We start from the raw sequence: 117,578 nt of genomic DNA on the forward strand, positions 1-117,578 counted from the left end.
CTAAGAACACAGAGTAAATGTAGGTATGACTGAGCACAATTGACGGCACAAAACAGATTAAATAATACGACACAGAATTCAGAAGAAATGTTTTATATAAGAAAATGACAGAAGATTAAAATTAAAAAACAAAACACAAAAGCCTAAATTAAAATATACAAAGAAACGGAACGAACTGTACAATGGACGCGACGTCTCTCATGGAAAAGCGCTAAATAGAATAAGACCTACGTCAAAATAAATTATAGCCTTTTACCAAAAATATTATTTATTTCTTTATACCATGAGGCAGGTTTAGACCTGACACCGAACAGTAGTTGATGCAGCATGAACCGTTTCCTGCAGGGGGCAGCAGTGTTCAGTAGGTGGCTGCTAGTTGTGTATCTGTGTACTCTGTGGGGTGGTAGCAGCACCCTAAGCAGCCTGCAGGGGGCCTAGCAAAACAATCCTGCAGTGCTGCAGCCAGTCAGAAGCCTGTCTGTGCAGTGCACTATGGGAAATCTGCATTACTAGATCTGCCTCTTGGGCTGGACATACACGGGGATGGCCCCAGGAGTTTATTGATCAGAAGGGTATCGGTAATTGAGTGAATTCAAAAGGTTCCGGCTAGTGCCCCGGGGGTAGGAGCGTTCAGGGATGAATAGAGACATCACTTTGTACTGCATTATTAAAGGATACCCAATGTGACATGATGAGATAGACTTGTGTATGTACAGTGCCTAGCACACAAATAACTATGCTATGTTCCATTTTTTTCTTTCTCTGCCTGAAAGAGTTAAATATCAGGTATATAAGTGGCTGACTTAGACTGGAAGTGACTACTGTGTGACATTCATTGATAAATTCCAACTATAAAACACTTTCCTAGCAGAAAATGGCTTCGGAGAGCAAGAAAGAGATAAAAAGGGGAATTTCTTACCAGTGAGGGTCACACTGTAGTCACTTCCTGTCTGAGTCAGGACTGAGTCAGCCACTTACATACCTGATATTTAACTCTTTCAGGCAGAAAAAGAAAAAAAAAAGGAACACAGCAGTTATTTGTGTGCTAGGCAGTGTACATACCCATGTCATGTCACATCGGGCACTGTACATACACATGGCTATCTCAGCATGTCACATGTCACCTCGGGCACTGTACATACACACGTCTATCTCAGCATGTCACATGTCACTTCGGGTATCCTTTAAAGTAACCATATAACCATACATCAGACAATGGGGTTGATTTACTGAAGGAAATAGCGCTAATAATCTCCTCGTACTCACAATATTTCCACAGCACGCTTTAAAGGACCACTATCGCAAAAAAATAAGCAGTTAAAAATCTGACAGAACCGACAGGTTTTGGGCCAGTCCATCTCCTCATGGGGGATTCTCAGGGTTTTCTTTGTTTTCAACAGCATTTCCTGAACAGCTAATAGCGCATTACATTTAAAGCATGCTGCGGAAATAGCGCAATTAACGAGATCACTTGCACTATTTCCTTTAGCGAATTAACCCCAATGTATGTGCAGATCTACCACGAGACAGATCTCTCTCTGATCGAAGAAAGAACTGTCGGCTGCCCATACACGGCAGGCTGATTCCTGATCAATTTCATTCTGAAATCTCTCGGGAATTGTCCGAGTCACTGTTCCCGCAGTGTATAAATGTACACGTGTGCGTTTATACATCACCAGTCCTGTGTCGCGGTGCCCGTCCGTCATCTGACTCTGCTGCTCTTCCATTAGCCGCATACACACCGCTGGCGTGTGACATCACACACGCAACACGTGTTATGCGTCGGCAGCACAGGACTCGTAATGTGTAAATGCACACATGTACATTTATACACTGAAAATGGGGGTTTTGTCATGTTCGTCACTCATAAGCTATCTCTCACAAGTACCGCCGTGCACTTCTTTAAGCAAGTCGGCCCTACGTTTTGGAGCACGTCTGACCAATTCCTGCAACCAATTTTTGATCCGGCATGCACTTGGCGGCACCAATTTTCATCCGATTCCGATAATAAGGATCAAATCGGATATCGTTTGGCTGCCAAGTCGCTTGATGTTTGGTCACCTTTAAGCCTCGTACACACGCTCTATTTGCAGGAACGACGGGTCCGTCAGACCCTCCTGCTGGGCGGGTGTTCCAGCGACAGTACAGCGTGTGTACAGTCTGTCAGCAGACTGAATCGGATCGTTCCAAAACAGCCTCATCAGTCTGCAGACAGACTGTACACACGCTGTACTGTCACTGGATTGCCCACCCAGCGGGAGGGTCTGACAGACCCGTCGTTCCAGGAAATAGAGTGTGTGTACGAACCATTAGGATACTAGTGGCCCAACCAATTCTCAATCAGATTTATCAAGACTGACTGGACTAGGCAATAAGATTAATCAGTACAGCCCGATTGATTTCCGATTGGGGAGACACCAATCGATTGCTGGATCACCCTGTTATCGGACTTTTTGTGGACAGTTTTAAAACAATGGTCTCAGATCACATGATCAATGTAAACAGCTTTATAATGTCTGCCAGTGGACCTGAACTCTTGCACAGGACAGAAGGCAAACACAGAGAAATCCTCACTGTGTGTATTTAGAGAGTTTAGCCTGTCTCAATTCCCCCTCATCTGTGACTAATCACAGCTGTAATTTGATCTCTCAGCTGTGTCCACACAGGAATCTCTAATTTATAAACACAATGTTAACCCTATGTCTGCTTCCATGAAAGCAGGAAGTAGACACACTGCAGATTTATTGCATCATTTGTATCAGCTGCAGCAACTGTTTTTCTGTAAAGGTTATGCTGTTGCTTATCTTTTAGAGCCGAGAGGAAGCTCTGAGTTCAGGTCCACTTTAAATAAAAATTCACGTTTTGTTTAAAAAAATTAATACATACAACTGCAGCACCAGTCATATTTTTATGAGCAGCTCCCAGTTAAGTTACAGAGGGCTATATTCACTAACCTGTAGTAAGCAGGATAACGGGCGTAAGAGCTTACCACATGATGAGTAGAGAAGAATGTATTACATTAGATGCAATGTGCTCTCCTCACCGTGCAATACGACTTTGCGCACGCAATTCTGCCTTCCGCACTTTAGTGGGTGCTGGTCTATTGAAAGGACCACTATTGCGAAAATCGTAAAACTTAAAATACATGTAAACACAATCAAATAAGAATTACATTTCTTCCTGAGTAAAATGAGCCACAAGTTATGTTTCTCTTATGTTGCTGTCACTCACAGTAGGTAGTAGAAATCTGACAGAACCGACAGATTTTGGACTAGTCCATCTCTTCATAGGGGATTCTCAGCATGGCCTTTATTCTTTATAAAGACACTCCCTGAAAAGGATTTATACAAAGATGCTGGCCAGCCTCCCTGTTCGCTGCACACTTTTTTGGCAGTTGGACAGAGCAACTGCCATTCACTAAGAGCATTTTGGGGAAAAAAAATCCCTGTGACCCCCCCCCCATGAGGAGATGGGCTAGTCAAAAAAACTGTCAGTTCTGTCAGATCTCTACTACCTACTGTAAGTGACAGCAACATGGGAGAAAAGTAATTTATGGCTCAATTTACTTTGTAAGAAACATACTTCTTAATTGTATATGTTTACATATATTTTAAATTTTATGATTTTTGCGACAGAGGTCCTTTAAAGTCTGACAGGGTACCGCCCAGTCATGGTAGCGGAATTACCCTGTGAGGTCTCCTGCTGGATCCTCTCAAGATTAGCACCGTTTGTGAATCTACCTCCAAAGGAATTCCAAAGTACAAGTTTGTCTGATTTGAAAATATCTTCTGTTTTAAATGGAATCCAAGGAGAGAGGGATATGTAGAATGCCAGATGTATTACCTTTTAAACAATACCAGTTGCCTGGCAGTCCTGCGGATCTTTCTGGGCAGTAGGGTCTAAATCACACCCCTGACACAAGCATGCAGCTAATTTTGTCAAAAACACCTGATCTGCTGCATGCTTGTTCAGGGTCTACGGCTTACAGTATTAGAGGCAGAGGATAGGCAGGACAGCCAGGCAATCTGCATTATTTAAAAATGAAATAAACATGTCAGCCTCCGTATCCCTCTCACCTTGGGTTCCCTTTAAGAAGGTGAAATGTTTTTAAAAGTGTCCTTTCCACCTAAGGCCTGCTTTCAATATAAAGAACACTATCCCTTAAAAAGACAAAGGCTGCTTCCTTGCAGCAGTACTCTGTAGAATGCTCAACTCCCTGCTACTGTAATTGGCTCTCAGCTTTCCACAGATTTTTAGGCTGCTCCAGGTCTGGCTTATTTACTGTGCATGCTAATTCCTGTTTGATGGTAGCTTTGAAGCAGATGGACAGGATATTTCTGCAGAAAAGCCCAGGAGAGTTCCCCATTCTTGAGACATGCTGGAATTTTGGAATAAGTACACATTTTGTTGTATATGTTTGTTGTCATGTGATCACAGTAGCTCCACCCCTTCCCGCTGCCATCTCCAACCCCTCCCAGCCTTGGGGCTGGTTCACACGAGCTTTTGCAGGCAGCGTATTGGACTCCTGAACGATGGAGGAGTCCAGCACCGGAAAGGGAGCAGAGCTGGTGACTCCAGTGCATCTGCAGATAGCAAACAGCAGCAAATATATTATTAAATATCAATCATTATTGGCATAATCATGTTCAGGGGCGGTGCTCACAGCAGTGTAGCCCCTCCTCTCAGAGGCACAGCCTACAGGAGCAAGCACATGGATTATAGCGCAGGAGATTTGGGTGCAGCCGGCGCCACCATAGGCTGTAATAGGAATCACGGTTATAGCAGCGCACAGTGAGTAACTTCGGTGCCGTCAGAAGAAGGAGCTGAAGTTACTTTTAAAACACTGTAATTCGGCCACCAGCGACAGCTGGAAACCAAATTACATCATTCCCCACTATCCACGTCAACCTGAAGGGGGAATAGTAATTAACGCCGCAGGGACTTGTGCAGGAGCAGGATAAGCCGTATATCTGCTGTATTCTGCGCCCAAATCTCCCGGCGGCGATTCCTCTCGGACGCCTCAGGAGGCGTGTCACGTCAAAGAACATACCAAGTGGCCAATCGGTGAATGAGAAGAACGGACACCTAGGGAGGCCGGCAGGACTCAGAAAAGGTTTCTGTGCACTTGTAGATCAACTGGATCCATGCAAACATCCCATATAATACAGACTTCTGCTAGACACAAGAGCCCTTCAACCACCCCCATCCCAGCGGCTAAGCCCCCAACACACTAGAGCGTTTCCTGGACTCTGAGACTGCTGTAACAAGGGGGTATCTGGGGTCCTGCTTGTGACTCCCCAGGTATGTAAAACCACAGTTTTAGGTGCATGATACAAAATGGCCGCTGGACAGTTCATGTTACTCAAGCTAGCCAGATAGTAAGTCTCCTCCTCCTGGGAGAGGTGACAAGAGGCTTAGCATCTGTATGGAAAGGGAGAGAGCATTACCGTTCCCTGAATCTTGTCGCCGGGTATCCATTCGCCAGACGACTGCGGCTCAACATAACGTCTCCGGCCGCCAAATATTGTGGATTGAATTGAGATACTTGGTATCATTACATAGTGCAGCAACGTCTCTTTCAAGATCATTTCTACTCATCATTCAAGTGCTTCCTTGTGATAGTGTCACGCCCCTCCCACTGCCAATTTGCGCCCCTGACCCTGGCCAAGAGGGCCCTGGTGCCCGTTACATGAACAGACACCCGCTAGACATGCTAAATATCAGTGACACAGGACGTGGTAATAAAGTACAGAACTGGCGGTACGAGTCTGGGACATTCAGCGCGAAGGACATCTTGTATAATTCCGCTGCTGATTCATCGGGGATGGTTCCAGCCGTCGCCTCTTCCCTGGTCACCACAAACCTGCCTCCATCAGAAAAATAAACTTTTATCAGGAAAGAGAGGGATGTGAGACAGGTTGGTGCCGTACTTGGAAGTCCGGGAGCGGAATATTGTACGATTCCATTGGAAGTACAGTAAGGACTCTACAGAGATAAAGTCGCCGCCCCTCGTTCCCTAATTGGTTAATCCAGTCGTCACTGCACGGGTGGGAGCTAAGTTTGCAGCATTGTTCGTGGCTGTCGCTCAGTCCAACTTCTCCAGAACCGATGGGACGTAGACCAGACTGAGCTCGCTGCCAAAGTCACAGACGATCGCCGCATTGTCCAGAACCAGGATCTGCCGGGCCGGCTGAGCCTCCTCACACTTCCCCAGGTAGACGGTCTGCAGAAGATCGCCGTAGCCGATATCCCAGAAGGACACGCAGCCCAGGCCGCCCGTCACCAGCAGGTTATCAGAGATGAGACCTAAGCTCGATCCGCAGCCCAAGTCCTGCACAGAGACAAGTAGACAAGTCATTTGATGTGTATAATGATCACATCAGGTGTGACATGCATGGTGGTGACCGGTACAGAATGAGTGATGAAAATGATGTACAACCTCCACTGCAAGTGTACTTGAGATTAAAAAAAATAAAAGTATTCATACTCACCTGGGGCCTCCTTCACACCCCCCCCCCCCTTTCCTTTAGGCCATTGCCTCCATCCCCTTTATCACGAAACGTTCAGATCCTCAGCTGGTCGACCCCGTCTCTTCTTCCTCTAGTCTGGGCATACTGCACATGTGCAGCCCGGCCGCGCACCCCCATCGCAAACACAGAACTCTCCCGGGAACGGGAGCACGGCTGTGCATGCGCAGTACAGCTGAGCTGGAGGAAGAGACCCAGCCGGCCAGAGGAAGATTCTGAACATTCTGGAAGGACAGCGAGGCAGCCAACGGCTGAAGGAAGCTCCAGGTAAGTAATTTTGTTCTCAAAAAAAGTGTCATTGGTTTGGGCAAATATTTTTGCATTTTGAAAATTGTAGAAGTTTCAGCAACTCTATCTAACTATCCGGTGGAATTGCTAGAAAATCAGATTATCGGCATTATGGCTTATAGGAGAATGGGGTTGTCTTTGAAGACAATGGGCTCAATTCAATTCACTTTTTCTACTACGTTTTCCCCAGGTGATATTTCACTTCTTATCAATAAAAGGCCCTTCAAGCCACCAACAAGCAGGGCCCCGGTGCTTCTGAAGACGCGCATGCGCAGTATGGATGCGCTCATCCTCGGAAGTATTTAACCACTTCAGGACTCAGCCTTTACCCCCCCTTAAGGACCAGCGCTGATTTCTGAGATCTGTGCTGGGTGGGCTGTGCAGCCCCCAGCACAGAGCAAATACCAGGCAGAGCGACCAGATCGCCCCCCTTTTTTCCCCACTAGGGGGATGATGTGCTGGGGGGTCTGATCGCTCCTGCCTGCGTGTGGCTGGCAGGGGGGGGGGCACCTCAAAGCCCCCTCCACCGCAGGATTCCCCCTCTCCCTCTCCTCCCTCCCTGCCCCGGAGATCGGAGGCTGCACAGGAACGGATCTGTCCTGTGCAGCCTCTAACAGTCTCCTGCCTGTCATGTGACAGCGATCGCTGCGATCGCTGGGCGCTGATTGGCCGGGGATCGCTGATCTGGTACAATGCTGCTACTGTTAGCAGCGTTGTACAAATGTAAACAAAGCAGATTATTTCCGCTTGTGCTTACATTTAGCCTGCGAGCCGCGATCGGCGGCCCGCAGGCTATTCACGGAGCCCCCTCGCGCGAGCGGCTGCTTCCTGATTAATTAGCCTGCAGCCGGCGACGCGGATGTGCGTCGCTGGTCCTGCAGCTGCCACTTTGCCGACGCGCGTTATGAGTGCGCCGACCGCGCACTCATAACGCGCGTCGGCAAAGTGGCAGCTGCAGGACCAGCGACGCACATCCGCGTCGCCGGCTGCAGGCTAATTAATCAGGAAGCAGCCGCTCGCGCGAGGGGGACACCCGAGGTGAAAATAAACTAATGAAATTAACAACTGTATCTATCCTCCTAAATTTTTTTTTAAGATATTCCACCGTTTTATTTTATATTTAAATCTACTTTTTAAGTTTTTACTGTTTTATGGTTTTTGCTCAATGACATATTCATTGAAGTATGCCAGACCTAAAATCTATGACCTATTGACCCTTTTTATCTCTTTAGTGCTTTCAGAAGTCATTTTCTGCTAGGAAAGTGTTTTATAGTTGTAATTTCTTATCAGTGAGGGTCACACTGTAGTCTGACCCAGTCCTGACTCAGACAGGAACAGCCACTTACAGACCTGATGTTTAACGCTTTCAGGCAGAGAAAGAAAAAAAAAGGAACACAACACAGTTATTTGTGTGCTAGGCACTGTACATACCCATGTCTATCTCATCATGTCACCTCAGGTATCCTTTAAGGGGGGGTGTTGGGTGCACAGCAGTAGGACGAGATTGAGAGAGGGCCGGGGAGACTCTATGGGAGTCAGAGCTTTCTTTTTCCCAGGGATAAACTCATGGTACTGACAGTGGTGTCACATCAGAACACATTTTAGTAGGTACATCAGCTCATGCATATTTCACTTGCGTCTGGCTATTTGGCTGTGGGGTTTTCTCTTAGACCGGGAACCCAGTGGAGTTTTTGGAAATCGCCACAATTTTTTCAGCATGATTTCCAGGAGTGATCACTATTTACCGGCTGTGGATCGCAGAGGGAAAATCGCAAAAATGCTGCTGGACCCGTGATTGCAAGTTGAGGAAATCCCAATCGCGGCAGTGGAATCACTTGCATTGACTAACATTAGCCAAGTGTTTTTGGAACTGCCAGTGATTCCAAAGCACTATAACTCTGCATTTCATCTTTGCTCTAAAACATTATTTACAGCATATTATATACAACCAGCATTTTTTTTTTTACTAGACCAGCATTGGAAGGGTTACACACAGAGCTTAAAAGTTCAGTGCAGTGAAATGTGGATGCATCCGAACTTTAGATAATGTTATCTTGTGTTTACATAATTGTATCAAGTGAGGAATGTGACACATTCACTGACTGTGGAGAAGCAGCTCCACACAGAAAGAGAGTCAAAGCGTGTCTGCCTGAATGAATGAATGAATAAAACCAGTTATTAATAAAATGCAAAGTCAGCTCACAAAGCAAACAGTACTTTTGGGAAATTATAACTTCTAAATGAATAATAATACTTATGCACAAATGCAAATATGGTAACCGTATGGCATATAAAAAGTAGGAAAACATGTTTTTTTGAATATTATAACAGGGTTTTAAACCACTTTAAGTGTGTCCCAGGCCTTACTCTGCAGGGCAAAAATGGCCAGTTAAGAGTCCCTGTCTACCTCCTCACACACTGATAACTGTGATCTCTTCCTGGCTTGGCTCACCTGCTGTATGGAGTATAGTCGGATGCCAGAACTCCGATCCCAGATGCTGATGACATCATCAAGGCCGCTGCTGATTACGTATGACGCCGTACAGATCAAGGAAGTGATGTCACCCCGGTGCCCATGCATGTGACCGACTCGACTTCCTGTCAGGACATCCCAAAGACAGATGGCTCCGTCCTGCCCCCCGCTGGCCAGGACCATGGTCTGCAGGAGATAAATGTTTGTAAATGATCAGTGAGTGCATTTGTACAGCAGCATTCCCTTCCAGATAACATGTAAACCACCAGACTACTGATTTAACAAAACACATTGATTTTGACCTTTGAGGAAGATGAATTAAAATAAAAGTTTTATTATAATTGCATAAAAAAGCATAAAGGCCAGAGATTACTAAGTAACTGAATTGTATATACAATATAATCTCGTTATAATAAAAACTCTGATATAGTAAACATTTGAGCAACTATCTCTCCAGGTGCAGACCAATCTTCATTATAGGTCTACAGGAACAATGCCTGGTATAGTAAACTCTGATATAATAAAACTTCTGTTATAGTAAATATGTTTTTTGGCCGCTACTCTGGATATAGTAAACAGTGGGCGGTGCATGCGTCATGTCAGTGGGCGGTGCATGCGTCATATGTCAGTGGGCGGTGCATGCGTCATATGTGAAACCCATGGTCTGCTGCTATCTCCAGGCTGGTTGCAAGTTAGCAAATGCCTGATAACATTTGTAGGACAAGAAGAATGGCCCCGGTACATTCAAGATGCAAGTGGCTTATTATGATTGGCTGCATTTTGAAGAGAGGCTTCATGATTGGCTCAAGTGGGGGCAGAAAGTTTTGCAGGACACGTGCTGCAAGTCCCGCCCGCAGAGGTATCGGAGCCACTCACAGGAAAGCGAGTTGCTGTCTATTCAGTGACACCTGCAATGTTTAAGGTGCCCTGGATACTGTACCAGCAATTTGCGCAGCCCTAAGGTATACTTAACGTTATAGTCCACCAAATGTGCAAGTGCTTGTACTGTACCTCCAATGGGAGGACAGAGCTGCTCCTTTGCAGCAGAGACAGTACCAGGGCATGCTGGGCCATTTCTAGGACAAGTGCTTGTACTGTACCTCCAATGGGAGGGCAGGCTTGGTCTTTTGCAGCAGATAATGTACCAGGGCATGATGGGCAATTATTTCTGATATAGTAAACCGCTTTTCCTGGTCCCTTGGAGTTCACTATAAAAAGATTATACTGTACCAGTATATTGTTAATATTTTTTTTATAATGCACTTTCAGCTTGCACCTTATCTCAACTCTGACAAAGCCCACAATTTTAGGAGGTGAAACATGTAGGATTCCTTTTGGTTGAGGGTCACTATTCTGTAATTGGCCCCTCTAAAAATCTTATAGTCAGTCACTAATTAATGTTGTTCATCTCCTTGGCCAGTTTTAAATACATTTATAAAAAAAAGTTAGAATTTATCCTCCTCAAAAGTCAAAAATAGTGTGTTTAGTTGAAGTTCAAGCTATTGTGAGTTCATCACTGATTTAATAATTCTGATCTCCAGGACATTGACAGACAGAACCTGGTTATCCCCATTAGCTACTCTCCTTGCAGAGCTAGAACAGAGCACATTGCTCTTCAGGTAAGACCCCCTATACAAAGCTGTCTGTATCCCCTCCCACAACATTGTGCCCAACTTACACAGAGGAGAACTCAGGGCACACCTGTTGCATGATGGGAGCGGAGGTTTGGCCACACCCGGATGCTTTGTTTTGGAATTATTGTAATGTATTGGAATTATTGTAAGGTATAACGAGTACCCAAAGCGGGTTATTCAGCATGACAGTGCAGATAGCCTGTATGGTAAATAAAGCAGAGCCAGTGGGCTTCAGAGATGAGAGAGCCGCGCGATGTGTGGCAGCGCACGACAGGCTGATTGAAATCTACGCTCTGGCAGGGTTAACAGATCCTTAACAGGACGTAGATTTCAATTAACGCGGTCCGGAACCAGTTAAAGGGGAACTGAAGTAAGAGGTATACGGAGGCTGCCATATTTATTTCCTTTTAATCAACACCAGTTGCCTGGCAGCCCTGCTGGTCTATTTCTCTGCAGAAGTATCTGAATAACACCAGAAACAAGCATGCAGCTAGTCTTGCCAGATCTGACTTTAAAGTCAGAAACACCTGATCTGCTGCATGCTTGTTCAGGGGCTATGGCTAATAGTATTAGAGACAGAGGATCAGCAGGGCTGCCAGGCAACTGGTATTGCTTAAAAGGAAATAAATATGTCAGCCTCCATATACCTCTCTCTTCAGTTCCCCTTTAAAGAGTAACAATACATCACTTTTACCACCCCCACCACTTAGAGGCGTCTTTGTAGCTTCAGCGGTGTCATCCCCAGGGGTGTAACAATAGCCATGGCAGCTGCTTTGTGGCCTTAGAGCAGAGGGGGCCTGTTCACCATTAGCCTTCTTGTGTTCCTCCACCCTATGAATTTGTCTAAGTGTCCATGGAGTATATACAGTGTAGATCCCATGAGGATGTAAATTGCCCAGTTAACTCATATCCATAGGGTAGGGACAGGTGCATCTTATGGCCCCATGAAAGAATTGCTATGGGGCCTTATGATCTCTAGCTACGCCACTGGTCATCCCGTTGGCCTATGGCTGGGTTCCAGCATCTCACCTCGTCTATATAGATGGCGGTAATGCCTCCTGAGTGTCCTTGTAAAGTAAACAACCAGCACGCGTCATCCAGCCGGTACACCTAGAAACGCAAAAAACACGGTTACACCTTCCCGTCCCCACACATCACACCACCACCAATATACTCAACTAACAAATATGTCTAAAATGGATAAATTCCAAATTTTATTTTATACTTAATTTTTTTTAACCAGAAAAAATTAATTTATCAATCAGGCTCACCGTTTACAACAAAACTCGTGATGATCAATGAGATGCAAATATTTCAGAGTTTATGCAAATGTAAGTACATTTTTATGCAAATATATGCAGCTTGAAAATAGACCAATCATGTCCCACCCGGGTTTAACCATTTCCGCCGCCCGGACGTCATCCTCACGTCCAGGCGGCTGCTCTGATGCAGAGGCGCGCTTCTACGTGCGATCGCGGGCGCGCCCCCGTGCTGTCCTCCGGTAGCCCTGGGATCAGTGAACGGGAACATGGTTCCCGTTAACCGATCTAAGTTGCAGGCAGAAAAACCTACGGTTTCTTACGAGAGACCGCAGTTTTTCTAAAAAAACTAAACAAAAACATTTGGTCCTCTTTGTGCTTCCGGTTAGCGAGAAGCACAAAGAGAAAAAAAAACTCAAGGTGGCCAAATAGTAAAACTACATCTACATACATTTTCATGCCAATTTACACATATTATAAAATTAAAAATGAACTGTTTATTTCCCAACACCAAAAAAATTACCAAAAAAATGTTTTTAATGAAAAAATGAAAATAAAAAAACAAACAAAATAAACATAAATAGTTACCTAAGGGTCTGAACTTTTTAAATATGCATGTGAAGGGGGTATACTACGAACAATTTTCAAATTATAAGCTTGTAAATAGTGATGGACGCAAAACGGAAACAATGCACCTTTATTTCCAAATAAAATATTGGCACCATACATTGTGATAGGGACATAATTTAAATGGTGTAATAACCGAGACAAACGGGCAAATAAAATACATCGGTTTTAATTATGGTAGCATGTATTATTTTAAAGCTATAATGGCCGAAAACTGAGAAATAAATGTTTTTTTTTTTTTATTTTTTTTCTTAATATTCCTGTTAAAATGCATTTAGCAAAATGTACCACCCAAAGAAAGCCTAATTAGTGGTGTAAAAAACAAGATATAGATCAATAAATTGTGATAAGTAGTGATTAAGTTATTAGCGAATGAATGGGAGGTGAAAATTGCTCTGACGCATAAGGTGAAAAATCCCCGCGGGCTGAAATGGTTAAATTGATCCGTCCACAGCATAGCTCATCTTCACATAGATTTTAGCAATGTCATTTGTTAGTCAACAACACATTTTAACCACTTCAGGATTCTGCGTACGCTTAAGTACGCCCCTGAATCCTGAAGTGGATTCCATGGCGTTCCATGTCAGTTCACGGAGGGTGTCTCCGTGAACACCCTGCGAGCCGCCGATCGCGGCTCGCAGGGTAAATGTAAACACGTGGGGAAGATCTTCCCCGGTGTTTGCATATATACGGCGCTGCTGCGCAGCAGCTCCCTAGAGGAGATCGGCGATCCCCGGCCTCTGATTGGCCGGGGATCGCCGGCATCTGATAGGCTAAAGCCTATCCCATCAGGCGCAGGACGGAAATCCGTCCTGCGCCTCTCACAGGGGGAGGAAGAGGGAAGGAGGCCAGGAAGCGCTGCGGAGAGGAGCTTTGAAGAGCCCCCCCCCCCCCCCCAAGCAGCCGGCGGCGATCAGACCCCCCCAGCAGGACATCCCCCTAGTGGGGAAAAAAGGGGGGAAGTCTGATCGCTGCTGTCTGATGGCTGCTGTCTGATCGGTGCTGCGGGCTGGAGAGCCCACGCAGCACCGATCAGAAAAATACCCCCCTGGCACAGAAGTGGTTAATCAAAACAGGTCCATAAAACAAGTTGGGTTATGCATTGGGTCTTAGCGTGAGCTCACCTATCCAGTAAAGTTTACGGGTTATATTAATATAACTACAATTTAGGATAAATAGATTGCTCCTCTGGGTACTGCATATACTGTATTTTTTGGACTATAAGACTCACTTTTTCTCCCCAAAAGTGGGGAAAACAATAACTGCGTCTTATAGTCCAAATGCAGAGAGTTCCTGACTTGTGAACGCCTGTCAATACCAAGCTCCAACCCGCCACAATGTACTGTGCCCATGCAGAGGAAGACATAGGGGGACAAGCAGAGGACACAGGGGGGACACAAGAGGTACAAGAAGACATGAGGTACAAAGGGGGCATAATCCACAAGCAGGGCCGGAGCTACCATAGGAAAAAATGGGCAATTGCCCCAGAGCCTGTATGGCCCCCCAAGGAGTCCCTCCCCCATCTTAACTGTTGCTCCCCAGGGACTCTGCAGAGTCTTTGGCAGAGTAGCGTCTCATCTGTGCTGGCGGGCAGGTGAGACACTGCGCTGACATAGACACTGCAGAGGTCCTAGGGAGCACAGTTAAGTTGGGAGGTGATTGGGGTAGGGTCAGCAGCCAGCTCAGGGGCCCAGGAGGAAAATTTTGCTGCAACAAAGGGCCCCTAATGACGCTTTTTGGTTGGGGGGGGGGGGTGCCTGTTGGGGGGCCCCCAGGCTAATTTTGCCATAGGGCCAATAGGCACTTGAACCGGCCCTGTCCACAAGATGCCCCTTCACCATGGATGCACCAGGTTTAGTATGTATATTTTCCCCCCTTATTTTTTACTCTAAATCTAGATGCGTCTTATGGTCAGGAGCTTCTTATAGTCCGAAAAACACAGTATATAAGCTAAGCACACCAGTGATTGGACTGAACCAGAAACACATGGGCAATCGAGGTCTCTCTCGCCATCTACCAAATTATTGTACTCGTTTCCTGTGTGTATACACCGTGTGTATACAGGAGACCATTGTGTATGCGTCATTTCCAGCACGCCAGTAACAGAAGTATTTTATACTTAACACCTTTTTTTGAACCTTACCCAATTATCATAACATTTCAAGGGAAATTGTTCAGAAATAAACCGAGAAGCATAGCATAGCGTTCTGATATAAAAACACTTCTAGAGATAGGGGAGATCAAATTAAAGCGGACCTGAACTCAAAACTTCCTCTCTGCTCTAAAAGATAAGCAACAACATAATAACATTTACAGAAAAACATTTCTTTGTTACAGCTGATGCAAATCCTGCAATAAATCTGCAGTGTGTCTACTTCCTGCTTTTATGGAAGCAGACGTATTGTTAACATCCTGTGTTTACCAATTACCTCTCTGTCATGGCAGTCAGCTGACACAGCTAAGGGATCAAATTACAGTTGTGATTAGTCACAGGTGAGGGGGAATTAGACGGGCTAAACTCTCTAAATGTATACAGGGTGTATTTCTCTATGTTTTCCTTCTGTCCTGTTCAGGTCCACTTTAATAAGAACCATGGGCTTAAACGCCCCTAAAGACCTTGCCATTTTTTTTATAAATTAGGCCACTGCAGCTTTAAGGGTTCGCTGCAGGGCAGTCCAACTCAGCACACAAGTGATCCCCCCTTTTCTGCCTACTAACAGAGATCTCTGTTGGTGGGCTTTGTTCTGTTCATTGGCTTTGATGGCTCCCAGGATGTTTGTTTATTTTTTGCAAATATTCTTGTTATTTATTTTTTAATACATTTCTGCCTTTTCTTTTTAATTTTACAATGCTCCCCCCTTCCCCCAATCACCGTGTGTGCCGAGTTGGAATTAGGCATCAGCCTATGATAGCCGATTACTCTTATGTCTCCCAGGGAGACAGCCGAGTGACATGGCTGTCCCCAGTACAGCGCCGCCATAGATCGCAGCACTGTACCGTGTAAATAGACGGCGGTTTCGCTGTCTAACAGTCTCCTAGCAGCTATCGCCGCTGGGAGACTGATGGCTGAGTGGAGCGCCGTCATCCAAGCGGAGATGCCCTTGCATCGGCACACGCGATCTCCTGCAAAACACCCCTAGGACTTTACGGTGATCAGCGTTAGGCGGTCCTGGTGTTCACGCCCATCGCCTAGAGGTTAAACACGAGTCTGGAGAACTCTGGTGAACATTTACGGTCATGAATGCAGGTTGGGCACAGGTGTGATCAGACTTACTCTCAGGGTGTGGTCCTGGCTTCCTGTCACTAACCGCCCAGCCGCCGCTTTCAGCACTGTGATTGGCTTCTGGTGTGCGCAGGACACTGTGTGAGTCAGATGACATCGTATGACATCATCATTAGAGTATAGCGGGGAGCTGGGAATGGCGCTGCGGGTGGAGGTACCTGGAGGGGAGAGAGAGGTAAATCTGCTCATACTCGGAACATAAAATACACAAACTGCAGATAAATTGTTCTGTAGCTGCAACCAGCATAGAGATTCCTCATAATAACAATCATCTCCTGACAGGATCTTCCTCACACAATCAGGAAACAGTCTCACCTCTGAACTGTAACTGGCTGGAGGACTTGTGAGAATCCAGACAGAAGAAATCCAGAGAGCCGTTCAGCCTGGCGGTCACAATCCTGAAAGGCAAGGAAAGATTAGTCTGATAGGCCCCACCGATCTCCGGAGGCCAATTCTGCTTCCCATGACCCTATCAGGCCACCGTAGAAACTTGTTTCCTGCACAACCCTATCATTTCAGACACGTTTGAGATGCACAGCAAAGTCCGGGGACCACTGGGCTCATTGTCGGGGTAAGTGCAAGTACTTACCTGCACAGGTAGTCTGAAGGCTGGATGTACTAAAGCCACATTAAGCAGCAATGTTTATCTATCTGGCAGAAAACCTCATTGCATATTTATATTCAGGAAAATGGATGGAGCTTGCAACAGCCAATCAAAATTCACCTATTGATTTTCAACGGGAATATTCATACTGCTGCCATTCTTGCACTGTTAATGCCAGTGGCCTCAAACCTGGTACAGGCGGTCATTGGGTAACTGGGTTTCAAATTCAGACAAGGGGACGGAGCCACAAACAGCCAATCAATTTGTTTGCTTTATTTCATTGGGAAAATGTAAACAGCTTCCATTCTCAAATGATTGATGCCAAAGACCCCAAAGCTCACAAATTTAGTCATTGAGTGGCTGTATGTCAAAGTCAAAAAAACTTTGGGTTAATACTTCAACTTTTCATTTCATTCAGCTGCTAATTGTTTAGACTGCCATTGCCATCCAGATTGATCAGATTGTGGGGGGTTGAGGGGGGGCTTGGCAATAAAAGATACAAAAACAATTTATTCAAAACCACTGGAAAGCGCATTTTGCAGGCATCCACCTGCTTTCTCAGGTCAGTAAAACAGTGTCTCAAGGTAAGAGAATTTAAGTGTTAGACGATCCAAGCCAATTCACTTACCTTAAAGTGACCCAGAGGTGAATAAAACCCCCTTTTTTTTTTCTTCCTCTAGCCCCATAAGCATGGATGCGTCCCTCGCCGTCATCACGCGTACCGCCTGCGGTCCGCCCGGAATCCTCCGTGTAGCCACAATGAAATCCCGGTAGATGGCTCAGTCTGATTGAGTGATGTCAGCCGGGCCTTCTGCTTGCACAGTCGCTTGCCGGAAAAGATTGCGGCTTAACGGAGGACGCCGAGGGACGCATCTGTGCTTCTGGGGCTGGAGGAAGTCCCGGGTAAGTAAAATAAAGGAGTTTTATTCATCTCTGGGTCACTTTAAGACACCATTTTATTGACCTGGAAGCTGGTGGATGCCAGCAAAATGCATTGTGTTTTCAAATTATTTTTGTATCGTATATTAGTCCTCGTCTTGGGTAAGTTTTTTGTTGCCTTTTAAACGGTTTTTAATCATTTTACATACCATTTAGGATGCTTCTCTCCCAGTATTACACCTCTAAACTCCAATGGGGGAGGGGGGCAGCTTTTAGTTTGGGCAATTGTTTGTTTTGCATCTTCCCACCTGCTATTACTTTTTTTCGTAGTGCGATCTAACCAAGCCAAAGCAAGTCAACCCTCTCTTGGTGGTTGGTGCCACCACCTTCAAGCGATGAGCCATGGTTGCCGGTCTGCAACTCGGTTTTGTGACTACCCTACTTGTTTTCTCTCCTTTCTGAATGATGTTACACTAGCCAACCCGCGTCGTAGCATACGCCGCATCTATCTATCTAATGGAGTACGCGCCTCAACCTTGAAGCAAGAAGAAGTAGGCTTTCCATGAGAAAATGTATGCGTGCTCAAACACCAAGTTTAACCCTAGCAAGTCTGGCTTTGCAAATCCGGCCTAATTGGCTATTCATGAGGCAATGCTCATGCAAATATGCATTTGCTTTCGCATGCCAAACTATGCAGGGTCAAAAAACCAATACTGCAGCCGCCCTCCCCCCCCCCCCCAAGCGTGGCCAGCGCTGGGGAGAGCCGTCCGCACCCACCTCCTAATATTACAAACAGCCACTTACCTTAACGTCCATTGGGTTCTGCTACATGCGCATTAATTTTCTCATGGAAAGCATTTTGTGCAGTTTGTATCCTTTGGAGGCAGGTGGTGGATGGCTTGCTCCGGTGGTGTGAACCCTGGAGTGAGTGCGCCTGTCCTCCCCCCCCCCCCTCTGGAGTGCTGTATGTGAGCCAGCCCTGAGCTCTAAAGCTCGGGGTGACCCATGCTTCTCTCCTTTCTCATGTGGTGCCCCCAAATTAATGCGCATGTAGCAGAACGCAATGGACGTTAAGGTAAGTGCCTGTTTTTAATATTGGGAGGTGGGTGCAGACGCTCTCCCCGGCGCTGGCCACACTTGGGGGGGGGTCGTCCACGCCACCCAGCCTCCCCCTCCAGGGTGCCGCTGTGGTTTCCAGGCAGTGAGAGATCCTGGGACCCTGTGGTCCCCCCAGTTGTATAAAAAGGGGGCATTGGGAATCCTCCCCGTGGCGCTCCTGGAGGCCTGGAGCACACCAAAAACTGCTAGCAGATCCGCAAAATGCTAGCAGATTTTGAAACGCTTTTTCTTATTTTTCTGTAGCATTTCACCTAGCATTTTGCGGTTTTGTAAAGCGTTTTTGGTGTAGTAGATTTCATATATTGTTACAGTAAAGCTGTTACTGAACAGCTTCTGTAACAAAAACGCCTGCAAAACCGCTCTGAACTGCCGTTTTTCAGAGCGGTTTGCGTTTTTCCTATACTTTGCATTGGAGGCAAAAACGCCTCCGAAATAAAAAAAATGCCTCACCTCGGGAGTATGCGTTTCAGCAAAACGCCTCCCGCTCTGGTGTGCACCAGCCCATTGAAATACATTACCCAAGCGTATCCGCAGCCGCAAGTGGATCGCAGAACGCTGCCGAACCGCTCTGGTGTGCACTAAGACTGGGTGACTGCTTTGTGGTATTGGTTTGTGCATGCATTTGCATGAGCATTGCCTCATGAATAGCCAATTAGGCCAGATTTGCAATGTCAGACTTGCTAGGGTAAGGCCTCTTTTCCATGGACTGTGAATAGGCAGTGAAATGGCTCTCAAACTCTCACAACTGCTCACTGCTGCCTGGTAACTGCTCACTGCTGCCTGGTAACTGCTTGCTGCTGCCTGGTAACTGCTTGCTGCTGCCTGGTAACTGCTCGCTGCTGCCTGGTAACTGCTTGTTGCTGCCTGGTATCTGCTCACTGCTGCCTGGTAACTGCTTGCTGCTGCCTGGTAACTGCTTGTTGCTGCCTAGTATCTGCTCACTGCTGACTGATAACTGCTTGCTGCTGCCTGGTATCTGCTCACTGCTGCCTGGTAACTGCTTGCTGAGCACACAGCTCAACAGTCCGTGGAAAAGAGGCCTTAAACTTGGTGTTTGCGCACGCATAAATTTTCTCATGCAAAGTACTTCTTCTTCTTGTTTGAAGGTTGAGGCACTTAGTCTATTATATATATAGAATAGAAGATACTGCACCATAAGGGGCTCCCGCATCTCTCCTGTGTGTTTTTATCTCTCCCTGGAGGAATGACAGGTACTCCAGACCCCCATCAATTGTATTCCAGAGGCTATCTGGAGAATCCCCAGTGAGACACAATTAGTGTAAATAGAGAGATACATACCGGTGACTCAGCAGAACGAGCGCGGTTATCCCGCTCTGACCATCGCTGTGAGAGCAGCGCAGAACTCCCTCGATGGCGTCCCACACCTGCAGAGACACAATAGACATTACAGGAAGCCACGCCTCCAAAGGCCCGCATCTACTGAGGCTGGAGAGCAATGAGGAGCAGGGACGTAGAATGAAATACAATATCCAGAATAAGCAATTTTATTCATTGTGTTATTTTTACTAGAGTTACTGTTTAAAGCGGTATTGTCACCATAAAAATCAAATTTCAACAGCTACTGGTCTGGGTGTATTAAGTGATAAAGATGCTAATCCTGCATTCAAAACTTTAAAAACTTTTTCTGCTCTTATGGTTTGGAGTTATCACATATATTAGGAGCACTGGCCCTTTAATTGCCATTGCCAAACAATTGCATGCTGGGGGGTCTTTTATCTATAATATACAGTATTCCTCCTCTTCCCTTAATTTCCCCCTCCTTCGAATGACATAAGACAGTGCACTGGTATAGACCTCAGTGGGAGTGTCTGAAGACTCTGAGAGGAGGGCAGGTAACGAATACACAATTAAAAAAAATAGCGAGGGAGGAAATGATGTCAAGAGGTCAGAGGTAACCAAGATGGCCACTGCCTAGAATAGGATTCTTTATAAAATTCACAGGATCATAATATGGACAGTGCAATACATCTGTTATGTAAGTAGAACTAGTAATAATCTACTTACATATGTGTTTTGTTTTTTTCTAGTTTAGCATGGGTGTCGCTTGTTCATTAAAGGGAACCTGAAGCGAGTAAAATTATTTAAAACAAACACATGACATAGCTGCAAATGAATATTACATACTAACCCAGGCATGGGCAAACTCGGCCCTCCAGCTGTTACGGAACTACAAGTCCCACAATGCATTTGCCTTTATGAGTCATGACTGTGGCTGTCAGACTCCTGCAATGCATTGTGGGACATGTAGTTCCTTAACAGCTGGAGGGCCAAGTTTGCCCATGCCTGTACTTACCTCACCGTCAGTTCCTCTCAGAAGCTCACTACTTTCTTTTTACATTGATCCCTTCCAGCTCTGACAATATTTTGTCAGAACTGAAATACACCAGTTGCTGTCAGTTATATATCAGCAGCTGTCAGTTACAACTGAATGTGCAAGGTAATGTCCATGTTTCCCTATGGCTCAAACAGGTGATATTACAGTTTAAACAGTGTGCTGACCAGGAAGCTATTATGGGGTAATGGCCATTTTTAAAATGGAGTACGGAGAATTGATCACAGTGGAAAAACAGGATGCAGGAGAGGAGAAAGAGATTGAGGAGTAGACTACACAGAAGGTAAGTATGACCTGTGTATGGTTATTTTGACTTTATTTTCAGTTCAGGTTCTTAAGTGATCATGGCTTTCATGAGTTATCATTAGATGACCATCCGAAGTACAGGAAAAACGAAAGGTCCGCACCAGTCCAGGGTTCCAATCTTTATTAGGACATAGCCGTTAAAAGAAACATGGATACAGGCATCAGTTAGCTGACCTGAATGGCTCGAAACATGCTAGCTAACTGATGCCTATATCCATGTTTCTTTTAACGGACATGTCCTAATAAAGATTGGAACCCTGGACTGGTGCGGACCTTTCGTTTTTCCTGTACTTTTGTAGGCCTGCTGACCTGGTCGTGCACAGTCTTAGGGTCCTGTGGGTTGTAGCGGTGTCCACACACCTTACTGTAGATGATCATCCGCTGTTAAATGGCACCTCTAGTGTCTGTAGCAGAGGACACTGGGCTTTAGCCATCAGTATTTGCTCCCTATCTCAGTATCCCTGATGACCGTGTTGCCCGGGATCGATCCTTACCTCCAGGTTTCCATTACTCCGGCCAGCCACAATGAGGTTCCCCTGCAGCCCCAGACTCCACACCGCGCTGTCAAACTCTTCCGTCCAGCTGCAGGTGGGGGAGGAGGTCCCGTTACAGAATGCAAGCTCTTCTGCCGAGCTTCTCCTCCTGAAGGATGAACAGCTGCTCTCCCCGCGGCTCCCTGGAGATCTGCTCCGCCCCGACATGACTTGGCACTGGCCGTACGGAGGCGGGGAGAACACAGGAGGATAACTGGCCACGCCGCAGGCCCCGTGCTCCTCGTAGGCACGCTGAACCAAACTGCTAAAGTCATAGCCGCCTGCGTCCACCTCCTGCTTCACCCGAACCACCTGCTGACCATCCTCCGGATTCGCCTGCTCCGAGAAGTTCGTGTCAATCAGACTGGACAAGTCAGGCTGGTCGTAGAAGAGGGGCGGCTGGGAGGGGGTCAGACGACGTTTCAGCAGGTAACCGTTCTCCAAGGACTCCTCGGGGTTGTATTTACAGTCAGAGAAGTGTTCCCAGGAGTCCTGGTAGTCGAAGATCCCGCTGCTTTCTCTGCGTAGCCTGCGGGGGGAGGAGAGGAACATTCAGCTGCAACAAGGCATACATTGAAAAAAGCCGCAAGTTTAAAAGGGTGCAGGATAGCGGTAACGGAATATCGGTAATGTTACAGATATTCTACTACATTAATTACGTAAAATTTGGGTAATTTTTACCTATATTTTTACTCTGACCTAACCTCTCTCTACTGTAACCGTTAACCCTCCTTGGTGGTGCTTAACCTTTAACCCCACCCCTGGTGGTGCCTAACCCTTAACCCCACCCCTGGTGGTGCCTAACCCTTAACCCCACCCCTGGTGGTGCCTAACCCTCAATCTCTAGCGATTACAATTGTAGCCGCTATAGTACTATGACCTAACCTCTCCCTACGCTAACCTTTAACCCCCATTGGTGGTGCCTTAACCATAACCATCTCACCCTGGTTTGGGAATAACCGTCAGGCAATCTCCAGTCTGGGCGTCCCAAACCCGTATCTGTCCGGCCAAACAGCAGCTCACCAACAGCATCCCATCACTGGCGAGACACTCAATGTCCTGCGAGAAAAGAGACAGCATGAGAGCACCGTACCACTGGCGAGACATGACAGGAGAGAGAGAGAGAGAGAGAAAAGATGAAAGAGAGAGGGAGAAGGGGAGGAGAAAGAGTAAGAAAGATGGAAGGGAGGAATGGGAGGGGTTGTGGAGGAATGTGAGAGAAAGGGAAAGCGGAATTATGGAAGACAGAAAGGCAGGGAGAGGTGGCAGCGCTTTCCAAAACAGGCTGTATCTGAATGACTGCAGCATAGATGTGCAGAGCCTCAATTATAGGCAGTGTACACAACTTGCATTCAAAACAGATGCACCAAAATTAACATAATTGAGGATGTTAGCTTCCAAAAACAGTTTGCATGCAGTGTGTTCTGTACTAGATAGAGATGGGTGGGATGGGGGGGATGAGAAAGAGCTAAATAGTAAAAGTTAGAAGGCAGAGAGCGGTAAGGGGTGAATGAGTGGAGAAGAGGGTAATGAGTATGCATTGTAGTAAATTATAACTCTCATCTGTATGGTTTATATCTGTAGAGGGTGGGGTGGAAATTATGAGGAGTACCGACGAGATGGATTCTACCTATGTGTATATGATCTATGTAACTTGTATGCTTGGCAGGGATGCAAGAGATATGAGATCCAGGTTTGCGAACAGTGCTCAAGTTGGTTGCCTGGGTAGCCAGGGGTGGGAGGGGTTTTGCATACTTAGTGTTCTAGGGAGCGTGCGTACTCCAGCCCCTGATGAGTCACAACCTGTGACGAAACGCGTAGGGCGGAGCTTAGGGAGACGCACGCTGCTGAGTAAGGAGACAAGCCGGGGACGCGCAGGAGGCGACCGGAGCTGCAGACGAGATTGTAACTATGATGCGCTGTTTTACAAGTTTCTTTTATGTACGTGGATTTTAATTGGGGCCATTTGGGCACTCTATTAAACTGTTTTACACTATAAGGAGTTGTATCCCCTATACTTTTAGACGCTGACTTATGGGATATGATACGCTGTATGCAAAGACATTGATATGGAGAGCAGGGGAAAATGGGGGGAGTGTGTCATCTCCCTTTCCTATCGGTGACAGCCTATTCACCACCCTTTTTGAGCACATGGGTGTTGTGGTAAGGCGTTGCTTGCCATGAGGGATCCCCTCTTTCTGTCTGCTTATATTTAAGGTTCTGGATCTGACAAGTTTGGACTCAGTTGGCGCTGCTATTGTGACTGAATGATGAATGGAGAAGGGGGGCATATAAGAGAGGGGGTAAAGCGACATGAGAATGTGTGGAGTGATAAGTAGAGAGAGAGATATGGGGGGGCAGTAGAGGCACAGACAGTAAACCGCTCCACCTTCTCCACCGTTACGCACCATAAGATGACCTCTCAGCACTAGCGGCACAATTTCAGTTTCCGGTGGAGAGTAACCGTAATCGTCACACGGCAGGTCCCCCTTCTTCCGCCGGTTGTGGGATAGGCCGTTCCGTCCGTAGTTTTTCGGGCACAGGAGCCGGTAGAGGAAGAAGAGCAGGAGGACCAGAAATATTCCCGACGCCAAACCAAGCGCTGCCACTCTGCAGAGTAACCATGTAAACAACGCATCACAATAAAGCATGGAGGCAGGTGCAGGGGTAAGGCCCATTTGGCCACTCCCCTTAATCCAGAGGCTTCCCCCTAAGGCCCGTTCCAGCGCTGAGACCCTCTGCAAAACCTTGCTGACAGCTTGCGCAGAAGCACGGACGCGATCAGGCACAGCTTTTCTGCCAAACCCCGAGCGGGTCTGTGCCACTGTGCAGGCGCAGTGCGGCAAGCTTTGGGGATCTCAGCGCTGGAACATCAAGGTGGAGGGAGACTGAGGAAGCTTCAGGAGGATTCCTCTCCCAAGGTAAGTATCTAGCTTTTTGTTTTTAAAAACTTACAGGTGTATTTTAAGGTGCCCACTAATTATCCAATATCCTGTCCGATGCACCAGCCAATCAATATAGACAATGCTTTTCACGGGTGCAGGCCCGCTTCCTCAGGTCAGTGCCTTGGCCTGCAGTGAAACGTGTGGTCTATATGTGCTTTTTGAATAAAGGTTTTTTTCCTTAAAGGAAACATCCAAGTAAAAACAACAAAACAAAGATCCACTTACCTGGGGCTTCTTCCAGCCTGTGGCAGCCGTCCTGTGCCCTCGCTGCAGCTCCGGAGGCTCCTGGTCTTCTTCCCTGGCGCAACCGACCTCGCCAGTTCGGGTTCCGGGTCGGCGTCTTCTGCGCTCCATGGTGCGGGTCACGTGGTCTGGCCGACGTCATCGGGACTGTACCGCGCAGGCGCAGTAGTTCTGTGCCTGCGCAGTACCGTCCCGATGACGTCGACCGGATCACGTGACCCGCGCCGTGGAGCGCAGAAGATGCTGACCCGGGAAGAAGACCAGGAGCCTCCGAAGCAGCAGCGAGGGCACAGGACGGCTGCCACGGGCTGGAAGAAGCCCCAGGTAAGTGGATCTTTGTTTTTGTTTTTTTACTTGGACACTCCCTTTAAACATTGGTTGTTAATCTGGAAAGGTCACATTACCTCTTACCTATTATTAAACTAGTGACCTTAGCCCGTTTAAAAACGGGCTAGGTCTGTCACTACGCATGCGCCCGCACATTTCCGGCGCGCACACCCGCCACGCACACCCATCGCTCCCGCCCGTCATCCCTTGCCGCGCATCACTCTAGTGTCTCTGCGGACATGGGACGCAGAGACATTAGGGTTTTATTATATTATTTAAATAGACAGTAATATCAGTTCATACCTGGGGCACCTCTATCAGTGTGTTCTTAGATACCGGGACGTACCTCTACCTAGAAGTGTTCATTTCTTTGAAGCCAATTTTGGTTTTAAAGGGAGTATGAAGTGAAGGACTGCACTACGCCGCTGCCGAGGTTTCGGAAGTCTTCGGAAGCCCAAGTGCGTAATACGGAGTCACCCATCTTCAGGAGTACTCAGGCTCCTGAAGCCTCCCGTGGTGGGAAATTTGAACCGGGGATCCTGCGCTGGAACGTGGGGACCGTGAGGAGAACGGGAAGGCTCTATAGGACCCAGAGCCTTCCCTCTCCTTAGGTGAGTATCTGTTTTTTGTTTTAAATTTCACTTCAGATTTACTTTAAGAAAATGTCAAGGAAGCGGCCTACCAGTACCTGCACGGCAGTCCTTGAATGCCGAGCATGGAAGGTTATCTCCCGCAGGCTCTAACGGTGGTCACATGGACCCACCTTTGTAAGTATACTTGTTCCCCAATTTATCTCCAACCTAATAGCGATATCGCACCATTGGGCTCCTGGTCTCTCATCTTGCAGATTCTCGGGGGCATCCAGAACCACCAAAAGTCAACACCGTACTACTACCACTTACTTGTACAGGGTGACGTCCACAGAGCCCTGAGTCTTCGGCTGAGGAGGGGCTGGCTTTTCCTCTTCCGGTCTCCCATCTCGCTGGGGCAGGAATAAATGAGAATGCTGGGCCTCGTGTGGGTGCCGCGCCTCCGACACTTCCTCCGGGGATAGATAGAGGGTGATAGGAATCATGGGTAATATGCTGATGTACCTGCAATTCAATCACAGTCACATGACAAAGGATCAAAGATGGAGGCAAATATATAGCAGAAGTTTGTTCGCGAAAATAGGATTGAACCTTGTCAGGTTTCAAGAGTGCTGCAGCAAATAAAGGGGATGTAGGCAAAGGCTAGCATATCCCATAAAGTTCTTTATCGTTTCATAGAAAATTTAAAAGCCAACGTTTCAGAGCCATGTAGGGCCCCTTTATCAAGGCAAAACTTGTTTTAGGCAAACATCCGTCCGCCGCACAAATGACTAAATGCACAGGTAGCTGGTGGGAGTTAGCGCTCCTCTCTGCACTCACATTCTGTGATGTGGGTTTGGCCAGCGGCTGTAGGAAGTTCGTTTCTGTACCAATCGGAAACAAAGAAGGAGGAGCTATGATCTTCCTGCTTGGGGACCATGATTTTAAGGAAAAGGCAGGTGCTGAGGGGAGTGGTCAATTTACTATATTTTTTGGACCAGAAGACTTACATTTTCTCCCCCAAAAGTGGGGAAAAAGTCACTGCGTCTTATAGTCCAAATGCAGGGAGTTCCTGACTTGTGAACGCCTGCCAATACAAACCTCTAACCCGCCACAATGTTGGGGACTCCCTGTACTGTGCCCATGCAGAAGAGGACACAGGGACAAACTGAGGACATATGGGGACACAAAGGGACATAGAAGTGGACACAAGGGACACAAAAGGGCATAGAGGAGGACACAGGCAAACACAGGAGGACACGGAACAGAGGAGGACACAGGGAGACACCTGAGATACAAGAGGGCATGAAATGCATAATCCACAAGATGCCCCTTCAGCATGGATGCACCAGGTTTAGCAAATATATATATATATATATATATATATATATATATATACATACATATACATATTTTTTTTCCCCGGTTTTAGTCCTCTAAACCTGGGTGCGTCTTATGGTCAGAAGCGTCTTATAGTCTGAAAAATACGGTACATACAAGCAATCAATGTGGTCTGGCTGAAGGCTGTAGCTGTCCTTTCCCCTATGCCAGTACAGCCTATGGTGTAAGTAGTGCAGTTTGTTGCTCCTGGGATATCTTAGACTGATTTATGTGCATGTGTGTGTTCCCTAGAATGGCTGAACCTGACAGTGCCTCGCTTATTTGCTTGCTGAATGGTATAGGAAGTGTAGGAACCCTTTCTATAATGGGAAAACCTCATTGCTGGTGAAAGGGTGCAGTACACAATGCTTTTTCATGCAAACCATTCTGGAAGCTAATGTCCCCTTACTGCAACTGCATTATTTTGCAATCTAGCCGTTTTTCAGGCTGCCAGCTTTCTGTGAGTTTTTGGAGTGCTGAGGGTCAACAAATCGGAAACGGACGTAGTACCCCAGTGGAAATAAACCCTTAGGTGGAGGATGAGAAGGACTGCCTGGCAGTTGGCATTGATTTGAAGAAAATAAATATGGCAGCCTCCAGATCCCTCTCACTTCAGGCAGAAATCTCACTCACTTCTTGGCCAGGGTAACGTTGTAGTAGCTGAAGAGCGTCGGCCAGTGTCGGAAGGACAGTTTCCGCCAGGTTTCCTCATCTTCGGGGCCCCAGGTCACCTCTGTGTGGGCTTTGTCCTCTTTAGTCTCATATCTGGTCTTGGTTTGGTCCTTGGGCTGACTCTCAACCCAACCCCCGGGGCTCACATCCAGCCCTCCTCGGAAGGATTCCAGCACATCCTGGTGGTCTCGCTGAGACTGGTTTTCCAGCAGTTGGGCAGAGCTGGTAGTGAAGATGGAAAGTGTATTCTGGGGATCGGAGACGGGCAAGACAGGAACAGGAAGAGGCGGAACCACAGCTCCACCCAGAGGGCTCTGCTCGGTCACCTGAAACGTTGTTATATATGTACGCAGGCCGGCAGGGTCCGTGTACAACAAGATACCAATCCACACAACCGTTCCAGCCTACAGGGATTAGAGAAGAGAAACAGCACGGTAAGCAGTAATACTCAACACAGGAAAAGCAACAAAATGTTAGGATGGATAAAAAGAGATGAAAACATGATAAAAAGCATAGTATTAACCCGTTATAGAGCTGGAGAGAGATCAATTGAGACAACTAAGCTAATATAGAGACATAAGAAAGAAGAATAGCAAAACAAATATTTCACCCAAATTCTGACACAAGGATGGCATTACCATGATGACCCGCTGTGCCAGCCGTGTCCTGGCAAAGAAGTAGATGAGGCGGAGCCTTTTAGGCAGGCGCAGGTTGCGGAGCGGCTGCAGGGTGATGGTGTGAGGGGTGTTGGGCCGCAAGGCTTGCTGGCGCTCATATCTTGTGGAGCGGGACGCAGGCTTGGCTGGTGGCATGCAGGCCTCTGCTGGCATCCTCTTGTTCAGGTCAGCGAGCTGCAACAAGGTCAAACATAACAATGCGATTCATAACTATAACACTTACATCCTACTAAACCACCAGCATGCAGAACAGAGAGAGGCCCTCTCTCCGAACGCAGCAACTGAACACGCAGAGCAGCTGTCTAGACTCTGCAGGCAGGAGAGCAGACAGCATGACTCGTAATAGAAGGGGTTAGGAGCAGAGCTACAGATCCCACCATGCTATGGTAGTAATTCCAGCAAACGTTTCAGCTAGCTGCATTAGTAAGAGGATAGATACTATTGTGAAAGAAGCAGGAACAGTACTTTCAATAAAAACATCTCTTTCAGGATACCAGTAAGGCTTAATTCACTCTGAAAAATGGAATCGATAAGCGATTAGTGCATTTTTGCACATTCCTTAAAGGATACCCGAGGTGACATGTGACATGATGAGATAGACATGTGTATGTACAGTGCCTAGCACACAAATACCTAGGCTGTGTTCCTTTTTTTTTCTTTCTCTGCCTGAAAAAGTTAAATATCAGGTATGTAAGTGGCTGACTCAGTCCTGACTCAGACAGGAAGTGACTACAGTGTGACCCTCACTGATAAGAAATTCCAACTATAAAACACTTTCCTAGCAGAAAATGGCTTCTGAGAGCAGGAAAGAGATAAAAAGGGGCAATAGTTCATAGATTTTAGCTCTGGCATACTTCAAGGAATGTGTCATTGAGCAAAAACAATAAAACAGTTACAACTTAAAAAGTAGATTTAAACATAAAATAAAACTGTGGGATATCTTTAAAAGTCATTTTTAGAAGGAGGAAGATAGATACTATCATTTATTTCATTAGTTTATAGTTTATTTTTGCCTCGGGTGTCCTTTAAGCAGAATCACTCACAAGCGCATAGTACATGCAACAAGATTTTGTTTTTCTAAAAATCGAAACGCTGCTGTGAGAGCATCCTCATATGGTGACACTGCACTAGTGGTGCAGCGCAATCGCCCCAGTGTGAACCAGACCTTAATTTAATTCCCTTCGATTTTTGTACCAAAAGCAGAACAATTTTTTAAAAGTGTCTCTTTACATTGCATATAGCATTTTTGTGGACTGTGTGCCAGTTGCGGTCTTGCAAGCTGTCCGCAAGCATGTGTATAATATAAAAAATGTATTTTAATTTTTTATTAAAATTATAATTTTTTTTTTACTTTATTACTTGCTGGGCAGTAGTGCTATCCATAGCTTTTTTTACCCCTAAAATCGCAAAACGCTAGCGATAACCGCTAGCGTTTTGTGGGAGTGATTTTTCCGTGATTAACGCTGAAAAATCACCGGACACTGTAGCGTTTTGGGAGCGATCGCGATTAGCGGTTCTATACATGCTAATCGCGATCGCTCAAGAATCGCCGCAAAAACGCTGAATGTAAGGCATTTGCAATTATTGCTAATCCCAAAAGGCCCGCGTACACGGCAGCGAGAAAACTGCCATAGCAAACCATGTGGTAAGCGGTTGTAAACACCGCTAGCGGTTTGCGGTGATCGGGAATCGCGCTATTCCCGCTCAAGTGTGAATGGGCCCTTACAGATGTTTGGATTGAATCCAATACAAACAAAAAGTGAATTTGCCGCCTGATGTGATGCTGCTGCGTACGCCCGACACCAGGGGGCGCACACAGCGTCATCAGAGGGACGTGATCGCCAAGGGACAGGAAGGATAGCCGGAAAGACGGGAATACGCACACAGGGAAGCCGCGAGGTGGCAGCAAGGGATTCCGCAAGCCATCGACGCCGCAAGTGAGTACGTGTAATAGCTGGATGATCCTAACTTGTCCTTACCGATTCCAGCTAATTTTTTGAAGGATGAGTCAGGCTCATCTACACCGCTAAGCAGGTTAAACACTTTGAAGCCAACCCCAATTTTTAAAACTTATGCTGGGCATACACGGTTCCTTTCTGCCGTGCGTTTCTCCTCTCGATCGTTTTTGCCGCTCGATTCTGCAGTCGATTTTCTTTTCTCCCACTCGTTTTTCTTATCTTTTTCCATTCACTTCTATCAGAAATCGAGCAGCAAAAGGATCGAAAGAGAGATCGGACATGTCGGAAATTATCTATCGAGCCATCTAATCACCTCAAAAATGAACCGTGTATTCCCAGCATTACTTTCTCACCCTACCTGCGGGTCTCTAAAGTACTCAGAGCATTCGGCAGACAGGTACTCACTCAGGATGGCCATTATGGGGGTTTGGAGTACTTTAGTGACCCCCTGAAACCGATTCACCCCCACCCCCGATGATTCATGTGGCTGCAGGTTTCTCATCGGTGTTAGACGTATTCCGTATTCACAGATCCAGTGCTCTGGCTGAGTTGTACTTTGGGTTGTATTATGAAGCTCATACCTCCATTCTGCGGATGTCGATGGAGAGGACGGTGGTAAAAAAGAACATCTGGAGGAAAAAGTCTGACACCAGTCCGACGACTGCAAACAGGCAGAACTCCTGAAAGACACAACACACACAGGAAGTGATGTCAGGGGTTGAATGCTTGCACCATGTGACTACCTGATAGGGACATCATCAGCTCCATCCTTCCAATCTGCAGCCACTACCAACCACCAAATGTTACTGTGATCCTATCACTGGCATAGACAAATATAAAGTGCTGTGTTTTCAGAGGTGTTTCAGAGAAAGTTCCCAAGCCTGCATATTTACTGCCATACAGAAATGTAGTGATTCAATACAAGGTCTCTCTAACTGACAAAAGTAACTGTCATCCATCATTGCTTATTCCATGTGTAACAAACGCCACAATTTACTAAAATCATGTTAGTGATAATAAGGCAAGTGAATCATTCTTACATGCAGTAGATAGGGAGGAGAGGAGCACATGCAGGCAGGATTTAGCTCCGCCCCTCTTTCTGCCTCCTGTGCCAGGATGATTACAGCCAGCGCGCAGGAGGATCCTGTGTATGGCAGCCAGGGAAGGAGAGAGAGAGAGCGGCTGTGTCTGTGTATGGTTGTGCCTGCTTGTGGCTGTGTGTGGCTGTGCCTGACTGTGTCTGTGTGTGGTTGGGTCTGTAAACATATGATGGTGTCTTACTTCCTCCCTGTGTGCCTGTTGTGTTTCTCTCTATATAGAGCCCCCTTTTGTATAAAATACGAAAAAATAAAACAAACAGCTTAGAATCCTCGACTTTACATTGCAGTCTCTACAAACACTCCACTTAATGACAGCACAGGCCAGGTGATAATTACCCACACACTTTGAGTTGTTATCACTTGCATTCCGTTCTATGAATTAACATCCTGTCTTGAGGTTAAGGACTAATTCAATATTTTAAGGAATGAATACTTAACTTGAGAAATCAAAGTGATAACAGTAAAAACAGATCAGAATTTTTATTTAAGTCAGGAGATAAGCTTAGTGAATTGTGGCCAAAGATTAAACTGTTCTTTGCAAGTTCATTTAAAATTGTTTTTTTTTTAGACAGGGAGAGGCAGGCTTGCTGTTATGTTCCCTTCTATTACCCCTCCTCCTTAAAGTGGATCCGAGATAAACTTTTACTCATTGCATAATTGTGTTCCTTTCATATAGTTTATAGGGCATTCCTCAAGCCAAATCCTTTTTTTGTTTTGTTTTAATACTCTAATTCTATAAATTAACAAGCCTTGCCCACAGCTTTTCAGAGAGCCTTGACACTCAGTCCCAGGTAGCAAGGGCTTATGGGAGCTCAGTCTGGGCAGGAGGAGGAGAAGGAAAAGGTTACTAGCCAGAGATTTCAGAGGCAGAGGAGAGGAGGAGGGGGAGTGAAATATTCTACAGGCTGAGGGCTGGAGATGCTATCAGCTTGCCTCAGTGTAGTGTGACAAACAGAACATGGCTGCCCTCATTGTATCACAGCAATAATCAAACTTTTGAAGCTGTTTGCAGATAGATTTTCTGTGTAAACTATCTAAATTATCCAAAAGATAAGATATATAGACAAGTTACTTGCTATAGTAACTTTTTCATTTCGAATCCGCTTTAAAGTGAATGGAAACCACATTTAAAAAAACGAGACAGATACTTACCCAAAGAGAGAGAACGCTCTGGGTCCTATAGAGCCTTCCGGCTCCTCTCCTGGTCCCGTCGTTCCGGTGCTGGCTTGCCCAGTAGCAGTATTTGACTAAATTAGTCAAATACTGCTTTACCCGGTCTGAAGGAGGCTTCAGAAGTCTTCAGGGAGCCCTAGTGCTCCTGAAGATGGGCGGCCCTGTGCTGCGCCTGCGCAAGCACGCTCTCTTGCACGCTCACGCCTGTATAGTATACGGCTTTTGGGAGGACAGGGCTCCCGAAGACTTCCAAATACCCTTTCGGCGGGGGATTAAAACGGGGGGGGGGGGGGGGGGGGGGGGGTTAGCCAGCACAGGATAGAGAGCACCGAGAGAGGAGAGGAGAGGAAATACTCTATACAACCCAGAGCCTTCCCTCTCCTTAGGTAAGTATTTGCTTCATTTTTTTTTAAATGCGGTTCCCATTCACTTTAAGATGAGTGAATGGGGAGGAGCAGACGAGGGAATAGGAGAGTAAAAGGAGAAAGTGTCACAGCAAGTCTGCCTCCGGTGGGAGGGTGGATGTAATGAGCAGAGGACCAGACAATGCACAGAGGTATTGGATCCAGCATGACCATACCTCTGTATGGATAGTGTAGGTCTGACCATACTATGGATCCCTGTGTAGGCCTAGGCCAGCTCATACTGTAATGCAATCCCTACATCCTACTTTAAGCTAGTAATCACCAATGATGTGCAAATAATCCCAGCTTACATGCAAATTAAATGCAAATCATATGCAGTTTGAAACTGAGCAAATCAAATATGCTTCCTGTCAGTAATGCTGGATACACACCATGCATTTCCGCGTTCGTTGCGCCCGTCGATACGCGCCGATTCGATTATTTCCGACATGTCCGATTCGCGGGTCGATGGATCGTTAGGTCGATTTGCCATACTTTACATGGCATTCAACCTAATAATCATCAAATGCGTTCGGAAATGCTCGGAAATAATCGAATCGACGCCTATCGACGGTCGCATTCGACGCGGAAACGCATGGTGTGTATCCAGCATATGGATTGGCCCAATTAGCTGCATACGCTCAGCATGCAAGCCGGCATTCTCTTCATCTCATTGACCATCACCACTAACAATGTATTAAAGAGAATCTGTATTGTTAAAATCGCACAAAAGTAAACATACCAGTGCGTTAGGGGACATCTCCTATTACCCTCTGTCACAATTTCGCCGCTCCTCGCCGCATTAAAAGTGGTTAAAAACAGTTTTTAAAAGTTTGTTTATAAACAAACAAAATGGCCACCAAAACAGGAAGTTGGTTGATGTACAGTATGTCCACACATAGAAAATACATCCATACACAAGCAGGCTGTATACACCCTTCCTTTTGAATCTCAAGAGATCATTTGTGTGTTTCTTTCCCCCTGCAGCTATCTTCCACTGAAGTGTCAGGCTGTTTCTTCCTGCAGAGTGCAGATAGCTGTGCCTGTATGTAATTCCTCAGTATGTGAAAGCCCAGCCAGCTCAGAGGAGGATTTATCCAGCTTGTAAAAGATAAGAGAGAAGCTGCCCTAATCTAAATAATACACAGGCAGTGTGCAGAGAGGGGCCTGGAGGGGGAGATGCATCACAGAACCACAACACTGAAGAACTTGGCAGCCTTCCAGACACAGGCTGACAAGTCTGACAAGAGAGAGATTAGTTGATTTATTACAGAGATGGTGATAGTAGAACGTGCTGCAGTAAGCCAGAACACATTAGAATAGCTTTTGGAACTTGTAGGATGATAAAAAACAGGATGCAATTTTTGTTACGGAGTCTCTTTAAAGTGACACTGAAGTGAAAAAAAAACCTTATGATATAATGAATTGGAAGTGTAGTATGGATAATGAATAGAACATTAGTAGCAAAGAAAAGAGTCTCATATTTTAATGTTATATATATATATATATATATAGCTTTATTTTACACCATTGCATAATTCATTCATTTTTGCACTTACAAGCCACACTGTTTATTTTAAACACAAGCAGAAAAATCTTATCTAAATCTGTCTCTGGGCTGCTGCACACCAAGAGCGGTTCTGAGCATTTTTTAAAAATGCTAGAGGTTTGAAAACCGCTTGGGTAATGTATTTCAATGGGCTGGTGCACACCGGAGCGGGTTGTTTTTTCCACAAACGCAAACTCGGGGGCTGCAGCATTTTTTAGATTTCTGAGGTTTCTGCCTCAATGTTAAGTATAGGAAAGTGGAAAGCCACTCTGAAAAACTATACTAGATTAGAGCGGTTTTCCAGGTGTTTTTGTAACAGAAGCTGTTCAGTAACAGCTTTACTGTAACAATATATAAAATATGCTACACAAAAAACGCTCCAAAAAATGCTAGGAATGTTTAGGAAACCTCTTTCAGGGCTGGAACCCACAGGAGCGCTTTTGGCAGCGTTTTGGCAGCGCTGCGATACGCTAGCACTTTGCCAAAACGCTGGGCTAATGTTAATAGATGGGGCAACTTCCACAGGAGCGCTTTTGGCAGCGCTGCGATACGCTAGCACTTTGCCAAAACGCTGGGCTAATGTTAATAGATGGGGCAACTTCCACAGGAGCGCTTTTGGCAGCGCTGCGATACGCTAGCACTTTGCCAAAACGCTGGGCTAATGTTAATAGATGGGGCAACTTCCACAGGAGCGTTTGCGTTTCCCAGAAACGCAAACGCAGGACGTGCAGCATTTTGGGAGCGTTAGCACTTCAATGTAAAGTATTGAAACGCTAGCGGAAACGCTCAGCAAAACCTAAACTGAGCGGTTTTGCTAGCGTTTTGCGGTTCAGCACACTGTAACAAAATTAAAAATAATTCACAGGACCAATCAGGATAAAAACGCGAAACGCAAAACGCTACACAACCTCTGAGCAAAAAAAATACACTGTTGCAAAAAGCAACCGAACACGCGCATGAATCCGCTTGCAAACCGCTCAGACAAAACGCTAGCGGTTGCGTTTCGCGTTTGCTGATTTCAGTTGGTTCCAGGCCTAAGGGCCCATTCACACTAGAGCGCTTTACTAGCGATTTCAGCATCTCTGGAAAGCGCTAGCAACACTGTTTAATCAATGGGTTTGTTGTTCGATTAGTGATTTGCTGAAACACAAACTGGTTACATGCAGCATTTTCTGAGCCATTCAGAGTGATTAGCGCTTCAATGTTGATAGCTCCTAATTGACAGCCCATAGCTAGAAAACGCCAAACGCTCCTTGTACAATGTAAAAACGCTGCAAAATCACTAGCAAAAAATGCCTGAAAAACGCTCAGCTTTTGCAATTGCTTTCTAGTGTAAATGGGCCCTAAACATGCCTAGGATCGCTCTGAAAATCTGCTTCAAAAACCTCTAGCGTTTGCAGATCTGCTAGAGGTGGCCCTCTGACTGTTTCTTTGATGTATGAAGTGCTTCAGAAAACAGCTCTGTAGCTGACCAAGCTTGGTCTGAGAGCTCAGAGAAGCTCTTTTGCATAGATAACAATTGAAGTTTCCTAATTCTTCCTAACTCATATCTGTGCTACTCATGTTGTATTTCTTAGCTGTACTACACATACAATGCATTATCTCATAAGATTATTTTCACTTCAGGACATGCCAGTGTGTGGAGAGTTAATTATTCTCTGCACAGATATGTATGGAGCTGTGTAACTCTTCAGTGTCACTGAGTACAAGGACACGAGTGTCGTCTCTGGTTGTGTCCTGATAACACTGATTCCGAGTACAGCACAGGGATTTCCCGGACATGTGTTATCGGTACTTATGTTCATTATTATTATTGTTATTTTTATATGGCAGCTCCTGCAGCACTTTACAGAGTACTGAAGAAATAAGGAAAAAGCGGGGAGCCACTCCTCCATAAAAAACCTTTATTATCCAGTTGGGTGACAGCAGGTACAAAAAAGAACAGTGGGGGTCTAGGGTGCCTGACAGCTGTTTCACTGGCTAAACCAGCTTCTTCAGAGGCAAAATATACCGTACATAGTGATGTCACTGACTGTCCTCAGAGGAGCTCACAGTCTAATCCTACCATAGCCACAGTCTAATGTCCTACCATATTATTATTATGTATTTATATAGCACTGACATCTTCTGCAGCACATTACAAAGTATATAGTCATGTCACTGACTGTCCACAGAGGAGCTCACAATCTAATCCTACCATAGTCATAGTCTAATGTCCTACCATATTATTATTATGTATTTATATAGCACTGACATCTCCTGCAGCACATTACAGAGTACATAGTCATGTCACTGACTGTCCTCAGAGGAGCTCACAATCTAATCCTACCATAGTCATAGTCTAATGTCCTACCATATTATTATTATGTATTTTACTGTGCGACTTCAATCAATTTGCAATAGGTCACTGACCCCTTAAAAACATGGATCTGACCAAAAATCTGCACAACCAAATCCCCCAGGTAAAGCCTATGCAAAAAATGTCTGATTGTGCAATCAAGATTGGTCATCTGCGGACCCACCCCTGCCTCACACTCGCAGCATCACCCTGCTAACAATCCAAATCTCTGGCAGTTCTTTTCATAACTGGCTGGTGTCCCCTCTGTGTATTAATTTAGGTGACCTGTTACCATTCCATCCGTTCCTGGTGTCCACGGTGTATACATGCTGCACCCCGAGACCTCTCCATAGCAGTGTGGATTCCTTTATGCTACTGTGAATGCTACTGCTGAACCCGCATGCTCACTGATGAGACAGACAAATACACACACAGACACGCACACACACACACACACACACACTACACACACACACTACACTGACACACACAAGCACATTACATGCACACTACACTGACACACACAAGCACATTACATGCACACACACACACGCATTAAACACAAACACTACACACACACACACACACATTACATACACACATTACATACACACTACACACTACACACACACACACACACACACACACCACACACCTACATACACAAACACCACACACACACCTACATACACAAACATCACACACATACCTACATACACAAACATCACACACATACATACATACACACACACACACACACACACACACACACACACCATACACACACACACACACACTTACTCACATGATGAGGCCACAGCAGCGGGTCAGCCACATAAAAACTGAATGTGCTCCAGTGTACTCATAGCAGGAACAGAAATCTGTATCCTTACCCTCAATTCACCAAGCACCACTTGGGTACATCACTCCCCATGGCAGCATTGGCTAAGTATCCCAGTTTTCAATGTATTAAACAATAACATTTCTATAGCGCTTTTCTCCTATAGGACTCAAAGCGCTCCTCATTACAGTCTCCGTACCTGAATGGCTGGAACCAGAGTGAAATAGCCAATCAGAATGATCCCCAGCTCGGTGGCCATATTCTTCATGATGGACCAGCTCTCGTTGCTCAGGCCTGCACACAGGAAAGATATGATTACAGCACATATCATTAACATAAGTAGATATACAGGTACCCTTAAAGGTGGCCATACATCCATCGACTTGATGGCCAATTGAAAATTGGTGCCGCCAAGTTCATTCCCGATCGACGATATGGCCTATTTCAGGTCGAGTATGTTGATTGGACATGCTGTAAAGTGTTGGTCAGTCGCGGTAGATCGGGTGCGCGGCAGTCACAGCGAGTGATATCGGGCCGAGTGATGGAACCCCCGGCGCTGTCCCCCCCTTATGTCCAATGTGCCTCCCCTGTGCAGTATACATTACCTGTCCGTGGACACCGCTGGCTCCGGGTTCCGTACATACACGCACCCCACTTGGTTGTCAGAGTAAAGTGACGTCACACACGCACCCATGTATAAGCCGAGCACCGGAGGCGGACGTTAGGGGGAGTGCGTCGGGCCAGCAAGATGGCGGACGCGGAGTAACACGGCCGATTTTGAATTGATCTCAGCATGGAATTGATCAGGAATCGGCCTGTGGTGTATGGGCAGCTGACAGATCTTTCTCTCATCAGATTGGATCAGAGAGAGATTTGTCTCTTGGTCGAGTCTGCCCATCACCGCTAGATTTATGGCTACCTTAAATCCAAATTCACAATGGCACTTGTATAGACTACAGTAAGTAAATTAACTACTTCGCATCCAGACCTTGTATCCCACTTATGTACCAGAGCAGTATAGCTGTATCCTTATTTAATCAGAAATAACTTTATCCCTACTTATGACACAGAAATGAAATATATATTGTTTTTTTCAAGACCAACCAGGCTTTCATTGTATGCCTTTTTTTTCCCTCAAACAATTTTGTTTTCTATGAATTTTAATGGGAAAACAAGGAAAAAAATAGAAAAAAAACACATTATTTCTCTAGTTTTACCAATTCTAGTTTAAAAATAAAAAGTGCTACTGTAGATAAAAAACACAAATTTTGTTGGGCTATTCTCACTGCTTATCACAAAACTTAGATTATGTTCCTTTCACATTTTATAGTGAAGATATAGGATTCTGAAATAATGCTACAGAGTGTATTTTTCACTATGAAATGAGAAAATAAAAGTATTTGTAATGGTAAAAATCAATCTCATTAGCTCAGGAAACATATATTCCCGTTCACCAATTAGTGCTGCATCATAGTGCCAGAAATGTGCACAGGAGCAAGCCCAATCCTGCACAGCACTGCTACAAGACGTATATCTACTGACCCGTGGCTTAGATGAAGTCACAGAGGACATACATATACTGTAGTGGGGGATAAAGTGGATACATAAAAATTGCTCTGTCAATCACAGCACACCGTAGAGAAGCTCCACCCACCTTGCGCTATCCGCAGCTTCACTTCCAGGTCTACCGGAGTGGAGACAACGGACTTTGTCAGCACCAAAACATTCTCCAGGCCGATCACCACCACCAGGTAAGGGAATATCTCCCTGCAAGACACAGAAGGGGATACTCAGCACAGCTTCCTCAGGTAGGTGTGTCTAATGGCAGAACAGTGATTTATACACTCTGCATAGCGACAAGGGCCACCTACCCGCCATTGAGAGTGGGAGTCAGCCCGAAGAGCGTGCACAGCCCCACTGACATCAGCAGAGAGCTCAGGACCGTCACCACGGCAGCCAGAGCCAGGCCCCATTTAGACTTCACCAGATCGATCTTCCCTGTGGAGAAAACAGACAGTGACGACAATGATTAGTAACAGCAATAACCTAGACTGTTATATCTGAGGCATTTACACTGAGCCGGAATCCTAAACATTATATAGTCATATGTGCAAACAATACCCTGAACTACACTCACATTTAAAGAGGAACTGTGATCAAGGATTGAACTTCACCCCAATCAGTAGCTGATACCCCCTTTCCCATGAGAACTCTTTTCCTTTTCTTGAATAGATTATCAGGAGGTCTGTATGGCTGATATTGTGGTGAAACCCCTCCCACAGTGTGATGTCAGGACCATGGTCCTGACAGTTTCCTGTCTGTGAACCTCATTGCATTGTGGGAAATAACAGCAAAAAAAAAAAACACTTAACATAACTGAAAGATAACTGATTTTCAAATTAATGTCCGTGTTTTGCTATGGCTCAGTTCCCACTGTACGTGTTTTAACTGAAAACTTTTTCACATTGCACTGCTATGGAGAGGAAAAAAAATGCGCACCAACACATTAAAGAGGAACTCCAGTGAAAATAATGTAGTAAAAAAAGTGCTTCATTTTTACAATAATTATGTATAAATGATTTAGTCAGTGTTTGCCCATTGTAAAATCTTTCCTGTCCCCGATTTACATTCTGACATTTATCACATGGTGATATTTTTACTGCTGGCAGGTGATGTCAGTGGAAGGAGATGCTGCTTGCTTTTTTGGATGTTGGAAACAGCTGTAAACAGCCAATTCCCACAAAGCAACAAGGTTCACAGATAGGGAACTGCCAGGACCATCTTCATGACATCACACTGTGGGAGGGGTTTCACCACAATATCAGCCGTACAGAGCCCCCTGATGATCCGTTTGAGAAAAGGAATAGATTTCTCATGTAAAAGGGGGTATCAGCTACTGATTGGGATGAAGTTTAATTCTTGGTCATGGTTTCTCTTTAAATAAGAGGACCTTTAAAGGTGCATACAAACGTCCAACTTTATGCCTGATTATTGTTTAAACTGGTCATTTGAACGACTTGAAGTGCAAACAATAAGTCATTCAAACGTTATGTACACACTGACCAACAAAGTGGCTGATATGCCTATTTACATGTCGTTTAACCAACTTGATAACGGACAATAGACTGGATAGAACAATGGACTAGACTAAATGACTGATCAAATGCCTGTATCTTTGAAAGTCTATTAGTTGGACAAACGACTAGAAGTTGGCCCAAGTACGACAGTTGGTCCAATGGAACGCTAAGTGGAAGTTGGACGTGTGTACGTAAGTTTAGCCTATCACATTGTCAGGGGGTGTGGTTATAGATAATGGCAGTTGCTGCTGTCTGTTTTTTTTTCATGTCTTCCAGTAGTAAAGATGATGACCTGCAGGATGATTGTGGATCAAACAACATGAACAAATTACATGGCGAATATTAATAATTTCTCCATTTCTCTTCTATTTTTTAGCTTCTAACTTTGCAATGTACTGATTTATTTTTTCCCCTTTTCCCTACAGTTTCTCTTTAACCGCTTGAGGACCACAGGCTCACACCCCCATAGTGACCAGGAGATTTTTTTTACAATTCAGCACACTGCAGCTTTAACAGCTCGCTGCAAAGCCATACAACTCAGCACACAAATGAATCTCTCCCCCCCCCCCCCCCTTTTCTGTTAGTGGCATCTGATTACTGCTGCAACATTTATTTATTTTTTTTAATACATTTTATTTGTATTTTTTTTTTTTATTAAAATTTACTAATCTTCTATTTATTGAACGCACTGAAATGTCTGCGCTCTCTGGTGCTGAAACCCTGTGTGCTTGGCTATTCTACTGCAGAGCGCCCATTGACAAAACAAAACCTCTGGCACCCTCAGGCCGTACAATAGCCACACTCTGGCCGGAGTCAGCACAGTATTCACTGTCGCCACCACTTCAGCTTTACATCAGCCGAAATCAGGCACATCCTGCGCTCAGATTTTCCCATTAGCTTATAACCTGCTTAGAGGAAATTGCTAACTCAGCCTTTTCTGTCCCTGTAAACACTGTAAAACGAAGCGCGAGTTAAAATGGACTAACAGAAGGTGATTTACATGTCCTGCTGTTAAAGTGAATGGGAACCGCATTTTTAAAAAAAGAGACAGATACTTACCCAAGGAGAGAGAAGGCTCTGGGTCTTATAGAGCCTTTCCGGCTCCTCTCCTGGTCCCCTCGTTCCAGTGCTGGCTCGCCCGGTAACAGTATCTGACTAATTTAGTCAAAGACTGCTTTACCCGGCTGAAGGAGGCTTCAGAAGTCTTTAGGGAGCCCGAGTGCTCCTGAAGAAGGGCGGCCCTGTACTGCGCCTGCACAAGCACGCTCTTTTGCACGCTCACGCCTGTGCAGTATGGAGCCGCACGTCTTTGGGAGGACACGGCTCCCAAACACTTCCAAATACCCTTTCGGTGGGGGATTGAAACGGGGGGGCAGCACAGGATAGAGGGCACCGAGAGAGGAGAGGGAAGGCTCTATACGACCCAGAGCCTTCCCTCTCCTTAGGTAAGTATTTGCTTCATCTTTTTAAAAATGCGGTTCCCATTCACTTTAAGAAACATCAGCAATTTCACCCAGGCAGAGTCCAGTCATTCTGTGGTCTTTAATCTTCTCAGGACCATTCAAAACTGGCCCCTTTAGGACCAGAGTTTTTTTTTTTAATTATTATTATCGCACAAGTGGAAACCAAGCACCGCAACACTGACTCACTGGTGGAGAAATAGATGTAAGCGAAGAGGATGATGTACGTGGTGACCAGCGGGATGAGCTCAGCTATTCCGATCTCCTCCTTGAAATGCACATGGACGATGTTCTCCCCGCGGGTGGTGCAGTTGGTTCTGGGATGGAGCTGCCTCAGCCGGGACCTCAGACTGTTCAGGAACCTACGAGAGACAAGGGACACCAGACCACTTCACGTTACTGCTAGCAGAGATTGCACTATAAGAAGTAATGGATCACCGTGGTGTTGGTGTTCAAATTCTGCAAACTGAATTTGGAACACCTGAATACTGCTGAATATCGCACTTCAGTACTGAACAACCGGCAGTGTTCTCCCCAGGCTCTTTTAGCTGGGTGCTCCACCCGGCTAGATTTGGTGACCACCCGGCTGGCATCGGCTCACCTCCTCCTGTGCTGTAAGCAGAGTTGCCCTGCCTTATCAACTCGCCCCACCCGGCTACTATTTCATGCTACCCGGCTGGAAAAAAATTCTGGGGAGAACACTGACCGGACAGGGTCAGGGGGAGTTCACAGACTTATCATTCACTACACGTTTCACACGCTGCGTAATATGTTGGCGCTTTATAAATACAATAAATAAATAAAAATAAATGACTCCAATGCTTCTTCCTTTCGGAGGAAGCGCCAGTTGTCCCCAAATCACCGCTACTGCCGTGCTCCCGAAAACGGATCCATCAGGCATCGTTTACAGCAGGGCTGTGGAGTCGGAGTTGGAGTCGAGGAGTTGGGGCAATTTTGGGCACCCGGAGTCGGAGTCGTTGATTTCATAAACTGAGGAGTCAGATGATTTTTGTACAAAATTCACAGCCCTGTTAAGTATTAGAATAAGGAGTCGGAGTCGAGGTCAGAGCCATTTTGGGTACCCCGAGTCAGAGTCAGTGATTTTATAAACTGAGGAGTCGGAAGATTTTTGTACCGACTCCACAGCCCTGGTTTACAGCATCGATTTCTAGCAGACTCGATAACAGTGAACAAATAGGTCTGGGTTTTTTTGCCACCAATTAGGCTTTTTTCAGGTGTTGCATTTTTGCTAAGAATTATTTTATTCTAAATGCATTTAAATGGGAATAATAAGAATGAAAAATTGAAAAAAAATAATTTCTCAGTTTTTGGCCATTATAGTTTCAAAATAATACGTTCCTACTGTGGATAAAAGCCACACATTTTGTTTGCCCATTTGTCCCGGTTATTGAATATATTTCCCTAGTACAATGCATGGCGCCAATATTTTATTTGGAAATAAAGGTGCATTTTTTTTCAGTTTTGCGCCCATAATTTAAAAATTAACAGTAATATACCCTCTTGACATATATTTATTTATGTAAAAAAAATTTGGGGGTACTATAAGCGAGTGTGGGAGGGAAGACGTTAATTTTAAAAGTAAATGTGGGTATTTTTATTAAAATGTCATGGTGCAGTAATTTTACCATTTGGCCACAAGATGTCCTCGCGCATTATTGCCTATTTGTGTACATTAAGTACACTAAACAGGAAGTAATGCATGGACGTGTTACTCCGGAAGATACAATGACGCAGTCATCTCATCGATGCCGGCGATCATTGACACGGGGACTTAGATCATCTCCCCGCTAACACGTGGCGTCGAGTACCCTCGTGGAGGCGTGCGCAGGAGCCAACGGCGGCTGTCCGCAGCTGACGACTATTTACAGCCCTGAGACTTCAAGTGAAGTTTCCCAGGACGTAATTATACTGCACCTGGTGCAGTAAGTAGTTAAAGGTTGCAGAAAAATGGCAGGTGAAACGCTAAGCTACTTACTTGGCATCGTATCTGCGCAGCGCCAGAGTGATGGTGTATGACACGATCCGCTGACGGTTGTACAGACTGACTCCGCTCTGCTTTCCCGGAACTCCAAAGAGCAAATCTGCAGATGGAGAGGAAGAAAGTCTTACCACTCGTCTCAGCCAATGTGAGCCGCCAGAGCAGCCACCGCTATCATGATGAGTATTGATCCTTCTCAGGGTGCGGGATGGAGAAGACAGCTATTATAATCAGGACATCTGAAGCTGATAAAGTGAATTGCTGAACATGCTTTCCCTGTCTAGATGCAGGCCAGACGCTCTCTCCGAGTCTCTATCTGCTCTGGTAACAGAAGCTGGGCTCAAGCTGTGCGCGATAAACTAATTACTGTGTTTATCATGTTCCTGTGCCAGAAATGGAGCTGTATTTAATCGAATTGAAAACAGCAAAGTCTACGCAAGGGTCTCATACAGCAGCTGCTAAAACGTCCTGTAATATCTGGAGTCCAGGGCTGTCATATTCTGCACTGTTGTTATTATGTATTTATACAGCACTGACATCTTCTGCAGCACTTGTCACTGACTGACCTCTGAGGAGCTCACAATCTAATCCTAACTTAATCATAGTCTAGTGTCCTACCATATTATTAGTATGTATTTATATAGCACTGGCATCTTCTGCAGCTCATTACAGAGCACATAGTCATGTCACCGACAGTCCTCAGAGGAGCTCACAATCTAATCCAACCATAGTCATAAGGGGTCCATACAACTAACGATTTTCCCGCCGATATACAGCAAATTCGATCACTGTGATCAAATCTGCTGTGAAATCGTTGCGCAAACGCTGACAGATTCAATCGTTCCCGTCGATTCGTCCATGCGGAAGATTTTGCTCGATCGCCGGCGGGTCGGGAGTGTGTCGATAGCGGCGTTCGAATGTCGGACGACGCTAGCGGCAATACATTACCTCAGCTTCACAGATTGTGATTGGTTTCATGCTGAAATCGATTCACAATCTGTTTGCAGTAAAGGCAGCCATACGATCCCTCTCTGATCAGATTTGATCAGAGAGGGATCTATCTGTTGGTCGATCTGATGGCAAATCGACCAGTGTATGGCCACCTATAGTCTAAATGTCCTACCATATTATTATTATGTATTTATATAGCACTGACATCTTCTGCAGCACATTACAGAGTACATAGTCATGTCACTGACTGTCCTCAGAAGAGCTCACAAAGCTACAGAGCAGCCTCCCTAGGTAAGTAATTGCACACTACACTGCAACCTAAAAGCAAGCATAATTATTGAATCTTCCTTATGGGGAGGTTCTTTTTTAAAAAAAAAATCTGAACTTAGAAGCACCCAGATGCTTTAAAAATGGCAGAGAGGTCATTAGTGCAAAGTAAATTATAGCCAGAGGTTCGAGGGTTGGGAAATCTCGCTATGAGAGCTAATGACTCCTGGGCACTCTCTTACCACGCAGGGTGGCTGAGGTCTGCAAGGTCTTAGGCTCGTGCTGTTGGATGGTCCTGATGAGGTCTGGATCGTTGTTGAACTGCTCACGGTTGTTCTGCCAGAAGTTACCGGGGGACAGGAGGAGGCAGCCATGTTCCGGGAGTTTGTCACGCAGTTTCTTGAGGCCTGGCAGGAGGTCCGTGACCTGCAGACACACATCCTCCAGGCTCTTCACTCCAGCTCTGGGGGGAGAAGAGATAACATGAGATTTGAGGTTTAAAGCAAACCTCGGGTGAAAAATACAGAAGCTGTAGAGTCAGTACGACTCCTACTCCTCAGTTTATGATTCGTCCAACTCTGACTCCTCTAATTTACATATAACAATCTTGTTGGTTGAAAGTATGTAACATGAAAGGCATTTCGTTACTAAAAAAAAGCTTAGAAATTTTAAGGCTAAATTAAGATGACATCTACGTCTGGGAACTAAAATCTCCTGGCCAGGAAGCTGACACTTTAACCTGTCAGCCATCCTGGGCATGTCACTGCCAACGTGAATCCCCTGGCAGGTCGTCTGTATAATAATATTCACCGGAGTCCCATATCAGCCAGGTCCCAGCGTGTAGCCCTGCCACCCTGCAGAAAAAGGCCTCTACCTTTTCTACATCTGATATAGATTAGGCCTGGGCCATTTTCTGCAAGAGGGCAGATCTATGCACTGGAACCCAGCTTATCCGGGTTTCAGTGAAACTTACTAAACAGACTAATGTGTTGGGACATTCTGACTTTTAAGCATAAGTGGTTTTTTATGTACACCAGAGATGCATTTTAACTAAACTTAGGATATCGCTGTAGAGTAGCTGTTAAATAGAAATCAAAATTAGTCCTTGGTAAGAGTACTTGTAGAGGGTTGAGAGAAACAAAGAACATCTATCAGGCCCTAGGCAATGTAAGTGTGGGTTCATGTAAGAGTGATGTGCAGGTACTCTGCAGGGGGAATGAGGGAATTCTTCCTGTATTACACATTCTTCATGCAAAATCTGAATATGGATCAGGTCCTAGGCAATGTAACTGTGGGTACATGTAAGAGTGATGTGCAGGTACTCTGCAGGGGAATGAGGAGATTCTTCCTCTATTACACATTCTTCATGCACAATCTGAACATGGATCAGGCCCTAGGCAATGCGACTGTGGGTACATGTAAGAGTGATGTGCAGGTAACCTGCAGGGGAATGAGGAGATTCTTCCTCTATTACACATTCTTCATGTACAATCTGAACATGGATCAGGCCCTAGGCAATGTAACTGTGGATACATGTAAGAATGATGAGCAGGTACTCTGCAGGAGAATGAGGGGATTCTTACTCTATTACACATTCTTCATGTACAATCTGAACATGGATCAGGCCCTAGGCAATGTAACTGTGGGTACATGTAAGAGTGATGTGCAGGTACTCTGCAGGGGAATGAGGAGATTCTTCCTCTATTACACATTCTTCATGCACAATCTGAACCAGGTTTATGGGTGATAGACAACACCTCTGCGATCAATGTGCACAACATTCTTAGTGGATTCCCTGCAGCTCTGTGGGGAGTGCATATGTAGAGTATAGTACTACTGGGTAACTTAATTTGTAATCATCAACCCCAAATTTAACAGTAACAAGTTCACTGATTTCATGAGCAAAGGAGTGCATACATTTGCATGAACGCAGAATGATTTGCATCGCACTGACCATCCCCATTAGTGACACGGCTACACATCAGGCTTTATTCTTACAGCAGAGATGTTATCATATATAAAAGATTCCTGTGTACACATCATATATATATACAGTCACAATCGGATATGTATATCTGGCTGTGCGGTTGTGTTTCTCGTACACCCTGTAGAATACATAGGCTAAATTGCATCTGCCTGGGGCACCAACCAGACCACAATGGACCACTAGAGCGCATGCTACACTGCACGCTCCTGCTCGCCATTCCAGGTCTGGCTTAAGTGGAAACCTGGCCTTATGCCTGTTTATTCATGAATTTTTCAAATGCGCTTGAAATAAAAAAACAAACAAAAAACAAATACAAACAACATTAATTAATTCAGTTATGTGGTCAGCAAAGGGTTTTTAAGCGCCGGTATAAAAACGTTTTCCCAGAAATGGATTAAGATAAGATGGGGTCCTAAGCAAGATACCACTTTTTGCCCAGCGCCGATTGTCTTATTTTTTTTCAGTTCGATTTGGCGAGGGCTAGCATCCACCAGGCCCCCCCCCCCCCCCGACTCTCTGCAGACCCTAGGCAGCTGCCTAGAATTGCCTTGTGGATGATCCGGCTCTGTTTGAGCCTGCCTTTCTATCAGCTTCATATGTTGCCTGTACAATGTCCACTCACATAGAGGGAGGGGGGATGGCTACACTGTCAGCCAATCAGGTTCTGCTGAATCAAAGAATGCAGTGATGTAACATCCAGGGCCGTTTTTTCCATAGGGCACTGTAGGCACATGCCTACAGGCACCTTATGTGGGAGAGGTAGCCCCTCTCCTCAGATCACTGACCTCAGCAGCTTACAGTCTAATCCTAGCCTCATATCACTAACCTCAAGCACTGACACCCTAATCCTTGTCTCATGTCACTAAGGATGATATGAGACAGTGACTACAGAGTAAGATTCTAAGGACAGTTAGTGACATCAGGAAGGGATTAGAATTCAGAATGATTTATACTTGGGGGGGTGGCCTGTGTCCAGGGGTGGAGTTTAGGGCACCAGAATACCTGTGCCTACAGGCCTCTGAGTTGTTAATTAAGCCCTGGCGATATCAGGCTGTTGCTAAGGGCCCTTCTCCACTGGCCGCGTTTTGATTCATGCATGCGATTTGCCGATCACATCATGGTAATCGCAGTGCCCTTTTCCACTACAGCAATTCGATTTTTTGACAAACTCAAAACGCACTGCATGCAGCATTCTGCCTACATTTGCGATTGGTCAACTTTATTTTATTTTTATCCATCATAAATCATAAATCATAAATGCAGGCGTGAACGTTGAACAGGCATGATCATCCCGCTGAAATGGGTGCAGTGTAGAAAGAGAAAATTGTGATCCCATTGCAGGCCCTTTTCATTGCGGATAGTGGTTTTCAGTAGAATTGGGCCCTTGCAGGAGAAAGAATACAATGACAATTTCTCAGGAAGCTGCTGACCGCACTGTCCAATCAACAGTCCGGGGGGAGGGACTTCCTGGAAGTTGTGCTGCTGGTACTCTATTACCTCTGCTAAGAAAGACTCGTACCGCACTTATGTTGTGAGTGGAAGTTGTGGCAGTGAGTAGTGAGTACCTGTCTCTCAGCGCGTGGTTCCTGATCTCCTCCACCAATGAAAACACTCGCGACAAAGGAGAACGGAAAACATCCACAGCGAGGAAGTTCTTGTCCCACGGAGAGACCACCCCCTTCACCAGGACCTGCTGGATGTAAGCCACGGGCAAGCCAAGGTACTGTGGAGAGAAGAGACACTGTCAGATATGGTGATTCTGATGTTTGATTATTATACATTTATATATCACTGACATATTCCACAGCGCTGTACAGAGATCACTGATCCAGTCCCATCAGTCTCTGCACCAGAGGAGCTTACACTCTAATGTCCTCACCACAGTCACACACTATTATTATTATACATTTTTATAGCTCTGATATATTCCACAGCGCTGTACAGAGACCACTGATCCATTCCCATCAGTCTCTGCACCACAGGAGCTTGCACTCTAATGTCCTCACCACAGTCACACATTATTATTATTATACATTATTTAGCTCTGATATATTCCACAGCGCTGTACAGAGATCACTGCTCCATTCCCATCAGTCTCTGCACCAGAGGAGCTTACACTCTAATGTCCTCACCACAGTCACACACTATTATTATTATACACTAGCTGATTGCCCGGCGTTACCCGGGTATGTATTTGGCTGGTGTTGGTTCCGCATACTTTTTCTAACCCTAACACACAATTACTCAATGAACTAGTTTGTGAGCTTTGCAGTCTTTGGTATCAATAATGTGCATTGAAATGAAAAAAATCTGATTGGCTGTTTGTGGCTCCACCCCCTTTTCTGAATTTGAACCCCAGTCACCCAATAACCAACTGTACCAGGTTTGAGGCATGTGCCATTAACAGTGCAAAAATGGCAGCAATTAAATATTCCCCTTGAAAAGCGATAGGTGAAGTTTGATTCACTTTTGTAGGCTCCACCCACTTTTCTGAATATTAATCCCAGTCACCCAATGACCAACTGTGCAAAGTTTAAGAACCCTGCCATTAACAGTGTAAGAATGGCTGCAGTTTACATTTTCCCAGTGAAATTTGTATTTGTCTCCACCCACTGATGACCCGGCGTTGCCTCTGTATGTATGTGACTGGTGTTGGCCCCGCCCACTTTCTAACCCTAACACACAAACACTCAATTACCAAGTTTGTGAGCTTTGGGGTCCTTGGCATCAATCAATCAATCAATCAATCAATCAAATTTGTATATTCCAATAGAAATTAAACAAATCAGATTGGCTGTTTCGGGCTTCACCCCCTCTCCAGCATTTGAACCCCAGTCACCCAATGACCAACTGTAGCAGGTTTGAGGCCTCTGCTATTAACAGTGTAAAAATGGCAGCAATGTAAATATTCCACTTGAAAATCAACAGGTGAATTTTGGTTGGCTATTATATGCTCCACCCACTTCCCTGAATATTAATCTGGGCAAAGGTTGGGAACCCTGCCATAAACAGTGTAAGAATGGCTGCAGTTTACACTTTCCCAGTGAAATTTGTTTTTGGCTCCGCCCACTGTTTGTAACATGGACACACAGTCATTCAGTGACCAAGTTTGTGAGCTTTCGGGTCCTTGGCATGAATAATTTGTATTTTCCCATGAAATGAAACAAATCTGATTCACTGTTTGTGGCTCTGTCCCCTTTTCTGAATTTGAACCCCAGTGACCCAATTACCAACTGTACCAGGTTTGAGGCTTGTGCCATTAACAGTGCAAGAATGGCAGCAATTTTAATATTCTCCTTGAAAAGCGACACGTAATTTTGGATTGGCATTTTTAGGCTCCACCCACTTTTCTGAATATTAATCCCAGTTACCCAGTAACCAGCTATGCTAAGTTTGAGAACCCTGGCATTAACAGTGAAGAAGGGCTGCAGTTTACAATTTTCCAGAAAAATCTGTTTTTAACTCCACCCACTTTTTGTAACCTTGACACACAGTCACTCAATGACCAAGTTTGTGAGCTTTTGGGTTCCTGGCAGCAAAATTGTGTGACTGGAAGCAGTTAATCCAACAAAGAAATCTGGCTGTTTGTGGCTCCACCCCTTTACTGAATTTGAACCCCAGACACTTAACGACCAACTGTACCAGGTTTGAGGCCTCTGCCATTAACAGTGTAAGAATGACTGCAGTTTCAATATTCCCCTTGAAAATCAATAGGTGAATTTTGATTGGCTCTTGTAGGCTCCACCTACTTTTCTGAATATTAATCCTATCATTTTCCCATGAAAAAATCCTATCATTTTCCCATGAAAAAAGTTAGTTGTTTTTGGCTCCGCCCACTATTTGTAATCTTGACATACAGCCACTCAATGACCAATTTTATGAGCTTTGGGGTCCTTGGCATCAATAAGTTGCATTTTACCATTGAAATTAAACAAATCTGATTGGCTGTTTTTGGCCAGCTCCCTTCAGAATTTAAACCCCAGTCTCCCAGTGACTGTAGCAGATTTTAGGCCTCGGCCATTAAGAGTGTAAGAATGGCAGCAATGTAAATATTCCCCTTGAAAATCAAAAGGTGAATTTTGATTTGTTACTGTAGGCTCCACCCACTTTCCTGAATATTAGTTCCAGTCATCCAGTGACCAACTGTGTCACCCACCCACCCAGTTTGAGAACCCTGCCAATAACAGAATGGCTGAAATCAATCTAACAAATCTGATTGGCTGTTTGTGACTCCACCCCTTTAGTGAATTTGGACCCCGGTCACCCAATGACTGACTGTATCAGGTTTGAGGCCTCTTCCATTAACAGTGTAAGAATGGTAGTAATGTGAGTATTCCCCTTGACAATCAATAGGTACATTTTGATTGGCTGTTGTAGGCTCCACATACATTTCTGAATATTCATCCCAGTCACCCAGTGGCCAATTGTGTCAAGTTTTGGAACCCTGCCATGTTAAAAATTTAGTTGTTGGCACCGCCCACTTTTTCTAACCTTGACATACAGTCACTCAATTATCAAGTTTATCAGCTTTGGGGTCCTTGGTATCAATACTTTGTATATTCCCATTGAAAAATAAACAAATCTGGCTGTTTGTGGCCCCACCCCCTTTCTGAATTTGAACCCCAGTCACCCAGTGACCAATTGTACCAGGTTTGAGGCATCTGCTATTAACAGTATAAGAATGGTAGCAGCTTAAATATTCCCTTTGAAAATCAAAAGGTGAATTTTGATTGGCTGTTGTAGGCTCCACCCACCTTCCAAAATCTTAATCCCAGTCACCCAGTGACCAACTGTGCAAAGTTTGAGAACCCTGCCATCAACGGTGTAAGAATGGCTGCAGTTTATATTTTCCCAGTAAATGTTGTTTTTGGCTCCACCCACTTTTTGTAACCTGGACACACAGTCACTCAATGACCAAGTTTGTGAGCTTTCAGGTTCCTGGCATCAAAAATCTGTGAATGGAAGCAGTTTATCCACCAAGGAAATCTGATTGGCTGTTTGTGGCCCCGCCCCTCTAGTGAATTTGAACCCCAGTCACCCAATGACCGACTGTAGCAGTTTGAAGCCTCTGCCATTAAAAGTGTAAGAATAGCAGCAGTTTAAATATTCCCCTTGAAAATCAATAGGTGAATTTTGATTGACTGTTGTAGGCTCCACCCACTTTCTTGAAGGATAATCGCATTCACCCAGTGACCAACTGTGGCAAGTTTGAGAACCCTGCGATTAACAGTCTAAGAATGGCTGTAGTTTACATTTTCCCATTTAAAATGAACGGCTGAAATTTGATTGGCTGTTTTATGCTCCGCCCACTTTTCCTGGATTTGTAACCTCGGTCACCAAGTGACCAACTGTGCCAAGTGTGGGGACTCTGGCTTGATTACTGTGAGAATGGCAGCCTTTTCCATTTTTTCCATTGACTTGAATGGGTGAAATCTGATTTGCTGTTTGTAGCTCCACCCAGGTGTGCAGGGGGGACCCGAGACCCCCAGAACATATCATCCCAGGTAGTAAGGGATCTGTATACCAAGTTTCGTTCAAATCGGTCAAGCCGTTTTCGCGTGATCGCGGCACACACGCACGCACGCACGCACACACACGATTTTATATATATAGATTTATTAGCTCTGACATATTCCACAGCGCTGTACAGAGATCACTGATCCATTCCCATCAGTCTCTGCACCACAGGAGCTTACACTCTAATGTCCTCACCACAGTCACACACTATTATTATTATACATTTATATAGCTCTGACATATTCCACAGCGCTGTACAGAGATCACTGATCCAGTCCCATCAGTCACACACTATTTGGCCTTGTTCACATTATAAATCGCAATTGCTGACGCCAGCACTTTGCGATTTTGTGTGTTTTTGTTTAGCGCCTCCCGGAGTTTACCTACGCGTTTCAGTTTTTTGTAAAGTGCTTTTCTAAGCGCTTTTGCAGAGCAATTCTGTTTTTTCCCTTCCTAACGGTAGTCAGGAAGTGAACTCTTTCCGCCGGAAATGAATAAATACAATGTATGTATTCATGAAAGCGCTGGGTAAATCGCTGTACAAATCACTTTTTCAAGCGCTTTGCGATTTCCCTATACCTTCCCCATTGAGGCAAATCACCCCAAAAATGGTACAGGCAGCGCTTTGGTGAGTGGATCGGAATCGAACCGCTCAGATGAGAACACTCTTATAGGGAGTCATTGCACAAGCGCTTTTACGGCAATTTTGAAAAAAATCGCCGGCACATAAAAAAAGGCAAAAGTGCCCTTAGTGTGAACAAGCCCTTATTATTATTAAACATTTATATAGCTCTGACATATTCCATGGTGCTGTACAGAGATCTCTGATCCATTCCCATCAGTCTTTGCAGCAGAGGGGGCACCCTGCCACTTGCAGCAAGAGCTATAATAAAAGTCAGCTTGGTAATATATTCAGTTTGGCAGGTCATCGAGGAGGGCATCGGGGGAAACCTGTGTACACACACACACTCACACTGGGAGAAACGTCAAACTCTCAAACTACAAACTCTCTGCAGCCACTATATCATTTGGCAATGGAACCCAGGACCTCTGTTCTGTAAGGTCACACTGCTGCTAGCCAATGGGCTGCACTGCAGACAGTCTAGCTGACCTTATGCCAGTGTCTGAGATCTGCTCCAAAGCGCTCCACTTGTATGACTGGCCTAAACTGGTTGTCTGGCGCTGAGCCCAGGAGAAGAGATATGAATCTGTCCTTCACTGTGTGGACAGTGGGTGCTGTATTGTGGCACGGGGCGGCAATCTGCTGAAGAATATTGATCAGTATGTAAAGTCTACTGTAGATATTATGCTTGAGCTGTGTGACTGCCGCCTTCCTGTGTGACCAGCGTGACTGCCACCTTCCTGTGTGACCAGAGTGACTGCCGCCTTCCTGTGTGACCAGAGTGACTGCCACCTTCCTGTGTGAACAGAGTGACTGCCGCCTTCTTGTGTGACCAGAGTGACTGCCGCCTTCTTGTGTGATCAGAGTGACTGCCGCCTTCCTGTGTGACCAGAGCGACTTCCGTCTTCCTGTGTGACTAGAGTGACTTCCGCCTTCCTGTGTGACCAGAGTGACTGCCGCCTTCCTGTGTGACCAGCATGACTGCCACCTTCCTGTGTGACCAGAGTGACTGCCGACTTCCTGTGTGACCAGAGTGACTGCTGCCTTCCTGTGTGACCAGCGTGACTGCCACCTTTCTGTGTGACCAGAGTGACTGCCGCCTTCCCGTGTGACCAGAGTGACTGCCACCTTCCTGTGTGACCAGAGTGACTGCCGCCTTCCGGTGTGACCAGAGTGACCGCCGCCTTCCTGTGTGACCAAAGTGACTGCCGCCTTCCTGTGTGACCAGAGTGACTGCCGACTTCCTGTGTGACAGCTTCCTGTGCATCCTGCATGACTGCCGCCTTCCTGTGTGACCAGAGTGACTGCCGCCTTCCTGTGTGACCAGAGTGACTGCCGTCTTCCTGTGTGACCAGAGTGACTGTCACCTTCCTGTGTGACCAGAGTGACTGCCACCTTCCTGTGTGACCAGAGTGACTGCCTCCTTCCTCTGTGACCAGAGTGACTGCCGCCTTCCTGTGTGACCAGAGTGACTGCCGCCTTCCTGTGTGACCAGAGTGACTGCCACCTTTCTGTGTGACCAGAGTGACTGCCTCCTTCCTCTGTGACCAGAGTGACTGCCGCCTTCCTGTGTGACCAGCATGACTGCCACCTTCCTGTGTGACCAGAGTGACTGCCACCTTCCTGTGTGACCAGCCTTATTAGATCTGTCTGCCGCCTTCCTGTGTGACCAGAGTGACTGTCACCTTCCTGTGTGACCAGAGTGACTGCCGCCTTCCTGTGTGACCAGAGTGACTGCCACCTTCCTTTGTGACCAGCCTTATTAGATCTGTCTGCCACCTGTTTCGACCTCTGCCTGAACTTGACCTACATCTGTCTGCTGCCTGCCTCGACTTCTGACTTAGGGCTCTTTTCCACTATGAAATGCGATCGCGTTTTAATTTCCACCATGCGATTGAGCAACTATACTGAGTAAAGTAGAGCTCAATCGCATCCAAAACGCGGCGGGACGACAATTCCGATTTTGGTCCAAGCGCATCACCCTAATGCAATTTGCTGCTGCCGTTTCCATTTGGTAAACGTTTTGCAATCGGAATGAATTTGCAAATCGCGGGGTAGTGGAAACCAGACTTGTGCCTGGCTGCTGCCTGCCTCGAATTTTACAGGAACATGACTTGTGCCTTTCTGTTGCCTACCTCGACTTTGCGTGTACTTGATTATGCCTGCCTGCAGCCTGCCTCAACCTCTACACGAACAGGACTTATGCCTGACAGCCTTGACCTCTGCAGGAACCTGCCTTTCTGCTGCAACCTCTGCATGTACCTTGACTTCTGCATGAACCTGACTTTTATCTGCCTGCCACCTGTTTCGACCTCTGCCTAAACTTGAGCTACACCTGTCCGCTGCCTGCCTTGAATTCTGACTAAAACAAACTTGTGCCTGTTTGCCACCTTCCTCGACCTCTGCCTCAACCTGACTTATGCCTTTCTGTCACCTGTTTAGACCCCTGCCTAAACTTAATCTACATATGTACACTGCTTGCCTCAACTTGTGACTGTAACGGACTTGAGCCTGAGTCACCTGCCTCTACCTCTTCCTGAACTTGACCTGTGCATGTACGCCACCTGTCCTGACCTCTGCCTAAACTCAAGTAAGACCTACCTCAGTCTGCCTTGATTTCCGCATTAATTTGATAAGCACATCCCTCCTTCCGGGTCTGACCTCCGCCTGCCTACTGTCTTATTGAAGCCCATGTGTTTAGCCACCCCTGGTAGTCAACAGGCCCCCTTGTGGAAAATCTCTTGCAGGGCGATCTGGTAATGAGCAGGATAACACTCTGTGCCCAAGGAAAGCCCATGTCACCCACCCCAGGTGAGTCCTGACTGTGACTTAGCTCTACCCCATCCTAACATGCTTCACTGTACCTCTCTAAATGAGGGAACTCAAGCCAAGGATTTCTGGCCTACTTTCAATGAAGAAAGCAGGAAGACTCAATATAAATTGAGACAACCATTTTCATCCTTAAACCTGGGCAGCGAATATTCAACTTTACTTCTGTTTTCTATGATACAAGCTTGGCTCAGAACAGCAACCTCGGTGCCTCCTACTGGATATATACACTGAGTGGCCAAAAAATGAGACACCCTCTAATAACGAGTTGGTCCACCTTTAGCTCAGACCAGAGCCGATATTCTTCTTGGACTGGACCCAACAAGATGCTGATACCGTTGCTGAGGAATGTTGGCCCATGCTGACATAATGGCAGCTCTAAGTTGGGTCAGATTGGATGGTGGCATGTCCAAGCTTTGAAGGAATCTTTCGACTTTGTCCCAGGTCAGGAGGTCAGGGGACTGAGCTGGCCATGGAAGCAGGTTAAATTCTGATTGATGTTCCTCAAACCAATTTAAGACCGATCGAGCATGGTGGCAAGGGCCCACAACAGGTGTCTTTTCCTATTTTTCTGTGATACCAAAGGCAATCTTGATGGTCTCCTGCTGCTAAAGCCCATCCTTTGCAAAGTCCGTCTTGTTGTGCTTTGGAATATGCTTTGTGAATTCAGCTGTAATTTGTCGTGTTGTTGCGGACTATGCGTGCTACTCGCCTTTCACCTCTCGTTCACCAGCCTTTTTTTGACCAGAACAGTCCTTATTGCTTGAACTTTCTTTTCTCAACTGCCACTCTCTAAACACCTAAGAAACAGTTGGGCGAGAAAATCCTAAAAGAGTCGTCCTTCAGAGATGCAGCACCAGCTCTTCTTGCACTGACCATCATCTCTTGTTCAAAGTCACTTTCATCTTTCGTCGCCATTTTGATGTTAACTTCCGATAACTACATCATCTGAAGCTGAGCGTTCCTTATATAAGCAATTCCGCATTGTTGCATCACTCCACGTCACTGTTGGACTGGTTTAATTTCAAATAAGGGGTGTCTCTATTTTTTGTATATACTGAGCTTGTGCTGACAGCCGAGACACAGGACTAATCTTCCTCCCTATCCAGCGCTGCCCCATCTCCGGGGAATGCTTACCTTGCGGTACCAAGGTCAGTATTGGGATCCTTCCTATGCCGATAATATCAAACACGTGGACAGATAAGGGACAAGAGAACATAGACAGGCCAAGGTCATGGAAGGACTTATCTGATCTCTTCCAGTACAAAACTGCAGACACACTGATTGCAGCTCTGAGCCACACAGGCCGTCACTACAGGGGGTACCCGTAAGGGGAACCAGTAATGAGTTAGCATTTGTACACCGCAAGTATCCACAGTAATGCTCATTTTAAAGGGGACCTGAAGTGAGAGGGATATGGAGGCTGCCATATTTATTTCCTTTTAAACAATGCACATTGCCTGGCTATCCTGCTGATCCTCTGCCTCTAATGCTTTTTACCATAAACCCTGAGCAAGCATGCAGATCAGGTGCTCTGACTGAAGTCTGACTGGATTCGGCGCATGCTTGTTTAAGGTGTGTGATTCAGCCACTACTGCAGCCAAATAGATCAGCAGGACTGACTGGTAATTAGTACTGTTGAAAAAGGATAATAAATATGTCAGCCTCCATCTACCTCTCACACCTCAGGTTCCAGCTCTGGAACGGAGGGGGACTGGGAAGCCTCTGAAAGACCCAAGGACTTCCCCTCCTGAGATATCTAAATGTTTTACCTTACATTCCCACAAGTTTGCTTTAAAGGGAAGAGAGAGATATGGATGTTTCCTTTTAAACAATACCAGTTGCCTGGCAGTCCTGATCTCTTTGGCTGCAGTAGTGACTGAATCACACACCTGAAACAAGCATGCAGCTAATCCAGTCTGACTTCAGTCAGAGCACCTGATCTGCTGCATGCTTGTTCAGGGGCTGTGGCTATAAGTATTAGAGACACAGGATCAGCAGGAGAGTCAGACAACAGGTATTATTTTAGAAGGAAAAATCCATATCCTTCTCCGTTTAGGTTCCCTTTAAAGGGTACCCAAGGTGAGAGAGATACAGAGGCTGCCGTATTTATTTTCTTTGAAACAATACCAGTTTCCTGACTGTCCTGCTGATCCTCTGTCTCTAATACTTTTAGCCACAAACCCTGTACAAGCATGCAGCCGATCAGGTGCTCTGACTCAAGTTTTACTAGATTAGCCATATGCTTGTTCCAGGGTTTTGACTCACTACTTATGCCAGAAGATCAGCAGGACAGCCAGGCAATTGGCATTGTTTTTGTTTACAAGGAAATAAATATGGCAGGCTCCATATCCCTCTCACGTTTTAAGTACTCATTCACATGGCGTTGCCCTGGTATTTTTATTCCACATGAGTAGTCGCTGGCAGCGTTTTGCTTAAAGGAATAGTCAGGGGGAAAAAAAAGGGGGTTTCACTTACCTGGGGCTTCTCACAGCCCCATGCAGCCACCCTGTGCCCTCGTAGTCACTCACTGCTGCTCCAGTCCCCCGCCGCCAGCTAGTTTAGTTTTTTTGTTGACCTCGGGGTCGGCGGACCGCATTGCGTACATTTTTACGCATTCCCGCTGGTGCAGGAACATTAACGCATACATTTTTACGCGTTGCATCACTAAAATGTTGCTGCACCAGCGGGAATGCGTAAAAATGGACGCAATGCGCCCCCGACCTCCGAGGTCGGCAAAACCGAAACCAGCTGCCAGCGGGGGACTGGAGCAGCAGTGAGTGACTACGAAGGCACAGGATGGCTGCATGGGGCTGGTAGAAGCTCCAGGTAGGTGAAACTTTTTTTTTTTGCCTGATGATTCCTTTAAATCCCGAGGCCTGGGGATAGTAGTGGAGGAACGGCGACCATAATCAATACTGACCCAGTCTGGGCGGTCACTTCGGTCGTCAGGGGTCGCTTCTGCCGGAGGAGGGGAATAATGCTTCACTGGTGTGATGTACTCCACGGGCCCCGTCCCCGGGAGAGGCAGCTTCAGCAGCGGGTAACTGCAATGTGGAATGAGAGAGGGAGGGGGACACAGGCAGGAGGGAGGAACAGGGAGAGAGGAAGGGGGAGGGGAAAGAGAAACCAGGGGGTGGGGTGGGGGAGGCAGATAGATGGAGAGATGGATTTAGGCAAGGGAGGCGGAGGGATAAAGATGAAAGCGAGGGGGAGGGGGGAATAATGACATCATCAATGATGCATATTAATTTGGCATATTATAAAATAAAGAATATCACAAAGATACACAACAGATCACTTTCACCAACCTACATTCGGACTCACTCATGACATTGAAAGGCCGCATTTTTGTAGCCACTCAGCTTTCAGCGGTGACTTTTGGTTGACACAAAGGTGTGCAGCTCATCTTCCAGCGATCACCAAACCTGAGGTCAGCTGTCTTATCCTGCGACAAACATACAGACCTTAGAAGGAAATGCCTCAATCTTTCCCCACCCATGGGCGGACCTACTATGACGCAGCCTGAAGCTGAGGTCAGCTGTCTTATCCTGCGACAAACATACAGACCTTAGAAGGAAATGCCTCAATCTTTCCCCACCCATGGGCGGACCTACTATGACGCAGCCTGAAGCTGAGGTCAGCTGTCTTACCCTGCGACAAACATACAGACCTTAGAAGGAAATGACTCAATCTTTCCCCACCCATGGGCGGACCTACTATGACGCAGCCTGAAGCTGAGGTCAGCTGTCTTATCCTGCGACAAACATACAGACCTTAGAAGGAAATGCCTCAATCTTTCCCCACCCATGGGCGGACCTACTATGACGCAGCCTGAAGCTCCTGTATCAGGCGGCAGATTGCAAGGTGGCAGTGCCGGGAAAGTGAGGTCGTGAGCAGGGGTGCGGGCTTGGAACGAGTGACACCTGCCCGGCAGAAGTGGGGCCGTCGTCATTCCTCCCTACCTCTCCTTGCAGAGCTGGCACAGCGGTGCGTTGTTGTAAATCTCTCACCTGTCCATGCAACACCGCCATGCTTTTCTGCAGCTGCCTCTTCTCCTCTTCCTGTTTCCCTGCATGACGAATAGGGTAACAGGAAGTAGAAAGGGGACGGCTGCCAATTTATATGCTGAAACTTATCACTGGTGGTGACATTTTTAGTTGTGGCAGGTGATCTGTATGGAATGTTCGTTACAGAGAGTTCTATGCACAGAGGGAGATATTGCTTGCTTGGCAATTAGAAAAAGCTGTTATTTCCTACAATACAAAGAGGTTCACAGACAGGAAACTGTCAGGACCATGGTCATGACATCACACTGTGGGAGGGGTTTAACCACAGTATCAGCCATACACAGCCCCCTGATGATCTATTTGAGAAAAGTAAAGATTTCTCATGGGAAAGGGAGTATCTGCTACTGATTGGGAAGAAGTTCAATCCTTGGTTAAAGTTCCTCTTTAATTAAAGGGGCAGGAGAGGGGAGTAAAATATTGTACACAGACCTTAACACTATATTTTTTTAAAGGGGAACTGAAGAGAGAGGTATATGGAGGCTGCCACGTTTATTTCCTTTTAAGCAATACCAGTTGCCTGGCAGCCCTGCTGATCCTCTGCCTCTAATACTATTAGCCATAGCCCCTGAACAAGCATGCAGCAGATCAGGTGTTTCAGACTTAAAAGTCAGATCTGACAAGACTAGCTGCATGCTTGTTTCTGGTGTAATTCAGATACTACTGCAGAGTAATAGACCAGCAGGGATGCCAGGCAACTGGTATTGATTAAAAGGAAATAAATATAGCAGCCTCCGTATACCTCTTACTTCAGTTCCCCTTTAAATGTAAAAGCAAGAGAAATATCTGCTTATCCCAGAACCAGCCTTGTGGAGCCCATACTCACCTCAGTCTTCTTCCAGCAGATGCTGCCCATTACCATTCTCACAGTGAAAGATATGCTCTTTATATGTTTTTCCATACATAAAAGTAGAAATGGAGAGTTATGGTTTCAAACAGGATTGTAAAACTGTGTCCAAGAGCGTCCAATTCACACACAGGGCTTATGATCACTGCACAGCTCGAGATGCACAAGCGATGCTCACAGCAGGTCCCCGGCTGCCTTCACTGGGTGGTGTCTGAGCAACCAAACACAGGGAGATGTCTTCAGATCTCTACAGCAGAGCTCATTCATGTAAGAGGATATGAGAAGGGCTGGGCTTGGCTCGCCTAAACCCTGGCCAGCTGCCTACATCTACACGGAGCAACCTCTGGGCTGGGCACGCTACACATGTGTAAATATAGCTTCAAGGAACCATGCTTTCCAGGAGACGCACAGATGTGTGAGGCGCAATCACAGTACAGGGCGCAAGTCATCAGAACATGTTCAGCCCAAAAACCTGAAAAACACAGCACTGAAAAAAGTCTAAGGCTGGTTTCACACTGTAAACCAGCGTTAGCAATGCGGTGCGTCGCTTCCGCCGCATCGCTCCGCCAGAAACAGGTCTTCAGGGAACACCGTGTTAGTACGCAGAGTTCCCTGTCTGGCCACCAGCCAAGCAGGAAGTGAGGAGCGCTTGCGGTCATTTCCTGCTTCAGGGTATGCGGAAGTGCGCGGAAGTGTATCATAAAAATAAGCTTCCGCACATGCGTGTCGTAATCGTTTTAAAATCCACGCGTCACCATAGACTAAAATGACTTCCGGGCCAACGCAGATCGCCGCAAGTCGCCGCGGGGTAACGTAGTTGTAGTTTTGGATCTGCATCGGGGATGCAGCAAAAAGTCACTTCCGTTGCGTCGCGCCATACCGCAGAAGTATGAAAGTCTCCATAGACTTTCATTGCTCGGTGGTGGGGTGCGGTAAAAATACCGCACTGCCCTGGTGTGAAAGGGCCCTTAAAGAGAAACTCCGACCAAGAAATGAACTTTATCCCAATCAGTAGCTGATACCCCCTTTTACATGAGAAATTATTCCTTTTCACAAACAAACCATTAGGGGGCGCTGTGTGACTGATATTGTGATGAAACTCCTCCCACAAAGAAATTCTGAGTACGTACTCTTGGTAGTTTCCTGTCTGGGAACATTGCTGCATTGTGGGAAATAGCTGTTTACAGCTGTTTCCAACTGCCAAAAAACCATGTAATAAAGGTCAGAATGTAAATCAGGGATTTAAAAGATTTTATAATGGGCAAACACTGACTAAATCATTTATACATAATTATTGTAAAAATGAAGCACTTTTTTATTACATTATTTTCACTGGAGTTCCTCTTTAAGGTACTTATACATCCAAAGATGATGGGCAGGTTCGAACAAGAGACAGATCTCTCTCTGATTGCAGAGAGATTAATCGGCTGCCCATAGATCGCAAGCCGAATCCTGATCGATTTCAACATAAATTCTCTTGGGAATCGTCCACATCCGCCGCCCCACTCCAGTGTATAAACGTGCCACCCGTGTGTGCATTTATATATTTCCCGTCCTGTGTCGCCCACCGCACGGTGCCTATCTGTCTTCCGCTTCCTGCTCCTCCATTTGGGTCGCCGGCATATAGCATGTGGTGCGTGTGTAATATCACGTATAGCCAGCGGCATGTGAAGAGCAAGTGGAAGACAGATGGGCACCGCACGGTGGGCATCATAGGACAGGTAATGTATAAATGCACACACGGGCGGCACATTTATACACTAGGGGTAACAGTGCCGGGGGGTTTGTTCCCGATATCGCTTGCCATTACTACTACAACCCGATCAACCACAACGGTCCAACATCTTGCAGCATGCCTGATGAATAAATGCAGCCGATTTCGTCCACATACATTCCCTTGGCGGCACCGATTTTCCATCAGCTCTCAAGTCGAAAAGTGTGTGGCCACCTTAAGAATGCTAGGGGAAAAATAAGAGAGAAATCAAATTGGTATTTGGTGACATATATGTATGGAAACTGGAAGGAGGAAGTATGGGAATCACGTCAAAACACAACGCGACAAAGCAGTGACCTCCTCCTGACCCTGTCTGCTTGTTCAGTGCTGAACGGCGGCAGTCGGAAGTATTCAGGTGTGCCGAATCGGCTATGCCAAATACTAACACCAACTATTCTTCAACCTCGGGTCCTCTACCTGAGGCCTAGGAGTTTGAGAGTTTTCCACCAGGGCTGTGGAGTCAGAATCAAGGAGTCGGAGCAATTTTTGGTTACCTGGAGTCAGTGGTTTCATAAACTGAGGAGTCAGATTTGGATGATTTTTGTATCCACTCCATAGCCATGCAAGGGCTGTGGAGTAGGAGTTGGAGTCAAGGAGTCGGAGCAATTTTGGGTACCTGGAGTCGGGTAGTTTCATAAACTGAGGAGTCGGATGATTTTTGTACAAACTCTGCAGCCCCGTTTTGCACAATATCTTAGCAGTTCCTAGGCCTACACTCTTCTGGGCTGAGAGTCCGGATTCCTGGAAGTTGTGTTCTAGCTCTGGAGTTACCACCACTAGGACCTCTTTGGCCTTCATTTTTTTCCAAGTTCCTCTTTCAGATTCTGTTTTTTTCAGCTTTTCATAGTCCGTCCTGATTTAGTTGTCACTTGTCACTGCTACATCTGGTCCTTTTCTACAACCATGATGTCTGGTTGATGGGCCAATACCAATCTGTCCTTCTGGATCTGGAAGTCCCACCAAATCTTAGCCGTTACTCCCCATGTCCTTCGATGGAATCTCCCATCTGCACATGAGCCGGAGGTTTAGCCCATATGCTGTGCAGATTTTCCTGTATGTTAAGCCAGCTTCTTGGCTATTCTGCTGCTCCTACCTGAAACTTACGCCTTGCCACTGCGTATTGGACCATATCTGAGCCAACCTGCATCTTGGGTCCTGCTTATAATGAGGTAGATCTCCACCCCAATGGTTTTCGCGTTTGACCCATTTTCCTGTGTTATTATGTTCAGTTCCTTTGAGTCCAGCCCTTTCCAACCACCGATAGGAATTCCCACCTTAGTTATTTGTTGATAGTAAAGCTCATGCAGATCTGGTCTTGCCATGTTACTCCTGCACTCCATGTTCCGTCTGTGTCTGCTGCTGCCTCAGGCATTCTCTCATCAGCCCATCTTTGTGTGGAACCTTACTGATGTCCTCTGGGATTTGTCCAGGAGAATAGCACCAACCCTAACCAGAAACTCCCTTTGGCTGTAATAGACTGACATACACTGAAACGTATCACCGGTGGTGACATCTTTAGTTCTGCCAGGTGATCTGTACGGAATGTTCGTTTACTGTTCTATGCACAGAGGGAGATGCTGCTTGCTTGGCAGTTGGAAAAAGCCGTTATTTCCCACAATGCAACGAGGTTCACAGACAGCAAACTGTCAGGACCATGGTCATGCCATCACAATGTGGAAGGGGTTACAACACAATATCAGCCACACAGACCTCCCTGATGATCTATTTGAGAAAAAGTAGAGATTTCTCGTGGGAAAGGGGGTATCAGCTACTGACTGGAATGAAGTGTGTGTTTATGTGGTAATTTGCAGCCAATGAACACTCTGTAACGCTGAGGGGGAGGGGAAGTGGTAAATTGGCCGCAGCAATAAGTTTTATTTGTGTCCAAACTAGCGCTGGAAGAGACGTCACCTGAAATTCCACCTCTGTCTATGAGGAAACATCTCCTTTGTTCACCTTTCCGCCACATCTATGTGCATTGCTGGGCTGAGCTGCACTCCAGGCTTAGCGACAACGGCCTCACTAAGGTTACAAAACGCTGTACAACATAAATGATGCAACAAACATGGAATGTTGGCCAAAATGTGCAGCCGGTACACAAATATAACCTTAGTGGAGAAGATTCAATAGCAAAACTTAAAGGGAACACGAGATGAGTAGAAAACAAAAAATCATACACACCTGGGGCTTCCTCCAGCCCCCTCCGGCATGATCACTCCCCTCGGCGCTGTCCTTCCGCCTCTTGGATCTTCCGTAAGGGCTCCCGGTATATTTGGCCAGTTGGCGCTTGTCCGCCCGCGTGTGCCTGCCCCGCTCCCGTCGCCGGGAGCTTTCTGCGCAGACGCAATACTACTGTGCAGGTGCAAATCTCTACTGCCCGTGGGAGCGAGATCGGGGAGCGCACGCAGCCGCACTGCATATTCGCTGACTGGCCAAAGATACCGGAAGCCCTTGATGATCCAAGAGGGAGGACGGCACGGAGGGAGCGATCAGGCCGGAGGGGGCTGGAGGATTGTTTTGTTTTCTTTTCATCTCTGATCCACTTTAACGTTTAATTTGTCTATTACAACCAGTAGTTGCCGACTATAAACATATGATGAAGAAACATGCAAGGGGTAGGGAGTCGGGTCCCCCAGGTTTGTCCTGGTTTAGTACATGCTGGGATAACTCCCTAATCCACACTGCTCTGTAAACTATACACTACCTCACACGCAATCCTACATGTTTCACCCCCTCAACGGGGAGATTCGTCAGGGGAACAGAAAGTGCCCAGTGCTAAGGTGCAAATTTACATACTGTATATACAACTTTTAATACAGATATCACATATCAATAGCCTGTAGGCTTAGTCAGCAGCCCAAATATGCAGCCCTCACCTGGGTCATATTAGATCAAAGTGAAGATTGATAAAAAAAAAAAAGTAGTGAAATCACATAAAAAAGGCTTAGTTGCACTGGCCCTTTTCTGTATCGCCACCCCTTGCTTGAATAGGAGTTTACTTATTTATAAAGCTGTGATCTACATAGGTGACCCCGAAACTCCTCTGCATTTACAATGCCATCATTTCACTGAGAATTGAAATTAAGTTTATTGGATTTACAGAAAATGCGCAATAATTGTTTAAATAAAATTAGGCTGGTGCATAAATTTGGGCACTTTTATCATTTTATTGATTCCAAAAACTTTAGAACTAATTATTGGAACACAAATTGGCTTGGTAAGCTCAGTGTCCCCTGACCTACATATACAGGTGAATCCGATTATGAGAAAGAGTATTTAAGGGGGTCAATTGTAAGTTTCCCTCTTTTAATTTTCTGTGAAGAGTAGCAACACGGGGGTCTCAAAACAACTCCCAAATGACCTGAAGACAAAGATTGTTCACCATCATGGTTTAGGGGAAGGATACAGAAAGCTGTCTCAGAGATTTCAGCTGTCTGTTTCCACAGTTAGGAACATATTGAGGAAATGGAAGACCACAGGCTCAGTTCAAGTTAAGGCTCGAAGTGACAGACCTAGAAAAATCTCGGATAGACAGAAGCGACAAATGGTGAGAACAGTCAGAGTCAACCCACAGACCAGCAACAGAGACCTACATCATCTTGCTGCAAATGGAGTCATTGTGCATCGTTCAGCCATTCGGTGCACTTTACACAAGGAGATGCTGTATGTGAGAGTGATGCAGAAGAAGGCTTGTAAGCCTCCATGGGCGTTATGTATGGAGGAAAAAGAGCACAGCATTCCAAGAAAAACACCTGCTACCTATAGTAAAATATGGTGGTGGTTACATCATGCTGTGGGGCTGTGTGGCTAGTGCAGGGACTGGAAATCTTGTCAAAGTTGAGGGACGCATGGATTACACTCAGTATCAGCAGATTCTGGAGACCAATGGCTAGGAATCAGTGACAAAGCTGAAGCTGCGCTGGGGCTGGATCTTTCAACAAGATAACGACCCTGAACACTGCTCAAAATCCACTAAGGAATTCATGCAGAGGAACAAGTACAACGTTCTGGAATGGCAATCTCAGTCCCCAGACCTGAATATAATTGAAAATCTGTGGTGTGAGTTAAAGAGAGCTGTCCATGCTCGGAAGCCATCAAACCTGAATGAACTAGAGATGTTTTGGAAAGAGGAATGGTCCAAAATACCTTCAAGCAGAATCCAGACTCTCAATGGAACCTACAGGAAGCGTTTAGAGGCTGTAATTTCTGCAAAAGGAGGATCTACTAAATATTGATTTCATTTCTTTTTTTTGTGGTGCCCAAATTTATGCACCTGCAAACAATTACTGCGCACTTTCTGTAAGGCCAATAAACGTCATTTCATTTCTCAAATATCACTGTGTGTGTCTTATATGATATATTTAACTGAAATTTTTTATCGTAACAATCAACGATGTATACAGGAAAATCATGTTGATTAACCTCCTTGCCGGTCTAAAAAATCCGGCAAGGAGGCAGCGCCGCACATTTTTTTAATTTTTTTTTTTTTAAATCATGTAGCGAGCCAAGGGCTCGCTACATGATAGCCGCTAAGCGGCGGCATCCCCCGACCCACTCCGATCGCCTTCGGCGATCAGAGTATGCAGGGAATCCCGTTGAGAACGGGATTTCCTGCAGGGCTTCCCCGGTCGCCATGGCGACGGGGCGGGATGACGTCACCGACGTCATGGACGTCGGGACGTCATAGGGAATCCCGATCCGCCCCTCAACGCTGCCTGGCACTGATTGGCCAGGCAGCGCAGGGCTCTGAGGCGGGGGGGAGCGACTCGGCGCGGCGGATTGGCGGCGAGCGACGGCGATCGGAAGTTACAAGCAGCTAGCAAAGTGCTAGCTGCTTGTAACAAAAAAAAAATTATGCAAATCGGCCCAGCGGGGCCTGAGATATCCTCCTGCGCAGGTTACCCCGAGCTGAGCTCGGGATAACCGGCAAGGAGGTTAACAAGGTTGCCCAAACTTTCGCATCCCACTGTATTACTCCAGAATAAAAAGAATTATGCTCATATGTATCATCATGATACATCATGATGTATGTTTTAACTTTGATGAATGAGGATTGTTTAATAAACAGCATACATTTGCATGTAATAAATAGCATACATTTGTATTTTTTTTAATATTGTCAGAAACACCCGATCTGCATATGTTGTTCAAGGTCTGTGGCTGTAAGAATTAAAGGCAAAGGATCAGCAAGACAGCCAGGCAACTGGGATAGCTTAAAAAGAAATAATTATGGCCGCCTCCATATCTCTCTCACCTTGGGTTCACTAAGAATGAGAAGTTCCACAACCTTTACTGAACTTTTAAGTTGCCCTACGTCTAGCAATGGTGGGCACATCAACCAAGGGACTGATCTCTCTCTGATCGGATCAGAATCAGAGATCTGCTGGCTGCCCATACACCACAGGCCGATTCCTGATCAAATTCAGCATGAAATCTCGGGAATCGCCCCACCCCCCTGACAGCTGTACCCGCAAATGGTAATGTGCCCCCTCAGTGCATTCAAATCTCACCTGTTCCAGCTCCTGCGTCTGTCCAGCTGCTTCCCCATGTGAGCTGCTGTCACCTGCAGCCACCACATGGTAGCTGTGTATAGCACATGTGACGTCACTCACACACACCTGGCAGCAGAGAAGCAGCGGAAGAGCCCAGGAGCAGCTGGACAGTCGCGGCAGCTGAAGCAGGTGAGATATGAATGCACGGGTAAGAAGAGGGCACATTTACATTTGGGGGACAGCGACCGGGGATTCTGGCAGGTTCTTCGTTCATCCCGATATCGTACGGCGTTACCACCGCGCACACAATATCAGTTGAATCGTGTATCGGGCAAGCTTGTTGCAGCACTGATCTTCATCTGATTCTATAAAATTATCCAAACAGACGGTCAATCGGGCTACAAAATCACTAGATGTGCTGTATGGCCACCAGACATGTTCAGATGTTGTTTTGCTGCATTCGTTGCAATGAGAGAGCGCAAATTTCCGACCTGCCTGATTTTTTCATTGTAGTGTGGATGTGGCACACACACACACACACACACACACACACACAAATCATAGTGTAGACCACGTACACACACACACACACACACACACACAGTAGTGTGGACCACATGCGCACACACACCCATCGTAGTGTGGATGTGGCACACACACACACACACACACACACACACAAATCATAGTGTAGACCACGTACACACACACACACACACACACACACACACACACACACCGTAGTGTGGACCACATGCGCACACACACCCATCGTAGTGTGGACGTGACACACACACACACACACACACACACACACACACACACAAATCATAGTGTAGACCACGTGTACACACACACACACACACACACAGAGTAGTGTCGACCACATGCGCACACACACCCATCGTAGTGTGGACGTGGCACGCACACACACACACACACACACACACACACACACACACACACACACACACACACACACACACACACACACAAATCATAGTGTAGACCACGTACACACACACACATACACACACGTACACACACGTACACACACGTACACACACACACACACACACACACACACCGTAGTGTGGACGTGGCACACACGGAGGAGAGCAGTGGCGAGAGGATGCACTGGGGGAACGGGGCCACAACAGAAGGAAACATCCGAAGAACAGTACCATTCCTGATCCGCATTCTGTGTGTCCATAACAATGATAAAAAGTGGTTCAGTACCGCTTCCAAGCAGTTTACAAATCTGTTTACTTAGTTGACTCAATTGAAAATGGAATACATCTACTAAAGCTGCAAGGAGAGGGAGGTGTTACCATGCCTGCTTCTACCACAATAGAGAGACAGGAGCAGAAAGTGATGAGCTTTCATACTCTGTGTCTCCTTCCCAAATGTCTCAAACCGCCGCCATAAAACCCGCACCAACGGCTAACCTTAAAGTGTAACTGTCGGGCATAAAATCGAAAATCAATTCTTTATCTGGTAAACAAGTAATACGGATGCTAACCAGGCAATCCAAAAGTTAAAATCTCTATTACTTTTCTTGTTTATAAATTATCATTCCATAAATTTACCTGATACTTATTTGGTACGTTGCTGCAAAAAAGGAAGTCGCAGGGCATGCTGGGTTGTCTTTTTTTGCTTCTTTATTTCCCCTCAGACTAAACTAATGTACAGAGGCAAAAAAAGAAAATCCAGCATACCCTGCAACTTCCTTTGTGTGGCAACGTACCAAATAAGAGTCAGGTAAACTGGGAATGATCATTTATCAACAAGAAAAGTAATAGAGATTTTAACTTTTGGATTGCCTGGTTAGCATCCTTATTACTTGTTTACCAGATAAAAATAAAGAATTGATTTTTGATTTTATGCCCGACAGTTACTCTTTAACCCTTTTCTGGAGGGACAGTCCCTCTTTGGGAACCAAATCCTTCTCATTTGTCCCTCTTTCAGGACTGATGTACAGATCTATGTAAATATATGTATTTTTCTCCTGAAAAATGTGTTTAATATACTCTAAACTTTATTCCCATCATTTAAATTGATATATTTATTATTTTCAAATGTTGAAATGAGGGAAAACTGCTGTTGATAGAGAGGACCAGTGTGGTCTGAATGATAAAACCACATCTTTTGATTCTGATTTCCTTGTGATATGCATGACGAGGGGTGGGTTGGGGGCATGATCAGGGGTGTGGCAGGGGCGTGTCTTAAAGTATTCCTCTTTCGTATATCAAAAAGTTGGGAGGTATGCGTCAATGGAGCGTTGCAGAGTCAATGGACTGAGATGCGATGCACTGGAAGCGTCCGATCTGACGCAAACTCTGCAGCGCGTTACCGTGTGAACCGTGCTTACCGCACAGATCGTGCAGTAATGCAAGTCAATGGGCGACGCAGGCTGTGTGTACGTCATGAGCACGGTATGATGCAGAATGCATGCGCGGCCCGAGGAAAACCCCAGTGATGCACTTCCTGCCCAGCAGGGAGCACGCCACTAGCCGGGGGGCGGGCCTATGCATATTACCCTGTTGCCTCATCATGGCGCAGGGTCATATAAAGCCTCAAATCTGCAGTGCAATGCAGTGAATGCCTCACATCTACCCAGTGTAAAACCGGCCTAAAGTGTACCCGAGGCAGAGTAACAAACACAGATACTTACCTAGGAAGAGGGAAGACCCTGGATCCTGCAGAGACTTCCGCGTCCTCCTGGCTCCCCATCGCTGCCACATCTCAACCCCTGTAACATATTAGACAAGAGTTTGTGGGGTATGTTAACATGCCGGTGAAAGTAAGACTGCATCTGCTCAGTAAGCCAGAGCTGCTCACCCACGAGCTAATCCAGGCTACTGCACAGGCGCAGCCTCGCTTGTGCACGGAGAGGAGCATGGACGCGGATTTCCAGGGGGTCCCGGGCAGTGGCGGTGGTCTAGAGGAGGATAAGGGAAGCTTCTGGAGGTTCTGTCTTCTTAGGTAAGTATCTCATTTTTACTCTGCCTCAGGCTCTCTATAACTGCTCTGTGATTGCCTAACGCCAATTGGCGGCCGTAGAGTGTCTGCCTAGCGCCGATTGGCGTCAAGCCCTGGGGGCGGAGATTACCACGAAACACCTGCACCCATATGCAATCATTCCCTGTCGCTCGGTGATCAGCCTGCAGCCGTTATTTACATTGTACATCGCTGGGATCTAGCGAGAGGGCGGGACTCACCAGCAGGCCAGGATGCAGAGTGCGGTGAAGATGATGATGGGGATGGGGTAGGAAGCACACAGCAGCCCATGCTTATAGAAGGCCCGGGATATCCTGTCACGTAGCTTGTCAGTCAGGGGCATTCTCAGCTGCTGTCACCTTCGCCCCATCACGTGACCTGCCCTCCAGGCTACTCCGCGGCCTCCTCTCTGCTGATACGGAGCATGGGCGACCTGCGGAGAGAGAGACAAAGAGGTACAGTCAGCGCAATGCAGTGCAGAGACCAGAGGCAGCCAGCTGATCCCCTCTATGAACCGCCAGCCACTCACTTCCTAACAGACTACAATCAGCCACCGTATGGTAAAGGCTGGGTTCACACTATAGCCAAAAACACTCCAACTCACAGAACAGACTACAATAGATGGACAGGCATGTCGACAGGTCCTCTTTTAAAGAGAAACCATAACCAAGAACTAACTATTGAACTTCATCCCAACCAGAAGCTGATACCCCCTTTCCCATGATAAATCTTTTCCTCTTCACAAACGGATCATCAGGGGGCAACCCCTCCCACAGTGTGATGTCAGGACCATGGTGCTGACATCACACTGTGGGAGCCTTGCTGCATTGTGGTAAATAACAGCTGTTTCCAACTGCCAAAAATGCAAGCAGCATCTCCTTCCAGTGACATCACCTGCCAGCAGTAAAAAAAAAAAAAGTCATCATGTGATAAATGTCAGAATGTAAATCATGGAGAAAAAATGACAATTAAAAAAAAAAAAACAATATAAATAGTTACCTAAGAGTCTGAACTTTTTAAATATGCATGTCAAGAGGGTACATTACTAATATTTTTTTAAATTATAAGCTTGTAAATAGTGATGGACACAAAACTGAAAAAATTCACCTTTAGTTCCAAATAAAATATTGGCACCATACATTGCGATAGGGACATAATTTAAATGGTGTAATAACCGGGACAAATGGGCAAATAAAATGTGTGGGTTTTAATTACGGAACCAGGTATTATTTTGAAGCTATAATGAAAACTGAGAAATAATGATTTTTTTAAAAAAATTTCTTAATATTCCTGTTAAAATGCATTTAAAAAAAAAATAATTCTTAGCAAAATGTACTACCCAAAGAAAGCCTAATTGGTGGCGGAAAAAACAAGATATAGATCAATTCATTGTGATAAGTAGTGATAAAGTTATTGGCAAATTAATGGGAGGTGAAAATTGCTCGGATGCATAAGGTGAAAAATACCCGGGGGCTGAAATGGTTAAAGAGAGGGAAGCCTCAGGATCCTATTGAGGCTTCCCTCGCTACTCTCCCCTTCAGATTGGGGCGGCGCTCCTCCTGTTGCGATCGCGACCGTGCAGTTGGCGCATGAGCCCGCCCATGCATGTGCAGTAGCACGGAGCTGCGCATGCACGGGCGTGCTCACGCGGCAACGCTGCAGGAAAAGCAGCTGCACGGCCCCAATATGATTAGCGACAATGCCTTGTCGTTAATCTTCCCCGCTCAGGGATGGGGGACATCAGAATACAGAGAAACGGATAATCTGTAATCAGGAGCTTCCTTCGACTGGTCCATTTTCAAGCTTCATGAATTTGCATACAAAATCTGCATAATCTTGCATTCACTTGGAATTATTTGCATCTCACTGACTACCAAGCAGAGAAACTTCTACATTACCAAAAGTGGCCACAAGGTGGATTCTCACACTGCTTACAGATTTCTTTATTTTACTGAAGCAGATCAAAGAATCATCTGCATGACAAGCGCCTTATACAGTTCCCTGGTGTCTAGTGGCCCCACTCCCTCCCCCATACAGTTCCCTGGTGTCTAGTGGCCCTACTCCCTCCCCCATACAGTTCCCTGGTGTCTAGTGGCCCCATTCCCTCCCCTATACAGTTCCCTGGTGTCTAGTGTCCCCACTCCCTCCCCTATACAGTTCCCTGGTGTCTAGTGTCCCCACTCCCTCCCCTATACAGATCCCTGGTGTCTAGTGTCCCCACTCCATCCCCTATACAGTTCCCTGGTGTCTAGTGTCCCCACTCCCTCCCCTATACAGTTCCCTGGTGTCTAGTGTCCCCACTCCCTCCCCTATACAGTTCCCTGGTGTCTAGTGTCCCACTCCCTCCCCTATACAGTTCCCTGGTGTCTAGTGGCCCCACTCCCTCCCCTATACAGTTCCCTGGTGTCTAGTGTCCCACTCCCTCCCCTATACAGTTCCCTGGTGTCTAGTGTCCCCATTCCCTCCCCTATACAGTTCCCTGGTGTCTAGTGTCCCCTCTCCCTCCCCTATACAGTTCCCTGGTGTCTAGTGTCCCCTCTCCCTCCCCTATACAGTTCCCTGGTGTCTAGTGTCCCCTCTCCTTCCCCTATACAGTTCCCTGGTGTCTAGTGTCCCCACTCCCTCCCCTATACAGTTCCCTGATGTCTAGTGTCCCCTCTCCTTCCCCTATACAGTTCCCTGGTGTCTAGTGGCCCCACTCCCTCCCCTATACAGTTCCCTGGTGTCTAGTGGTTTCCCCTCTCCCCCCCATACGGCATACCTGATGATCTAGGACTTCACCTGCAATATAGCTTCCCTGGTGGTCTAGAGTGGGCCAAACATAATGCAAAGTGGGGAAACCACTTGCAGGCGAGATTTGATTACTCTGTGGGCCAGATTCGGCCCGTGGGTCAGAGTTTCACATGTATGCCTTATAGGCACCTCTGTTGAGCTTTTGATAAAACCCTACGATTACTAACAAACTTCACAAGAAAAGTGGATAAAGCAAGCCGTCACTTGCCCGTGAACCCGTGCTGTCTACATGGCCTTCCCGCCACTCCAGGCCAGTATACGGAGACCAGCCTGCAGCGCATCCCTGTACCGAGGTGTGACATGGGGACCGGGTGACTCACAGGTGGAGGAAAGGTAATGGGTGCGCATGATCCCGGCCGCACCACATGTCATAACAATGCCTTCTATAGGCTGGAGGTGTGACCGACACATATACAGCAGAACCCACAGAACAGGTCTATCTGCTGAGCTCCGGGCCCTGGAGATACGATCGGAGAGTGTCACATGTCACCTGATGTCACCTGCTCACATCAGAACACACGCAGCACTTTTCATTCAAATTATTGTTATTGTCTCGCCAACAGATCACAGCCAGACTTCTGTGGACTTGTTTTATCCCGGGGAAAACAGCTTGTCATAGCCTTCTATGCCTCTGACCGCACCTGCAGGTACTCCGCTTATATATTACACCTATGCTCCCACCAGCCACTAGATGGTGCTGCACAGTAGACGGCTTCTCTGTTAAAGCGGACCTGAACTCAGAACTTCCTCTCTGCTCTAACAGTGTTCCCCAACCCCTTCCTCAAGGTCCACCAACAGTGCATGTTTTGTGGAAATCCACAAAGGTGGTTAATCAGCTCTGCTGAGACACTAATTACCTCACCTGTGAATGTTTGTGGTTTTTTGCAAAACATGTACTGTTGGTGGGCCTTGAGGACAGGGTTGGTGAACACTGCTCTAAAAGATAAACAGCAGCAGAATAACATTTAAAGAAAAAACTGTCTTTGTTACAGCTTACAAAACTCCTGCAATAAATCTACAGAGTATCTACTTCCTGCTTTCATGGAAGCAGGCATAAGGTTAACATCCTGTGTTTAAAAATTAGCTGCTCTGCCGAGGCAGCCAGCTGAGAGATCAAATTACACTGGTGATTAGACAAGAGATGAGGGGGAATTAGAGAGGCTAAACTCTCTAAATACATACAGGATACATTTCTCTGTTTTCCTTGTCTTGTGCAACAGTTCAGGTCCACTTTAAGTTCACCGGCGAGGTTGCCTACTTCTACAGTGCAGCTAACAGCTGCTTGGCTGCTATTTAGACCCATACAAGTTTTCTCCGTTACTTGCCTGATGAAGCAGGACTTTACCTGCGAAAAGCGTTGCAAAGTGGAACATCTAATAAATGTTATCTTTTGATATAAAAATAACAAATTTATGTTAGTTTTGTCTACGAGGGAGGCCAGTCCACCATAGATTCCCCCTTTTTAAACGTTTTTTAGACATTTTTATTCCATTCTGGCACCTGTGTTCAAGTTTCTACATACTGTGTCCAATGTGTTGGGTCTTAAAGTGTACCCGAAGTGGATTCAGGGGGGGCATATGGGAAATGTTCTGTGCTCTATGCTATGCCTCTGATGCCCCCCCCCTTCCCCAACACACACACACTTTGTACCCCCAAAATTGCCAACATTCAGCTTGTTGGCGAACTCAAAGAAAAGGGGCGTCCATCGCAGGAGAGGCACTCCAGCAAAACACTCCCTCTGGGCCTCAGGAATGCCCATTCCCTCCTCTTATGGTCCCCTCTCCGCCCGCCCCCCATCTATTCCCCATCCTTTCTGAGCTCTGTGCTTCTGGGATGAAAGTACAGAGCTCTGGATGCAGCGCCCTGAAGTAAGCTCTTACAGGAATCAACAGGCAAATAATAAAAAAGAAGTCTTACTCACCTGGGGCTTTCTCCAGCCCCTTGCAGCCGACTGTCCCACGCTGACCGCTTTGCTCTGCGCGCCGTCCCGGTCTCCATGCGGAGGCCAACCCCAAGGTCATCTTTACTGCTCCTGCCTCTGCACCGTGCGGGGACACCGTGCCGGTGGCGGAGGGCGGAGCAGTCAGCGTGAGACAGTCCGCTGCAAGGGGCTGGAGAAAGCCCCAGGTGAGTAAAGCTTTTTATTTGCCTGATGATTCCTTCAAGAGGGGGAGCGGCAGGGATGGATGCTGAACTGGCTTGTCCACCAGATCAGGTAGTACATTTTTTATTACTAATTCTGAGTAGGGGGCGGAGACAGCGCGACGCACGATGGAGCAACTGCCAGCAGAGAGGATAAAAAGGGAGACAATGTGCTTCTTCATCGCGGTTGTTTAACCCATTAGCAGCTTAAACAGAGTTATCTCGTTTGAGATAAGTGCGCTGCTTTTGATCTCAGTCGGCAGAAATCGTCGTGCTGTAAATTCTTAGAATGCTTTGATCTATTTCTACTACCAGAAAATATAATATAAACTGAAAGCAGAAGTTCTCAGTCATTGTCTCACACTGCCCCCTAGTGACAAGTGGCCATTAATACACATTACAGAAGTACTAATTAGAAGCAGGGAAATGTAACAAATATGAAATAAAAAAAAATGTGCTAAAATAAATTGGCCTTGTGCATTTGCAAGCCTCTAAAAAATTGGCTGCTAAAGGGTTAAAGATCCATCAGGCTGGACAGTTAAAGAGAAACCGTAACCAAGAATTGAACATCATCCCAGTCAGTAGCTGATACCCCCTTTCCCATGAGAAATCTATTCCTTTTCTCAAACGGATCATCAGGGGGCGCTGTATGGCTGATATTGTGGTGAAACCCCTCCCACAGGAAACAGTGAGGACCATGGTCCAGGCAGTTTCCTGTCTGTGAACCTTATTGCATTGTGGGAATTGGCTGTTTACAGCTGTTTCCAACTGCCAAAAAAGAAAGCAGCAGCTACTTCCAGTGACAACACCTGCCAGCAGTAAAAATGTCACCATGTGATAAATGTCAGAATGTAAATCAGGTAGAGGAAAGCTTTTACAATGGGCAAATACTGACTAAATCATTTATACATAATAATTGTAAAAAAATAAGCATTTTTTTTATTACATTATTTTCACTGGAGTTCCTCTTTAAATGATTGCAGTATGCAGGTGCACACATGCCAGATTCTGGGCCGAGACAGCCCCAAATGGCTGCCCAGGCCGAGTTTATCTAGCTGGGAATGAGGCTCTCCCCTCCATATCAGCAGCATAATAGAAACTGACCACTACATATTGGAGATAAATAGCTAGTTGCCTCTCCAGTAACATCACCTATTAGCATGAGCGATACAGGCAGACATATGGAATAAGAGAAAGAGAGGTCTGTCTGCAGATAACTCCCCCATCTGTCAGAACCACAGTGCAAATCCTTAGAGGCACACAGAGCCATCTGCTAATACAGGCCCAGAAACACTGGCAGCTATTCCATTTAAGAAGAACTGTACTAGTGAAAACAACATAGTGAATAAAATTGCTTATTCTTTTACAATATTCATTTATAGATTATTTAGTCAGTGTTTGCCCAATGTAAAATCTTTCATCTTCAATTTACATTCTGAAATCTTTTGTTCTGCCCGGTGATCTGTACGGAATGTTTGTTACTGAGAGCTCTATGCAGAGGGTGATGATGCTTGCTTGCTTGGCAGTTGGAAAAAGACGTTATTTCCCACAATGCAACGAGGTTCACAGGCAGCAAACTGTCAGGACCATGGTCATGATATCACACTATGGGACGGGTTTCACCACAATATCAGCCATACAGACCCTCTCCTGATGAGCTATTTGAGAAAAGGTAAAGATTTCCCATGGGAAAGGGGGTATCAGCAACTGACTGAAATTAAGTTCAATCCTGTGTTTAAGTTCCTCTTTAATACCAAGTTTTCAATAAGTGCATAGAGACACACACCATACATGGAGTAACAAACCATATATAAAAATGTGTGACTGTGGTGAAGACATTAGAGTGTAAGCTCCTGTGGTGCAGAGACTGATGGGAATGGATCAGTGGTCTCTGTACAGTGCGGTGGAGTATGTCAGAGCTATATTAATGTATAATAATAATAATAATAATAATAATAGTGTGACTGTGGTGAGGACATTAGAGTGTAAGCTCCTCTGGTGCAGAGACTGATGGGAATGGATCAGTGATCTCTGTACAGCGCTGTGGTGTATGTCAGAGCTATATAAATGTATAATAATAATAGTGTGACTGTGGTGAGGACATTAGAGTGTAAGCTCCTCTGGTGCAGAGACTGTTGGGAATGGATCAGTGATCTCTGTACAGCGCTGTGGAATATGTCAGAGCTATATAAATGTAAAATAATAATAGTGTGTAACTGTGGTGAAGACAGAGTGTAAGCTCCTCCGGTGCAAAGACGGATGGGAATGGATCAGTGAGCACAGCACTTTGGAATATGGAAGCTATTTATGAATTTACAGAATTCCCTGGGTAATCTAGTCTAGATAGAAACAACGGGAAGTGAAACACAGAGTGATGATTCTGGTGAGTGAAGATCTCTCCTTCCAAATACACGAGACAAACCACAGCAGTGTGGTCACTATGCATCTCTCTATACAGGACATCACTTCCTAGAACTCCCCATTCCCAAAGAGGCAGTAGCAATATTCAGAATACACAATCTGAGAATCCACAATCTGAGAATCCACAATCTGAGAATCCACAAGCTGAGAATCCACAAGCTGAGAATCCACAAGCTGAGAATCCACAATCTGAAGTTACTGTAGGATCCGACCTTTCCTGACCTCTGCCACCACCAAACTCCTCATCCACGCGCTCATAATTTCCAGCCTTGACTACTGCAATGCCCTTCTGTCTGGTCTCTATGACCCCAATAGCCCCACTGCAGTCCATCATGAATGCGGCAGCCAGAATTATCCACTGCTCCCATCGCTCCACCATGGCGGATCCCCTCTGTGAATGCCTCCACTGGCTTCCTATCCAGTCCAGAATCAGATTCAAGATACTGTGTCTGGCCTACAAATCTGTCCACAAAACCTTCCCAACCTACATTTCCGATCTTACCCAGAAGTACACACCTAGGCATGAACTTTACCTGACTGCCTCTTGCATCACCGAATCCCATGCACGCCTCCAGGACTTCTCAAGAGCTGCTCCAACACTATGGAACCCCCTACCCTCCATCCATCCATTAGGGTTTCCCCCTCCTTCAACATCTTCAAGAAGGCCCTCAAAACTCACCTTTTCACTCAGGCCTACCACCCCTCACAAATGCTCTAAACCTGCAGCTGAACTCTGGTCCCCTACCTCTCGTGTCCCTACCTCTCCCTCTAGATTGTAAGCCTTTGGGCAGGGTCCTCCTCCTTTTGTGTGCTACCTGATCATGCGCCTCCATTACTGTGCACCCATGCTATGCATCTGAATGAACTAGACTTGCCTAATTTCCATGCTCCCATTCAGTGACTGACTAATGGTACATACACATGGGGGACAAAAGTGGCTGGTCGCTAGCGCATAGGGAACGCGCACGCGACAGCCCGGCGACAGCTCCGCCCCGCGACAGCTGTCTACACGTCTCTGCCCAAAGGCAGAGACGCGACGGAAGCTGTCGCCGAAGGTTCCTCCCCCCGCCGGAAGCTCCATACATTGTGTATGGAGTTGCTGTCGCTAGTCCGCATACACACGGCGGACTAGCGACAGTTGCGTTGAAAGCTCAGACTAGCGACGGCTCGTGGCACGCGCGTCATACACACGGGGGGACTGTCGCTGCAACATGCGCGTGCCACGCGGTTGCAGCGACAGTTGTAACCCGTGTGTATGTACCATTGTTACCTTGTACACATACTGTGCTGCGTGATCTGATTTTTCTTGTATTCCTGTATTGTCATATTGCTGTATGTCACCCCGAAATATTGTCTGTAACCTAAATTAATGTTCAGCGTTACATAATATGTTGGCGCTTTATAAATACAATAAATAAATAAATACTGTGGCTTTAGTAACAGAAGCCCTCTTACTAAACTGTAATGTCTTTCAACATTGCAGTCCCTTCTAATGCTACGTACACACATGCGACAACGATCGTTCGTTATGAACGACAAACGAACTTTTAATTGTAGAAAGAACGACCTAAGTAAAGTTAGTTGTAAAAGGTGTGTAACGATCTGATCGTTAAAACGAACGTTACAACAAATTAAGAAACGCCTGCGCATAAAAATGAAAAGTTCCATGGAGAAATAGTGAAATGCGCATGTCAAGCCTAGTACGAACGACCGTTTCCAACGATGTACTACTTTTGCAAACGATCGTCGTTGGAAAAAATCCGCCAAGCTAGATCATTCGTTTTTAACGATCTAGCTCGTTCGTCGTTAGACTTCATGGTCGTTGGCTGCTTTTTTTCAAACGATCGTCGTTTGAAACGATCGGGGAACGATCGTTTCAAACGACTATAGTCGCATGTGTGTACGCACCTTAAAGAGACACTGAAGCGGAAAAAAAATGATGATATTATGATTTGTATGTGTAGTACAGCTAAGAAAAAAAACATTAGGATCAGATACATCAGTCTAAAGCAGCGTACACACGCCGGACTTTAGGCAACGACGGGTCCGTCGTTGCCTCCCGCTGGGTGGGCGTGCCAGCGACAGTCCGGCGTGTGTACGCTCTGTCGTCAGACTGATACGGCTGTTTCTGAGCGATCCGGCGGATCGCTCAGAAACAGCCGTATCAGTCTGACGACAGAGCGTACACACGCCGGACTGTCGCTGGCACGCCCACCCAGCGGGAGGCAACGACGGACCCGTCGTTGCCTAAAGTCCGGCGTGTGTACGGACCTTAATGGTTTCCAGTACAGGAAGAGTTGAGAAACTCCAGTTGTTATCTCTATGCAAAAAAGCTATTAAGCTCTCTGACTAAGTTAGTCGTGGAGAGGGCTGTTATCTGACTTTTATTATCTCAACTGTAATTGAACTGTTTACTTTTCCTCTGCTAGAGGAGAGTTCATTAGTTCACAGACTGCTCTGAAAGAATCATTTTGAATGCTGAGTGTTGTGTAATCTGCACATATTATAGAGTGATGCAATGTTAGAAAAAACACTATATACCTGAAAATAAAAATATGAGAATATTTTCTTTGCTGCTAATCGTCTAGTAATTATTCATAATACACAACCAATTCATTATATCATATATTTTTTTTCGCTTCAGTGTCTCTTTAAGTCTGTAGGGACCCTGCAGTAAATATTTTGCTGTCCAATTTCATTATTTCCGAGTATCCCTTTGCCAATAATGGTTTTATAACAAAACAGCCGTTAATGCACTGTTATGTATTTCTGACCAGTGCTTTTTCTCAAGGGAAGTGGGGGGGGGGGGGGGGGGGGGGGATCAGCTACTGATTGGGATCAGGGTAAATCTTTGGTTACAGTTCCTAAGTGTGACAGGATTTGCTGCATGCTGGTTTCAGAGGTGTGATTTAGAAGCTACTGATGCAAGACGCCCATATTGGTATTGCTTAAAAGGAGATATACATGGCAGCCTCCATATCCCTCTCATGTCAGTTGCCCTTTTATTATCCAAGCAGCTCTGTTCTGGTCATTGCTATTATTAGATTTCCTCTTTCCTCAGCTTGAAAGGGAATAAAACCTTGAGTAAGTGATGGCTGCAGTGTGACAAGTCAGCTTTCTCCTCCATGCATCATACAGGCAGCACATGGAGACAGGTAAGTGATGGCTGCAGTGACAGGTCAGCTTTCTCCTCCATGCATCATACAGTCAGCACATGGAGACAGGTAAGTGATGGCTGCAGTGTGACAGGTCAGCTTTCTCCTCCCTGCATCATACAGGCAGCACATGGAGACAGGTAAGTGATGGCTGCAGTGACAGGTCAGCTTTGCCTTCCATGCATCATACAAGCAGCACATGGAGACAGGTAAGTGATGGTTGCAGTGTGACAGGTCAGCTTTCTCCTCCATGCATCATACAGTCAGCACATGGAGACAGGTAAGTGATGGCTGCAGTGTGACAGGTCAGCTTTCTCCTCCCTGCATCATACAGGCAGCACATGGAGACAGGTAAGTGATGGCTGCAGTGACAGGTCAGCTTTGCCTTCCATGCATCATACAAGCAGCACATGGAGACAGGTAAGTGATGGTTGCAGTGTGACAGGTCAGCTTTCTCCTCCATGCATCATACAGGCAGCACATGGAGACATGTAAGTGATGGCTGCAGTGACAGGTCAGCTTTCTCCTCCATGCACCATACAAGCAGCACATGGAGACAGGTAAGTGATGGCTGCAGTGACAGGTCAGCTTTCCCTTCCATGCATCATACAAGCAGCACATGGAGACAGGTAAGTGATGGCTGCAGTGTGACAGGTCAGCTTTCTCCTCCATGTATCATACAAGCAGCACATGGAGACAGGAAAGTGATGGTTGCAGTGTGACAGGTCAGCTTTCTCCTCCATGCATCATACAAGCAGCACATGGAGACAGGTAAGTGATGGCTGCAGTGACAGGTCAGCTTTCTCCTCCATGCATCATACAAGCAGCACATAGAGACAGGTAAGTGATGGCTGCAGTGACAGGTCAGCTTTCTCCTCCATGCATCATACAAGCAGCACATGGAGACAGGTAAGTGATGGCTGCAGTGTGACAGGTCAGCTTTCTCCTCCATGCATCATACAAGCAGCACATGGAGACAGGTAAGTGATGGCTGCAGTGACAGGTCAGCTTTCTCCTCCATGCATCATACAAGCAGCACATGGAGACAGGAAAGTGATGGTTGCAGTGTGACAGGTCAGCTTTCTCCTCCATGCATCATACAAGCAGCACATGGAGACAGGTAAGTGATGGCTGCAGTGTGACAGGTCAGCTTTCCCCTCCATGCATCATACAAGCAGCACATGGAGACAGGTAAACACGCCAAGACGCAGCTGTCCGGGGAGGAGACACGGCAGAATAACACACATTACATAACGGCACACTGTGTGCGGACAGGATGCTCGGATTACACGGCAGCCAATGACACATTACACGCCACAAAGGAAATACTCCGAACCGTGACAACACTGAGGCCTATTAATAACAGCCTGACGTTCCAATCTCCCAATACCCTCTGTCCATTCACCACCGCAACATTCCCTCACGGGCAAAATAATCCCTAACAGCTCCAAGCAGTGTTCACACGTGCAGTGCAGGATTTGTGATAGCTAGTGTGTGTACAGTGAGCGCAACTCTTACAGTTCTGTAAATATTTATCTTTTCAAGGAATGGCACTGAAGATATCACATTCTGGTACACGACACAGAACATTTACTGTATATTGCGCTTTTCTCCTGGCAGACTCAAAGCGCCAGAGCTGCGGCCACTAGGGCGCGCTCAGTAGACAGTAGCAGCGTTAGGGTTTCTTGCCCAAGGTCTCCAACTGACTTACTGGACAGGAAGAGTTGAGATTTGAACCCTGGTCCCCTGTGACAAAGGAATAGCCCTTAACCAGTACACTATCCAGCTACAACGCAATGATACAATGTAAAGCAGTCAGTGTACAGCTTGTAGAACAGTGTAAATTTACTGTCCCATCAAAATAACAGGATTGGCTGAATGGCACACATAGAGGAGGCAAACACTGCAGAAAAAGGGTCACAGGAGGCTCAGAGGAGGAATAAAAGGGGGCACAAAAAGCACAGAGGGGGCACGGCAATAAGTAAATGCACCTGTTCCAACTTCCAAATTCAGTTTAAAAAGGAACTTTAACCCAGGATTGTACTTCACCCCAATCAGTAGCTAATACACCCTTTCCCACAAGAAATCTTTACCTTTTCTCCAATAAATCAGAGGTTGCAGCCTCCGTAGAAGTGCATTAGCGCAAAACGGCCATAAGGCCCTGCACCCACCGCACCCATTTGCAGCAACCTCCGGTATGTGTCTCACATGTTATTGATGTATACATTTGACGCAGTCATTTGTGATCACTTTTGTATTGAATAAAGCAACTGAAGCAGTGCTGGCACTTCTCTCTCTCCTTTACACATAGATTACCCCACGGCCTGAGCACACTCATAGGCCCAGTGCACACCAAAAACCGCTAGCAGATCTGCAAAACACTAGAGGTGAGAAGCAGATTTCAGAGCCATTCTAGGCATGTTTTCTAAACATGCTTAGCGTTTTTCGGAGCGTTTTTGTGTAGCAGATTACACGTATTGTTACAGTAAAGCTGTTACTGAACAGCTAATGTAACAAAAACGCCTGGAAATCCTCTCTGATCTAGCGTTTTTCAGAGCTGTTTTCCACTTTCCTATACTTTACATTGAGGCAGAAACGCCTCAGAAATCTAAAAAATGCTGCAGCCCCCGAGTTTGCGTTTGGGGGAAAACGAGCCGCTCTGGTGTGCACCAGCCCATTCATTTTCATTAGCCAACGCTCCAGAACCGCTCTGGTGTGCACCATCCCATTCACTTTCATTAGCCAACGCTCCAGAACCGCTCTGGTGTGCACCATCCTATTCATTTTTATTAGCCAAGCGGTTTTCCCCCTGCAAACGTTTTAAAAAACACTTCAGAACCACTCTGGTGTGCACCAGCTCATACTGTTGCTGACTACTGGAAACCTGCATCCCTACCACCCCCTCTCCCCCTCCACAAGAATCACTAACACTGCAGTGCCAGCGCTCTTTCTCTACGTCTCCAATAAATCATCAGGGGGCTCTGTATGGCTGATATTATGGTGAAACCCCTCCCACAGTGTGTGATGTCATGACCATGGTCCTGATGGTTTGCTGTCTGTGAACCTCGTTGCATTATGGGAAATAACAGCTTTTACCAACTGCCAAGCAAGCAGTATCTCCATCCGTGCATAGAACTCTCAGTAACGAACATTCCATACAGATCACCTGGCAGAACTAATGATGTCACCACCAGTGATGCATTTCAGAATGTAAATCAGGGAGAGGAAAGATTTTACAATGAGCAAACACTGACTAAATAATCTATAAATGAATACTGATAAATTAATATTCTTTCTCGTTCATAACCTGTACATAATGAAGCTGTTACCCCACTGGTCATACACTTTACTGAAATGGTGTTTATGTCTGGGCAGTCATTATGCATTTTCATAAGAAGCCTGCTGCAGCGACACTGCTATACATGGCTGCCCACGTGACTATGCCCATAACAGGTGGGATAAGGCTAAACTTCCACCAGCCAATGACAGCTCCCCATTTTCCTCTGGGACTCTGATGGTGAGATCTTTTCCTCACTCCAGATGGACAATTCTTGTACAATTAAGGTGTCTATACATTAATCGAATTTCCTGTACAATCGACCATCGATTCAATCATTTTAAGAGATCGATTATGTTCCATTCTGCTCGATCAATGGAAATTGGCTGGTATCTGGTCAAATCCACCAATTTACTTGATTGGGCAGGATGAAAAATATTGAGGAACCGACTACTGTCCACATGATCGACCGACACAGAATCACTTTATGGTTTTAGAGAATGGAGGCACAAGATGAATTAGTGACAAAGTATCGCAAAGGATCTCACAAGCAGTGTGTGGGCAAATAGTCGATCGACCAAATAAGTTGACCGCAGAATCCCTAGATGAAAAATCAAGCAATGTACAGGCACCATGATTTACCAGGTGATCACTGTGCCAGCCTCTTATTGGCTGGTCACACCATGACTGGGCCTCACTTTTTACACAGCCAATCATGTGTCTCCCTGAAGCCCCCTTCCAGGAGAATCTGCTCATCTGTACCCCGGCCACCTGCTGCTAATACTACAAAGGCCTCACCTTCCTCCAGGCTGGATTTTTCATTTATTTTACATGACGAGGAAGGCAAATAGTGAGGGAGAGAGCGGAACCCTGCGGTGGGTGGACAGGGTGAGATCGCACACAGTCCAGTCTCTGTTAGCCGCTGTGTGATTGCAATCTCTCCCCGCTGGGAAATATGACAAGGCTGCTCTATTTATGTGGACCGTACGGGACCCCTGGCCCCCCCAGAACAGAGCAGCACAGTGTGCGACATGCCAGGAGCTCGGTACATAGCAGCTTCCCAGGCGGAACACAAAGGCCCAATGTCTGGCAGGGCAGGAGGGTTCCCCCCTGCCTGGCCTCTGTGTATGCACACAAGGCAGAATATAACTCACCAGAGCTCTGCCATAGCATATCTATGTCTCACCAGGACTAACCTACAACCAGAAAGGAGGCAATGGGAAAAACTCAGATCCAACTAAAAGGTTTTACTAACACTGAATGTACTAGGGAGGCTTAGAATCTCATTTTACTGCAGCCTGTACACATTTTCCCTCACTTCCTGTTAATGCTGACAACACAGGAAGTGAGGGTACACATTTTCCCTCACTTCCTGGAACTGATGACATCACAGGAAGTGAGGGTTCACATTTTCCCTTACTTCCTGTTACAGCTGACATCCCAGGAAATGAGGGTACACATTTTCCATCACTTCCTGGAACTGATGACATAACAGAGAGTGAGGGTAAACTACCCCATAGAATCGCACAGCTGGCAATAAAATACTAGGTAGCTAACGCTATGTTAGTGTTAGGGGTAGGTAGGGTTATTTTAGCAAAGCAGGTGCTTTTGGCGCACGGTGCCGGCCGTGTAGCACCTGACTTGGGCGCCACACGTACGGGTAATCCGGGGTTCCGACGATCGGCAGACCCAGAATTACTTCTTCCTCCAAGTTGCTACGTTCTGAGGGGGAATAGTATTTTACGTCGCTGGGAATTTGAGCGGCACGGGGGGGGGGGGGGGGGGGTGTCATTTGACTCCCTCGGTGCCCAGCTCACCGGAGGTGTGTACATATGTATCCTGGGGTAGTGTTAGGCGTAGGAAGGGTGTTAGTGTTAGGCCTAGGTAGGGGTATGTTAGTGTTAGGGATAGGTTAGTGTTAGGCGTAGGTAGGGGAGTTAGTGTTAGGAGTAGGTAGGGATATGTTAGTGTTAGGGATAGGTTAGTGTTAGGCGTAGGTAGGGGAGTTAGTGTTAGGGACAGGTTAGTGTTCGGCGTAGGAAGAAGGGTGTTAGGCCTTGGTAGGGGTATGTTAGTGATAGGTTAGTGTTAGGCGTAGGTAGGGGAGTTAGTGTTAGGCCTAGGAAGGGGTAGGTTAGTGTTAGGGATAAGTTAGTGTTAGGCGTAGGTAGGGGAGTTAGTGTTAGGGACAGGTTAGTGTTCAGCGTAGGAAGAAGGGTTAGTGTTAGGCCTTGGTAGGGGTATGTTAGTGTTAGGGATAGGTTAGCATTAGGCGTAGGTAGGGGAGTTAGTGTTAGCCCTAGGTAGGGGTAGGTTAGTGTTAGGGATAGGTTAGCGTTAGGCATAGGTAGGGGTATGATAGTATTAGGAGTAGGTAGTGAAGGGTTGGTGTGAGAGGAAGATCAGGTACAATATCTGTAAAATTATGGACATTCTACTAGCAATATTATCCAGAGCCCAGTAGTGGAATTTCACCAATATACTACTATCAGCTTCATTTCCGGACGTTCTTATTTAATGTGTGCATTCTACACGCCTCATTGTATGGTGTATACAGTGTGCAGCCATGGAGATGGGACTTGCAGGCTTGGATGTACACGTGACTGTGAAGCAGCAGATGTCACGGCTGTACAGTGTCATTGTCTCATGGCCAACGAAGACTGTCTCCAGAAAACAAAAGACTCGCTAAGGAAAACTGGCGATCTACACAAGTCGCCCAGTCAGGTGCTGCTACTCTCTGACCTGCCTGATTGCTGCATGCCACAAGCAGCAGTACAAGGCTGCCCCACCATTACAAAGCCATTTAGGCGAAGTAGATAGTTTACCTGACACAAACTGTACTATGCATGTTGTTATGCTATGCTATGCACTATCTGTATCTACACAGAGCACGCAACTAACCTCCACTGTAATGCCAGAAACACAACAATACTTTCTAAGAATAACATGCAAGTTCAGCTAAAAGTTTTGTGGGTTTTTTTTGTGTCTAGAAAAGAGTAGGGAAGAAGGAATAGACTATCTCTCTGGAACTACTGTGACCTGTAAGGGGACAGAGAGGACTAATGTAGCATGGGACAAAGGAGATTAGGCTACAGCAGAGAATCGGGTTACAATAGAGGGACAAAGGTGACTGGGGTAGAATATTGGGACAGATGGCATTGGGGTACAATGGAGGGACAGAGTAGATTGGAGTACAGTAGAGGGACAGAGGTGAATGGGGCATAGTAGAGGGACAGAGGTGAATAGGCATAGTAGAGGGGCAAAGGGGATTGGGGTACAATAGAGGGGCAGAGGGGATTGGGGTACAATAGAGGGACAGCAGTGATTGGGGTACAGTGGAGGTACAGAGGAGATTGGGGTACAGTAGAACAACAGAGGGGACTGGGGAACAGTAGAGGAACAAAGGAGATAAGGTACAGTAGAGGGGCAGATGGCGATTGGGGTACAGTAGTGGGACAAAGAGAATTAAGGGTACAGTAGAGAGACTGAGGGGATTGGGGTGCAGTAGAGGGAGAGAGGGGATTGTGGTAAAGAGGGACAGAGGATATTGGAGTACAGTAGAGAGACAGAGAGGGATTGGGGTACAATAGAGGAACAGTCGGGATTGGGGTATAGTAGAGGGACAGAGGTGAATGCAGTACAGTAGAGAGACAGACGGGGTCGGGGTACAGTGAAGGGACAGAGGTTATTAGGGTACAATAGAGGAAGAGTGGATTGGAGTACAGTAGAGGGACAAAGGGGATTGGGGTACAGTAGAAGGACAGAGAGGGTTGGTGTACAGTAGAGGGACAGAGGGGTTTAGGGTACAGTAGAGGGACAGAGGGGGTTGGGGTACAGTAGAGGGGCAGAGGGGATGGGGAACAATAGTGGGACAGAGAGGATTGGGGTACAGTAGAGGGAAAGAGGTGACTGGGGTACAGTAGAGGGACAGTGGGGATTTGGGTACAGTAAAGGGACAGAGGTGACTGGGGTACAGTAGAGGGACAGAGGGGACTGGGGTACAGTAGAGGGACAGAGGGGACTGGGGTACAGTAGAGGGACAAAGGGGACTGGGGTACAGTAGAGGGACAGAGGTGACTGGGGTACAGTAGAGGGACAGTGGGGATTGGAGTACTGTAGAGGGACAGAGGTGACTGGGGTACAGTAGAGGGACAGAGGGGACTGGGGTACAGTAAAGGGACAGAGGTGACTGGGGTACAGAAGAGGGACAAAGGGGACTGGGGTACAGTAGAGGGACAGAGGGGACTGGGGAAGCATACATAGAAGAGGAGAGAAGCTTAATAGGGGGACACAGAATTACAATATAACAGAGGCACAGGTGGGGGTACAATATAACAGAGGCACAGGTGGGGGTACAGTGTAACAGAGGCACAGAAGGGGGTACAGTGTAACAGAGGCACAGGTGGGGGTACAGTGTAACAGAGGCACTGGTGGGGGTACAGTGTAACAGAGGCACAGGTGGGGGTACAGTAGAACAGAGGCACAGGTGGTGGTACAGTATAACAGAGGCACAGGAGAGGGTACAGTATAACAGAGGCACAGGAGGGGGTACAGTATAACAGAGGCACAGGAGGGGGTACAGTATAACAGAGGCACAGGTGGTGGTACAGTATAACAGAGGCACAGGTGGGGGTACAGTATAACAGAGGCACAGGTGGGGGTACAGTAGAACAGAGGCACAGGAGGGGGTACAGTATAACAGAGGCACAGGTGGGGGTACAGTATAACAGAGGCACAGGAGGGGGTACAGTAGAACAGAGGCACAGGTGGTGGTACAGTATAACAGAGGCACAGGAGAGGGTACAGTATAACAGAGGCACAGGAGGGGGTACAGTATAACAGAGGCACATATGGGAGTACAGTATAACAGAGGCACAGGAGGGGGTACAGTATAACAGAGGCACAGGAGGGGGTACAGTTTAACAGAGGCACAGGAGGGGGTACAGTATAACAGAGGCACAGGTGGGGGTACAGTATAACAGAGGCACAGGTGGGGGTACAGTATAACAGAGGCACATATGGGAGTACAGTATAACAGAGGCACATATGGGAGTACAGTATAACAGAGGCACAGGTGGGGGTACAGGATGATAGAGGCACAGGTGGGGGTACAGGATGATAGAGGCACAGGTGGGGGTACAGGATGACAGAGGCACATATGGGAGTACAGTATAACAGAGGCACAGGTGGGGGTACAGTATAACAGAGGCACAGGTGGGGGTACAGTATAACAGAGGCACAGGTGGGGGTACAGTATAACAGAGGCACAGGAGGGGGTACAGTATAACAGAGGCACAGGAGGGGGTACAGTATAACAGAGGCACAGGTGGGGGTACAGTATAACAGAGGCACAGGGGGGTACAGTATAACAGAGGCACAGGAGGGGGTACAGTATAACAGAGGCACAGGTGGTGGTACAGTATAACAGAGGCACAGGAGGGGGTACAGTATAACAGAGGCACAGGTGGGGGTACAGTATAACAGAGGCACAGGGGGGGTACAGTATAACAGAGGCACAGGAGGGGGTACAGTATAACAGAGGCACAGGTGGTGGTACAGTATAACAGAGGCACAGGAGGGGGTACAGTATAACAGAGGCACAGGTGGGGGTACAGTATAACAGAGGCACAGGTGGTGGTACAGTATAACAGAGGCACAGGTGGTGGTACAGTATAACAGAGGCACAGGAGGGGGTACAGTATAACAGAGGCACAGGAGGGGGTACAGTATAACAGAGGCACAGGTGGGGGTACAGGATGACAGAGGCACAGGTGGGGGTACAGTATAACAGAGGCACATATGGGAGTACAGTATAACAGAGGCACAGGAGGGGGTACAGGATGACAGAGGCACAGGTGGGGGTACAGGATGACAGAGGCACATATGGGAGTACAGTATAACAGAGGCACATATGGGAGTACAGTATAACAGAGGCACAGGTGGTGGTACAGTATAACAGAGGCACAGGTGGGGGTACAGTATAACAGAGGCACAGGTGGGGGTACAGTATAACAGAGGCACATATGGGAGTACAGTATAACAGAGGCACAGGTGGTGGTACAGTATAACAGAGGCACAGGTGGGGGTACAGTATAACAGAGGCACAGGTGGGGGTACAGTATAACAGAGGCACAGGTGGGGGTACAGGATGACAGAGGCACAGGAGGGGGTACAGTATAACAAAGGCACAGGTGGGGGTACAGTATAACAGAGGCACAGGTGGGGGTACAGGATGACAGAGGCACAGGAGGGGGTACAGTGTAACAGAGGCACAGGTGGTGGTACAGGATGACAGAGGCACAGGTGGGGGTAAAGTATAACAGAGGCACAGGTGGGGGTACAGGATGACAGAGGCACAGGAGGGGGTACAGTATAACAGAGGCACAGGAGGGGGTACAGTATAACAGAGGCACAGGTGGGGGTACAGGACGAGAGGCACAAGTGGGATCTCTCACCACAGGAGGGCCGGCCACTCTGCACACAGTAGAGGTGGGTGTGAGGAGAGGACAGGCGGATTTGGTGAATTCTCAGTCACACGGCACCGGATATGTCCTCACTCCACCTTCATAAATATTATAACTGGCTCTAGCAAATAAAGATTAGCCAAAATTCCTTCCATTGATCCGATCAACAACAAAAGAGAAAGAACGCTTTGATTCAGGGGAAACTTACAGGACGCAGCAAAGCCAAACACATTATTATTATTATGGTTGAAGACTTCCTTCTCGCTGGGAATAAAAGGATCGCCTTATGGGCTTCTATGTCCTCTGTGTGTCTATAATTACTCTTTACCACTTTATATATGTCGAGAAAAGATACAATTATATTCTATGGAAAACTGCATAAACATGCAGTTCAGTTTTAAAGGGAGCCTAAACTGAGAAGGATACAGATTTTTCCCTTTTAAATAATACCAGTTGCCTGACTCTCCTGCTGATCCTGTGTCTCTAATACTGTTAGCCACAGCCCCTGAACAAGCATGCAGATCAGGTGCTCTGACTGAAGTCAGACTGGATTAGCTGCATGCTTGTTTCAGGTGTGTGATTCAGCCACTACTGCAGCTAATGAGATCAGCAGGGCTGCCAGGCAACTGGTATTGTTTAACAGGAAACATCCATATCTCTCTCAGTTTAGGTTCCCTTTAAAACTGCATGTTTATGCAGTTTTCCATAGAATATAATTGTATCTTTTCACGACATATATTGCTTTGCGCTCACAGTGTGTTTTTAAAAAATGCACTTCTGCAAACAACATTTCTGTCTGCCGCCTCTACTGAGAATATAGTGTGTTATCTGGCAGCCTCCGACCTTTAAAGTGGACCTGAACTCCTGCACAGGACAGAAGGAAAACGTATAGAAATACAGTTTCTTGTAAAGATAGGAGCAGCTAGGCACATCCAGTTAAAAGATGCCTTTATTGTAAATACATTAAAATCGATACATAGGCTATCATTCATAAAGCATTCCCGTATGCGGAAATGCTGAAAACAGCCGACTTTACCGAACACATAGCAAGATCTCCATTCATAAAGGCTCTTTCCGCATGAAAAGCTGACATTACCGAGCAGAGCGATAAATCACCGCCTTGAGCGATGATTATCGGAACAAATGTAACAAAATGTTAATTCATAAAGATTTACACAAGCGGTATGAGGACAGGAAATACCGCTTCCTCTGATGTGGCGATAACAATGTTAAGTGAATGGAGACACAGACCTCCCAGGCAGCTGCAGTACAGTGGAACATGGAGAAATGTATCAACCCGGCTGCTTCCTGTGCTTCCGCAAGCCTACCGCCAGCCTACCGACAGCCTAGTTCGGGAAATCTCCGCACTGCTATCACAACTGGCAACATTTTTATGAATGGGCAGCCAGAAGTCTAAAATACCGAAAGCTGTGTTTTCCCGCATGGATTTACTTTACCGACCACACTTAAGGCCCATACACACGGGCTACAACTGTTGCTGGAAACACATGGCGCACGCATGTTGCGGCAACAGGTCCTCCATGTGTATGAGGCGCGCGCAAGCAACTGTTGCTAATCAGAGCTGTCTCCAGGCGATTGACTTGTTCAATCCCCGGCAACAGCTGTTGCAGCAACCGTCCCTAGTCTCAAGGCCCATACTCACGAGGGACTTTTGTCGCCTCAACACGCGGCGCGCGCGTGTTGCGGCGACAGGTCGCCCGTGAGTATGGGCCGTCGCACGCGCGCGCGCCCCCGAACTGTCGCCCGTCGCTATGTCGCCATGCGATTGAAACTTTCAATCGCATGGCGACAGTCGCCGCTGCCCCCCCGCCGCAACTGTCGCTAGTCCGCGTGAGTACGCGGACTAGCGACAGCAACCTCCATTGAGGTTCACAGACCTTCCGGTGAGCTTCCGGCGGGGGGAGGAGGAACGTCAGCGACAGCTTCCGCCTTGCCGCTGGTCCCTCTTCCGCATGTGTACGCGGAGGGACCTGGCGAGAAGCTGTCGCCGGCCTGTCGCCCACACGCTCACGTGTGCTGGCGACAGGCGAGTTTTGCAGCCCGTGAGTACGGGCCTTCAAGTCGGTGCGGTCGTGTGTATGCTAGTCTCTAGCAACTCTTGTGAGTCCGACAGTTCATTGAACCTGCGACAGAAGTTGCTGAGCAACAGTTTCCGCTATGTTGCAGACAGGTTGTTGCCGCATGTATACAATCGTTGCTTGTATACAACTGTCGTTGCTGGAGACTTTCAACTGTTGCTTGTCTCCATGCAACTGCAGACATCCGTGCCTCGTGTGTATGTAGCTTAATGTATGATAGCCATAGTGTGCAACGGCAACAGTCTACCAGGAGAGAGAGGGACAAGCATGCAAAAGATGTCGACAGCTGTTTCGCACTCAGCTAAGGAGTGCTTCCTCTTTTGCATGCTTGTCCCTCTCTCTCCTGGTGGACTGTTGCCGTTGCACACTAAGTATCGATTTTAATGTATTTACAATAAAGGCATCTTAACTGGATGTGCCCAGCCGCTCCTATCTTTACAAGTAACTGGCTTGGTGGAACTGTCTTGGGCTTGGAGCACTCCGGAGAAGCCAAGTGAAGTAGTCATGTGCACCTTCCGCTTTACTACTGTTGGAAAACATATAGAAATGCACCCTGTATGTATTTATAGCGTTCAGTCTGTCTAATTCCACCCTCATCTGTGACTAATCACCACTGTAATTTGATCTCTCAGCTGTGTCAGATCAGGAATCTAATCTGCCGTGGCAGAGCTGCTAATTTGTAAACACAGGATGTTGACCCTATGTCTGCTTCCATGAAAGCAGGAAGTAGACACACTGCCGATTTATATCAGCTGTAACAAATGTTTTTCTTTAAAGGTTAGTATGTTGTTCTAATGTTTTAAAGCAGAGAGGAAGTTCTGAGTTCAGGTCCGCTTTGAGATGACTGGAGGTGCCCCCCCCCCCCCCCCCCCCAAAAAAAAAAGTATATGTACTCGAAATAGTACTCTATGTAAAGTGGTTCCAAAACGATTAAAAAAAGTTAGCCTTTTATTGGTCACTTAGGACAACGCATTTTACAGTGATTCAAACAAGCAGTCCTACACTGCTATAACTGGCACATTGACTGACCTGATGAAGCAGTTTAAAGAGAAACTGTAACCAAGAATTGAACTTCATCCCAATCAGTAGCTGATACCCCCTTTCCCATGAGAAATCTTTTCCTTTTCACAAACAGACCATCAGGGGGCGCTGTATGGCTGATATTGTGGTGAAACCCTTCCCACAAGAAACTGAGGACCATGGTCCTAGCAATTTCCTGTCTGTGACCCTCGTTGCACTGTGGGAAATAGCTGTTTACAGCTATTTCCAACTGCCAATAAAGCAAGCAGCATCTCCTTCCACTGACATCACCTGCCAGCAGTAACAATGTCACCATATGATAAATGTCAGAATGTAAATCAGGGAGAGGAAAGCTTTTACAATGGGCAAACAGTGACTAAATCATTTAGACATAATTATTGTAAAAATGAAGTCATCTAACACTTCTGCTGTAGTCGCCCTAGTTAGGGGACTCATCCCACAGGTTTACCACTGAGTAAATACTTTTTGGAACCACAACACCTCTCCCTATATTGCGCTATATGGGGGCCCGATGTCTGTGTGTTCTTTTTTGTTTACGCAAGTTCAGCCTCTGAATCTGGTATTATTGGAAAGAGCGGAGAAAGGATCAGAGGCAATTCAGCAAAATGGAAAATTAGTAAGAAACTACAAAACAACCTGTTGCCCAGTCCAGCTCCTCCCCCTATGTATGGACAACTCAGCAAACAGACAAGATAAGGTTATCAGGTCAGCGGTACCAGCAGGACCTCAGGCATGTGGTACTGATAGCCATAAACAACAGCAGCAACAAGGAGAGCTGAAGGAGGGAATACCTATATGGCAGGTTTTTTGGTAAATTCTGTATATCAGACAATCATCTGCAGCTCTGAAAGAAATATGGAGGCTGCCATATTTATTTCCTGTTAAAAAATACCAGTTGCTTGGTAGCCCTGCTGGTCTATTTGGCTGCAGTAGTGTCTGAATCACAACAGAAACAAGCATGCGGCTAATCTTGTCAGATTTTTGTCAAACATCTGCTCTGCATGCTTGTTCAGGGTCTATGGCTAAAAGTATTAGAGGCAGAGGATTCTCCATTTCCCTGTCACTTCAGGTTCCCCAGCGTGGGCCTAAGTATTAGTAATAACCTGGCAAAGTTTTCCCAACTTACTTTGCCCCAGCCAAGCCCCAAATATAACTTTGAGGAGGAGTGGGCCGTTTGCAGACATTTTACCCAGTCAATGGTGAGCGTTTTGCCGGCGATTTCGGCAAAACGCTCAAACACTAGCGCTTTTCTAAGCCCTAGGGTAATAAAAGTCTATGGGCTCGTTCTCATTTGGGCGATTTGCGCTAATCGCCGCAAATCGCCCACAAACGCTAAACGCAAACGTGTAGCCTGCACCATTTTCCGGCGATTTCCCGGCGATTGCGTTTCAGTGCTATAGAAGCGCAAAACGCGATCGCTCAAAATCGCCAGGTGTGAATGATGATTTTTTTTTTGCATTAATCGCCAAAAAACGCCAGAGCAAAACGCTAGCGAAATAGTTAGCATTTTGCGATCAGCAAGTGTGAGTGGGCCCTCAGCTTGTCAGATCCATTTGATCAGATTATCATCTGCCTGCATTCATCAAAGGAATTGATTACTGCGATTGCTGCACTCACTGGCCTTTCTGCAACTTTCTGATATGCCCCACGTGGGAGGCTGCAAACATACTGTCTAATAGCTGACAAATGGGCGATACGTCCAGACTAGTGGGTTGATTTATTAAAAGTAATGCACCAGTCAGCGCAAGTTAATTTGAAGGAGCCCAGGTTAAAATGAACGTGCGCAAAATGTTGGCGTCCCCAGGTGTGGAGGAACTGCTATAGGAGACTACTTTTTAAAGAGGAACTCCAGTGAAAATAATGTAATAAAAAAGTGCTTCATTTTTACAATAATTGTGTATAAATGATTTAGTCAGTGTTTGCCCATTGTAAAATATGTTAAATCCCTGATTTACATTCTGACATTTATTACATGGTGACATTTTTACTGCTGGCAGGTGATTTATCTGCTGCATGCTTTTTTGACAGTTGGAAACAGCTGTAAACAGCTATTTCCCACAATGCAACAAGGTTCACAGACAGGAAACTGCCAGGAGTACCACGGTCCTCGGAGTTTCTTGTGGGAGGGGTTTCACCACAAGATCAGTCATACAGAGCCCCCTGATGGTCTGTTTGGGAAAAGGAATAGATTTCTCATGTAAAAGGGGGTATCAGCTACTGATTGGGATGAAGTTCAATTCTTGGTCGGAGTTTCTCTTTAAGGTCTTGGCCATAAGTTCCCTAGAAGCATTTTCTTGCCGTAATGAGCCCATATTGGTGAACTTTGCTACTATATTATGAGTACGCCAACATATGCATGATTTCTCCATGAACAGGATTATGAACATTGCTTCCCTCAATGGTTGACTGTAATCTTAACCAGTAATCTCATTGGTATAGATTGGGTGTGTGTGGTTATGTGGTGTGAGTGTGGGGCAAGCCGGCCAGCCTAGACATCAGGCTAATGTACACTTTTTTAACATGAATTGAAAGAAGTTATGATATTTTATATCTATAACAAATTTTGTGAATTGATTGGCACACACCTTTCCGATCTTACCTCATTTGTTGGAACTGGTAAAGGATTACGTATTGCCGCGCTATAGCATGTAGCTTGATCACGATAGTTCGCTAGCGCGGCTGCTCCTATGTTAACTAAAGTAGTAGAGGCCGAGCTAGTGGACTTTCGTGGGTCACGCTACTTTCTGTCACACAGCAATTAGGTTTAGCTCGCGTAAGTTAAAAGATCATGATGTGCAGAAAGGACCGGGCACAATGTGCGCACGTTCATTTTAACTCGCACTCCTTCAAATGAACTCACGTTGACGGGTGCATTACTTTTAATGGATCAACCCACAGGTTTGCTGCACCACGCATGCTCCCATAACCTCCAAGCTTCGGACAATGTAAGTTAATCTGCAAACTGCAGTCGCTAAGCACTTAAAGGGGCACTATGGCGAAAAATTGTAAAATTTAAAATATGTGCAAACATAAACAAATAAGAAGTACGTTTTTCCAGAGTAAAATGAATAAATCACTTTTCTCCTATGTTACTGTCACTTACAGTAGGTAGTAGAAATCTGACAGAAGCGACAGGTTTTGGACTAGTCCATCTCTTCACATGGGATTCTCAGCAAGGCTTTTATTCTTTATAAAGATATTCCCTAAAAAGGATTTAAACAATGATGCTGGCCAGCTTCCCTGCTCGCTACACAGTTTTCTGGCAGTTGGACAAAGCAACTGCCATTCACTAAGTGCTTTTGAAAATAAATAAATTCCTGAGAATCCCCTATGAAGAGATGGACTAGTCCAAAACCTGTCGGTTCTGTCAGATTTCTACTACCTACTGTAAGGCCCAGTGCACACCAAAACCGCTAGCAGATCCGCAATACGCTAGCGGTTTTGGGAGCTGATTTCAGAGCGATTCTAGGTATGTTTAGAGAGGTTTTCTAAACATACCTAGCGGTTTTGGGTGCGTTTTTGTGTAGCAGATTACACATATTGTTACAGTAAAAGCTGTTACTGAACAGCTACTGTAACAAAAATGCCTGGCAAACCGCTCTGAACTAGCGTTTTTCAGAGCGGTTTGCGTTTTTCCTATACTTTACATTGAGGACGAAACGCTTCCGAAAACCGCAAACGCGCAGCAGGAGGCGGGTTTGCGGCTTGGCAAAAACCGCAAACCGCCGGTGTGCACCATCCCATTGCAATACATTAGACAAGCGTTTTTATAGGCGGATGCGGCCGGCGGATCGCTCCAAAAACCACTCGGTGTGCACTGGGCCTAAGTGACAGCAACATAGGAGAAAAGTAATTTATGGCTCATTTTACTCTGGAAACAAATATATGTATATGTTTGCAAATATTTTAAATTTTACAATTCTTCACCATAGTGCCTATTTAACGATTGCAATCGTGATTTTACAAAATTATTTTAATAGTGCTTTATAAAGGAATGTGTGTTTTTGCATATTCCTTTTAAAGCGGACCTGAACTAAGAACTCCGTCTCTGCTCTAAAAGATAAGGCAACAGCATAATAACCTGTAAAGAAAACCTTTTTTTTTGTTACAGCTGATACAAATCCTGCAATAAATCTACAGTGTCTACTTCCTGCTTTCATGGAAGCATAAAAAGGGTTAACATACTGTGTTTACAAATTAGCTGCACTGCCAAGGCAGCCAGCTGACACAGCTGAGAGATCAAATTACAGTTGTGATTCGTCAAAGAGCAGGGGGAATTAGACAAGCTAAACTCTCTAAATACACACAGGGAGAATTTCTCTCTGTTTTCCTTCCACCCTGCGCAAGAGTTCAGGTCCACTTTTAGTATAATCGCTCTGGGGGAAAAAAAATTGAACATGCAGCAAGATTTTGATTTTCTAAAAATGAAAACGCAGCTATGTGAACACCCTCATAGGGTTACGAGAATCGTTGGAGAGGCAAGCATAGCGCAGTTACCCTCAGTGTGAACCAGTCCTCACTGTGCCACGATTGGTCTTGGTTTGAGGCTGACCAGAGAAGGGGCTTCCTCATGCTCTGCCTATAGCTCAGGGGTGTTCAGCTCAAATACAAAGTGGGCAAAAATCGAACACTGGGACCTTATCATGGGCCAACCTCAATGTCTACTGCCCACTTCCCTCCTTTACAAAGTTCCCTGGCGTCTAATGGCTCCCCCCCCCCACCCCTATACAGTTCCCCAGTGCCTAGGGGTCTTCCTCCGTCACCCAATACAGTTCCCTGGTGTCTAGTGGTCTTTCTCCCTCCCCTATAGAGTTCCCTGGTGTCTAGTGATCTTCCTCCCTCCCCTATACAGTTCCCTGGTGTCTAGTGGTCTTCCTCCCTCCCCTATACAGTTCCCTGGTGTCTAGTGGTCTTCCTCCCTCCCCTATACAGTTCCCTGGTGTCTAGTGGTCTTCCTCCCTCCCCTATACAGTTTCCTGGTGTCTAGTGGTCTTCCGCCCTCCCCTATACAGTTCCCTGGTGTCTAGTGGTCTTCCTCCCTCCCCTATACAGTTCCCTGGTGTCTAGTGGTCTTCCTCCCTCCCCTATACAGTTCCCTGGTGTCTAGTGGTCCTCCCTCCCCTATACAGTTCCCTGGTGTCTAGTGGCCCCACTCCTTCCCCTATACAGTTCCCTGGTGTCTAGTGGTCTTCCTCCCTCCCCTATACAGTTCCCTGGTGTCTAGTGGTCTTCCGCCCTCCCCTATACAGTTCCCTGGTGTCTAGTGGTCTTCCTCCCTCCCCTATACAGTTCCCTGGTGTCTAGTGGTCTTCCTCCCTCCCCTATACAGTTCCCTGGTGTCTAGTGGTCTTCCTACCTCCCCTATACAGTTCCCTGGTGTCTAGTGGTCTTCCTCCCTCCCCTATACAGTTCCCTGGTGTTTAGTGGGCATATCAGAGAAATAGGCGCCGGGAGACTGGGGCGCAGGATACAGCAGATATACGGCTTATCCTGCTGCTGCACAAGTCCCGGCGGTGTTAATTACTATTCCCCCTCCAGGTCCATGTGGATGGTGGGGAATGATGTCATTCGGCTTCCAGCTATTGCTGGCGGACGAATTACAGTGTGTTAAAAATAACTTCAGCTCCGACTTCTGACAGCGCCAGAGTTACTCAGTGTGCCGCTATAGCTGTAATTCCTATTACGGTCTATGCTGCGCCCAAATCTCCTGCGTTCTCGGTCTAGTGGTCCTCTCTCCCTCCCCTATACAGTTCCCTGGTGTCTAGTGGCCCCCCTCCTTCTCCTATACAGTTCCCTGGTGTCTAGTGGTCCTCCCTCCCCTATACAGTTCCCTAGTGTCTAGTGGTCCTCCCTACCCTATACAGTTCCCTAGTGTCTAGTGGTCCTCCCTCCCCTATACAATTTCCTGGTGTCTAGTGGTCCTCCCTCCCCTATACAGTTCCCTGGTGTCTAGTGGTCCTCCCTCCCCTATACAGTTCCCTGGTGTCTAGTGGCCCCACTCCCTCCCCTATACAGTTCCCTGGTGTCTAGTGGCCCCACTCCTTCTCCTATACAGTTCCCTGGTGTCTAGTGGTCCTCCCTCCCTTATACAGTTCCCTGGTGTCTAGTGGCCCCACTCCTTCTCCTATACAGTTCCCTGGTGTCTAGTGCCCCCCCTCCTTCTCCTATACAGTTCCCTGGTGTCTAGTGGTCCTCCCTCCCCTATACAGTTCCCTGGTGTCTAGTGGCCCACCTCCTTCTCCTATACAGTTCCCTGGTGTCTAGTGGTCCTCCCTCCTTCTCCTATACAGTTCCCTGGTGTCTAGTGGTCCTCTCTCCCCTATACAGTTCCCTGGTGTCTAGTGGCCCCACTTCTTCTCCTATACAGTTCCCTGGTGTCTAGTGGTCCTCCCTCCCCTATACAGTTCCCTGGTGTCTAGTGGCCCCCCTACTTATCCTATACAGTTTCCTGGTGTCTAGTGGTCCTCCTTCACCTATACAGTTCCCTGGTGTCTAGTGGCCCCACTCCTTCCCCTATACAGTTCCCTGGTGTCTAGTGGTCCTCCCTCCCCTATACAGTTCCCTGGTGTCTAGTGGCCCCACTCCTTCTCCTATACAGTTCCCTGGTGTCTAGTGGTCCTCCCTCCCCTATACAGTTCCCTGGTGTCTAGTGGTCCTCCCTCCCCTATACAGTTCCCTGGTGTCTAGTGGCCCCACTCCTTCCCCTATACAGTTCCCTGGTGTCTAGTGGTCCTCCCTCCCCTATACAGTTCCCTGGTGTCTAGTGGCCCCACTCCTTCCCCTATACAGTTCCCTGGTGTCTAGTGGCCCCCCTCCTTCTCCTATACAGTTCCCTGGTGTCTAGTGGTCCTCCCTCCTTCTCCTATACAGTTCCCTGGTGTCTAGTGGTCCTCCCTCCCCTATACAGTTCCCTGGTGTCTAGTGGTCCTCCCTCCCCTATACAGTTCCCTGGTGTCTAGTGGCCCCACTCCTTCTCCTATACAGTTCCCTGGTGTCTAGTGGTCCTCCCTCCCCTATACAGTTCCCTAGTGTCTAGTGGTCCTCCCTCCCCTATACAGTTCCCTGGTGTCTAGTGGCCCCCCTCCTTCCCCTATACAGTTCCCTGGTGTCTAGTGGCCCCCATCCTTTCCTATACAGTTTCCTATAGCTTCCCTGGTGGTCTAGAGTGGGCCAAACATAATGCAAAGAGGGGAAACCACCTGGGGGCCAAACTTAAGGCCAGAGTTTGACATGTATGCTATAGCTGGACCTGCGTGTTCACACCTACAGGAGGGGGCGTGTACCGTCACTTCTATACATCCCTGAGTGATGTCCGCACAGCCCACAGGAGGAAATGAGTCATGCCAGGGTGAGATTGTGAGAACTACACATGCAGACTTCACCTTCTCTCCACTAACAGATGGAGAAAGATAAGTCAACATAGTGAGGAGTAGCCGGGAGCGTCAGGCCTGTTACATCACATTACTCAGGAATTCTGGCCTCACATTCCAAAACAGTTCATTACTGCACCTCAGAGTTACTGCAAGTAAACAATCTCTAGATGCTGACATCCCTCGTAACTTTTCTGCCACAGGAAAAAGGGACGAACTGTAGTGAGAGGGATACGGAGGCTGCCATATTTATTTCCTATTAAACAATGCAGATTGCCTGGCTGTTCTGCTGACCTATTTGGCTGTAGTAGTGTCTGAATCACACCAGAAACAAGCATGCAGCTAATCTTGTCAGATCTGACAATAGTGTCAGAAACGCCTGATCTGCTGCATGCTTGTTCAGGGGCTATGGATAAAAGCATTAGGGCCCGTTTCCACTAGCGTTGTGGATGCGAGGCGATCGCTGCGCATCCCCCCGCAGGTACTTCCGGTTGCCATCCATACAACCAGATGCAGCGTCATGCGGCTTCCCGTTGGCGACTATGAGGACTCGGATGCGTGCTGAGGAAAACTGCAGCATGCTATCCATAAATTTCCCCTGCGGTGCATCGTGCCGGATCGCGTAGGTCAATTCGCGTCAATGGAAACCACTCCATTGAAACAGGCCCTTAGAGGCAAAGGATCAGCAGGGCTGCCAGGTAACTGGTATTGTTTAAAAGGAAATAAATATGGCAGCCTCCATATCCCTCTTGCTACAGTTGTCTTTAAAGCAAGCCTGCATTTAAAATAAACTACTTAAGAGATAAACAATTTTATCTGTAAAATTTCGAGTACTTTGAATGGATGAATCGTTATCCTTCTGTACAAATGACTAAAGGCCCACACTCACGGCGTGATATATGCGACAATGTTACCCGACATTGGGCAACATCGTTTAACAAAAGCATGTTAACCAAGGTTTTCCCCCACGGCGCTCACACGTCATTATGCAACGGATCAGATCTGTAAGATCCCAGACGACTCCGCGCAAAGTACCGCGATCGCTTATCTCCCGTTCACGCCTGTCATGTAAAGCCGCGTGACGACATGAGCAGGAAGAGGCGTCGCTTAAAGACCGTCATCAAGGGGATGTTGCTGGGCCTGTCAGGCGGTATGTAGCCTTAACCTGCCTGGCGTTCTATTAAGATCGCCAGGCTGGCGACCGGACGGGTTTTTTTTAATAAAAAAAAAAACTATTGCATGCAGCCAACTGAAAGTTGGCTGCATGAAAGCCCACTAGAGGGCGCTCCTAATGCGTACTTCCGATCAGAAGTAACAAGAAGGGCCGCAATGAGCGGCCCTTCTTGTTTTGCTTTCCTCGTCGTCATGGCGGCGAGCGGAGTGACGTCATGGACGTCAGCCGACGTCCTGACGTCAGCCACCTCCGATCCAGCCCTTAGCGCTGGCCGGAACTGTTTGGTCCGGCTGCGCTGGGCTCAGGCGGCTGGGGGGACCCTCTTTCGCCGCTGCTCGCGGCACATCGCCGCGCTGCGGCGGCGATCAGGTAGCACACGCGGCTGGCAAAGTGCCGGCTGCGTGTGCTCCTTTTTTATTAGATCAAAATCGGCCCTGCAGGACCTGAGCGGCAGCCTTCGGTGGTAATGGAAGAGCTGAGCTCATCCAAACCGCCAGGCAGGTTAAGTTGGCCACTAATGATACCAGGGCTGTGAAGTCGGAGTTAGAGTCGGGGCAATTTTTGGCACGTGGTTTCATAAACTGAGGAGTCGGAGTCGGATGATTTTTGTACAAAATCCACAGCCCTGTTAAATATTAGACTAAGGAGTCGGAGTCGAAGCCATTTTGGTTACCCGGAGTCGGAGTTGGAGTCGTGGTTCCATAAACTGATGAGTCGGAGTTGGAGTCGGAAGATTTTTGTACCGACTCCACAGCCCTGAATGATACAATTTGCATAACGATCGATTATGAAGATTGTTCGTATGAACGATCATAAACAATCATTTGGGATCACTAATGGACATAAATCTCCTAACCAGTCCGATCAGATTGACAGGATCGAACCGAAATTCAGATGGATTTCATTCATCTGATCGGATATTTTTGTCGATAATTTACGATCGTTCATACGAAGAATCGTTTGTAAACGATTGTTTGGCAAATTGTATCATTAGTGGCCACCTTTACAGGATGGATCAGTCTATGTGATATATAGGATTACTGTCACTGGGGTATTTTTTTAAATGATTATTGGCCGACCCATTGTTTATTTCCGACCTAAGCCTTCCAGCATAAGCTTGTAAAATGCCACCACTGTGTGCTATTTTCAAAGACAACACCAAGACATCACTGTGCCTCCTCAAATCCCAGCATCACCTGAGCAGAAACCCCTGACTGGCTGATGCCCCCAGGGAGGAGGAGTCTGCAGCTCCTGTGCTGCTGGGGAAGAGACTTGACCAACATTGAGAGCCGGGAGCTGGAGAGGAGATTTCCATGTGATTTGAATGGGATCTGATTACCTGGAGTTCAGCAACAGCAACAAAAGTGCCTCTACAATCCTAACACTACAATTCAAACTCCAGGCTTAAAGGGAACCGGAAGTGAGAGGTAGATGGGCGCTGCCATATTTATTTCCTTGTAAACAATGCCAGTTGCCTGGCAGCCCTGTTGATCTTCTGAGATAAGTAGTGTGAGTCAAAACCCAGGAACAAGCATATGGCTAAAAACTAGCTAGACTGCCAGGCATTCTGCATTGTTTAAAAGGGAATAAATATGACAGCCTCCATATCCCTCCCACCTCAGGTTCCCTTTAAGCCTGCCATACACTGGCAGACCATCTGCCGATGTGCCCAACAGATGGATAACTCTCTGATCGATATATGAGGGGCCCCGCAGGAGAAGTATTAGCTTGGGGAGGACCTAACACCGGCCCTGGGGGAGCAGTGGTCAGATCGATTTCATGTTAAAACTCTGCAGGAGGCCCCGAAAGAAGTAGTATAAGAGGGGGGGGGGGGTGAGGGGGGGGGGGCAGTACTGCCCTGCCATTGGCTCTAGCATGCATACCAAATAGACACTAACGTAACCCACAAAACCATCCTATACAATCTGTATGTCACTTGATTTCAGCTACAAGTCGATCGAAATTACAATATGTCGGCATGTTGGGGCAACAATCCTCGGCAGATCTGATCACAGTGATGGCATCTGTCGAAGAATATTGTGGGTGAGGAAGGATCCGCAAGCCAGACAATGGTTGAAGAGAAAGCTTGGTATACTTTAATCGAAACTCCACAGGACAAGTGCAATAAAACCACAGAATCAACTGACGCGTATTGGGCCTACAATCTGCCCTTAGTCATAGTTAAAGGTGAGCCTGTTCAGGAGGAGGCTATATGTAGGTGGGAGGAGGTAAAACTTCGCCCCATACCTCAAACATCCAGCTCCTTAAAGAGAAACTCTGACCAAGAATTGAACTTTATGACAATCAGTAGCTGATACCCCCTTTTACATGAGAAATCTATTCCTTTTCACAATCAGACCATCATGGCGCGCTGTATGACTGATATTGTGGTGAAACCCCTCCCACAAGAAACTGAGGACCGTGGTACTCCTGGCAGTTTCCTGTCTGTGAACAGGAAATAGCTGTTTACAGCTGTTTCCAACTGGCATAAAAGCATGCAGCAGCTACATCACTTGCCAACAGTAAAAATGTCACCATGTAATAAATGTCAGAATGTAAATCAGGGATGTAAAAAAAATTTACAATGGGCAAACACTGACTAAATCATTTATACATAATTATTGTAAAAATGAAGCACTTTTTTATTACATTATTTTCACTGGAGTTCCTCTTTAAAGAGACAAGACATGCATCAACATTAAATAGCAATTAAAGCATCTACCAATGTACAAAATAGTAGCTAATATCAATAATAAGCATTAAAAGTGCAGTAAAAAAGTTGCCACTGGAAAGAAATCATTGTTGGATATATAATGCTAATCAAAAGATGGCGTTAAATGCAAGAAGGAGAAAAATAGCTGAAAAAATTCAATACACATATACAAGACACTCAGATCCCAGCATGTATTGAGACCCCAGCGTGTCAAAGAATATTGCATAGTGTATGGTCACCTTTATACAAAATATCCCAGTTCTGTGCAGCACTCAGTATTTGTGCGACAGTCCCTCGATTGGCTGATATTAATCTTGCAGCGTTTCTATGTGATTTTTGGATAGCATACAATTTGATGATCCCAAGGGTGCTGCGATCAGCATAGTAACTGCAGTACCCTCTCTCCACTGCTGCAATTCCATTGTCCTGCAAATGCACTGCAAGCAGCATCTCTCCTGCATTTACACTGTAAATAGGCGCGCAAGCAAACTGCGTTGCAAGCGCAGTGCTGAATGATTTGCTTTCGGTACACCAATTTCAAAAATGTTTCCTGATATTTTTTTTTACCCCATTAACAGAAATCTCAAACGCAATGGCAAAGTGAAACCTGTATCCACAGCCAATAGATCACATTGCAACACAAGTAAGTGTAAATAGTCAAAATCACCATCGCAGTGTGTTTGTGATACCGGTCATAATTTCAACGGAAAAGAGCTCTTAAAAGTCTCTGCTCAGGAGTCCCTATCTTAGCTATTTCCTACCAGGGCTATGGAGCGGAGTTTATCAGAGGCGGATCTATCTGATGGCCATTGCCCAATATTCGGCCAGCTTAATAGTGCATGTGTAAGCAACTTACACAGGACAGAAGGTAAACAGAGAGAAATACACCCTGTATGTATTTAGAGAGTTTGGCCTGTCTAATCCCCCTCATCTGTGACTAATCACAAGTTGTTATTTGATCCCTTAGCTGTGTTAGCTGCCTACCACTGCTAAGCAGCTAATTTGTAAACACAAAATGTTAACAATCTGTCTGCTTCCATGAAAGCAGGAAGTAGAAAAACTGCAGATTTATTGCAGGATTTATATTAGCTGTAACAAAAATGTTTTTCTCTAAAGGTTATTATGCTGTTTGCTATCTTTTAGAGGTGAGAGGAAGTTATGAGTTCAGGTCCACTTTAATACCAGAGCATACCTCACTCACAATCCCTTCTGAGAATATGCTTGTTGTCAGTGCTACCCCCATTGCAGCATTAGTGCAGTTTGGGATGTAGGAATAGTCCCTATAGTGCAGACATGTGGTTGGGCCAGAGGAGTTTGTACACAAGAGAGTCTCGTAATGCAGTATGGAAAACCGTGGTACACAAGCACGCCTCTAATGTCTTCCCATGTGCTTTCAAGGCATGTTTCCCCGGCCGGCTGCTAGCGACAGGTGTTTAACATTAAAGAACAAAAGCTGGCTGACATCCTGACACTTTCCACAATGAACTTCTCAGAAGCATCCCGAGCATGTGCAGACAGCGCCACCCATAGATAGTGGTAATTATTCCCTGCAGGGAGTGTGGCTCCTGAACGTGGCTCAGTGCAGGGAGGCAGACAGCGCCACCCATAGATAGTGGTAATTATTCCCTGCAGGGAGTGTGGCTCCTGAACGTGGCTCAGTGCAGGGAGGCAGAGAGCCCACCCTGAATAGTGGTAATTACTCCCTGCAGGGGGTGTGGCTCCTGAACGTGGCTCAGTGCAGGGAGGCAGAGAGCCCACCCTGAATAGTGGTAATTATTCCCTGCAGGGGGTGTGGCTCCTGAACGTGGCTCAGTGCAGGGAGGCAGAGAGCCCACCCTGAATAGTGGTAATTACTCCCTGCAGGGGGTGTGGCTCCTGAACGTGGCTCAGTGCAGGGAGGCAGAGAGCCCACCCTGAATAGTGGTAATTACTCCCTGCAGGGGGTGTGGCTCCTGAACGTGGCTCAGTGCAGGGAGACAGAGAGGTCACCCTGTATAATGGTAATTATTCCCTGCAGGGTGTGTGGCTCCTGAACGTGGCTCAGAGCAGGGAGCCCACCCAGAATAGTGGTAATTATTCCCTGCAGGGGGTGTGTCTCCTGAACGTGGGTCAGTGCAGGGAGGCAGAGAGCCCACCCTGAATAGTGGTAATTACTCCCTGCAGGGGGTGTGGCTCCTGAACGTGGCTCAGTGCAGGGAGACAGAGAGGTCACCCTGTATAATGGTAATTATTCCCTGCAGGGTGTGTGGCTCCTGAACGTGGCTCAGAGCAGGGAGCCCACCCAGAATAGTGGTAATTATTCCCTGCAGGGGGTGTGTCTCCTGAACGTGGGTCAGTGCAGGGAGGCAGAGAGCCCACCCTGAATAGTGGTAATTACTCCCTGCAGGGGGTGTGGCTCCTGAACGTGGCTCAGTGCAGGGAGACAGAGAGGTCACCCTGTATAATGGTAATTATTCCCTGCAGGGTGTGTGGCTACTGAACGTGGCTCAGAGCAGGGAGCCCACCCTGAATAGTGGTAATTATTCCCTGCAGGGTGTGTGGCTCCTGAACGTGGCTCAGCGCAGGGAGCCCACCCTGAATAGTGGTCATTATTCCCTGCAGGGTGTGTGGCTCCTGAACGTGGCTCAGAGCAGGGAGCCCACCCTGAATAGTGGTAATTATTCCCTGCAGGGGGTGTGGCTCCTGAACATGGCTCAGAGCAGGGAGGCAGAGAGCCCACCCTGAATAGTGGTAATTATTCCCTGCAGGGGGTGTGGCTCCTGAACGTGGCTCAGAGCAGGGAGACAGAGAGCCCACCCTGAATAGCGGTGATTATTCCCTGCAGGGAACGTGGCTCCTGAATGTGGCTCATTACAGGGAGACAGAGAGCCCACCCTGAATACTGGTAATTACTCCCTGCAGGGAACGTGGCTCAGTGCAGGGAGACAGAGAGCCCACCCTGAATAGCGGTTAATTATTCCCTGCAGAGAGTGTGGCCCCTGAACGTGGCTCAGAGCAGGGAGACACAGAGCCCACCCTGAACAGTGGTAATTATTCCCTTCACGGGGTGTGGCGCCTGAACGTGGTTCAGAGCAGGGAGCCCACCCTGAATAGTGGTAATTATTCCCTGCAGGGGCGTGGCTCCTGAACGTGGCTCAGAGCAGGGAGACAGAGAGCCCACCCTGAACAGTGGTAACTATTCCCTGCAGGGGGTGTGGCTCCTGAACGTGGCTCAGAGCAGGGAGGCAGAGAGCCCACCCTGAATAGTTGTAATTATTTCCTGCAGGGAGTGTGGCTCAGTGCAGGGAGGCAGAGAGCACACCCTGTATAGTGGTAATTATTCCCTGCAGGGGGTGTGGCTCCTGAACGTGACTCAGTGCAGGAAGGCAGAGAGCCCACCCTGAATAGTGGTAATTATTCCCTGCAGGGGGTGTGGCTCCTGAACGTGGCTCGGTGCAGGAAGGCAGAGAGCCCACCCTGAATAGTGGTAATTATTCCCTGCAGGGGGTGTGGCTCCTGAACGTGGCTCAGTGCAGGAAGGCAGAGAGCCCACCCTGAATAGTGGTAATTATTCCCTGCAGGGAGCGTGGCTCCTGAACGTGGCTCAGTGCAGGGAGACAGAGCCCACCCTGAATAGTGGTAATTATTCCCTGCAGGGAGCGTGGCTCCTGAACGTGGCTCAGTGCAGGGAGACAGAGCCCACCCTGAATAGTGGTAATTATTCCCTGCAGGGAGCGGGCTCCTGAACGTGGCTCACTGCAGGGAGACACAGAGCCCACCCTGAATAATGGTAATTATTCCCTGCAGGGAGCGTGGCTCCTGAATGTGGCTCAGCGCAGGGAGACAGAGAGCCCACCCTGAATAGTTGTAATTATTCCCTGCAGGGAGTGTGGCTCCTGAACGTGGCTCGGTGCAGGGAGGCAGAGAGCACACCCTGAATAGTGGTAATTATTCCCTGCAGGGAGCGTGGCTCCTGAATGTGACTCAGCGCAGGGAGACAGATAGAGTACCCTGAATAGTTGTAATTATTCCGTGCAGGGAGTGTGGCTCCTGAACGTGGCTTGGTGCAGGGAAGCAGAGAGCACACCTGAATAGTGGTAATTATTCCCTGCAGGGGGTGTGGCTCCTAAACGTGGCTCAGCGCAGGGAGGCAGGGAGCCCATACTGAAAAGTGGTCATTATTCCCTGCAGGGAGTGTGGCACCTGAACGTGGCTCAGAGCAGGGAGCCAACCCTGAATAGTGGTAATTATTCCCTGCAGGGGGTGTGGCTCCTGAACGTGGCTCAGAGCAGGGAGACAGAGAGCTCACCCTGAATAGTGGTAATTATTCCCTGTAGGGGGTGTGGCTCCTGAACGTGGGTCAGTGCAGGGAGGCAGAGAGCCCACTCCGAATAGTGGTACATATTCCATGAAGGGGGTGTGGCTCCTGAACGTGGCTCAGGGCAGGGAGCCCACCCTGAATAGTGGTAATTATTCCCTGCAGGGGGTGTGGCTCCTGAACGTTGGTCAGTGCAGGGAGCCCACCCTGAATAGTGGTCATTATTCCCTGCAGGGAGTGTGGCACCTGAACGTGGCTCAGAGCAGGGAGCCCACCCTGAATAGTGGTAATTATTCCCTGCAGGGCGTGTGGCTCCTGAACGTGGGTCAGTGCAGGGAGGCAGAGAGCCCACCCTGAATAGTGGTAATTATTCCCTGTAGGGGGTGTCGCTCCTGAACGTGGGTCAGTGCAGGGAGGCAGAGAGCCCACTCCGAATAGTGGTAATTATTCCCTGAAGGGGGTGTGGCTCCTGAACGTGGCTCAGCGCAGGGAGCCCACCCTGAATAGTGGTCATTATTCCTTGCAGGGAGTGTGGCTCCTGAACGTGGCTCAGGGCAGGGAGCCAACCCTGAATAGTGGTAATTATTCCCTGCAGGGAGTGTGTCTCCTGAACGTGGGTCAGTGCAGGGAGGCAGTGAGCCCACCCTGAATAGTGGTAATTATTCCATGCAGGGAGTGTGGGTCCTGAACGTGGCTCAGTGCAGGGAGACAGAGAGCCCACCCTGAATAGTGGTAATTACTCCCTGCAGGGGGTGTGGCTCCTGAACGTGGCTCAGAGCAGGGAGACAGAGAGCCCACCCTGAATAGTGGTAATTATTCCCTGCAGGGAGCGTGCTCCTGAACGTGGCTCACTGCAGGGAGACACAGAGCCCACCCTGAATAGTGGTAATTATTCCCTGCAGGGAGCGTGCTCCTGAACGTGGCTCACTGCAGGGAGACACAGAGCCCACCCTGAATAGTGGTAATTATTCCCTGCAGGGAGTGTGTCTCCTGAACGTGGGTCAGTGCAGGGAGGCAGTGAGCCCACCCTGAATAGTGGTAATAATTCCCTGCAGGGAGTGTGGCTCCTGAACGTGGCTCAGTGCAGGGAGACAGAGAGCCCACCCTGAATAGTGGTAATTATTCCCTGCAGGGAGCGTGGCTCCTGAACTTCGCTCAGCACAGGGAGACACAGAGGCCACCCTGAATAGTGGTAATTATTCCCTGCAGGGAGCGTGGCTCCTGAATGTGGCTCAGCGCAGGGAGACAGAGAGCCCACCCTGAATAGTGGTAATTACTCCCTGCAGGGGGTGTGGCTCCTGAACGTGGCTCAGAGCAGAGAGACAGAGAGCCCACCCTGAATAGTGGTAATTACTCCCTGCAGGGGGGTGTGGCTCCTGAACGTGGCTCAGCGCAGGGAGACAGAGAGCCCACCCTGAATAATGGTAATTATTCCCTGCAGGGAGCGTGGCTCCTGAATGTGGCTCAGCGCAGGGAGACAGAGAGCCCACCCTGAATAGTGGTAATTATTCCCTGCAGGGAGCGTGCTCCTGAACGTGGCTCACTGCAGGGAGACACAGAGCCCACCCTGAATAGTGGTAATTATTCCCTGCAGGGAGTGTGGCTCCTGAACGTGGCTCACTGCAGGGAGACACAGAGCCCACCCTGAATAGTGGTAATTATTCCCTGCAGGGAGTGTGTCTCCTGAACGTGGGTCAGTGCAGGGAGGCAGTGAGCCCACCCTGAATAGTGGTAATAATTCCCTGCAGGGAGTGTGGGTCCTGAACGTGGCTCAGTGCAGGGAGACAGAGAGCCCACCCTGAATAGTGGTAATTATTCCCTGCAGGGAGCGTGGCTCCTGAACTTCGCTCAGCACAGGGAGAGACAGAGGCCACCCTGAATAGTGGTAATTATTCCCTGCAGGGAGCGTGGCTCCTGAATGTGGCTCACTGCAGGGAGACACAGAGCCCACCCTGAATAGTGGTAATTACTCCCTGCAGGGGGTGTGGCTCCTGAACGTGGCTCACTGCAGGGAGACACAGAGCCCACCCTGAATAGTGGTAATTATTCCCTGCAGGGAGTGTGGCTCCTGAACGTGGGTCAGTGCAGGGAGACAGAGAGCCCACCCTGAATAGCGACAATTATTCCCCGCAGGGAGTGTGGCTTCTAAACGTGGAAGAATCCCACATAGACACCGCAATGGGTATTTTTTGGGGGGGGTATGAGGTGCTCCTCCCCCTTCTCTATCCAAAGTACATAATATACCGCTCCACACCTCCCCCCTCTATAGTGCAGCACATGCTTCTCTACCCCTCCCTTCTCCATAGTACATAATATACCGCTCCACACCTCCCCCCTCTATAGTGCAGCACATGCTTCTCTACCCCTCCCTTCTCCATAGTACATAATATACCGCTCCACACCTCCCCCCTCTATAGTGCAGCACATGCTTCTCTACCCCTCCCCTCTCCATAGTACATAATATACCGCTCCACACCTCCCCTCTCTATAGTGCAGCACATGCTTCTCTACCCCTCCCTTCTCCATAGTACATAATATACCGCTCCACACCTCCCCTCTCTATAGTGCAGCACATGCTTCTCTACCCCTCCCCTCTCCATAGTACATAATATACCGCTCCACACCTCCCCTCTCTATAGTGCAGCACATGCTTCTCTACCCCTCCCCTCTCCATAGTACATAATATACCGCTCCACACCTCCCCTCTCTATAGTGCAGCACATGCTTCTCTACCCCTCCCCTCTCCATAGTACATAATATACCGCTCCACACCTCCCCCCTCTATAGTGCAGCACATGCTTCTCTACCCCTGCCCTCTCCATAGTACATAATATACCGCTCCACACCTCCCCTCTCTATAGTGCAGCACATGCTTCTCTACCCCTCCCCTCTCCATAGTACATAATATACCGCTCCACACCTCCCCTCTCTATAGTGCAGCACATGCTTCTCTATTCCTGCCCATATTGCGGTACATGCTACCTCTATGCTGCAGCACATGCTGTTCGTCTCCCCCTTACAAATGATTAGAGTTACACACGTCTCATACATACAAAGTTGTCCTCATGCTCAAAATGTACCGTACTGTTAGGATTCCCTATTAATGCTTTCACATGTTACAATATTATATCATTGATTAACAATTATTTGTATGTTACAGCACATTGAAAGCAGACAAATAGACACTGTTTATACTTAAAGGGGAACTGAAGAGAGAGGTATATGGAGGCTGTCATGTTTATTTCCTTTTAGACAATACCAGTTGCCTGGCAGCCCTGCTGATCCTCTGCCTCTAATACTATTAGCCATAGCCCCTGAACAAGCATGCAGCAGATCAGGTGTTTCAGTGGTTCAGACTTATAAGTCTGATCTGACAAGATTAGCTGCATGCTTGTTTCTGGTTTTAATCAGATACTACTGCAGAGAAATAGACCAGCAGGGCTGCCAGGCAACTGGTATTGATTAAAAGGAAATAAACATGACAGATTCCATATACCTCTCTCTTCAGTTCCCCTTTAATGTAAAAATCCAAGGTTGTCCGAAACTAAATAATTCACCCACTTGGTTCAATAGGAACAACACATGACTACACTTACACTCAACTAAAACTAATAATAATAAAAATAATAATAAACCAGTAGTGCAGTACATAGTGCTGACCTCTCCTGTCCCTCTCCATAGCACAGTGCATACTGCTCAACACGGGAGAGGTGGGAGAGATGGGGGAGGGGGTCTGGGTGGGAGGGGTTAGGGATAGGCACAGGACAGGAGAAGATAGGGATAGGCACAGTACAGGAGAGGATAGGGATAGGCACAGGACATGGGAGGTTAGGGATAGGCACAGGGCAGGGGAGATTAGGGATAGGCACAGGGCAGGGGAGATTAGGGATAGGCACAGGGCAGGAGAGATTAGGGATAGGCACAGGAAAGGAGAGGTTAGGGATAGGCACATGACAGGAGAGGTTAGGGATAGGCACATGACAGGAGAGGTTAGGGATAGGCACATGACAGGAGAGGTTAGGGATAGGCACAAGACAGGAGGTTAGGGATAGGCACAAGACAGGAGTTTAGGGATAGGAACATGACAGAAGAGGTCAGGGATAGGCACAGAATAGGAGGTTAGGGATAGGCACATGACAGGAAAGGTCAGGGATAGGCACAGGACAGGGCAAGTAAGGGATAGGCACAGGAAAGGGGATGTTAGGGATAGGCACAGGACAGGGGAGGTAAGGGATAGGCACAGGACAAGAAAGCTTAAGGATAGGCACAGGACAGGGGAGGTAAGGGATAGGCACAGGACAAGAGAGGTTAAGGATAGGCACAGGACAAGAGAGGTTAAGGATAGGCACAGGACAGTGGATGTTAGGGATAGGCACAGAGGACAGGATAGGGTCAGGCACAGGTGGGGGGGTTAGGGATAGGCACAGTGGATGTTAGCTATAGGCACAGAGGGCAGGATAGGGTCAGGCACAGGTAGGGGAAGGTGGGTTAGGGATAGGCATAGTGGATGTTAGGGATAGGCATAGAGGACAGGATAGGGTCAGGCACAGGTGGGGGAGGGGTTAGGATAGGCACAAGAGCGGATAGGGTCAGGCACAGGTGGGGGGGTTAGGGATAGGCACAGTAGATGTTAGGGATAGGCACAGGAGAGGATAGGATCAGGCACAGGTGGGGGGGGGGGTAGGGATAGGCACAGTGGATGTTAGGGATAGGCACAGAGGACAGGATAGGGTCAGGCACATGTGGGGGAAGGGTGGTTAGGGATAGGCACAGTGGTTGTTAGGGATAGGCACAGAGGACAGGATACGGTCAGACACAGGTGGGGAGGTTAGGGAAAGGCACAGGAGAGGATAGGGTCAGGTACAGGTGGGGGGGGGGGGGGTAGGGATAGGCAGAGGACAGGATAGGGTCAGGCACAGGTGGAGGGGGGGGTTAGGGATAGGCACAGTGGATGTTAGGGATAGGCACAGAGGACAGGATAGGGTCAGGCACTGGAAAGGGGGTGGTTAGGGATAGGCACTGGATGGGAGAGGTTAGCGATAGGTACAGGAGAGGTTAGGGATAGGCAGAGGGAGTTGGGAGACTAGGGATAGGCACAGGAGAGAAAATGGTCAGGCACCGGAAGGTTGGGAGTTCAGGGTCAAACACAGGTAGGAAGGGGGGGTTCAGGGTCAGGCACAGGTGGGGGTTCAGGGTCAGGCACAGGGACAGGATAGGGTCAGGCACAGGTGGGGGTGGTCAGGGTCAGGCACAGGTAGGGGGGGGGGGTTCAGGGTCAGGCACAGGATAGGGTCAGGCACAGGTGGGGGTGGTCAGGGTCAGGCACAGGTGGGGGGGGGGGTTTCAGGGTCAGGCACAGGGACAGGATAGGGTCAGGCACAGGTGGGGGTGGTCAGGGTCAGGCACAGGTGGGGGGGTGGTCGGGGTTGGATTTGGATACGGTCAGGGTCAGGCACAGGGACAGGATAGGGTCAGGCACAGGTGGGGGGGTGGTCGGGGTTGGATTTGGATACGGTCAGGCACTGGAAGGGGGGGGGGGTCAGGGTCAGGCACTGGTCGGGGTAACACATGAATGTTGGATGGAGCAATGTGTGTTTGTGGAGCAGCGATTCCCCGTCACCCCACACGGAGGCGCTGCAGTCTGTGGCGGAGGATAGCCCCCCAGGCTGGACACCCCCTCCCTCCCGCAGGCCTTCCTGACACCCACATGGCGACACACCGACATGATGTAATGAGAGGCCGCCAGGTCTCGCGGTGTTGCGTCATGCTAAGCGCAAAGTGACGTCACAGCACGAAACAAACGTGACCGGGAGAAAGGCGGAGTTACCTGAGAGGCGGAGATCCGGGACAGCAACGGCGGCAGCAGCGGCCACTACCGTAAAGCGACTGACAGAACCCGGCAGAGCTGGAAACACGCCCACCTGACTCTGCCCGCCCAGACGCCCGCGTGCCCCGCCACTCCTCCGTGACGCCCACCCGAGCCTGAGACACAGCGGCGCCCAGCGGTGGGAGGAGGAAGTGCAGCTCATCGCTGGTCATTCTCGCTGCTCTGATCATCTCGGGCTGTGCTGCCTGGAGTGCTGAATATAGGGCTGCTGCCTGACCTGTCCGATCCTGACACTAATCAACCCTGACCATCCCCCAACCCTGACACTAACCAGCCCTGACCTTCCCCAGCCCTGTCTCTGCCCAGCAACGGCCCGGACACTAAACAGCCCGGACACACTAACCAGCCCTGACCCTGCCCAGCCACGGCCCTGACACTAACCAGCCCTGACCTTCTCCCAACTCTGCCACTAACCAACCCTGACCATCCACCAACCCTGACCATCCACCAACCCTGACACTAACCAACCCCGACCCTCCCCCAACCCTGACACTAACCAGCCCTGACCTTCCCCAACCCTGACACTAACCAGCCCTGACTCTGCCCAGCAACGGCCTGGACACTAACCAGCCCTGACCCTGCCCAGCCACGGCCCTGACAATAACTAGCCCCGACCCTGACGCTAACCAGCCCTGACCTTTCCCCCAACCAGCCCTGACAATAACTAGCCCCGACCCTGACCAACCCTGACCTTCCCCCAACCCTGACATTAGCCAGCCCCAACACTCACCAGCCCTGACACTAACCAACCCCAGGGGCGTATCTGGGTAATATAGAGCCTATGGCAAACATTGA

The 117,578-nt window shown here is 47.1% G+C and overlaps 1 protein-coding gene across 2 annotated transcripts; it reads right to left on the reverse strand.

Annotated features, from left to right (window-relative positions):
• Positions 1 to 3,560: 3,560 nt before the first annotated feature.
• Positions 3,561 to 116,828, reverse strand: SCAP (SREBF chaperone). Of its 2 annotated transcripts, none has more exons than XM_068235191.1 (23): positions 116,724 to 116,828; positions 72,172 to 72,383; positions 59,694 to 59,817; positions 49,368 to 49,525; positions 46,058 to 46,278; positions 44,595 to 44,700; positions 42,788 to 42,960; positions 39,933 to 40,059; positions 39,716 to 39,828; positions 38,261 to 38,355; positions 31,238 to 31,336; positions 28,660 to 28,872; positions 27,983 to 28,425; positions 26,303 to 26,494; positions 24,294 to 24,495; positions 22,829 to 22,944; positions 21,847 to 22,414; positions 19,993 to 20,078; positions 16,407 to 16,489; positions 16,083 to 16,249; positions 11,952 to 12,032; positions 9,268 to 9,474; positions 3,561 to 6,331 (listed from the first exon to the last, which is right to left on the reverse strand). In XM_068235191.1, exons 2-23 carry the CDS (start codon positions 72,291 to 72,293, stop codon positions 6,086 to 6,088), a joined length of 3,942 nt encoding a protein of 1,313 aa, XP_068091292.1. In that variant the 5' UTR covers positions 72,294 to 72,383; positions 116,724 to 116,828; the 3' UTR covers positions 3,561 to 6,085. The 2 variants fall into 2 exon arrangements, with proteins under 2 accessions (XP_068091292.1, XP_068091293.1); XM_068235192.1 differs by lacking the exon at positions 116,724 to 116,828 and adding an exon at positions 92,194 to 92,215.
• Between the last annotated feature and the right edge of the window lie 750 nt (positions 116,829 to 117,578).

The sequence above is a fragment of the Hyperolius riggenbachi genome, chromosome 5 (genome assembly GCF_040937935.1).
Source record: "Hyperolius riggenbachi isolate aHypRig1 chromosome 5, aHypRig1.pri, whole genome shotgun sequence".
Classification (NCBI taxonomy): domain Eukaryota; kingdom Metazoa; phylum Chordata; class Amphibia; order Anura; family Hyperoliidae; genus Hyperolius; species Hyperolius riggenbachi.

Bases quoted from the DNA above. Each gene is read 5' to 3' on its own strand.
- SCAP (XM_068235191.1), bottom strand. From the start codon at position 72,293: ATGCCCCTGACTGACAAGCTACGTGACAGGATATCCCGGGCCTTCTAT. The intron at 49,526-59,693 runs GTCAGTATTGAT...TTCTCTCCACAG, and splicing joins GAAGTGACCGCCCAGACTGG to TACCTTGGCTTGCCCGTGGC. The intron at 22,415-22,828 runs GTGAGATGGTTA...CTCCCCCCGCAG, and splicing joins ACGGTTATTCCCAAACCAGG to GCTACGCAGAGAAAGCAGCG.